We start from the raw sequence: 144,179 nt of genomic DNA, 5'->3' as shown, positions 1-144,179 counted from the left end.
TTCATGCATGGGGTGTGGGCATCGCTGGCAATGCCAGCATTTATACCCATCCTTAACCACCCTGTGGTTGGTTGGAAACGTGCATGAAGGTGTCTGAGATTGTCTTGATTAGCACAGCAATCTCAAAGATGGGTGTGCTCAGGTAGAAGTACCCTCCAATCCCACAGCCAAGTCTGCATTCACTTCAATTATAGATGCCATCTCAACCTCCCAGGAGAAGGACTGCATGGGATGACAATCAGAACAAAGCTTCCTCTCCTCTTCAATTGCAAGTGAAGCTACCTCAACACTGTCCCCAACAAACACTGCCAAGACAGAAACAACATTGCGTTAGATACAGAGTAAAACTTCCTCTACACTTCCCCATTCATACAGTACCAGGACAATGACAGCAGAGGGTTAAATAAACAGTAGAGCTTCTTCCATTCTGACTGACACTTAGTACGTCCTATACCAATCCTCAAGGAAAATTCAGAACTGAAGTATTATCTGGTACTGAATTCACACATCCTAATGGGAATGACAGCAACAGAAAATCATACAGTGAAACACGGATAAAACACACACAATGTACAACAAAACTAGACTTTTCTTGGGATCAAAGACATTTAAATGACAGGAGACATAGTCCCTGCAATGATCCGAATGTGAGCTGAACAACATTCTCACGTGAACAATATTCTCTGGGAATGCAATGTCCACCTCACTGCTGTCTGGTCAGTTCCTCTGCTCTCGTTCAGGGCTGAGTTGCGGCTGAGCACATTGTGGCGTGGGGGTCAAGAGGTTAGACAGTTAAGGCCAACTTGGATTGAGGGCATCCTTTGTCATGCTAGTGAGGTCGAGGGTCGCTCATTTACTCAACTTATAATCGGGGACAAGGGGATGTCAGTCTGGGCTTGTATCAATTTGAGTTTAGAAGAAACAGATGATCCGATGGAGCTGTATAACATTTGGAGAGGATTTAATGTAAATGTAATGTCCACTCAATTCTAGCCAGAGACTAGTCTCTCATTTAAGATAGGAGAGTTTTGTTTTTCTCTCAAGTGTTCTCGAGTCTTTGAACTTCACTTTTTAAGATAGCAGCATGTGGTGGTGGCAGGGTGGTTAGCACTGCTGCCTCACGGCATCAGTGACCTGGGTTTGATCCCACCTTCGGGTCGAATGTCTGTGTAGAGGTTGCACCTTCTCCCCTTGTGTCTGCGTGGGTTTCCTCTGGTGCTCTGGCCTCCTCCCACAGTCCAAAGGATGTGCAGGTGAGGGTGGATTGACCATGGGAGATGCAAGGTTACAGGGATCGTGTAACGATCTGGGTCTGGGTGGGACGGTCAGTCAATGTTGACTCGATGGCCTGAACGACCTACTTGCATGCAATTGGCCTATATCAATCAATAGTATGCACTTGCTTTATTGTTACAGACATCAAATTACATGAGTGGTTTTGGTCATTTCATCTCTTATTATCGTATTCAACCAACTACAGCATCTAGAAACTTGCTTAATTACTATATCCAATATCTGCAGAGTACTTTTTCTTTTTGTCACGACCATTATCTTGAACTCTGACGTGTGACCTTTTCATTGCTGTCAAAGTTCCTTATTTTTCCCGACATTGTCATGGTTTTACTTTGTCGAATGTCTTCCTGGCTTTTGCAGTTAAGACCCTATATTCTGCCCTCGTCAAAATTTCCCCTTACAATTCTCTACTAAGGATTTCATGAAAAACCTCAGAGTGTGGTGAGACTGTGGAACTCACTACCATAGTTGGGTTGGAAGACACTACAACTAAGGGTAAGCAACCCAATACAAATGAATGTCACTGTCACCAGATTCACAACACAGTGAAATTAAAACGTGCAATGTCCCTCAATTTCTGAAATGTTCCGAACCAGACTTGATGAAGAACAGATCTTGCACATCAACATTATAATTTAAACAACAACCAACAATTATAAATATCGCAAATTTTCTAGGGCAAAGTTAAAGAAGATAATCTAATTAATAGCAAATATTTAAAACCTTTGATCAAGTCCCCCACCACCTCAGAGAGAGAAACTTAAGCGGCAAATTGAGAAAGAATTTTTTTTTAAACTTACCAATTCAAGCAAACAGTTTCCAACAATGGGTTGCCAAGCCTTTGTGCAATCCTTAGACTATGACTGTTTCACAGACACGCAACTGTAAATCTAATTTAAAAGTCACTGCTGAATGTGAATAGACACCCCAAAGTATTCAGCCATTTTTTACAGGCGGGGACTCATTCCCAGAATGAGCCAACAATTCTTTAACTGGACAGTAGAATCTAGAGAGAACAGCTCGTGGGCTCAACAAGCAGCAACGCCCAATGGAAGCAAAGTTGGCGGCGGGGCTGGGCGGGGCATGAGCATAAAACAAAACAGCCCACTGACTCTCCCACTGCACACAAACTGTCAGAATACACAGGGTCTCAATCCTGGGAGTGACCCACAGCAGTTTCGTGAAGTGAACCACACTTGATGAACAGGTCTTGCACACCAGAATTATAACTTAAACAAAAACAAACAATTATGAATACCGCAAATTTACTCGTGCAAAGTTAAACAAGATGATCCAGTTAATAGCAATAATTTAGTCCCTTTGATCAAGTCCTCCACCATCTCAGAGACAGAAACTTAAGGGGTAAATTAAGGAAGAGAATTTTTAAAATTATCAATTCAAGCAAACCGTTTCCAACAATGGATTGCCAAGCCGTTGGGCAATCCTTCGATGATGAGTTGTTCACAGGCACATAACCGTAAATTTAATTTCTAAGTCACTGCTGAATGCGAATGGACACCCTGAAGTATTCAGCTATTTCTTACAGACTGGAGGTCGTTCCCAGACAGAGTCAAGACGAGCAGCAGCACCCACTGGAAGCAAAGTTGCAGGGGTGGGGGAGCACGACGGCATAAAACAAAAAAATTCGACCGACTCTCCCATAATAAGCACTGTCAGAATGTGCAGGGGTTCAGTCCTTGCAGAGGCCCACAACAGCTTCACCAGCAGAATCAGATTGTTGGGAGCACTGTTGCGCCCGCTGGCGCTTCTGCAAGGTGCAGAATGATGAGAACCTCCGCTTCCATTCGGGGCAGGTGAACGGCCTTTCCCCAGTATGGCCCCGCCTGTGCCTCAGCAGGTGGGAGGAATTGCTGAAGGCCTTCCCGCACTCTGGCTGGAGAAGGGCCTCTCCCCCGTATGGACCCGAAGGTGGGATGCCTGGGTAAAGCCCTTCCCGCACTTGAGGCAGGAGAACGGGCTCTCCCCGGTGTGGACCCGCTGGTGCCTCAGCAGGGCAGAGGTATCATTGAAGGCCTTCCCGTACTTGGAGCAGCTGAAGGGCTTCTCTAATATGTGGACCCAGCGGTGGGTCAGTAGGTCGGAGGAATAGCTGAAGGCCTTCCCGCATTCGGGGCAGGAGAATGACCTCTCGCCTGTGTGGACCCCCTGGTGCCTCTGCAGTACAGAGGAATTGCTGAAGGTCTTCCCGCACTCAGAGCAGGAGAACAGTCTCACCCCGGTGTGACGGCGCCCATGAGTCTCCAGGTCAGATGGGAAACGGAAGCCTTTCCCACAGTTGCCACATTTTCATGGTTTCTCGACGGGACGGGATTCCTTGGGTTTCTCCATGACCGAAGCATCAGCTGCACAAAAACGCGTGTCCAGCACCTCCCTGCCGTGAATTCCTCTTCCCAGTCTGTATAACTTTTACTGGCTCCACAATCAGAGTGCTGCAACAGTAGGGTCTCTCTTCCAGTCTCACTGATGCTGAAAACGTAATGAAAGAGGAACCAAAAAGCTTGGTTCCTTCCCACAGAATAATAGTCGAAAATTGTTATACTCCCGATGGATTCAGTTGCTGTCAGACATTGACGTGAAATTGAGGACTGCAAATGCTCGAGAGTCAGAGTCAAAGGACAGCAGATCAGGCAACATCTGAGAAGCAGCAGAGTCAATGTTTCAGACAAAACTCTTCATCTATTGATATTGAAACGTACGTCTTCAGATCATCAAATAATCTGTACAAAGAGAATACAAAGTCATTACTGTCAGTCCAGGTTAGAAATTCCAAACAAGCAATTCTACTTTCTGCAGAACATTCTTTTCTTTTTCTACAAAATTGAAAGCACCATCGCCCGCCCCCCGCCCTCCCCACCCATCTATTCTCATTCCGCTCAAACTAATCCTCCCGACGGTACTGATACAGGATCTTACAGAGACTGAAAAGTGAAAACATCAAGAGAGACACCTCTGAATTTTGGATACCTCCACCTGAAAGTTAGTATCTTTCACGATATGTAGGAGTGAGTAAGTCTGATTTTGGGAAGCAAATAAAAAGTGTCAATTCAGGATGAATCTTCAATGCAGCTTCTTGAGAAACAACCAAACACAAAATGGTTAACATCTGGGGAGGTGGAAGTGGGGAGATGGAGGAAATGAGATATCAAGGCATTGTCACCGACACCAGACAGAAACTAAACATACAGACATGGCAAACATTACGGGCAAGCCACAGTCACAGAGATGCACAGCACAGAAACAGGTCCTTCAGTCCAACTCATCCGTGCCGACCAGATAGCCTAAATTAATCTCGTCTCATTTTCCAGCACTTGGCCCATATCCCTCTGAACTCTTCCTATTCATATACCTATCCAGATGCCTTTTAAATGTTATAGTTGGACCTACATCCATCACTTCCTCCGGCAGATCATTCCTTACACTTGCCTCCTCACCTCAAACATATTAACCTCCTGTTCTGGACTTCTCCCATCCCAGGGAAATGACCTTATCTATTTATTCTATCCATGCCTCGCATGACTCTGGAAACGTCTGTAAGATTACCCCTCAGCCTCTGGTATACCGGGGAAAACAGCTCAAGCAATGCACTGCGTTTACTTTTCGCTTCACACTCGCCGAACCCTACACCCGTGTAAATCATTGTTTCCCTCCCCCACACTGTCCATGGGAAAAACAAAGAGTGCTGAGACTCTGGAGTTGGGGGAATACCACGTAGAATTCCTGCAATATGGAAACACGCCATTCAGCCCAACAAGTCCACACCGACCATCCAAAGCGTAACCCATGTGGACACATTCCCCTATCCCATTCCACCAAACTTACTGCACACACGATGGGCCCATTTCGTATGGCCACTTCTCCCGAAACTGAGCACCTTTAGATTTTGGAAGGAAACCAGAGCACTAGGAGGAAACCCAGCAGACACGGCAGGGAGAATGTGCAAACTCCACACAGACAGTCGCCCCAAGGCTGGAATCGAAAGTGGATCCCTGGCGCTGGAAGGCAGCAGTGCGAACCACTGATTCCATCGTGCTGCCCATGTGTGCAGAAAGAGGTGGGGGCTGGGAACTTTGTTAATTGTACCACACAGTGGTACAATTGAGTAAGGTTAAATCTCACGGGATCCAGGGACAGCTAACCAACTGGGCACAAAATTTAGAAGCGCGTTGTTGTGGATGCTGGAATCCTTCCTGAAAACAACAAATGCTGGAGATCACAGTGGGTCAGGCAGCGCTGTGCTACTCTACGCCTGGACAGAGTGGACGTGGAGATGATGATTCCAATCGTAGAAGGGTTGAGGATTCCAAGTCATTGAGGGCATTTAAGACAGAGATAGGTTCTTGCTTAATAAAGGGTCAGGGGTTATGAGGAGAGGGCAGCAGAATGGGATAGAGAAACATATCAGCCATGATCGACTGGTGGAGCAGACTCGATGGGCCAAATGGCTTCATCCTGCTCCTGTGTATTATGGTCTTAAAGCTGGGCAGCTGACTTAAGGGGTTCTCACAAACTATTTCAGAATCCTGAAGAGGACTTGTTGGACTCGAAACTTTAACTCTGCTTTCTCTCCACAGATGCTTCCAGTCCTGCTGAGATTTTCCAGTGTTCTCAGTTTTTGTTTCAGATTTCCAGCATCCACAGTTCTTTGTCTTATTTATCAAATTCATTTCTTGCCCTTCCCAAGTGTCTGGAACTTCATCTCCCTGATCTATAAACTGTTCACTTACCCTAGAAATGACCACTACCTTCTTATCAAAGTAGACCCCTTTGTTGCAAAATGATTGTTCAGTTCTGTGACCAAAATTATTGCATTCGTAATTACTTACACCAGGGACTCATAATATCTCAGGCCAGAACACAGCTAGATTGTTTCAGACAGTACATTTATGTGATTTAAAACAATTCCCTATTCCCGACTTTACCAGCGTGTTGCTGGGAATAGAGGGTTTGAATTAAGAAGAAGCTGGGACATTTTTCCAACGCAGCATAGCAAGTTGACAAATAACCTTATACAGATTTTTAAAATCAGGAGGGGTATATATAAGGTGTCTTTTCCAGCAGGCTCAGAATATTTTATTGCTCCAGAAGGTGTAAAAGGGGGTCAAAGCTTCAGCAGAAATCAAGCAGAGCTGAGAACAGACAACATTTAACTCTGTGGGAACAGGGAGATCAGAGGACAGGAAAATCAGGACCTGAAATCCGAGCTGACACCAGACTACCATGTTATCAGTGCTTTGATTAGCAGTGCCCACCCTCTACCTTTACTGAGCCTCTCACTCGACTTGAATGCCACGTATCCCCTCGATATTCCGGATCCAATCCTTGTCATTCTGAAGCCATATCTCTGTAAGGAGTCTCAGATTATAATTATTCTCTACAATGTGTGTCGTCAATTAATTCGCTTTTGTTACAATGCAGCACACATTCGCATACTGAGCTTTTAGTTTTATTTTTTTGTGATGGTAAGAATCCAGTTTTGATTGCTCGTACATTTATTCTCCTTGTCCCTTTCTATCATTCTCTGGTGTTTGGTTTCCACATCACTAATGTTGCTCACTGGCCTTGATTTGGATTGGCTATGCAAAATTGCCCAGTGTCCAGGGATGTGCAGGTTCGGTGGGTTGACCATGGGAAACGCAGGGTTATCGTTTCAAAGTAATCGAAAGAGTAGGCCATTTGGCCCATCGACCCTGCTCCGCCATTCATTAAAATAATGGCGGATCGATCAATCGTCTCAGCTCCTCCTAATTGCATTATCCCAACTTCCCTTAATTCCCTTACCACGCAAAAAACCCATCCAACAGTGTCTTAATGAAGCTGCCTCCACTGCTTCCTTGAGCACAGAATTCCATTAATTTACCTTTAACCACATTGGCCCTGCCCTGAGTTGCCTCATCAAAATGCAACAGCTCATATTTGTCTAAATTAAACTCCATCCAATACTCCTTGGCCCATCGGCTCATCTGATCAATTATAATTTATATTAAACTTTCTTTCCTACCTTATTCCCTAAAAGCTGAAAATCTCCATCCCACACTCTCACCCTCCATTCTCACTTTGTTGAATCTAATCACGGATGTCCTCATCCTGAAGGGTTTGGTTCATGCTGATTAACAGGCCCACATTCAAGGGGGATCTAACTGAAACGTACAGAACATTGAACGGCCTGGACAGAGTGGACATTGGGAAGATGTTTTCCTTGGGAGGAGAGACTAATACCCATGGGCATAGCCTAGGCATAAAGGGAGAATGGAGATTAGGAGAAATTTCTTTCGCCAGAGAGTGGTGAATCTATGGAACTCATTGTCACAGAAAACTGTGGAGGTCAGGTCACTGAGTATGTTTAACACAGAGATAGAGATGTACAGCAAGAAACAGACTGTTTGGTACAACTTGTCCATGCCGACCAACTATCCCAACCCAATCGAGTCCCACCTGACATCACACGGCCCCATATCCCTCCAAACCCTTCCTATTCCTAAACCTACCCAAATGCCTTTTAAATGTTGCAATTATACTAGCCTTCACCACTTCCTCTGGAAGATCATTCAATAAACGTACCATCCTCTGCGTGAAAAAGTTGCCCCTAAGATCTCTTTTGTATCTTTCCTCTCCAACGCGAAACCCATGCCCTCTCGTTCTGGACACCCCCACCACAGTAAAACACTTTGTCTATTAATCCTATCTATGCCCCTCATGATTTTATACATGTACAGTTACGACGTTTAAAAGACATTTGGATAAGTGCATGAATACGAAAGGTTGGAAGGGTTATGGGCCAAATACTGGTAGGTGCGACGAGTTTAGTTTGAGAACATGCTCAGCATGGACTAGTTGGATGAAGGGTCTGTTCAGTGCTGTCAGACTCTGTGACTGACCTGTACTGGTCTTAAAACCATTTTCTTACCTCCCCCCATAAGCATCCACTTCTTTGTTGTTCAAAACTCAGATTAACCTAGCCTTGGATATGTTCAATGACCACACTTCTGAATTCAATTCCACTTGCCTTGCTCATTGCCTGCTGCATCTGCCCGACAACTGGCATTGACGTGTAGAGGGACACTGAGACCCCTTAGTACATCCATACATCATTCCTGATGAAGGGCTTGTGCCCGAAACTTTCCCTGTCCTTCTCCTCAGATGCTACCTGACCAGTGCCACATTTCAGTGCTTTTCCTGTGCCACATCATTCGACTTTCACCTCTAGTCCTCACTTTCTCCCATTCCAATGTATCACCATTTAAACAATGCACTGTTTTTTTTTAGAAACAGCAAAGGCTATAACTTCACATTGCTGCACTGCACTTGCCATGTGTTTGTCAATTGAGACACAGACCTGGACCATCTTCGGAAAGATGCAAAAGACTGAGTTGTGAACAGAAACCGTAGCACACTCAAAACGTCAGCTCTGTTTACCTTTCCACAGATGCTGCTCGACCTTTCTGCATTATTCGCTGTGTTTGTTCGACACAAATGCTGCTTTCCATTAAAGAACTTCAATCCCTGTCCTCTGGTAACTGACCCGAGTCAGTGTCAAATGGTTCTTCTGATCATTAACCTGCCCATTCACACCAGGTCTTCTCCCATCATTGCCAACAGCCCCTGGAAATCTCCAGTTCACCCTCTTTGCTCCAAAGAGAACATTCCCAAACTTGGGAATGTCTCCACAAAATGGAAATTGCTCATCCCTGGACATGATGCATGTGTTACAATGGGGAAGAGGTTTTGGCAAAATATTGTCAATACCAGGCGGAAAAATGTTCAGGAAGTAAAACACAAATCCCAGACTCCAGCTTTGTGAATCTTTAGAAACTCTTTGGGAAGTGCAATTAAAGGAGAAAGAAGGATGAACTGACGGACTGAGCAGAGACAGTCCAGACACCGTCCCCTTGTTTAAGAGGCTGATTGACTCTGATATTCTCGGGACATGAACTGACCCGAGACATTGAAAGAATTCTCTGCACATCAGGAATTCAAACCCCTTCTCGGCTCGGGGCCAATGAGAAAATTCGGGAAGAGGCAAAACACTGAAAGGCTCGGAGGGCGATGGCCCCGGTGTAGGAGAGCTCGTTCCTCGTGACATGGATGTGCCTGCAGATGGTGGGATCAGGCTGTCCCCATGTCACCATAATGAATGTCCAAGGCTTTATTATGGAAAAGTAAAACTGATAGAAGACAATGGTAATTTTGGGCGGGGCGGGTTGAATTATGAATTGAATAGTACGTTCCTCAAAGACACTGTGCGGGTATCGCTGTGACCTGTCTCTGTGGCGCAATTGGTCAGCGTGTTCGGCTATTATCCGAAAAGTTAGTGGTTCGTGATCACCCAGGGACGGAGTGATTCTTGTTCTCGCTCCTACCGCTTTCTTGGCTGCGAAAGTGCACGTTTTTACTGGTTTCAGGAAAATGTTTCCCAAACGGAAATCTTTTCCACTGAGGCAGTACAAAGGGGTTTCTGAATTGATTGAATTTCTAACGTAAAGGATACAGAGAATCCGAGACAGAAAGAGAAACTGCTGGAGAAACTCAGGAGGTTTTGATGTACCTGAATGAGGACAAAAACGAGTTCTGAAATGTTGTCTCTGATTCTCTTTCCACAGATGCTGCCTGACCTGCTGAGTTGTTCCTGCAATTTCTGTTTTTGTTTTTAACTGAACGTCCATTTCATCTTTCGGGATGAAACACCCAGACTCGCCATTTGCAGATATTTAACCCTTTCAAAACCTGTGAAGTGATTGGATTCAAACAAACTCAGCAATGATTTACACTTTCGCAGCTGCACAGGCAGACAGACCTCGGGAAATGAAGCTGTCAGTGTGGTTCTGTATTGATGGGCCAAGTGGTGAATGCGATGGACTTGAAATCCATTGCGGTTCCCCCACGCAGGTGTGATCCCTGCCGACTACAGTTGAGAAACGACATCAAAAGAAAAGGGAGATTGCTCCACGGTTTTTAAAAAAATGCAAATCAGTGGACTGGTTGAAATATTTCAATCATATTGGGACTGGTCGGGAATCTGCAACCCACTGCCTGTCAGGGTGGAACAAGCAGACACCCACAGAGCTGCTATTGAGGCGATGAGCCAAGAGTTTGTAAATGAGACTAGAACAGTCAGGGGCTTGAAGTCGTGATCGAAGTTAAGCAGGCAAAGAGGACAAAAGTGTTTTATTTGCCAGTGAAAGATACTTCTTCACAAAGTTGGGCCTGTGGAAGGGAAGCAGTGACGGTGATTATCTTTGGCTGTTCCTCTTGTGAATGTTCCCATTGCTGCCCATGCCCGTGTTAACGTCAGAACTCTGCAGCATTGCGGCGCCAGATCCGCACAGGGCCGGGGCGCAATGGATGATGCACCTGACTCCACCCACCTGTTTGAAATGCAGCTCACAGCTTCTTCACAAACCCCAAATAATCTTTCTCATTGTCCTGAAGCCGGCATGCGGTTTGAATTCTTGATCTGCAGGAACGAGACTCTTTTCACTGTCTCGCGTCAGGAAATGTCCCTGAGAACATCAGAGTCAAGTCACAGCGCTGTCAGAGGAGAGGAAGCTGAAATTGCCCCACACGCTGCTCACGGGCACATTTCACTTTCCCCAACTCACCGCCCCAACAACTGCGGCTCTTCGGAGTGGAAAGGGAACAAACACCAAAACCCAGTCTCAGCTTTGTAAGTCTTCAGGAAATAAGAAAACTGTCCATCCCTTCGGATCTTCCATCCTGGGCTGACAGCCTTGATTTTAAATGGCTGTCCAGTCAGTGCCGATTCGTTTTGGCTGAAAAAAATCTTCCTTATCTCATCCCAGCATTTCTTGCCACAGAGACCTGTGTGGCAGAGTTCATGTATATATTTCCTTGTATGGTATTTTGTAAATAACATTCGTTTGCTGGTTGTTTGTATCGGGAATTTCAGGTTCATTAGGGGCTGTTTAAGTGTGTTGGTAGGTTTGTGGGCTACCATGATGCTGAGAGGTTTGTTTTGTCTGGACATCATTTCCCAGATGTCTTTAATGTAAAGTAATGTGCTCGGGTTTCTGTAGACGTTGTGACTACTTGTGTCAGTTTGTTGATGTGAAATCGGCACACTGGGTTTATTGGGGAGGCAAAAGTGAGGACTGTAGATGCTGGAAACCAGAGTTTAGATCAGAGTGGGCTTGAAAAGCACAGCAGGTCAGACAGCTTCCGAGGAGCAGGAAAATCGACGTTTCGGGCAAAAGCCCTTCATCAGGAAGAGAGGCAGGACGCTTCCAGGGGTGGCGAGATAAATTGGGGGGGTGCTGGGACAAAGGTAGCAAAGAGTACAATAGGTGAATGTGGTTGGGGACGTAGGTGACAGGTCAGAGAGGAGGGTGGAGCGGATAGGTGGGAAGGGAGATTGACGGGTAGGACAGGTCCTGAGGACAGCGCTCAGCTGGAAGGTTGGAACTGAGGTAAGGTGGGGGGAGGGGAAATGAGGAAACTGGTGCAGACCACATTGATGTCCTGGGGATGAATGTATCCGAGGCAGAAGTTGTGGCGTTCTTCCCCCAGACATCGGGTGGGGAGTGAGCGGCGATGGAGGAGGCCCAGGACATGCATGTCCCTGGCAGAGTGGGAAGGGGAGGTTGAAATGTTGGGTCACAGGGCGATGGGGTTGATTATTGCGGGTGTCCTGGAGATGCTCCCTCAAAGTCACGCTGTGACTTGACTCTGCGACAGGGCTCCAGTCTCCCCAATGTAGAGGAGACCGCATCGGGAGCAATGGATACAAGAAACAACTTAGGTGGAAGCCTTCTTAATACCGTGACCTGGTTTCGATTTCCGGGCAGGGAAGCAATTTTCAGTAGAGCTGTCAAACTTTGCTGCTGTCTCCCTGGTGGTCTAGTGGTTAGGATTCGGCGCTTTCACCGCTGCGGCCCGTGTTCGATTCCCTATCAGGGAAGCAATTTGCGATGTGTTTATTTGGCTGCCCATGCTCCTTTAATGCGCTGTAGTGTGACTTATTGGTCTTCGTAGTCACTGGGTGCTGCAGTGTGTTGTGGTTCGTTGAAATCGTGCCGTCGTTCAGATTTGTTTGTATGTGTCGGGATGATTACTTCTGTAGCTAAGTACTTGGTTCGCGTGTGGTGTTTTGCTGCAGAGGCTCTTTTGAATTTATCATTGACTGTTCGGTCTACTGTGACATCCAGAAATGGCACATTGTTGTTGTTTTTCTCCTCTTTTGTGAATTTTATGCCAGGAAGGAGATTGTTGATGGTGTTGTACGTTTCCTCTAATTTGTTTCATTTTTTGATGACAGAAGTGTTTCATGGGTGTTTCGTTGATTTGTTTGTAGGGCTTGTTACTGAATATGAAGTGGGTGGTAAGGCACAGTTCCACGAGGTTGACAGTGTTATCTTTGCAGGCTGAAGTTGGTTCTGTGTTTTTGTCTTTAGTTCTTCGAGTACTGTCTTCAGTTTTCTTTGGCCACGTTGATGTTAATGGATGTGAACAGGGCTGTTATGTCAAAGAACATTATTCCATCCTCTTCTATCTTCGTGTCTTTGGTGTTCAGGAATTCTTGGATGGAGTAAATGGAGTGGCATGAATCTTCGACTTGGTGTTTTAGTCCTCAGTGGAGGCCTTTGACTAGTCTGTATATTGGTGTTCCAAGTAGTGAGACTATGGCCTGAGGGGGGCTCCTAGTTTGAAAAAGAAGAGAACAACAATAAACTGCCATTCTTCGATGTCACAGTAGAGCGAACAGTCAATGGGGAACTTCAAACTAGCATCTACAGAAAAACAACACACACAAACCAAATACTTAACCACAGAAGCAATCACCCCAACACCCACAAACGAAGCTGCATCAGGACATTATTTCAACGATCCACTACACACTGCAGCACAGAGAAACTACGAAGACCACAAGAGAAATATGTATATAGTATATTTAACGAGAACGCGTCCCCAATAAACCCATTCCGCTGATTTCTCAGTGATGCTTCCAAGCTCACTCTCAAAAATTCGGTTTGTCCCTCCATTCTTTCCTGTTTGTTTTTTGTGGGTTTTGAAAGCGTTCCCAATCCTCTGACTGAGTATTGGAGTTGGGAATTTAAAAACAATGACTGCAGATGCTGGAAACCAGTATCAGGATTAGTGGTGCTGGAAGAGAACAGCAGTTCAGGCAGCATCCAAGTAGCTTCGAAATCGACGTTTCGGGCAAAAGCCCTTCATCAGGAATAAAGGCAGTGAGCCTGAAGCATGGAGAGATGAGCTTATCTCTCCATGCTTCAGGCTCACTGCCTTTATTCCTGATGAAGGGCTTTAGCCCGAAACGTCGATTTCGAAGCTTCTTGGATGCTGCCTGAATTGGAGTTGGGAAGTTATGTTGTGGCTGTACAGGACATTGGTGACACCACTTTTAGAATATTGTGTGCAATTCTGGTGTCCCTCCAATCAGAAGGATATTGTGAAATTTGAAAGGGTTCTGAAGCACCAATGGGTCCAGAGAGGGGAAGAGGCCCTTCTGCTTCCCTGAGTGTGGGAAGGCCTTCAGTGATTCATCTGCCCTGCTGACGGACCAGTTGGTCCACACCGGGGAAGGCTGTTCTCCGGCCCCAAGTGCGAAATGGCCTTCAGCAGTTCTTCCCACCTGCTGAGACACCAGTGGGTCCACACTGAGAGGCCGTTCTTCTGCCCCAACTGCAGGAGGGGCATTGCTCTTTCCTCCGACCTACTGGCCCATTGGTGTGTCCAAATGGTACAGAGGCCGTTCAGTTGCCCTATGTGCAGGAAGGCCTTCAGCAATTCCTCGGCCCTGCAGTGTGGAAACAGGCCATTCGTCCCAACAAGTCCACACCGACCCTCCGAAGAGTAACCCATCCAGACCCATTTCCCTCTGACTAATGTACCTACCTCTATGGGCAATTAAGCATGGCCCATCCACATGACCTGCACATCTTTGGTTTATGGAAGAAAGCAGGACCACCCAGAGAAAACTCACTCAGACATTGGGGGAAAGTGCAAATTCCTCACAGACAGCCACCCAAGGTTGGAATCAAACCTGGGCCCCTGGCGCTGTGAGGCTGCAGTGGTAATCACTGAGACACTACATATTGCAACCCGAAGTTGGCAAGCCGGGGGTTGGGAGAATACAGCAAGCCAGGCAGCACCAGGCTGTGGAGTAGTCAGCGTTTTGGGTATTAACCCTTCTTCATGACTGAAAGAGTGACTTCTCTATGAGAAAAGATTTACATGAATGTTGCTGGGGGTTGGAGGGTTTGAGCTCCAGGGACAGGCTGAAAAGGCTGGGACTGTTTTCACAGGAGCATCGGAGGCAGAGAAGTGACCTAATAGCGGTTATACAATCATGAGGGGCATGGACAGTGTAATAGACAATGTCCTTTCCTTGGGGTGGGGGAGTCCAGAACTAGAGGGCATATGTTTAGGGTGAGAGGCGAAATATATTAAAGGAACAACGTCTTCATTCAGAGTGTGGTACATATATGAAATGAGCTGCCAGAGTATATGGGTCAGGTGCTGTCAAATGGGAGTAGATTAATATAGGATATTAGCTCAGCATGGACAAGTTGGACCGAAGGGTCTGTTTCCATGCTGTACGTGTCTCTGACTACTGGTCCTGATGTAAGTTTAAAATAGAGTCCAAGTAACTTTGAATAGTTCAATCTTGTTGAGCTCAACTCCTGAAAAGTTTCAGATGAATCCCTCTGAGAGATACTGTTTAAACATGCTGAGTTGGACAAAGTGTCCCATCAAGTTCAACACAAACACAGAGTTGAAAAAGTCAGAAGTCAGAACACCAAGGGGACCAAAACTGATCACAATATTCCAGGTGCAGCCTCATCAACGTCCTGTATAACTACAACATAACTTGCCAACATCTGTAATCAATTCCCGAACTGATGAAAGCCAGTGTGCTGAAACAGTTCTTCACTGCCTTGTGTACCAATGTAATCAGAGATACAGGACCTACTTTAAATTGATCCACAATCCAGCTTCTGGGAGCACAGAAGTAGAGTCGTGCTGCGTGAGTGTGCTGGGTCGATAACTCAGAGGTCGATGGGTAAAAACCATGTGATGCTATTGCTCAATGTCTGTGTAAGCTGCTTTCATATACAAAGGTTCTCTGTTCTATATCTTGCCTTTGCATCTGCTTCCCAAAGCTTCTTCAGTGGAGGCGTGGCCGCTGGAGCCCAGGAGTTCAACAACCCCCCGGAGTTGGAGGAAGGTCCAAGCTCCAAGAAGCAGGGGGTAAGGCTGGAAGCTGGATTTGCTCAAGGCTTGTATTTTTAACTCATTTAAATGGTACCTACTGTATGGGGCTATGGTTTACATTAAAACCGGAGGATCATATCAGAGTGTTTATATTTAGCAGTGGTAGCTGGTAAAATGCACTCTCTGGATGAGCACTTTCTATGATGCTGCATTTCTTGCCTTCTGCCCTTCCCGCATTTCTTTCAACTTCACGGTTTATATATGAGAGGAGGTAAATGGGCAGGGCTTGCACCTCGGGTCCACTCTTCCTTCACTCTCAACACCCTACACCCACCTCCCATTGTCCCAAGGCGCTTTCCCCGGCAACCGCCGAATGTGTAACACCTGCCCATTTACCTGCTCTATCCTGAATATCCAAGGGCTCGAACATATCTTCCAGGTGACGCAGCACTTTACCTGCACATTTGCCACAACCTAGTCTACTCCATTCGTTGCTCACAGTGTGGTTTCCCCAACATAGCATGAAGCAGAAACTGGGTGACTGCTTCGCAGAATATCTCGGTTCTGCCCGCAAAAAAGGCCCTGAGCTTCTGGTTGCCCGCCAATTTAACACACCATCCTGTTCCCTGGCCAACATCTCTGTGTCAGGTATGCAGCAGTGTTCCAGGAAAGCTCAGCTCCAGATGGAAGAACAAAGCCTCATTTTCCACTTGAAGACCCTACAGCGCCCCTGGTCTTCAATATCGAGTTCCATGTCTTTAGGGCCTGAAATCCGCCATGTCCAATTCTCTCCTGTTCACGTAATGTCGTCTTTTGCAGCCTTCCCGTCTAAGGGTGCACTGTTCTGCACCTCGCCTTCTCATTTGCTACCCAAAAAACTCAACATAAATATTTCACATTGATATACTGGCCAATGTGCACAGTTAAGATGACACACTCGTGGAGGTCTGCGTGGTCTTCTCCTGTTCTCTGTTGAGGAGGGCAATGCTTGTCACTGGTCACCCAGATGTCAGAGAAAAGTTTCGAAACAAAAAGGTTAAATTTTCTGCCATTGGAGAGGGCCCGGTTCCTGGACACGGGACAAACGACAGCAGCGAAACAGAATGAGAAGCACCTATTCTGGAAAATGTTTGCCTGACCCCATGAAAAGCAGACAACTTCGCAGTTGGAGGGAGAGCAGCAAATAGACCACCCCTGTGCGGGGTTGAATCACCAACCTCCCGGTAAACTGCTGAACGCACAGCACAACGGTGCGATCGAGAAATGTGACTGCGCCGGCTGCACCATCGCTTAGGGGAGGCTATAAGTGAATTCATAATTCAGCCTCACCGCCGAGAATTACATTGGTCGTCTATAAGTCTTACTTTTCCATAATAAAGCCTGGGACATTCATTGTGGAGAGATGAGATCGAATTGAACTACACACATTGATGAGAGATAGAGCGGCTGGGAAGGATCCATTCCCATGCGTAGAGAGATTAATAATCAGGGCCGAAAATAAGGAGCCACTTCAAGAAATTTGGGGTTCATTCAGCAAAGCTAATGTAGAACTGTTCACAGAAAATTGTGATGAAAGTCCCTCGAGTTATTTTGATGAGAAGTGTAGGTGATGCTAATACAATCGATAGGATGAACGTAGATTGGTAAATGTATTTGGTGACAGTTCTGTTCTAGCCCTGTGAGCGAAACCTGGATCTGAAGGAGTATAAGGGACATTGACAAGATCGATCTGAAATTGGACACGTGACAAGAAACAGAGCCATCATTAACAGTTGGCTTTTGAACTGGAGAAGGTTTCTTGCGAAATTAGCTTGAGGCTTGAGGCATGCAAGGTCAAGATAATTTAGGTAAAACACGAAAACGCTATCCTCATTAGCAGACAGTGAAAGGAAAACAAGATACAAATTGAACATTTTCGAGAAGTGATACAGGGGACTGGGAAGATAAGTATTATAAACTGTGAACAGCAAAGTTCTGGAGCACAACACTTACATTCAAAGACCGAAAACATCCAGGTCCTGATTAATCAGATTGCATTGTGGTGCTTTTTTGCAAAACATCCACTTGCAATGTCCTACAAAAGAGTGACAAAACCCATCCCTGTCAGCCCAGGATAGAAAATCCGAAGAGATGAACGTTTGCTGATTTTCTGAAGATTCACAGAGCTTAGACTGGGTTTTGGTGATTGTTTCTTTTCCACTCCCAGGAGCCGCACTGGTTGAGGCGTTGAGTTGGGGAGAATAAAATGTGCCCGTGAGCAGCATGTGGGGCGATTTCAGCTTCCCCTCATCTGACTGCGCTGTCAGTTGACTCAGATGTTCTCAGGGACATTTACTGACGCGAGACAGTGAAAGGATTCTCATTCCCGCAGATCGGGAATTCAAACCGTATGCCGGCTTCAGGACAATGAGAAAGATTAATTGGGGTGTGTGAAGAAGCTGTGAGCTGCATTTCAAACAGGTAGGTGGAGTCAGATGCATCATCCATTGCGCCCCAGGCCTGTGCGTATCTAATGCCACCATGCTGCAGAGTTCTGACGTTAACACGGACATGCTCAGCAATGGGAACATTCACAATGTGAACAACCAAAGATAATCACCGTCACTGATTCCCTTCCACAGGCCCAACTTTGTGAAGCAGTATCTTTCACTGGCAAAGGAAACACCCTTGTCCTCAGGTGCCTGCTTCATTTCGATCACGATTTGAAGCACCTCACTGTTCTAGTCTCATTTCCAAACACTTTGCTCATAGCCTCAAAAGAAGCTCTGCGGGTATCTGCGTGTTCCACCCGAACAGGCAGTGGGTTACAGATTCCCACCAGTCCCAATTTGAGTGAAATATTTTTTTCCCTCCACTGATTTGAATCTGAAAGAAGAAGCCGGGGAGCAAGCTCCCTTTCTTTTCGACGACATTTCTCATTTTGTACTCGGCAGGATTCACACCTGCTTGGGGAAACCGCAATGGATTTCAAGTCCATCGCATTAACCACTCGGCCCACGAACACAGAACCACACTGACATGGATGAACGTAGACTGGTAAATGTATTTGGTGACAGTCCTCGTTATAGCATCGCCCTCTTGTTTCATTGATTCCACCCTCCTCATCTCTATGTACAGGAATTGCTCCCCAACCTATGTCGCAACTCTGTAACAAAATGCATCAAAATCACTTAGTAAAGCTAGAGTACCAGATCAGGTCACAATCTAGTGGTTCCATGAGCTTTGAAAGTAACATAAAAGGTACCATACGCAACGATTGCTCTGAGATAATCTGGGTGACGAAGTTTCTTAATTTCTTTCCTCGAAATGAATCACATCTTACTCATTTCAGTGTTCTTTAATATGGACTGGTATTAATTCCCATAGCACTTGACCGTTCTAATTCTGTGATTGAGCCATTTATTGGCCTCGATGCATGAGTAGAATCTGTCAATTTTCAAGTGCCACCGTTAAGCCACACCTACAAACTTGTCTCCCGTTCACTCTCAGCTTTCCCTCATAACCGAGCAACGGGGACAGGAAGAAAAGGAACGGGAGTAAATCTCAGTTTGAATATGATTAGATTGCCAGTTGAAGAAAGAGCGAATGCTCCGCACAAAAAGCAAAGTTTCGCGGGAACATTGCACAATATGGATATCAAACTCATGACCTCAGAATAAAAATCTTTTGTTCTACTCCTGAGGTATTCGAACATATAGTCAGGGTGTGACCAGTTCTTTTATCAAGGCAAAATAACTTCTTAAAATTTACGAAAATAAATACATTTATCAGCAGAAGTCCACAGCTCCAATGCTTTCTGCTCAAAACTCAGGAAAATCATTAAGATTCCACTTCCTTTTTGCTTCTTTCTCAACGCTAACATCCAGTTTCTTCAGTTTCTCTTATTGAATGTAAAGTTGTTTGTCTTTTTTTTTGCCTTTTTTTGAAAGCAAATTCGCTTCAATATCAACAAAACTGACAGGCAAACCTGACACACAAACAGCCACTCGCTGCCACATATCCCCAATTCTCACTTTCAGATTTGCAAAGGTGTATAAAATAAAGTAAGCAGTTGAGCACGTTTAGAAAGTAGATGACTGACTTTTATGGGTGACTCGCTTGGGCCTTTGCCAACGCTGCTCGCAGGTTTCGTGATCAGGACATAATCTCCCTCAGTTTTGCTGAGCCTGTGCTCGGTTCATTGGGAGATTAGGACCGGGTTGCAGTCCACCCCGATTTACGTTACATTGTTGTTTTTCACTGGCAGCAGAAGATTAGAGATTATAGGACCAGAACATTGCTGCTTTTCTATTTTTTCCTGTGTCGTTCCATCTGGGACTGAGGAAAGCGAATCATTATCGGGAAACCAAGAACATTACGTTTCTAAAGATTCAAGTGCAGGAATTCAATCAGTTATCTGTTCTGTGACTGTGTTTGTCCGAATATTGGTATAAGATGCCTGGGTGTGTCTGTATTCGATATTTCAAGAACAAATAACTGGAGAATATTTTCTTGCAGATTGTGTCCGGAAATGTGCAACAAGGAAACGGTTAAGATTATAGGAATATGAGTAGGCCATTTAGCCCCTCAAGTGTGTTCCAACGTTCAAAGAAATCATGGCTGATTAGAGGCCTAACTCCATTTATCTGTCTTTGGCCCATGTCCCTTAATACCTTTCCTGAACAAAAAAAAATCTGTTTCGGATTTAAAGCTGACAAATTATCCTGTACCCACTGCCGTTTATGTAGGATATTTCCAAACATCTGACAAACTCATTGTGCAGAAGTGCTGCTGAACATGTACTCTGAAAAGTCTGGCCCTAATTCTATAATTTTGCTCCATTTCGACTTACAACTATTTTGGTGAACAGCTGGACTTGCTGACTAAATGCACCAAAGAGTCTGAGATGTAAAAAAACTGTAAGATCACGAAACCGGAGTGTTAGCGTATTCCAGCTTCAGACTACAATTACTGAAATAGCAATTGTCCTTTATCAGTGTGACTTTACCAAAATAAAGGCTGGGACATTCATTGTAAAAAGTCTGACCACAGACACTGCAGACACACTCATGTCACAAAAACCACCCCTGTGTGGGATACAAACAGAGTGGTATGGCAGCCTGTCTGCAATTTCGTTCGTTTCACTTGCATTGTCACTTTTGTCTCGCTTTAGAAACACGAACTAACTGAGCGGAATATAGTCTTTCTCGGCCGTAATCATACGGTGCTTTTATAGCACTATCACTGCTTTAAGGATTGGTCGAGTAATTCGGGAACGTGGTAAGAAGCCGATGGCTCTCACCGTGTTCAAACTTTACCAAATGTCTGCAGAAATCATTAGCCAACATCGGGAAAAAGTGCTTCCAGACATACCTGTGGAATTTCGGGGTTTGATAGGCCTTGAACTTCAGTGGAAGGAAGGGAAGCCCCGATGCAGGGCTGCCTGACCCTCTTTAAAAAACTGTCACCAGAAATTCCAGCCGCAAGACGACGTCATAGGACATGCCCAGTGATGGCCTGCAGCTATTGTGACGCAATAATGATACTGGCCCTGCGAACATGAATATGTATTCGGCATGGGTCACGTGGTACTGAATCCAAAAAAATAGAAGGTCAGCAAACCAAACATGAGCAAAACCAACGTAATGTACAAAATCCCATGCAAGGACTGCACAAAACACCACATAGGACAAACAGGAAGACAGCTAACGATCCGCATCCATGAACAACAACTCGTCACGAAATGACACGACCAGCTATCCTTAGTAGCCACACACACAGACGACAAGCAACATTGTTCGACTGGGACAACACTACTATTATAGGACAAGCCAAACAGAGAACAGCCAGGGAATGCCTGGATGCATGGCAGTCATCCACAGATTCAATCAACAAACATACCGGCCACTGCAGCGGACAGCTGGAACTGACAACCGGAAGCGGCAGGTACAAACCACTATAAATGCCGGAGGAAACGTCACAGAAGCGCTTCACAGGAGGCTCCCAAGCACTGAGGATGTCACCGAGACAGGGGACGAAACGTCTGCAACACAAGTTCCCAGTTCGGCGAACAGAACCACAACAAAGTTTTTGTTTGCAGGAACTGAGTGACATAAACAGGATGCTCTCAAATTTCGACAGGAATTACACTTCCGTTCAAGATTTGCGGAAAGCTTTGTAGTTCGGTTGCCGATTGTCGTAGCTCGCCGAGCTGGGACGTTGATTTGCAGGCGTTACATCCTCTGTCTCGATGACATCTTCAGTGCGTTGGAGCCACCTGTGAAGCGCTGCTGTACTGTGTCTTCTGGAATTTATTTGGTTCTGTTTCTGCTGCTTTTGTTTGACGGTTCTAGTTGTTCTTTGCAGTGATTGGCATATGTCAATGTGTTTATTGGTGGAGTCCGTGGGTGAGTGCCGTGTTTGTTGATTTCTCTGGCTGTCCTCTGTTTAGTTGTGCTATGACCGTTGTGCTGTCCTCGTCGATTTTATCGTCCTTGTCATCTGTGTTTGTGTGGGTACCAGAGACAGTGTTTAATGGGTAGATGGTGTTTATGGTTACTGATTGCTAGTTGTCTGCCTGTTTGTCCTGTACTGTATAGTTTTCGTGCAGCCTTTGCATGGAATCTTGTAAACTATATTTGTTTTCCTCATGATGTGGTTGGGTCTTTTATTCTGGTGAGTTGTTGTCTCTGCGTCGCTGTCAGTTTATTGGCTGTCATGAATCCGCGTGGTCGGAGATGTCTGGCTATAAGTTCTGTGAGGTTTATTATATAAGGTAAAGTGGTGAGTGTGTTGGGTCGTGGCAGATCCTCGTCCCGTTGTTTGTCTGCTTGGCAATTGTGGATGAACTTGCGGTGATATCCGTTCTTGGTGAAGCCTCTGTAGACGTGTTCTTCTTCCCTTCACAGGTCGGCAGTGCTGCAGTGTGTTGTCGCCCTTTTGAACAGCGTCCTAATGCAGCTTCTCTTGTCTGTGTTTTGCTGTTGTAGTTCAGGGTCTGGTCTTGGGATGTGGCTTTTCTATACACTTTTGTAGCACATCCCCCGTTCTGTGTCCTTTCTCCCATAAACCGTCAGCTTCCAGTTTCCTGTCACTTCAACCTCCCACTGTGCTCCCATGACACCATTTCAGTCTCTGATCTGCTGCAGTGCTCCCACAAGGCACAGCGCAACCTGGAAGAGCGAAACCTCATTTTCTCCGGAGAGACCGTGCTGCCTTCAGGACCCAACACCGAGTTCAATCATTTTAGAACCTATCCACCTTCTTCCACGGTCTTTACCCAACCACACATCCCATCAGTTCCGAAGACGGATCGTTGGGCTCAAAACATTATCTCTCCTTCGTCTCCACAGATGGACTAGACCTGCTGGTTTTGTTCATTTGAAAATGAACAAAATGAGCAGGGAGACAGAATGAGAAGCACTGTTCTGGAAACTCTTTTGCTGCTTGCAATTCTGAGAACAATGGCGAATGTATTTCACACTGTGCAAGCCTCAGCTGGTTCAGGAGGTGCTGGAGCCAGCGGCCTGTGGCTCGTTGGTCTAGGGGTATGATTCTTGCATTGGGTCTTCTACCGCGCAGTCTTGCGAGAGATCCCGGCTTTCTTAACTTGACTTGTGCAAAAATGCCCGATTAAACTTCTCAAAAAGCACCTTCGTTAAACGAGGCTGCGCTCCCTGGAGTACGAATGGGACAGGAAGCGGGGAAATGAAATGATCGGAGATAACGTTGAACAGGTTGACGTGAGTGGTCCCATGTTTGAGGAAGGTCAGCAATGAAGGTAGTTTGGAAAATTGGGACAGCTCTCCTCGGAGAACAGAAGTTTGAAATCCGGCGTGGCAAGTTTTCCGAGTCATGAGGGGTCTAGAGATTGGAAATAATGTCGTGAAATTGTTCCCACGTCTGAAAGGATCAGGAACGATTCGGCAGCGTTTTAAAGTCACGAGGAAAAGAAGTAAAAGTGACATTCGGAAGAACGTTTTCATACAGGGAATGGTTAGGGTCAGTAAATCCCTGTCTGACTGTGACAAAGGGGCAGATTCAATGGACACACAATTGAATTCGGTGGTCTTGTTCGACCAACAGAATGTTCATATCAACACAGCCTCCACACCTCTGGACAGCAGTATATCACATAACAGCCGTGACGATCTTTGATACGAGTCTGGAACGTGCATGCCAGACGCCTGTCGAAAAGCTGAAGGGTTCTGAAGAAAGCACTGGGCAAACGCAGAGTGGCGCAGCGAAAGTGTATGGGCCGCACAACCCAGAGGCCCATAGATCGACGCCACCCTCTGTTGCTATGGCTCAAACTCTCCTTGAGTAGCTTTCCTTTGTCGTGAGGCCCTGTTCGATATCTTGCCTTTGCATCTGCTCCCCAAAAGTTCGAGTGTCTGAGTGACATGTATCATACTGATACACTCGCCAAATTCACGCAAGTGAAGTGACTCGCTTCTGGACGTCTGAATGGTCTTCTCCTGTTCTCCGTCGAGTTCCTCTGAATTGAACCGTAAAACCACTTTTCTGAGATGTCAATCAGCTGATAAAGTTGAAACCCATGCCTTACGTTTTTGCCCATTCCCTGCAGTAATTCACCACGCCTCTTCGGACGTGAGTGATAAGACGGTCGGCATGTCAGAAACCGCATTACGACTCAGACACATTCCCCCACGATTAGGACAGATCACCGATTATGAATAACTTCAGAGAGAGGCAAGTGACAGAGAATCGCCGTGGACTCGATGGGCTGAATGGCTTCTGTCTGCGCGAGAATGATGCTACGTGTTTATGCCGTCCCACTGCCTGTCTCTTGGACACACAGGCTGAGGGAGCAAAAATGGTTCATTTTTAACCGTCCCTTCCGTGTTGGACCGCCTGCAGTCCCTCAGCTCAGGGCGGTGGGGATGACTCTCAGTGAGTGAAGGTTTCACACGGATTCTCTTCATCTGGGACACTTGGGGCTCAGATGTTAACTGCTGCGCGGTCGCAGCAAAGAAAGCGATGCCCACTTTGCAATAGACTTTCCGTAAGATTGCTGCGTGAAGACGATTTCTGAACACCAAGCAGGCTGCACAACAATGTGAATTTACCTGGGCGAAGAGTCCTCGGTGTTAATTTCTCTCTGTCCTGCCAGCACAGCACCTTTCTGTCTCTCCGATAACAGACCTTTGGAGAAAGTTCACAATCAAAGTTGTTCATGTTCCCCGCATTAATGTAACTGACACCTCTCACCCCAAGAGTTTCAGAGAGAGAGAGAGAGAGAAAGAGGGAGAGAGAGCAGAAGAGCGAATGGACTCTTACCCTCCCTCAACCCTACATTCCCCCACCCCCCTCCCCCCAGAACAACGTGCAAGTAGAAATAAAATGGTTTAATTATCCGCCAGTGGAGATAGTCCAGTTCCTGGGGATGAGACAAACATCAGCCCCCCCGGGGACAGAATGACCAGCAGATGTTCTGGAAAGGCTTTGCTGCTTGCAATTCTTGCAGCAATGTGGAATGTACTTCACACTGAGCAAGTTTCAGCTGGCTCAGAGTCTCCAATGTTCATTGCTGTGTTTGCCGCCAGCTCAGAGAAAGAACAATATGAAGGAGGTAGGAGTGAATAACGATCCTCGTGAGAGGGCGAATAACTGTTAATGGAGACTGTTAGTGGCTAACAATACGTCGTGTGTCATAGCAGACGAGGTGATAAACAGGAGTCTTTTGTGTGGTAGGGGTCAAGGACATGGGGGAGTTCAGGCCCTATAGTTATAGAACTCGATATTGAAGACCGGAGGGCTGGAAGGGCTCCAAGTGGAAAATGAGATGTTGTTCTTTCATTTGGAGCTAGAACACTGCTGCAAGCCTGAGACAGGGATGTTGGCCAGGGAACAGGGTGATGTGTTAAAGTGGCAGGCGACCGCAAGGTCAGGGCCTTTAGTTTCTGCGGGCAGAAGCGGGATGTTCTGCGAAGCAGTCACCCAGTTTATGCTTCATGCTACGTTGGGGAAACGACACTGTGAGCAGAGAATGCGGTGGAATGAAATAGCAGCAGGGAGACTGGATGAGAAGCAGCTGTTCGGGAGAGTCTTTGCCGCTTGCAATTCTGAGAGCAATCTCAACTGTATTTCATACTGAGCATGTCTCAGGTCGCTCAAGAGGTCTGGGGCATTACCTGCGTGCGTGCTTTCTGGCTCGTTGGTCTAGGCGTATAATTCTCGCTTTGGGTCTGTTACTGCGCTGATTTGCGAGAGGTCCCGGGTTCAAATCCCGGACGAGCCCGCGTTTTTTAACTTGACTTGTGCAAAACTGCCTGATTAACTTTCTCAAAAAGCACCTTCGTGAAACCAGCGTGGGCTGCCTGGAGTACGAATGAGGCAGAAAACAGAGAAATGAAATGGTTGGAGATCGTGTTCAACAAGCTACTTGGATGCTGCCTGAACTGCTGTGCTCTTCCAGCACCACTAATCCACAATCTGGTTTCCAGCATCTGCAGTCATTGTTTTTACCATAGTGCTCAACAGGTTGACGTGAGTGGTGCGGTGTTTGAGGAATGTCAGCAATCAAGGTAGATTGGAAAATTGAGACAGCTCTCCTCGGAGAACCGAACTTTTCCAAGTTATGAGGGACCTAGAAACAGGAAATAATGTTGTGAAAATGCTCCCACGCCTGGAAGGATCCATAACGATTCGGCAGAATTTTAAGTCACGAGGAAAAGAAGTAAAAGTGACATTAGGAAGAACGTTTTCGTACAGGGAGTGGTGAGGGTCAGTAAGTCCCTGTCTGACATTGACAAAGAGGAAGATTCAATGGACCCAAAAGGGAATTCGGTGGTCACGTTCAGATGTACAGATTTACGCTGAGAAGGCCAGAGAATGAAACGAATAGAAACACACGTTTACTTAAGTGCAGAACCAGCAGAGGGAAGGTGGGCCGCATGGCCGCCGTCTGCGCTGTGACACATGTTGCGATTCAGTGTGAAATCACAGTTCGACCGACAGAATGTGGGAATTTAGAAAAAAGTTTATATTGACACAGCCTCCATACGTCTGCGAAACAGCATATCACACGACACCAGTGGAGGTCTTTGACATCAGGCTCGAAGGTGCCTGCCGCGTGCCAGACAAAAACCTGAAGTGTTCTGTGCAACCGGCTCCCCAAACGGCAGCAGAGTGGCGCAGCGGGAGCGTGCTGGGCCCATAACCCAGAGGTCGATGGATCGAAACCATCCTCTGCTATCGTTCACTGTCACCTTGATCTGCTTTTCTTCAGCAAGCTGCCTTTGCATCTACTTGCCGATGTTCATATCGATCCACTCCATTCAAACGGCATGGGTTTTTAGAGGTCTCAGTGGTATTATGTTCTTGGTCGGTTTCCTCTAAACTGAATCGCAAAACCGATTCTCTACGATGCTAATGAGCTGGTAAAGTTGAAACTCAGACATCGTCCCCCACTATTAGGACGGATACCACCGATTGTGAATAACCTCAGAGAGAGAGAGAGAGAGACAAGTGACAGACAGTCGCCGTGGAATCCATGGGCTGAATGGCTTCTGTCTGCGCGAGAATGATGCTACGTGTTGCTGAGGGAGCAAAAATGGTTCATTTTTAACCGTCCCTTCCGTGTTGGACTGCCTGCAGTCCCTCAGCTCAGGGCCGTGGGGATGACTCTCAGTGAGTGAAGGTTTCACGCGGATTCTCTTCATCTGGGACACTTGGGGCTCAGATGTTAACTGCTGCGCGGTCGCAGCAAAGAAAGCGATGCCCACTTTGCAATAGACTTTCCATAAGATTGCTGCGTGAAGACGATTTCTGAACACCATGCAGGCTGCACAACAATGTGAATTTACCTGGGCGAAGAGTCCTCGGTGTTCATTGCTCTCTGTCCTGCCAGCACAGCATCTTTCTGTCTCTCCGATAACAGACCTTTGGAGAAAGTTCACAATCAAAGTTGTTCATGTTCCCCGCATTAATGTAACTGACACCTCTCACCCCAAGAGTTTCAGAGAGAGAGAGAGAGAGAAAGAGGGAGAGAGAGCAGAAGAGCGAATGGACTCTTACCCTCCCCCAACCCTACATTCCCCCACCCCCCTCCCCCCAGAACAACGTGCAAGTAGAAATAAAATGGTTTAATTATCCGCCAGTGGAGATAGTCCAGTTCCTGGGGATGAGACAAACATCAGCCCCCCCGGGGACAGAATGACCAGCAGATGTTCTGGAAAGGCTTTGCTGCTTGCAATTCTTGCAGCAATGTGGAATGTACTTCACACTGAGCAAGTTTCAGCTGGCTCAGAGTCTCCAATGTTCATTGCTGTGTTTACCGCCAGCTCAGAGAAAGAACAATATGAAGGAAGTAGGAGTGAATAACGATCCTCGTGAGAGGGCGAATAACTGTTAATGGAGACTGTTAGTGGCTAACAATACGTCGTGTGTCATAGCAGACGAGGTGATAAACAGGAGTCTTTTGTGTGGTAGGGGTGAAGGACATGGGGGAGGTCAGGCCCTATAGTTATATAACTCGATATTGAAGACCGGAGGGCTGGAAGGGCTCCAAGTGGAAAATGAGATGTTGTTCTTTCATCTGGAGCTAGAACACTGCTGCAAGCCTGAGACAGGGATGTTGGCCAGGGAACAGGGTGATGTATTAAAGTGGCAGGCAACCGCAAGGTCAGGGCCTTTAGTTTCTGCGGGCAGAAGCGGGATGTTCTGCGAAGCAGTCACCCAGTTTATGCTTCATGCTACGTTGGGGAAACGACACTGTGAGCAGAGAATGCGGTGGAATGAAATAGCAGCAGGGAGACTGGATGAGAAGCAGCTGTTCGGGAGAGTCTTTGCCGCTTGCAATTCTGAGAGCAATCTCAAATGTATTTCATACTGAGCTTGTCTCAGGTCGCTCAAGAGGTGTGGGACATTACCTGTGCAGGAAGTCCTTCATCAATTCCTCAGCCCTGCTGAGGCACCAGTCCGTCCACACCGGGGAGATGCCATTCTCCTGCCCGAGTGTGGGAAGGGCTTTACCCGCTCCTCCACACTGCTGAAGCACCTGCTGGTCCACATGGGGGGATGGTGGGCGGAAGGGGCAGGCCTTTCTGCTGCCCTGAATGCGGGAGGTCCTTCAGCAATTCCTCCGCCCTGCTGAAGCACCAGTGTGTCCACACCGGGGAGAGGACCTTCAGCTGGCCCGAGTGTGGGAAGAGGTTCATGTTTTCCTGCAACTTGCGGAAGCACCAGCGGGGGCACCAGCGCTCCCAGCAATCAGATCCCACCAGTGACGCTGCCTTTAGTCACCCCCAAGGACTGAACCTCCTGCCAGTTCTGACAGTGGGTGCACTGGGAGAGTAGGTGGGCTGTTTTTGTTTTCTGCTGGACTGCAATTGCCTCCCCCACCCCCCACAACCACAACCTCATGGTGGCTCACGGTTAGCACTGCTGCCTCATGGCACCAGGAATCCAGGAATACTTCCACCCTTGGGGGTCTGCGTGCAATTTAAGGAGGGTAGGAAAATGGATCTGAGTGGGTTACTCTTTGGAGAATCAGTGCAGATGTGTTGTGCTAAAGGACCTGTTTCCACACTGTAGGAGTTCAACCATCGTATGAGCTTTGCTTTCATTGGATACTGCTGCTCATTGAGCCAGGGACTGCACATTGCCAAATGAAATGATCCAAAGAAACGTTAGACCGCAAAACCATCTGAGCAGAAGTTAGGCTAATCGGCCCATGAAGTATACTCAGCCATTCGTTAGTGACAAAAGTGGTGCAGATGAGATTAGCTACAGTGTGGAAACAGGCCATTTGCCCCAAAAAGTCCACATTGACCCTCCGAAGAGTAACCCATCCAGACCCATTTCCCTCTGACTAATGTACCTAACTCTATGGACAATTAAGCATGGCCAATCGACATGACCTGAACATCTTTGGACTATGGAAGAAAGCAGGACCACCCAGAGAAAACGCACTCAGACACTGGGAGAATATAAAAACTTCTCACAGACAGCCACCCAAGGCTGGAATCAAACCTGGGTCCCTGGCATGGTGAGCCTGCAGTGGTAAACACTGAGCCACTAAATGTTGCAACCCGAAGTAGGCAAGCAGGAGGTGGCGAGAATACAGCAAGCCAGGCAGCACCAGGATGTGGAGTAGTCAGCGTTTTGGGTATTAACCCTTCTTCATGACTGAAACGTTGACTTCTCTGTGAGAAACGATTTACGGGAATGTTGCTGTGGTTTGGAGGGTTTGAGCTACAGGGAGAGGCTGAATAGGCTGGGACTGTTTTCACTGGAGCATCAGAGGCAGAGGAGTGACCTAATAGAGGTTAAAAATCATGAGGGGCATGGACAGATTAATAGACAAGGTCTTTTCCCTGGGATGGGGAGTCCAGAATGAGAGGTCAAAGGTTTTGGGTGAGAGGCGAAATATATTAAAGGGACAAATTCTTCACGCAGTGGGTGGTACTTATATGAAATGAGGTGCCACAGGATTTGGGTCAGGTGTTATCAAATGGGACTAGATTAGTTTATGATATCAGGTCATCATGGACAAGTTGGACCAAAGGGTCTGTTTCCATGCTTTATGTGTCTCTGACTACTAGTCCTGATGTAAGTTTCAAATCGAGTCCAAGTAACTTTGAATAGTTCAATCTTGTTGTGCACACCTCCTGAAAAGTTTCAAATGAATCCCTGTTTAAACATGCTGAGTTGGACAAAGTATCCCATCAAGTTCAACACAAACCCAGAGTTGAGGAAGTCAGAAGTCAGAACACCAAGAGGGCCAATACTGATCACAATATTCCAGGTGCAGCCTCATCAACGTCCTGTATACCTACAACATAACTTGCCAACATCAATACTCAATTCCCTAATTGATGAAGGCCAGTGTGCTGAAACCTTTCTTCACTGCCTTGTGTACCGTTGTAATCAGAAATATACGACCTACTTTAAACTGATCTACAATCCTGCTTCTGGGAACACAGTGACTAATAGGGAAGGCAAAAGGGAGATTGGCCTTTAAATGGAGTATAAAAGTAGGGAGGTTATAGAGGAGGTTTTGATTGAAAGGGCAGTGAAGATTCAACCAGCTGACAGTGGATCTGAATCACATGGAGATCAGGTCAGGTTCGGACAGCAGGAAATCAGATAAATTTTTACAACAAACCACAACGATTTCATCATTAGACTCTTAATTCCAGATTTATATTGAATTCAGATTCCACCATCTGCCGTGGCAGGTTGTGCATCCAAGTCCCCGGAACATTACCTGGGTAAATAGTCTGGTGACAATAAAGTCGGCCATCGCCTCCCCTGAACACATTGGCTGATTGTGTTTGGAGGTAATAAAGGAGCAAGAGGTTTCAGCAGCTGCTAAGTTGTTGATATTACACAAGGGAACATCAGCACTCTCAGTAATGGCACACACTGAAGTCAGTGTCCTGTATCAGAGGTAAGGGCTCGGAAACGATAAGAAATAGGAACAGGAATATGCCATTCAGCCCCTTGAGCCTTCTTCTCCATTCAGTAGGATTCTGGGTAATCTGGCATTCCCCACATTCACTTTCCTGCACTTTTCCTGTAACTTTTCATCCCCCGACTCTTCACGAATCTATCGATCCTAGTTTTAAATGTGACATGAAGGCTGTCAACAGAGTTACTGGGGAGGGGGTGGGGGGTGGGGAGGGGGCGGGGGCTCAGGTCGAACTTGGGGACGAAAACAATGGCTTCACACTTCACAATATTTAACGAAGGGAATGTTTATGGTTATCCAATGCTGGAAATTGGGCATACATTCAGGTGAAATTATTGATAAATTATGAATGATAGAGGAGTCGGGAGAGAAGTGGTGTTCAGGCACAGTTGGATATCATCAGTATAGATGCCAACACCAGCAGCTACGGTTAAACAAATCAGAATGGAAGACGCGAAAAGCAGACCCTCCCAGAGGATAGAGTGATGCTGGAGAGGGACAGTACTGTCATTAACTCTGATCAAGGCTGTCCGCAGGTCGACGAGGGAATGTTTATCCCTGTCATCGTTACAAAGGATGTCAAACATGACCTTGATAAGAACAGTTTCAGGGGTGGAAACCAGACTCGAGGGCTTTAAACACAAAATTGTGGAAGAGATGGGAATGGTTAATTCAACAATGTTACATCCAAACTAACACTTCCATTGGTGCGATAATAATAGAAGTGTTTTGGTTTTTATTTCGAAGATTCTCAGCAACACTGAGTAAGAATCAACAAAATTAACACAAGAAATACTGCAATTGCTACAATGTACCTGCTCCCAATAGGGGGCCATCGGTGTGAAATTAACTGTCTACAAGGGGCAATATTGGAAAGGAATTACCCAGTTCATAGCTGTAAGAGGGGAGACACAGACTGCTTGATACAAACATATAATGGGCGGGAGTAGGCCAATCGGCACTTTGAGCTTGCTGCAACATTCAATAAGATCATCCCTGATCTGAATTTAACCTCAACCCTACATTCCAACACATCCCCGACAATCTTTCATCCACTTGGTTATCAAGAACCTATCTACCTCTGCCTTAAAGATTTTGAATCCACTGCCTTTTGAAGAAGACACACAACCCTCAGAAAGAAAAGAAATCATCCTCAATTTTGTCTTCTACATTTGAAATATGACCCTGTACTTTCAGATATTAAGATAGGGACACAAACTGCATTCAAATAGTACCTGTGGTACAGTTAACTGTGTCAAAGTGCTTCACATGAACATAATGAGAATTCCTTTAAAAATCACAACTGCGGAGCACAGATTAGGACAGGTGACCAAAGACTTGGTCAAAGGAACAAGTTTAGGGCAATCTTTTAAACAGGTTCAATTTCCCAAATATCAGAGGACAAAGACGTGAACAGCAAACACAAAATAGCAAAGAATGGGAAACAACAGTGGAGTCATAAAGTCACAGGATGGGTAATCCAGGGAACATGAGTTCAAATCCCACCACAGCAAGAGGTGAGATGTGAATAATTCAAATCATAAATGGGGAACACAAAGTTAGTCTCTGTATGGTATCGATGGCACTCGTCAATTGTCATAAGAACCCATGCTCACCAATGTCCTTTCAGGAGGGAAACTTCCATCCATGTATGGTCTGACTTACATGTGACTCCAGACCCACAGCAATGTGGTTGACTCTTAAACTGCCCTCTGAATTGGCACAAGCAAGACACCTTGCACTTAGGGATGGATAAAAAACATCAACCTTGCGAAAGTGTCATAACATAAACTGCTGGAGAAATTCAGCCAGTCTGGCAACACCGGTGGAGAGAGAGAGAGAAAGAAACAGAGACAATATTCTGGCTTGAGTCCAGAACAGTTGTGAAGAAGGGTCACAGCTTTGGAAATGCTAACTCTGCTTCGCTCTCCACATGTGCTGCCAGTCCTATTGCCTTTCTCCAGCATTTGATGAATTTTGGGGTTTCAGATCTCCAGCATCTGCAGTTCTTCATTACACTGATTTAGGGACGCTCAAATCCCATAAAAGGGTAGCGCAGAAAGGCTGGAATTACTCAGCAAGTTTGGCACCAGCTATGGAGATAAAAACAGTTCGTACTTCGGGTCATTGAATGATCTTACATCTGGGACAAACTTTTGGGGAAGCTGCAAGAATAAAAGGCACTGGTGTAACTTCAACATCTGGGAGAACTCTCTCAGCCATGGGGGTCAGGCTGACTCAGCATTCTGGTCCTGCTCATTACCTGTTAAATTCTCCATTTGTTGTTCTTGTTACAGTTCGACATAGTTGACACATTCCTATGTTTTAAAATGAAATTCCAAACAGACAGGAATTTTCCATGTAAGTAATCATATATTAGAGGGTTTGGAACGTGAATGTAACTTTTAAACAGAAAGTATTTATTCATGCATGGGGTGTGGGCATCGCTGGCAATGCCAGCATTTATACCCATCCTTAACCACCCTGAGGTTGGTTGGAAAAGTGCATGAAGGTGTCTGAGATTGTCTTGATCAGCACAACAATCTCAAAAATGGGTGTGCTCAGGTAGAAGTACCCTCCACTCCCACAGCCAAGTCTGCATTCACTTCAATTATAGATGCCATCTAAACCTCCCAGGACAAAGACAGCATGGAATGACAATCAGAATAAAGCTTCCTCTACTCTTAAATTTCAAGTGAAGCTACTTCAACACTGTCCCCAACAAACACTGCCAAGACAGAAACCGCATTGGGTTAGATACAGAGTAAAACCTCCTCTACAGTTCCCCATTCATACAGTCCCAGGACAATGACAGCAGAGGGTTAAATCATCAGTAGAGCTTCTTCCATTCTGACTGACACTTAGTACGTCTTACACCAATCATCAAGGAAAATTCAGAACTGAGTCCATTATCTGGGACTGAATTCACACATCCTAATGGGAATGGCAGAAACAGAAAATCATGTCGTGAAACACAGATAAAACACACACAATGTACAACAAATCTAGACTGTTATTGGGATCAAAGACATTGAAATGACAGGAGACATAGTCCCTGCAGTGATCCGAATGTGAGCTGAACAACATTCTCATGTGAATAATATTCTCTGGGAATGCAATGTCCACCTCACTGATGTCTGGTCAGTTCCTCTGCTCTCGTTCAGGGCTGAGTTGCGGCTGACCACATTGTGGCGTGGGGGTCAAGAGGTTAGACAGTTAAGGTCAACTTGGATTGAGGGCATCCTTTGTCATGCCAGTGAGGTCGAGGGTCGCTCATTTACTCAACTTATAATCGGGGAGAAGGGGATGTCAGGCTGGGCTTGTATCAGTTTGAGTTTAGAAGAAACAGATGATCCGATGGAGCTGTATAACATCTGGAGAGGACTTAATGCAAATGTAATGTCAACTCAATTTTAGCCAGAGATTAGTCTCTCATTTAAGATAGGAGAGTTTTGTTTTTCTCACAAGTGTTCTCGAGTCTTTGAAATTCACTTCTTTAGAGAGCAGCATGTGGTGGTGTCACGGTGGTTAGCACTGCTGCCTCACGGCATCAGTGACCTGGGTTTGATCCCACCTTCGGGCCGACCGTCTGTGTGGAGTTTGCACATTCTCCCCTTGTGTCTGCGTGGGTTTCCTCTGGTGCTCTGGCCTCCTCCCACAGTCCAAAGGATGTGCAGGTGAGGGTGGATTGACCATGGGAGATGCAGGGTTACAGGGATAGTGTAACGAACTGTGTCTGGGTGGGACGGTCAGTCAATGTTGACTCGATGGGCTGAATGACCAACTTGCACGCAGTTGGTCTATATCAATCAATAGTATGCACTTGCTTTATGGTTACCGACATCAAATTACATGAATGGTTTTGGTTATTTCATCTCTTATTATCGTATTCAACCAACTACAGCATCTAGCAAATTGCTTAATTACTATATCCAATATCTGCTGAGTACTTTTTCTTTTTGTCACGACCATTATCTTGAACTCTGACGTGTGACCTTTTCATTGCTGTCAAAGTTCCTTATTTATCCCGACATTGTCATGGTTTTACTTTGTCGAATGTCTTCCTGGCTTTTGCAGTTAAGACCCTATATTCTGCCCTTGTCAACATTTCCCCTTACAATTCTCTACTCAGGATTTCATGAAAAACCTCAGAGTGTGGTGAGACTGCGGAACTCACTACCATAGTGAATAGTTGGGGTGGAAGACACGACAACTAAGGGTAAGCAACCCAATACAAATGAATGTCACTCTCACCAGATTCACAACAGAGTGAAATTAAAATATGCAATGTCCCTCAATTTCTCAACGGTTCCGAACCAGACTTTTTGAAGAACAGATCTTGCACATCAACATTATAATTTAAATAACAAACAACAATGATAAATATGGCAAATTTTCTGGGGCAAAGTTAAAGAAGATAATCTAATTAATAGCAATTATTTAGACCCTTTTATCAAGTCCCCCACCTTCTCAGAGACTGAAACTTTCGCGGCAAATTAAGAAAGAATTTTTTTTTAAACTTACCAATTCAAGCAAACACTTTACAACAATGGATTGCCAAGACTTTGTGCAATCCTTGGACAATGACTGTTTCACAGACACGTAACTGTAAATCTGATTTAAAAGTCAATGCTGAATGTGAATAGACACCCCAAAGTATTCAGCCATTTTTTACACCCTGGGACTCATTCCCAGAAAGAGTCAAAAATTCTTGAACTGGACAGTAGAATCTAGAGAGAACAGCTCCTGGGCTCAACAAGCAGCAACGCCCAATCGAAGCAGTTGGCGGCGGGGCAGGGCGGGGCAAGGGCAAAATCAAAAAAGCCCACTGACTCTCCCACTTCACACACGCTGTCAGAATACACAGGGGCTCAGTCCTGGGAGTGACCCACAGCAGTTTCGTGAAGTGAACCACACTTGATGAACAGATCTTGCACACCAGAATTATAATTTAAACAAAAACAAACAATTATGAATACTGCAAATTTACTAGGGCAAAGTTAAACAAGATAATCCAGTTAATAGCAATGATTTAATCCCTTTGATCAACTCCTCCACCATCTCCGAGACAGAAACTTAAGGGGTAAATTAAGGAAGAGAATTTTTAAAATTATCAATTCAAGCAAACAGTTTCCAACAATGGATTGCCAAGCCGTTGGGCAATCCTTCGATGATGAGTTGTTCACAGGCACATAACCGTAAATTTAATTTCTAAGTCACTGCTGAATGCGAATAGACACCCTGAAGTATTCAGCTATTTCTTACAGACTCGAACTCGTTCCCAGACAGAGTCAATAATTGTTTAACTGGACAAAAAAAATCTAAAGAGAACAGCTCCTGGTCTCAACGAGCAGCAGCGCCCACTGGAAGCAAAATTGCAGGGGTGGGGGAGCACGACTGCATAAAACAAAAAAATCCAACCGACTCTCCCACTATAAGCACTGTCAGAATGGGCAGGGGTTCAGTCCTCTCAGTGACCCACAGCAGCTTCACCAGCAGAATCAGATTGTTGGGAGCACTGGTGCGCCCGCTGGCGCTTCTGCAAGGTGCAAATGATAAGAACCTCCAGTTCCACTCGGGGCAGGTGAACGGCCTCTCCCCGGTATGGCCCCACCTGTGCCTCAGCAGGTGGGAGGAATTGCTGAAGGCCTTCCCGCACTCTGGGCAGGAGAAGGGCCTCTCCCCCGTATGGACCCGAAGGTGGGATGCCTGGCTAAAGCCCTTCCTGCACTTGAGGCAGGAGAACGGGGTCTCCCCGGTGTGGACCCGCTGTTGCCTCAGCAGGGCAGAGGTATCATTGAAGGCCTTCCCGTGCTTGGAGCAGCTGAAGGACTTCTCCAATATGTGGACCCGGTGGTGGGTCAGTAGGATGGAGGAAATAGCTGAAGGCCTTCCCGCATTCGGGGCAGGAGAATGGCCTCTCGGCTGTGTGGACCCGCTGGTGCCTCTGCAGTACAGAGGAATTGCTGTAGGTCTTCCCGCACTCAGGGCAGGAGAACAGTCTCACCCAGGTGTTACTGCGCCCATGAGTCTCCAGGTCAGATGGGAAACGGAAGCCTTTCCCACAGTCGCCACATTTTCATGGTTTCTCCACGGGACGGGATTCCTTAGGTTTCTCCATGACCGAAGCTTCAGCTGCACACAAACGCGTGTACAGCACCTCTCTGCCGTGAATTCCTCTTCCCAGTCTGTATAACCTTTACTGCCTCCATAATCAGAGTGTTGCAACAGTCGGGTCTCTCTTCCAGTCTCACTGATGCTGAAAACGTACTGAAAGAGGAACCAAAAAGCTTGGTTCCTTCTCACAGAATCATAGCCGAAAAATGTTATACTCCCGATGGATTCAGTGACTGCCAGTCATTGACGTGAAATTGAGGACTGCAAATGCTGGAGAGTCAGAGTCAAAGCACAGCAGATCAGGCAGCATCTGAGGAGCAGCAGAGTCAATGTTTCAGGCAAAGCTCTTCATCTATTGATATTGAAATGTCCGTCTTCAGATCTTCAAATAATCTGTAAAAAGAGATTACAAAAGTCATCACTGTAAGCCCAGGTTATAAATTCCAAACAAGCAATTCTACTTTCTGCAGAACATTCTTTTCTTTTTCTACAAAATTGAAAGAACCATCCCACCCCCTCTCACCCCTCTATTCTCACTCCGCTCAAACTAATCCTCCCGATGGTACTGATTCAGGATTTTGCAGAGACCGAAAAGTGAAATCATCAAGACAGACACCTCTGAACTTTGGATACCTCCACCTGAGAGTTATTAACTTTCACGACATCTAGGAGTGAGTAAGTCTGATTTTGGGAAGCAAACAAAAGTGTCAATTCAGGATGAACCTTCAATGCAGCTTCTTGAGAAACAACCAGATACGAAATGGTTAACATCTGGGGAGTGGAAGTGGGGAGATGGAGGAAATGAGATATCAAGGCATTGTCACCGACAACGGATAGATACTGAATATACAGACATGGCAAACATTACGGGCAAACCAGAGTCATGGAGATAACACCTCACAGAAACAGGTCCTTCAGTCCAACTCATCCGTGCCGACCAGATAGCTTAAATTAATCTCGTCTCTTTTACCAGCACTTGGCCATATCCCTCTGAACTCTTCCTATTCATATACCCATCCAGATGCCTTTTTAAAATGTTATAATTGGAGCTACATCCACCACTTCCTCCGACAGATAATTCACACTTGCTTCCCTCATCCCAAACATAATATCGTCCTGTTCTGTAATTCTCCCATCCCAGGGAAATGACTTTGTCTATTTGCCCTATCCATACCTGTCATGATTCTATAAACGTCTGTAAGATTACCCCTCAGCCTCTGGTATACGGGGGAAAACAGTTCAAGCAATTCACTGCGTTTACTTCTAGCTTCACACGCACGGATCCTTACTCCCGTGTAAAACATTGTTTTCCTCCCGCACACTGTCCATGGGAAAAGCCAAGAGTGCTGAGACTCTGGAGTTGGGGGAATACCACGTAGAATTCCTGCAATGTGGAAACACGCCATTCAGCCCAACAAGTCCGCACCGACCATCCAAAGCGTAACCCATGCAGACACTTTCCCCTATCCCATGCCACGGCACTTACTGCACACTATGGGCCCATTTAGTATGGCCTATTCTCCCGAAACTGCACATCATTAGATTTTGGGAGGAAATCAGAGCACCCGGAGGAAACACGGTAGGGAGAATGTGCAAACTCCACACAAACAGTCGCCCCAAGGCTGGAATCGAAAGCGAATCCCTGGCGCTGTAAGGCAGCAGTGCTAACCACTGATCCATCGCGCAGCGTATGTGTGCAGAAAGAGGTGGGGGCTGGGAACTTTGTTAATTGTACCGCACAGTGGATTGTTGAGTAAGGTTAAATCTCACGGGATCAAGGGAGAGCTAAACAACTGGGTACAAAATTTAGAAGCACGTTGTTGTAGATGCTGGAATCCTTGCTGAAATTAACAAATGCTGGAGATCACAGTGGGTCAAGCAGCGCTGTGCTACTCTATGACTGGATAGTGTGGACGTGGAGATGATGTTTCCACTAGGAGAAGGGTTGAGGATGCCAAGTCATTGAGGGCATTTCAGACAGAGACAGGTTCTTGATTAGTAAGGGGTCAAGGGTGATGAGGAGAAGGCAGCAGAATGGGATGGAGAAACGTATCAGCCATGATAGACTGGTGGAGCAGACTCGATGGGCCAAATGGCCTCATCCTGCTCCTGTGTATTATGGTCTTAAAGCTGGGCAGATGACTTAAGGGGTTCTCACAAACTATTTCAGAATCATGAAGAGGAGTTGTGGACTCGAAATTTTAACTCTTCTTTCTCTCCACAGATGCTTCCAGTCCTGCTGAGTTTTTCTAGTGTTCTCAGTTTTTGTTTCAGATTTCCAGCATCCACAGTTCTTTGTCGTATTTATCAAATTCGTTTCTTGCCCTTCCCAAGTGTCTGGAACTTCATCTCCCTGATCTACAAACTGTTCACTTACCCTAGAAATGACCAAACCTCCTTATCAAAGTAGACCCCTTTGATGCAAAATGATTGTCCAATTCTGTGACCAAAATAATTGCATTCGTAATTACTTACACCAGGGACTCTCAATATCTCAGGCCAGAACACAGCTAGATTGTTTCAGACAGTACATTTATGTGATTTGATGTAATTCCCTATTCCCTACTTTACCAGCGTGTTGCTGGGAATGGAGCGTTTGAATTAAGAAGCTGGTACATTTCTTCCAACGGAGCCGAGCAAGTTGACAGATAACTTTGTAGAGATTTTTAAAATCAGGAGGGGTATAGATAAGGTGTCATTTCCAGGAGGCTCAGAATATTTTATTGCTCCAGAAGGTGTAAAAGGGGGTCAAAGCTTCAACAGAAATCGAGCAGAGCTGAGAACAGACAACATTTAATCAGAGGAGAGAGAAATCAGGACCAGAAATCCGAGCTGACACCAGACTACCATGTTATCAGTGCTTTGATTAGCAGTGCCCACCCTCTACCTTTACTGAGCCTCTCACTCGACTTGAATGCCACGTATCCCCTCAAAGTTCTGGATCCAATCCTTGTCATTCTGAAGCCATATCTCTGTAAGGAGTCTCAGATCATAATTATTCTCTTCAATATGTGCAGTCAATTAATTCGCTTTTTTTACAATGCAGCTTTTAGTTTTATTTTTTGTTACAATGCAGCATACATTCACATACTGAGCTTTTAGTTTTATTTATTGTGATGATTAGAATCCAGTTTTGATTGCTAGTACATTTATTCTCCTTGTCCCTTTCTCTCATTCTCTGGTGTTTGGTTTCCACATCACTACATTGCTCAAAGGCCTTGATTTGGATTGGCCATGCTAAATTGCCCAGTGTCCAGGGACGTGCAGGTTAGGTGGGGAGGCCATGTGAAACGCAGGGTTATCGTTTCAAAGTAATAGAAGGAGTAGCCCATTTGGCCCATCGACCTTGCTCCGCCATTCATTAAAATCATGGTGGATCGATCAATCGTCTCAGCTCCTTCTAATTGCATTATCCCAACTTCCCTTAATTCCCTTACCACGCAAAAAAACCCATCCAACAGTGTCAAAATGAAGCTGCCTCTACTGCTTCCTTGAGCACAATATTCCATTAATTTACCATTAACCACATAGGCCCTGCCCTGAGTTGCCTCATCAAAATGCAACAGCTCATATTTGTCGAAATTAATCTCCATCCACTACTCCTTGGCCCATCGGCTCATCTGATCAATTATAATGTATATTAAACTTTCTTTCCAACCTTATTCCCTAAAAGCTGAAAATCTCCATCCCACACACTCACCCTCCATTCTCACTTTGTTGAATCTAATCACGGATGTCCTCATCCTGAAGTGTTTGGTTCATGCTGATTAACAGGCCCACATTCAAGGGGGATCTAACTGAAACGTACAGAACATTGAACGGCCTGGACAGAATGGACATTGGGAAGATGTTTTCATTGGGAGGAGAGACTAATACGCATGGGCATAGCCTCAGCATAAAGGGAGAATGGAGATTAGGAGAAATTTCTTTCGCCAAAGAGTGGTGAATCTATGGAATTCATTGTCACAGAAAACTGTGGAGGCCAGGTCACTGAGTATGTTTAACAATGAGATAGAGATGTACAGCACAGAAACAGACTGTTTGGTCCAACTTGTCCATGCCGACCAACTATCCCAACCCAATCTAGTCCCACCTGACAGCACACGGCCCCATATCCCTCCAAACCCTTCCTATTCATACACCTACCCAAATGCCTTTTAAATGTTGCAATCGTACTAGCCTTCACCACTTCCTCTGGCAGATCATTCAATAAATGTACCATCCTCTGCGTGAAAAAGTGGCCCCGTGGATCTCTTTTGCATCTTTTCCCTCTAACGCGAAACCCATGTCCTCTCGTTCTGCACTCACCCACCCCAGGAAAAGACTTTCTTTATTAATCCTATCCATGCCCCTCATGATTTTATACACGTACAGTTACGACGTTCAAAAGACATTTGGATAAGTACATGAATACGAAAGGTTCGAAGGTTATGGGCCAAACACTGGTAGGTGGGACGAGTTTAGTTTCAGAACATACTCAGCATGGACCAGTTGGATGAAGGGTCTGTTCAGTGCTGTCAGACTCTGTGACTGACATGTACTGGTCTTAAAACCATTTTCTTACCTCCCCCCATAAGCATCCACTTCTTTGTTGTTCAAAACTCAGATGGACTTAGCCTTCAATATGTTCAATGACCCCACTTCTGAACTTAATTCCTTTTCGTAATATACCACTTGCCTTGCTCATTGCCTGCTGCATCTGCCCGACAACTGGCATTGACTGGTGTGGAGGGACTCTGAGACCCCTTAGTACATCCATACATCATTCCTGATGAAGGGCTTGTGCCCGAAACGTTCCCTGTCCTGCTCCTCAGAAGCTGCCTGACCTGTTGTGCTTTTCCAGTGCCACATTTTTCGACTTTCACCTCTCGTCCTCACTTTCTCCACATTCCAATATATCACCATTTAAACAATGCACTGCTTTTTTTTTAAACAGCAAAGGCTATAACTTCACATTGCGGCACTGCACTTGCCATGTGTTTGCCAATTGAGACACAGACCTGGACCAACTTCGGGAAGAGGCAAAAGACTGAGTTCTGAACAAAAACCGTAGCACACTCAAAACGCCGGCTGTTTACCTTTCCACAGATGCTGCTCGACCCGTTGGCTTTCTGCAGTATTCGCTGTGTTTGTTCTACACAAGTGCTGCTTTCCATTAAAGAACTTCAATCCCTGTCCTCTGGTAACTGACCCTAGTCAGTGGCAAGAGGTTCTTCTGATCATTAATCTGCCCATTCACACCACGTCTTCTCCCATCATTGCCAACAGCCCCTGGCAATCTCCAGTGAACCTTCTTTGCTCCAAAGAGAACATTCCCAAACTTGGGAATGTCTCCACAAAATGGAAATTGCTCATCCCTGGACATGATGGAAATGTTACAATGGGGAAGAGGTTTTGGCAAAATATCATCAGTTAGCAGGTGGAAAAATGTTCTGGAAGTAAAACAGAAATCCCAGTCTCCAGCTTTGTGAATCTTTCGAAACTCTTTGGGAAGTGGAATTAGAGGAGAATGAAGGATGAACTGACGGACTGAGCAGAGACAGTCCAGACACCGTCCCCTTGTTTAAGAGACCGGGGGATTGACTCTGATATTCTCGGGACATGAACTGACCCGAGACATTGAAAGAATTCTCTGCACATCAGGAATTCAAATCCATTCTCGGCTCGGGGCCAATGAGAAAATGCGGGAAGAAGCAAAACACTGAAAGGCTCGGAGGGCGATGGCCCCGGTGTAGGACAGCTCGTTCCTCGTGACATGGATGTGCCTGCAGATGGTGGGATCAGTATGTCCCCATGTCTCCACAATGAATGTCCAAGGCTTTATTATGGAAAAGTAAAACTGATAGAAGACAATGGTAATTTTTGGGCGGGGCGGGTTGAATTATGTATTGATTAGTAGGTTCCTCAAAGACACTGTGCAGCTGGTGTTTGGCCCGGTCTCTGTGGCGCAATTGGTCAGCGCGTTCGGTTGTTAACCGAAAGGTTGGTGGTTCGAGACCACCCAGGGACGCAGTGTTTCCTGTTCCTGCTCCTATCGCTTTTTAATGGTTTCAGGAAAATGTTTCCCAAACGGAAATCTTCTCCACTGAGGCAGCACAAAGGGGTTTCTGAATTGATTGAAATTCTAATGTCAAGGGCTGCGGATGCTGAGAATCCGAGAGAGAAAGCGAAACTGCTGGAGAAACTCAGCAGGTTTAGCTGTACTTGGATGAGAAGAAAAACGAGTTCTGAAATGTTGTCTCTGATTCTCTTTCCACTGATGCTGCCTGACCTGCTGAGTTGCTCCTGCAATTTCTGTTTTTGTTTTTAACTGAACGTCCATTTCATCTTTCGGGATGAAACACCCAGACTCGCCATTTGCAGATATTTACCCCTTTCAAAACCTGAGAAGTGATTGGATTCAAACAAACTCTGCAATGATTCACTCTTTCGCAGCTCCACAGGCAGAGAGACCTGGGAAATGAAGCTGTCAGTGTGGTTCTGTATTGATGGGCCGAGTGGTGAATGCGATGGAGATGAAATCCATTTCGGTTTCCCCACGCAGGTGTGAACCCTGCCGACTACAGTTGAGAAACGTCGTCAAAAAGAAAGGGAGATTGCTCCACGGTATTTGTTAAAGATGCAAATCAGTGGAGGAGTTGAAATATTTCAATCACATTGGGACGAGTCGGGAATTTGTAGCCCACTGCCTGTCAGGGTGGAACAAGCAGATACCCACAGAGCTGCTATTGAGGCGATGAGCCAAGAGTTTGGAAATGAGATAGAACAGTGTGGGGTGTGAAGTCGTGATCGAAGTTAAGCAGGCACCTGAGGACAAAGGTGTTTTATTTGCCAGTGAAAGATACTGCTTCACAAAGTTGGGACTATGGAAGGGAAGCAGTGACGGTGATTATCTTTGGCTGTTCCTCTTGTGAATGTTCCCATTGCTGCGCATGTCCGTGTTAAAGTCAGAACTCTGCAGCATGGCGGTGTCAGGTCCGCACATTGCCAGGGGCGCAATGGATGACGCATCTGACTCCACCTACCTGTTTGAAATGCAGCTCACAGCTTCTTCACACACCCCAATTAATCTTTCTCATTGTCCTGAAGCTGGCATACGGTTTGAATTCCTGATCTGCAGGAATGAGACTCTTTTCACTGTGTCGCGTCAGTAAGTGTCCCTGAGAACATCAGAGTCCCGTCATAGCGCTGCCGGAGGAGGGGAAGCTGAAATAGTCCCACACGCTGCTCACGGGCACATTTCACTTTTCCAAACTCACCGCCCCAACACTACGGCTCTTGGGAGTGGAAAGGGAACAAACGACAAAACCCAGTCTCAGCTTTGTAAATCTTCAGGAAATAAGAAAACTGTTCATCCCTTCGGGTCTTCCATCCTGGACAGACAGCGTTGATTTTAAATGGCTGTCCAGTCAGTGCCGATTCGTTTTGGCTAAAAAAAACTTCCTTATCTCATCCCAGCATTTCTTGCCACAGAGAACTGTGCGGCAGAGTTCATGTATATATTTCTTGTATGGTATTTTGTAAATTACATTCGTTTGCTGGTTGTTTGTATCGGGTATTTCAGGTTCATTAGGGGCTGTTTAAGTGTGTTGGGCGGTTTGTGGGCTACCATGATGCTGAGAGGGTTGAGTTGTCCCGACATCATTTCCCAGATGTCTTTAATGTAAAGTAATGTGGCTAAGGTTTCTGCAGACGTTGTGTCTGCTTGTGTCAGTTTGTTGATGTGAAATCGGCACACTGGGTTTATTGGGTAGGTAAAAGTGAGGACTGGAGATGCTGGAAACCAGAGTTTAGATCAGAGTGGTGCTGGAAAAGCACAGAAGGTCAGACAGCTTCCGAGGAGCAGGAAAATCGATGTTTCGGGCAAAAGCCCTTCATCAGGAATAGAGGCAGGACCCCTCCAGGGTGGAGAGATAAATTGGGGGTGGGGTGTGCTGGGCCAAAGGTAGCAAAAAGTACAATAGGTGAATGGGGGTGGGGATGGAGGTGACAGATCAGAGAGGAGGGTGGAGCGGATAGGTGGGGAGGGAGATTGGCAGGTAGGACAGGTCATGAGGACAGCGCTGAGCTGGAAGGTTGGAACTGAGGTAAGGTGGGGGGAGGGGAAATGAGGAAACTGGTGCAGACCACATTGATGCTCTGGGGATGAATGTATCCGAGGCAGAAGTTGGGACGTTCTTCCTCCAGGCATCGGGTGGGGAGGGAGCGGCGATGGAGGAGGCCCAGGACATGCATGTCCCTGGCAGAGTGGGAAGGGGAGGTTGAAATGTTGGGCCACAGGGCGCTGGGGTTGATTGTTGCGGGTGTCCTGGAGATGTTCCCTCAAACGCTGTGACTTGACTCTGCAGCGGGGCTCCAGTCTCCCCAATGAAGAAGAGACCGCATCGGGAGCAATGGATACACGAAATGACATTGGTGTTAGCCTTCTAACTTCGTGACCCGGGTTCGACTTCCGGGCAGGGAAGCAATTTTCAGGAGAGCTGTCAAACTTGGCCTGTGTCTCTCTGGTGGTCTAGTGGTTAGGATTCGGCGCTTTCACCACTGCGGCCCGGGTTCAATTTCCGATCAGGGAATCATTTTTCAGTGTGTTGCTTGGCTATCCATTCTCCTTAAAAGCGCTGTGCAGTTACTATTTGGTCTTCGTAGTCACTGGGTGCTGCACTGTGTCGTGTTTCGTTGAAATAGTGCCCTCGTTCAGATTTGTTTGTATGTGTCGGGATGATTACTTCTGTCGCTAAGTACTTGGTTCGCGTGTGCTGTTTTCCTGTAGAGGCTGTTTTGAATTTATCATTGATTGTTCGGTCGACTGTGACATCTAGAAATGGCACTTTGTTGTTGTTCTCCTCTTTTGTGAATTTTATGCCAGGAAGGAGATTGTTGATGGTGTTGTACGTTTCCTCTAATTTGTTTCATTTTTTGATGACAGAAGTGTTTCATGGGCGTTTCGTTGATTTGTTTGTAGGGCTTGTTACTGAATATGAAGTGGGTGGTAAGGCACAGTTCCACGAGGTTGACAGTGTTATCTTTGCTGCTGAAGTTGGTTCTGTGTTTTCGTCTTTAGTTCTTCGAGTAGTGTCTTCAGTTTTCTTTGGCCACGTTGATGTTAATGGATGTGAACAGGGCTGTTATGTCAAAGGACAACATTATTCCATCCTCTTCTATCTTCGTGTCTTTGGTGTTCAGGAATTCTTGGATGGAGTAAATGGAGTGGAATGAATCTTCGACTTGGTGTTTTAGTCCTCAGTGGAGGCCTTTGACTAGTCTGTATATTGGTGTTCCAAGTCGTGAGACTATGGCCTGAGGGGGGCTCCTAGTTTGAAAAAGAGGAGAACAACAATAAACTGCATTCTTAGATGTCACAGTAGAGCGAACAGTCAATGGGGAACTTCAAACTAGCATCTACATAAAAACAACACACACAAACCAAATACTTAACCACAGAAGCAATCATCCCAACACCCACAAACGAAGCTGCATCAGGACATTATTTCAACGAGCCACTACACACTGCAGCACAGAGAAACTACGAAGACCACAAGAGAAATACGTATATAGTGTATTTAAGGAGAACGCGTCCCCAATAAACCCATTCCGCCGATTTCTCAGTGATGCTTCCAAGCTCACTCTCAAAAATTCGGTTTGTCCCTCCTTTCTTTCCTGTTTGTTCTTTGTGGGTTTTGAAAGCGTTCCCAATCCTCTGACTGGGTATTGGAGTTGGGAAGGTTAAAACAATGACTGCAGATGCTGGAAACCAGATTCTGGATTAGTGGTGCTGGAAGAGCACAGCAGTTCAGGCAGCATCCAAGTAGCTTCGAAATCGACGTTTCAGGCAAAAGCCCTTCGTCAGGAATAAAGGCAGTGAGCCTGAAGCATGGAGAGATAAGCTTATGTCTCCATGCTTCAGGCTCACTGCCTTTATTCCTGACGAAGGGCTTTTGCCCGAAACGTCGATTTCGAAGCTGCTTGGATGCTGCCTGAATTGGAGTTGGGAAGTTATGTTGTGGCTGTACAGGACATTGGTGAGACCACTTTTAGAATATTGTGTGCAATTCTGGTGTACCTCCAATCATAAGGATATTGTGAAATTTGAGAAGGTTCTGAAGCACCAATGGGCCCACAGAGGGGAAGAGGCCCTTCTGCTGCCCTGAGTGTGGGAAGGCCTTCAGTGATTCCTCTGCCCTGCTGACGCACCAGTTGGTCCACACCGGGGAAGGCTGTTCTCCGGCCCCAAGTGCGAGATGGCCTTCAGCAGTTCTTCCCACCTGTTGAGACACCAGTGGGTCCACACTGAGAGGCCGTTCTTCTGCCCCAACTGCAGGAGGGGCATTGCTCTTTCCTCCGACGTACTGGCCCATTGGTGTGTCCAAATGGTAGAGAGGTCGTTCAGTTGCCCTATGTGCAGGAAGGCCTTCAGCAATTCCTCGGCCCTGCTGAGGCACCAGTCTATCCACACCGGGGAGAAGCCGTTCTCCTGCCCCGAATGTGGGAAGGTCTTTACCCGCTCCTCCACACTGCTGAATCACCAGCTGGACCACACGGGGGTTTGGGGGGGGGGAGAGTGGCGGAGGAGGGGAGGCCATTCTGCTGCCCTAAGTGTGGGAAAGCCTTCAGCAATTCCTTTGCCCTACTGAAGCACCAATGTGCCCACACCTGGGAGATGCCCTCCAGCTGAACCGAGTGTGGGAAGAGGTTCATGTTTTCCTACAACTTGCGGAAGCACCAGCGGGGGCACCAGCGCTCCCAGCAATCGGATCCTACTAGTGATGATGCCTTCAGTCACCTCCCAGGTCTGAACCTCCTGCCAGTTCTGACAGTGGGTGGAGTGGGAGAGTAGGTGGGCTGATTTAGTCTTCTGCTGGACTGCAATTGCCTTCCTGACACCCCACAATCACAACTCCATGATGGCTCAGGATTAGCACTGCTGCCTCATGGCACCAGGAACCCAGGAATAATTCCACCCTTGGGAGTCTGTGTGCAAGTTATGGAGGGTAGGAAAATGAATCTGAGTGGGTTAGTTTTCGGAAGATCAGTGCAGATGTGTTCGAGTGAAGGACCTGTTTCCACATTGTGGGGGTTCTATGATTCTATGAGCTTTGCCTTCAGTGGACACTGTTGCTCATTGAGCCCGGGACTGCACATTGCCAATGAAATGAACCAGAGAAACCGAAGACCGCAAGACCATCGGAGAAGAAGTTTGGCCTACTCTGCCATTCGTTAGTAACAAAAGTATTGGATGAGATTAGCTACAGTGTGGAAACAGGCCATTCATTCCAACAAGTCCACATCGACCCTCCGAAGTGTAAACCATCCAGACACATTTCCCTCTGACTAATGTACCTAACTCTATGGGCAATTCAGCATGGCCCATCCACATGACCTGCACATCTTTGGTTTATCGAAGAAAACAGGACCACCCAGAGAAAACTCACTCAGACATTGGGGGAAAGTGCAAATTCCTCACAGACAGCCACCCAAGGCTGGAATCAAATCTGGGTCCCCGGCACTGTGAGGCTGCAGTGGTAATCACTGAGCCACTACATATTGCAACCCGAAGTTGGCAAGCCGGGGGTTGGGAGAATACAGCAAGCCAGGCAGCACCAGGATGTGGAGTAGTCAGCGTTTTGGGTATTAACCCTTCTTCATGACTGAAAGAGTGACTTATCTATGAGAAAAGATTTACATGAATGTTGCTGGGGGTTGGAGGGTTTAGGCTGCAGGGAGCGGCTGAATAGCATGGGGTTGTTTTCACTGGAGCATCGGAGGCAGAGAAGTGACCTAATAGCGGTTATAAAATCATGAGGGGCATGGACAGTGTAATAGACAATGTCCTTTCCTTGGGTAGGGGAGTCCAGAACTAGAGGGCGTAAGTTTAGGGTAAGAGGCGAAACAAATTAAAAGGACAACTTCTTCATGCAGAGGGTGGTATATATATGAAATGAGCTGCCAGAGTATATGGGTTAGGTGCTGTCAAATGGGACTAGATTAATATAGGATATCAGGTCAGCATGGACAAGTTGGACCGAAGGGTCTGTTTCCATGCTGTACGTGTCTCTGACTACTGGGCCTGATGTAACTTTAAAATAGAGTCCAAGTAACTTTGAATAGTTCAATCTTGTTGAACTCACCTCCTGAAAAGTTTCAGATGAATCCATCTGAGAGATACTCTTTAAACATGCTCAGTTGGACAAAGTATCCCATCAAGTTAAACACAAACCCAGAGTTGAAGAAGTCAGAAGTCAGAACACCAAGGGGACCAAAACTGATCACAATATTCCAGGTGCGGCCTCATCAACGTCCTGTATAACTACAACATAACTTGCCAACATCTATACTCAATTCCCTAACTGATGAAGGCCAGTGTGCTGAAACCTTTCTTCACTGCCTTGTGTACCGATGTAATCAGAGATATAGGACCTACTTTAAACTGATCCACGATCCAGCTGCTGGGAGCACAGAAGTAGAGTAGTGCTGCGTGAGTGTGCTGGGTAAATAACCCAGAGGTCGATGGGTAAAAACCATGTGATTCTATTGCTCAATTTCTCTGTAAGCTGCTTTCATATACAAAGGTTCTCTGTTCTGCATCTTGCCTTTGCATCTGTTTCCCAAAGTTTCTTCAGTGGAGGCGTGGCCGCTGGAGCCCAGGAGTTCAACAACCCCCCGGCGCTGGAGGATGGTCCAAGCTCCAAGAAGCGAGAGGGGGCGGGGGGGGTGGGGAGGCGGGGGTAAGGCTGGAAGCTGGATTTGCTCAATGCTTGTATTTTTAACTCATTTAAATGGTACCTACTGTATGGGGCTATGGTTTACATTAAAACCGAAGGATCATATCAGAGTGTTTATATTTAGCAGTGGTAGTTGGTAAAATGCACACTCTGGGGGAGCACTTTCTATGATGCTGCATTACTCGCCTTCTGCCCTTCCCCCATTTCTTATCTCCCATCTTGATTTTATATTTTTTTGGTCAAATTTAATTTCAGATTAATCAGACTTGCAATTCACTGTGTGCTATTAATTTGTTTGTTCGAATATTTCAAGTCAAAATTAATGCTGTAATTTAATTTCTGATGTCAGAGTTTGACAATGAATGTGCAGGTGTGAATACCAGTAAGTTGTGAAAATAAATCAAGAACTTGTGGTTTTTAACAAAAAGAGCAGTTCACTGATATTCATGGCATCGTCTCATTTGGGAGTGATGATTCAAATCTGACCAACAAACCGTTTCATGCAGTCATCCAATTGAATAAAAATTTTCTTTAATTTAATAAAAGAAAATAATGCTGGCAGGCTAAGACTTATGCAATCTATTTATAAGATCATGTCCATTGCTCGCAATATGGTCTCAACCACGCTGGGGAAACTGGATGCCAACTAACCGAATATTTCAGGGAACAACTCTTGGACTCCAATTCTAACCGACACACCGCCCTGTGGCTGAACACTTTATCCCACCCTCCTCTTGCTTATCTCTCCACGCTTCAGGCTCACTGCCTTATTCCTGATGAAGGGCTTTTGCCCGAAACGTCGATTTCGCTGCTCGTTGGATGCTGTCTGAACTGCTGTGCTCTTCCAGCACCACTATTCCAGTATTTGGTTTTCAGCATCTGCAGTCATTGTTTTTACCACTTTAACTCCCCCTCCCATTCCACCAAGGACATGCAAGTCCTGGGCCTCCTCCACTGCCAACCTCTTGCTACCCGACACTTGTAGGAAAAACACCTCAACTTCTGCTTTAGGACCCTCCAACCACATGGTATCAATGCAGTTTTCATCAGTTTCCTTATTTCCTCTCCCCCACCTTGTCCCAGATCCAACCTTCCAATTAGACACCAACCTCTTGACCTGTCATACCTGTCCACCTTGCTTCTCACCTATTTACTCCACCCTCATCTCTGACCTATCACCATCAATCACTACCTCCATCTACCTATTGCACTCCCAGCTGCCTTCCCTCCAGCCCCACTTCCTTCCTATTTATCTCTCAGCCCCCTTGGGCCACCCTTTATTCCTGATGAAGAGCTTATGCTCTAAACCAAGACTGTGATGAAGCAACATCCTCAACAAATAGGAAATAGCTCCCAAGTCAGATTTCATCCCCTCTTCTGTTTCCCAGTTCTTTCAGAAATAAGGAATGTCTTTTTCTTCCACTAGAAAGTGGTCTTCCACTTTGCCTGAAGTGTTATGCTACACCACTACTTCAGACACCTTTTAAGAATCCTTTCAACCTGTTTTTCTAACAATTGTGGAGGTGACTAAAGCAAACATTTCACCTCTCCTCAATGTCCCATTTCTCCTCCTGTGAGCCATTTTGTCATGTTGTCTATGTTACAAGCAGCCGAGTGCACTTGGTTTCTGAATTGAAATTTGGCCATTGAAGTGAACAGAATTAATATTTATCGATGGCTAGCTGTGTTTGCACTAACTGTAATTATCTACCAATACGATGTCTTTTGTTCCACCAAAACTGGAAACACTGATCTGTGTTTATATTGCAGTCGGATGTAGAACATCATCCCAGCGATCTTCACGTTATTATTGTTTACTGAGGTCATAACATCATTGTGTGGCAGTTTGATATGACTAAAACCTAGATGGCAATCTCTAGATTATGTTGTAAAAATATCAGTATGATGTTATTCACACCCCACGGTCACCAACTTTGTTTAAATCCCGTGATGAACAGTTTGTGTTTTACTTCTCACATTGCGGGGAGCTGAGCATTTACCCAAACAGTGGGCACACCACCTCTCTGACTCAGTGTTCACAAATCAAACTGACAGCAAAGATTCACGGGTGATCGAAAATTTCCGCAAAGAAGATTTGGCTTAACAGATATACGGAGTGAACGTGCTCCTTTCTTGATGTGAAATGTAAGAAGTTGATTGCAGTGAGCTTGACGCGATTTGAACACGCAACCTTCTAATCTGGAATCAGACGCGCTACCGTTGCGCCACAAGCTCACGAGCAACTAATAGCCTCTATTCATGCTTAAGGGAAGTGATCGCATTACAATGATTTTACGTTTATGTCTGTTCTGTCTCTCCCCCCTCTCTTTCTGTCTCTCTAAACAATTTCCAACTCTCTCTCAATAAAAATCTGGAAGAATTGCGGATGCTGTATATCAGGAACAAAAAACAGGAGTTGCCGGTGACCCTTCCACAGAACTGATGGTGATTGGGAACATGTCGGTTGAAATGCAGGAGATATTGTGGGAGGAAGGCGGAGATCAGGACAGAGCCCAAAGCGAAGGAAGATCTGTTGGACAGAAAAAGGTGTTGATAACGATCTGTGTGGGAGGGTGAATAACTGTTAATGGAGACTGTTCGTGGCTAAGTAGTGTGGAACGACAGACTATGTGATAACAAGGCTTGGTGTGTGTGGAAGGGATGGGGATACTATGGAGTTCAGGCCCTAGAAGTACTGAGTTCAGTATTGGTACCGGAGGGATGTATGGTCCCCAAGTGTAATATTCGGTGCTCTTCGTTCTGCTAGTGCTGAGCTTCGCTGGGACAATACAGCAAACCTGAGACAGAGATGTTGGCCAGGGAATAGGGTGGGGTGTGGAATTGGCAGGCAACTGGAAACTCAGGGTCTTTTTTGCCGGCAGAACGTAGATGTTCTGTGCAGCAGTCACCCAGTTTATGCTTCGTTTTCCCCAATGTAGATGAGGCCACATTGTGAGCAGCAAATGCAGTCGACCGGGTTGTGGGTAGTTCAGGTAAAGTGCCGCTTCACCTGGAAGGTAAGTTTGGCCCCTTGGATAGCGAGGAGGGAGCAGGTAAATGGGCTGGTGTCACACATTCAGCAGTTGCAGGGGAAAGTTTACTTTGAGAAAATCCTAGACTTGAACTCTCAAATCTCTTTGCATTTCGGATTTCTGAATTTTCTTCCCAAATCCTTCTGTTCCATCAGTGACTGTCTGGTGTCAGGGCAGCACCAGTGATTTCCTGACATATGGATTGTACTTGGGGATACCAAGTAATGTCAGGAATTGCGAGTATCTCAGGAGCAATCGTTATTCCTGGGGGAGGCAGAGAGGAATGTGGTGTTGTCCTGTAAACTCCAGAACTTTGATAACTTCATGAGGCAGCAATAAATCTTTCTGAACCAAGAAACGAAAGGGCCAATGAGAAACTGCTACAAAGGAGTTAACAAATAACATACATTAACTATCGCTGGGAAGGAAGAGGCAAAACAATGAGCTGTTTCTTTGGACAGATGAGATAATGGTGTTTAATAACTGTGTGGCAAAAGGACAATTAATTCTGCCTGTAGAAGGAAGGCCTTGTCGTAAACGGGTTAATCGCAGGACAGGCTGTTTCAAACAGGTGGAAACCCCTCAAGGATAAGAAGGTAAGCTACAGACCTGAGGTCTCCAGAATTGTGGGGAGGTGGTGTCAGAATCTAAAGAAACGTGACACCACAAATTTGAAAGTGAGGGAACTCCACCAGAAACCAACTCCAGAATGGTTTAGCAGCAGTACTTGGAAGAACAACACTGCATCAAACCCCTGTAAAGTTCCAGAGATGGGCACTGTTGGTGGAAACAATGTTAAATTCCACCATCACTTGGGTGATAGCCAAGATGGCGGGGTGGGGTTGGCGGGGGGTGGGGAGGGGGGTGGGGGAGGTTCGTGGGGAGAGAGAGGCTGAACTTGCTCACTTGAGGGATTTTATTTTTCGGTTGCTACCTACAATAAAGTGTAAATCATTGTTTCAACAGTTGGTTGTCTGTGCAGTTTGAGTCAGTATTCAAATTAAAGCGATTCACCCACAACCAGAGTGAGAGGCTCGGATTAATAATGACTCCTTTGCATTCAGCAGGACGGCACATCAATACTGTTATAAAGCGAATGCTGAATCCCCTTCCCTCTCTGAGATCTCAAACCGAAACACCAAAAGAGGAGTGCATTGCCCTATAATCTATAAAATTAGTGTGGAAAGTGGTGTCATCTGCTCTAGTCTTAAAAACAAAAATAAATCCCTGTCACTTTAAAATCAAGGAAAAGTAATTTACGTATCCAATTTGAATGGAGAACAACTGAACTAAACTATTAACAAACCAAATAAATCCCTTCGAACTACTGACAATTCTGGCATAAAACAGGATTCTTGCTGTTCCAATAAATACAAGACCCACTAATATAACAAGAAATGGAATTTAGTTTCTCAGATTACAGCCAGGTTACATGTCTTCCAGGATATTCTATTCATCCTTCTATTGAATCTTTTGTCAGGAATGTCTCCTCCAATTCCTGCCCTTCTGGTTTTTTTGTAAATGATGCTGACTCATTCACAGATGACTGTCAGGGCGGATTTCGCTGTCGAGTGCTGAGGACTAGACACGGTGGGCAGCACGGTGGCACGCTGCCTCACAGCGCCAGAGATCTGGGTTCAATTCCCGTCTCAGGCGACTCTCTGTGTGGAGTTTGCACGTTCTCCCCGTGTCTGCGTGGGTTTCCTCCGGGTGCTCCGGTTTCCTCCCACACTCCAAAGATGTGCAGGTCAGGTGAATTGGCCATGCTAAATTGCCCGTAGTGTTAGGTAAGGGGTAAGTGTAGGGATATGGGTGGGTTGCGCTTCGGTGGGTGCGGTGTGGACTTGTTGGGCCGAAGGGCCTGTTTCCACACTGTAAGTAATCTAATCTAAAGACTCTTAGCTCTAGCAATGGGGAGTTAGCTCTGGGGCTCTGTCCTTGATGCGATATTGAGTTTTTACAATAGGATTGGTCCTCTGTTGTCAGGTTTAGATTTAATAGGTTCTGGTAGTCAAAGGACCTGATTTAAATTAATTGTCGAAATTGAAATGTCATTATCTTGGCCCGCTAACTGTACGAACTTTTGATAGAAATGTTTCAGCTTGTGTGCTTTCTGTTGTGATGATGTTACTCCTTTCAGAAGATTATGTCGTTCTTGATTTTCTTTCCCAACAGGGGTTGTAAAAGGCAGAGGGTCTGATTCGTTTGGGCTAAGGGACTTCACTAATGGCCAACAGGTATTGGCAAAGGCAACAAAGGTTTGAGATCTTTTTTTTCTCGATTGCTTCGACCGGAAAACCGTCTGTAACGTCACCCCTCAGCCTCTGACCCTCCAGGGAAAATAGCCCCAGTCTATTTCAGCCTTTTGCAGTAGCTCAAACCCACCAACCCTGGTAGTATATTTGTAAGTCTTTTCAGAACGCTTTCATGTTTCACAACTTGTTACAAACATGTCGACTAATTCAGAGAAGCTTCTCAATTACAGCTGTAAATGGAGAAAGTGTGTTTAATAATGAGTCATGAATAAAGGCTGCATTAATCTTTTCCAGTGAAGTTTTACTCCTACATCTCAAAACAGAGCATACACACCTGGTCAGAAGCAGCCTATGGGATTTAAGACACAATTGGCTGTTTTCCAATGAGGACTGACTTTGCACAGAATCCATAGCTATTTTAAAGGAATGGGGTACCATTCGTTTTAAGGTCAGGTAAACTTAAGAGGCACTGCATTGGCTTAGAAATGAGAGATCCTTGACACACACACTGCGGAAATCATCACTGCGCCATTATTAACAAATTAGAATTAAGGCTGGGATGTTTTCCCCCTGGAGCAGAGGAGGATGAGAGGCGAAGTTTATAAAACCGAGAGGGTTATAGATAGGGTTAAGGATTGTTGTCTCTTCCCAAGTATGGGGGAATTTCACGACTGGGGACACATTTGTATGATGAGTGGGGGCACATTTGTACGGGGAGAGGGGAGAGATTGTAAAATGTTTGGCCCACATATTTTTTCAGAGTGTGGTTTGTGTGTGGAATGAGCTGCCAGTGGAAGTGGTTGAGGTAGGTACATTAAGAACATTTAAAATACATTTGGTCAAATACACGGAGAGGAAAGACTTAGAAGGATAGTGGCCAAGTGCAAGGAAATGGGGTTACTGTGGATGGACATTTTGGTCGGCATGGAGCAGTTTGGGCCAATGGGCCTGTTTCCATACTGTAGCACTGACTCGTGTTTGTCTGTCGCTCCAACAGTTTTGAGTTTTCAGATGAGCATCTCACTTAATCACACTGAATAAAATCTGATCTCATGAGTCAACTCTGATGTGGAAGTGCTGGTGTTGGATTGGGCTGGACAAGGGCAGAAGTCAATTGGCACCAGGTTAGAGTCCAACAGGTTTATCTGAACTCACGAGATTTCAGAGCACTGCTCCTTTGTCGGTGAAGTGATGAAGCAGCAGCATTGAAGAAGGAGCAATGCTCCTAAAGCTTGTGATTTCAAATAAACCTGTTGGTCTGTAACCTGGTGTTGTGTGACTTCTAATGTCTTCAGCTGTGGGTTTGTGTCGAACTTAATGGGATATTTTGTCCAACACGGCATTTTTAAACAGTATCACTTGGAGGGATTCATTTGAAACCTTTCAAGAGGTGAGTTCAACAAGACTGAGCTATTCAAAGTTACTTGGGCTCCATTTTAAAACTTACATAAGGACAGGAAGACATTGAGATATACAGCACGGAAACAGACCCTTTGGTCCAACTCATCGATGCTGACAAGACCTCCTAAATTAATTTGGTCCCATTTGTCAGTATTTGGCCCATATCCTTCTAAACCCTTCCTATTCATGTCCGAAACCAGATGCCTTCTCAGTGGTATAATTGTACCAGCCTCCACTTTCTCTAGAAACTCATTCCATACACGCACTACCCTCTGAGGGAAAACATTGCCCCTTACATCCCTTTTAAATCTCTCACCCAGCCAAATAGCCTCTCCCTGCAGCTCAAACCCTCCAACCCCCGGCAACATCCTGGTAAATTGCTTCTGATACAGAAGTCAGTGTTTTGGGAAGAACCCTTCTTCAGTCCTGAAGGAGGGTTAATACCTGAAATGCTAACTTCACCTCTCAATGCTACCTGGCTTGCTGCGTTCTCCCAGCCTCCTGCTTGCCTACTTTGGATTCCAGCAACCGCAATTTTTGTTTTGTTTCTAACAAATGGCGGAGCAGACTCAATGGGCTGAATGGCCTAATGGCTGCTCCAGTGGTCTTAGCTTTCTGCGGATTGTTTCAATGGGAACGTGCAGTCCCGGACTCAGAGTAGTGTCGCCCACTGGAAGCAAAGTTTATGGAATCACAGAATCCCTACAGACTGTAAACAGGCCCTTTGGCCCAACAAGGCAACACCAACCCTCCGTCGAGTTACCCACCCAGACCCATTCTCTTAACCCAATTACTTTACATTTACTTGGAGAAAGTGAGGACTGCAGATGCTGGAGATCACAGTCGAGAGTGTGGTGCTGGAAAAGCCCAGCAGATCACGCAGCAGCAAGAGCAGGAGAATCAATGTTTCAGGCATCATTCCTGAGGAAGGACTTATGCCCAAAACGTCGATTGCCCTGCGCCTCAGATACTGCCTGACCTGCTGTGCTTTTCCAGCACCACACTCTTGACTAGTCTACATTTACCCCTGACTAATGCACCACACTTACACATCCCTGAACACTATGGACAATTTAGCGAGGCTAACTCACCCTAACTTGTATATCTTTGTATTGTTGGAACAAACCGGAGCACCTTGAGGAAACCCATGCAGACACGGCAGGAGAACGTACAAACTCCACACAGACAGTCACACCAAGAGTAGAATCAAACCCGGGTCCATGGCTCTATGAGGCAGCTATTCCAACCACTGAGCCACCATGCCGCCCTGAGCCACTGTGGGGTTGCAGTTGGGGGTGCGAGGCGGTGTGCAGTCCAGAAATTTAAAAAGCCCACCAACTTTCCCACTGCACCCATTGTCAGAACTGGGCAGAAGTTTTAGTCCACAGTAGCGTCACTGGCGGTATCCGATTATTGGGAGCACTGGTGCCCCCGCTGGTGCCTTCGCAATTTGCTGGAAAATGTGAACCTCTTGCCACACTCAGGGCAGCTGATGGGCCGCTCCACTGTGTGGACCCGGCGGTGGGTCAGCAGAGCAGAAGAATTGCTGAAGCCCTTCCTGCACTAAGGGCAATAGAACGGCTACACTCCCGTGTGGACCCGCCAGTGGGTCAGTAGGAGCGATTAAAGTGTTTCTCGCTCTCTGGGCAGGAGAACGCCTCCTCCCCGGTGTGGACCCGCTGGTGTATCAGCAGGGGGGAGGAACTGCTGTAGCCCTTTCTGCATACGGGGCAGTGGAAGGGCTTCTTGCCTGTGTGGACCCACTGGTGCCTCAGTAGGTCAGAGGATTTGCTGAAGGCCTTCCCACAATCATAGCGTGGAAGGGCCTCTCCCCGGTGTGGACATACTGGTGCGCACGTTAGTGGGAGGAGTGGGTGAAGCTGTTTCCGCAATCTGGGCAGGAGAATGGTCTCTCCCTGGTGTGACTGCGCTGATGAATTTCCAGGGCAGATGGGACACTGAAGCCTTTCCCGCAGTCACCACACTTCCACGGTTTCTCCATGGGGCGAGATCCCTCTGGTTTCTCCATGGCCAAAGCTTCAGCTGCACACAAACGCATGCACAACCCCTCCCTGCCGTGAATCCCTCTTTCCAGGCTGTATAATTGTTACAGGCTGCATACTCAATGCGCTGCCACAGGAGCGTCTCTCATCCAGCTCCACTGATGCTGAAAATGTACTGAAACAGAAACCAAAGAGTTTTGCTCCTTCGCACAGAAAATCATTACAGTCCCAATGGATTGATTGACTGTCTGTCATTGATGTGAAAATGAGGACTGCCGACACTGGAGAGTCAGTCAAAATATGTGGTGCTGGAAATACACAGCAGGTCAGGCAGCATCCAAGGAGCAGGAGAGTTGCTGTTTCGGGCATAAGCCCTTCGTCTGTTGAATTTGAAACTTCAGTCTTCAGATCTTCAAATGCACTTGAAAAAAAGATTATGAAAGCCATCACTGTCAATCAGGGTAGAAATTCAGAACAAGCAATTCTACTTTATGCGGAACATTCTTTTCTTTTGTAATTCCATGAAGTTGAAAGCACCATTACCCTGCTCCGATTGCTCTACATTGACACCTGATTAATGCATCTAACCTACACATCCTGGACACTATGGACACTTTAACATGGCTAATTCACCCAAACCTGCACATCTTTGAATAGTGAGAAGAAACAGGTGAACTGGAAGAAATCCGCCACAAATACCAGTTGGAGAATGTGCAATAACCACACAGACAACGGCCCCGAGGCTGGAATTGTACCTGGGGCCCTGGTGCCGTGTGGCAGCAGCACTAACCACTGAGATACCATACCTTCCTTTTCCAGTCCCGCCACCAAGTCACTCAGCTTGAGCTCAAGCAAAGCACTACGTTTAATTTTCGCTTCACGCTCACTGAGCTTTCAGCCGGTCCCCACTTCCCCTCTGGGAAATGCAAAGAGCTGGGGTATTGCCACTTAGACTCCCTACAGTGCGGAAAGAGGCCATTTGGCTCAACAAATACATACCAACACTCCGAAGAGTAACCCACCCACACCGATTTCCCTACTCCTATCACTCTCCATTTAGTTCCGACTAATATACCTAACCCACACATCCCTGAACACTATGGGGCAATTTAGCATGGCCATTTTCACTCTAACCTGAAAATCTTTGGACTGTGGGAGGAAACCGGAGCACCTGGATGAAACCCACACAGCTACAGGGGGGGACAATGTGTAAACTCCACACAGACAGTCACCTGAAGCTGGAATCAAATCCTTGTCCTTGGTGCTGTGAGGCAGCAGTGCTAACTACTGAGCCACCGTGCCGCCCATGTGTGCTGAAAGAGATGCAATGTGGAACTGTATTGACTGTACCGCAGAGTGGATTGTTGAGTAAGGTCGAGTCTCGAAGGATCTGGGAAGAGGTAGCCAACATTTAGGAGCGCATTGCAACAGATGCTGGAATCCGTCCTGAAAATGACAAATGCTGGAGATCACAGCTGGTCAGGCAGCGTCCACATAGAGAGAGCAAGCTAACATTTCAGGTTCGGATGACTCTTCATAAAGATTTATAAAATCCTGATGGATACAGAGAAGATGAATGTCAGGAGTCGTTTCCCTGGAATGAGGGATTTCAAGACTAGCGGACATATTTTTCAGGTGAGAACAGAAAGATTTAAAAACAAAATAAGGGCAACATTTTTACACAGAGTGCTTCACGTGTGGAATGAATTTTCAGAGGAAGTGGTAGATGCGCTTAGTCACAGCATTTAAATGACGTTTGGATAAGTACATGAATAAGAAATGTTTCGCGGGATATTGGGACAAGCACAGGTAGGTGGGAATAGTTTAGTTTAGGATTTTGGTCGACATAGACTGTTTGGACTGAAGGATCTGTTTCCGTGCTGTGTGACTCTGACTGGATACAGTGGATGTGGGGGAAGATGTTTCCACCAGTAGGTGAAACGAGGACCAGAGGACACAGGCTCAGGGTGAAGGAATGTTCTTCAGAACTGAGAGGAGGAATTTCTTCATCCAGAGGATGGTGAATCTGTGGATCTCATTGCTGCAGAGCGCTGTGGAGGTCAAGTCATTGAGGGCATTTAAGACAGGGATAGATAGGTCTTTGATTAGTAAGGGGATCAAGGATTACGAGGGAAGGCAACAGAATGGGGTTGAGAAACATATCGGCCATGATTGACTGGTGGAGCAGGCTCAATGGGCCAAATGGCCTCATTCTGCTCCTGAGTATTGTAGTGTTAAAACTGGGAAAATCGTGGAGGTGGTTTTCACGAACCATTTCAGAGTCCTGAAGTAAAATCGTAGAGATGTGCAGCACAGAAACAGACGCTTTTGTCCAACCCATCCATGCCGACCAGTTATCCTAACCTAATCTCCTCCCATTTACCAGGACTTGGCCAATATCCCACGAAAACCTTCCTAATCATATACTCATCCAGATGCCTTTTAAATGCTGTAATTGTACCATCCTTCATCACTTACTCTGACATTCATTCCTTTCTGCACCACCCTCTGCATGAAACATTTGCCCCGGAGATCCCTTTTAAAGTCTTTCCCCTCTCACTCTAAACCTATGCCCTCTAGTTCTGGACACTACAAACCAGGGAGAAGACCTTGTATGTTTATAAAATCATGAGGATTATGGATAGAATAAACATCTGGAAGATCACCCCCCCCTCCCACACACACACCCCCCAAGCCTCTAATGCTTCTGGAAAACAGCCCCAGTCTATTCTGACTCTCCAGATAGCTGAAATCCTCCAAACCCGGCAAAACCCTTTTTAATCTTTTCTTAACCCTTTCAAGTTTCACAGCATCCTCCTGTTAGGAAGCAGACCAGAATTGCACACAATATTCCAAAAATGGCCTAACCAGTGTTCTGTACAGCTGCAACATGACCTCTCAATTTCTGTACTCTATGCTCTGACCGATAAAGGAAGGCATACCAAATGCCTTCCTCTCTGTTCTATCTACCTGCGACTCTACTGTTAAGGAGCTATGAACATGCACTCCAAGGTTTCTTTGTTCAGCAATATTCCCTCGGACCTGACCTGAGTGGCTTTTCCAAAAATGCAGCACCTCATATTCATCTAAATTAAACTCCATCTGCCACTCCTTAGCCCATTGGCCCATCGGATCAAGATCCCGTTGTGATCTGAGGTAACCTTATTTGCTCTTCACACCTCCAATTTTGCTGTCATCTGCAATCTTACTAACTCTTCCTCTGATGCTCACAGCCAAATCATTCATATAAAAGATGAAAAGTAGTGGAACCAGCACCAATCTTTGTGGTACAACACTGGTCACAGGCCTCCAGTCTGAAAATCAACCCTCCACCACCACCCTCTGTCTTCTACCTTCAAGCCAGATTGTATCCAAATGGCTAGGTCTCCCTGTATTTCTCGAGATCTAACCTTGCTAACCAGTCTCTCATGAGGAACCTTGTTGAACGCTTTTCTGAAGTCCATGGAGATCATGTCTACTGCTCTGCCCTCGTCAATCCCTTGTTACTTCTTCAAAAACCTCAATAAAGTTCGAGAGACATGATTTCTCACGCACAAAGCCATGCTGACTATTCCTAATCAGTCCTTACATGTAAATCCTGTCCGTCAGGATTACCTCCAACAGTTTGCCCACCGGCAATGTCAGGCTCATTGGTTGATAGTTCCCTGGCTTTTCCTTACCACCTTTCTTAAATACTGGTACCACAAGTCTTTCGCCACCTCACGTGTGACTATCGATGATACAAATACCTCAGCAAGGGACCCAACAATCACTTCTCTAGCTTCTCACAGAGTTCTTGGGTACACCTGATCAGATCCTGGGGATTTATCCACTTGCATGCGTTTCAAGACATCCAGCACCACCTCCTTTGTAGTATGGACATTTTTACATTTTTCAAGATATCATAATCTTTTTCCCCAAATTCCAAATCTTCCATGTCCCTCTCCACAGTAAACACTGATGCAAAATACTTGTTTATTATCTCCCCCATTCTTCTGTGGCTCAACACATCGGCTGTCTTGCTAATCTTTGAGGGGCCCTATTCTCTTCCTAGTTATCCTTTTCTCCTATTTATAAAAACCCTTTCGATTCTCCTTAACTCTACTTGTCGAAGCTATCTCATGTTCCCTTTTTGCCCTCTTGAGTTTACTCTTAGGTATACTCCAACTGCCTATATACTGTCAGTATTCACTCGATCTTTCCTGTCTATACTTGTCATATGCTTCCTTCTTTTTCTGAGCTAAAAGTTCAATTTCTCTCGTCATTCAGCATTCACTACACCTACCAGCCTCCCCTTTCACTCTAACAGGAATATACTGTCTTTGGTCTCTCAGTTTCTTATTTTAGAAGGCTTCCCATTTTCTAGCCATCCCTTTACCTGCGAACATCTGCCCCCAGTTAGCTTTTGAAGGATCTTGCCTAATACCATCAAAGTTAGCCATCCTCCCATTTAGATCTGGTCTACAATTTATTATCACTCTTTTATAGCCCATAGAATTATGGTCACTGGCCCCAAAGTGCTCCTCCACTGACAGCTCAGTCACCAACCTGCCTTAATTCCCAGGAGGTCACGTTTTGTTCCTTCACTAGTCAGAACATCCACTTACTGAATCAGAAAATTTTCTTGTCGACATTTAAATTCTTCTCCATCAAAATCTTAACACTATGGCAGTACCAGTCTATGTTTGGAAAGTTAAAATCCTTGACCATAACCACCCTATTATTATTACAGATAACTGAAATCTCCTTACAAATTTGTTTCTCAATTTCCCTCTGACTATTGGGGGGTCTATAATAAAATTCCAATAAGGTGATCATCCCTTTCTTATTTCTCACTTCCACACAAATAAGCTTCCTGCATGTATTCCCAGGAATATCCTCACTAAGCACAGTAATATATCCCTTCTCAAAAAAGCCACTCTCCCTTCTGTCCTGCCCCCCTTTCTATCCTTCCAATACCATGTGTGTTTTGGAACATTAAGCTGCCAGTCCTGCCCATCCTTGAGCCATGTTTCTGCAGCTGCCATGATATCTTAGCCCCAAGTTCCTAACCATCATCTACCTTTCCTGTTTAGCATCTTGCAATTGAAATAAATGCAGTTTAATTTACCAGTCCTACCTTGTTCTCTGCTTTGTTCCTTCCTGCTCTGATTGTTTGACTCAGTCCCTTTCCCAACTGGACCAGAAACAGATTGATCTCTTTCCTCACTGTTTCTCTGGGTCCCAGCAACCCCAGCCCACCCACCCACCGCCACCTTACTAGATGTTGCCGGGTTTGGAGGATTTTAGCTATCTGTAATGTGACCTTACAGAGGATTATAAAATTACGCACGATAGCGAAGTCCTTTCCTTCAGATGTGAGTTTCAAGATTAGGGAGCAAAATTTTCAAGGAGAGAGGAGAAAGATTTTTAAAAGACATCAGAAGCACCCTTTTTTAAGAGAGTAGTTTGTGTGTGGAATGAATGTCCAGAGAAATCCCAGAGTCAGATCAGTTTTCCTTCGTGTGAATCCAAGGAAAGCGGTGGAACCAGACGTCGGACCAGGCCGTGCATCAGAGCATGTGCAGATCAACTGGCAGAGGTCTTCTCGCACATCTTCAACCTCTCCCTGCAGCAGGCCATTGTCCCTGCCTGTTTCAAGAAGGCCAACATCATCCCTGTGCCTCAGAAGACTCATGCAGCACGTTTCAATGACTACCGCCCAGTTGCCCTAACTTTAGTGATCATGAATTGCTTTGAAAGGCTGGTCATGACATTAATCAACTCCAGCCCCCCAGTGCTCTTGCCCCACTCCAACTTGCCTATTGGCAAATTGGGATCCACGTCAGATGCCATTTCATTTGCCCTTCCTTCCTCCCTAGAACATCTTGACACCAAGAGCAGATACGTAAGAATCCTACTTATTGACTACAGTTCAGCCTTTAATACTATTAACCCCTCGAGACTCATTACTAAACTTAGTGATCTCGGACTAAGCCCCACTCTCTGCAACTGGATCCTCAGTTTCCTGGCCCACAGGCCACAATCAGTGAAGACTGGGGACAACATTTGATCCTCCCTAACACTTAACACTGGAGCCCTCCAGGGGTGCGTACTCAGCCCCCTACTGTACTCACTATATACCATGACTGTGTCACTAAAAACCAGACTAATGCCATTTCCAAGTTCATTGGCACCACCATAGTCGGTCGAATCTCAGATGGCATCAAAACAGACTGCAGACGGGAGATGGAAGACCTGGGAAAATGATGCACTGAAAAAAAACTAGATCTCAATGCTAGCAAAACCAAGAAACTCGTTATTGACTTTTGACGGGATGTTACTCATGCACCCACACACATTAACAGTACAGAGGTGGAATAAGAGGAGAGTGTCAAGCTCCTGGGAGTGGTCATCCACAACAAGTGTCTTGGATGTATCACTACCTGGTATGGCAACTGTACCATTCAAGATTGGAGACGGTTACAGAGAGTGGTGAACTCAGCCCAGACAATCACAAAGGCCAACCTGCCATCTATAGAATCCATCTACCAGGCCTGCTGTCAACGGAAGGCCGCCAGCATTCTTAAAGATCCATCCCACTCTGGCAATGTTTGTCGACAACCTCTACCATCGGGGAGAAGGTACGGAAGCCTGAACACACGCACCAGTCAGTTTTGTAACAGTTTGTACCCTACTATTGTTAGAACACTGAATGGACTCTCAAACTCTCAGCATTTGCCTGAACCTTTGTTTTTGTTTTTGCCACTGTTTATGTATTATTTATTATCTATGCTACACAACTTTGTGATCTGCCTTTTTGATCACAAGACAATGCTTTTCACTGTGGTTCAGTACATGTGAAAATAAATACATTCCATTCAGTTCAAGTGGTTGATGTATGTCCAGTTAAAAAGGGTTAAAAAGCATTTGGATCAGCACATGAATAGGAATGGTTCAGAGGGATATGGGCTAAACACTGGCAGGTGCAACTAGTTTAGTTTGAGAACATAGTCAGCATGGACAAATTGGACAGAACAGTCTGTCTGACTGTCTAACTGTTCTATACTGGTATTAAACCCAATTTCTTGCCTCCCCTATAACCATCCACTTCCTTGTTCTGTGCAACGAGCTCCCCAAGTGGCAGCAGGGTGGCGCAGCGGGAGCGTGCTGGGCCCATAACCCAGAGGTCGATGGATCGAAACCATCCTCTGCTATCGTTCACTGACACCTTGATCTGCTTCCTTCAGCAAACTGCCTTTGCATCTACTTGCCGAGATGTTCATATCGATCCACTCCATTCAAATGGCATGGGTTTTAGAGGTCTCAGTGGCATTCTGTTCTTGGTCGGTTTCCTCTGAACTGAATCGCAAAACCGGTTCTCGACGATGCTAATGTGCTGGTCAAGTACAAACCCATGCCTTGCGGTTTCGGCCATTCTCTGCAGTAATTCGCCACCCTGGTTCAGACGTGAATGACAAGCATGTCAGAAACCGCATCACGACTCAGACATCGTCCCCCACTATGAGGACAAATGCCACCGATTGTGAATAACCTCAGAGAGAGACAAGTGACAGACAGTCGCCGTGGAATCCATGGGCTGAATGGCTTCTGTCTGCGCGAGAATGATGCGATGTGTTGCTGAGGGAGCAAAAATGGTTCATTTTTAACCGTCCCTTCCGTGTTGGACTGCCTGCAGTCCCTCAGCTCAGGGCCGTGGGGATGACTCTCAGTGAGTGAAGGTTTCACGCGGATTCTCTTCATCTGGGACACTTGGGGCTCAGATGTTAACTGCTGCGCGGTCGCAGCAAAGAAAGCGTTGCCCGCTTTGCAATAGACTTTCCGTAAGATTGCTGCGTGAAGACGATTTCTGAACACCATGCAGGCTGCACAACAATGTGAAATTACCTGGGCGAAGAGTCCTCGGTGTTCATTTCTCTCTGTCCTGCCAGCACAGCATCTTTCTGTCTCTCCGATAACAGACCTTTGGAGAAAGTTCACAATCAAAGTTGTTCATGTTCCCCGCATTAATGTAACTGACACCTCTCACCCCAAGAGTTTCAGAGAGAGAGAGAGAGAGAGAAAGAGGGAGAGAGAGCAGAAGAGCGAATGGACTCTTACCCTCCCCCAACCCTACATTCCCCCACCCCCCTCCCCCCAGAACAACGTGCAAGTAGAAATAAAATGGGTTAATTATCCGCCAGTGGAGATAGTCCAGTTCCTGGGGATGAGACAAACATCAGCCCCCCCCCCCCCCCCCCCCCCCGGGGACAGAATGACAAGCAGATGTTCTGGAAAGGCTTTGCTGCTTGCAATTCTTGCAGCAATGTGGAATGTACTTCACACTGAGCAAGTTTCAGCTGGCTCAGAGTCTCCAATGTTCATTGCTGTGTTTGCCGCCAGCTCAGAGAAAGAACAATATGAAGGACGTAGGAGTGAATAACGATCCTCGTGAGAGGGCGAATAACTGTTAATGGAGACTGTTAGTGGCTAACAATACGTCGTGTGTCATAGCAGACGAGGTGATAAACAGGAGTCTTTCGTGTGGTAGGGGTCATGGACGTGGGGGAGTTCAGGCCCTATAGTTATAGAACTCGATATTGAAGACCGGAGGGCTGGACCGGCTCCAAGTGGAAAATGAGATGTTGTTCTTTCATCTGGAGCTAGAACACTGCTGCAAGCCTGAGACAGGGATGTTGGCCAGGGAGCAGGGTGATGTGTTAAAGTGGCAGGCAACCGCAAGGTCAGGGCCTTTAGTTTCTGCGGGCAGAAGCGGGATGTTCTGCGAAGCAGTCACCCAGTTTATGCTTCATGCTACGTTGGGGAAACGACACTGTGAGCAGAGAATGCGGTGGAATGAAATAGCAGCAGGGAGACTGGATGAGAAGCAGCTGTTCGGGAGAGTCTTTGCCGCTTGCAATTCTGAGAGCAATCTCAAATGTATTTCATACTGAGCATGTCTCAGGTCGCTCAAGAGGTCTGGGGCATTACCGGCGTGCGTGCTTTCTGGCTCGTTGGTCTAGGCGTATGTTTCTCGCTTTGGGTCTGTTACTGCGCTGATTTGCGAGAGGTCTCGGGTTCAAATCCCGGACGAGCCCGTGTTTTTTTTTAAACTTGACTTGTGCAAAACTACCTGATTAACTTTCTCAAAAAGCACCTTCGTGAAACCAGCGTGGGCTGCCTGGAGTCCGAATGAGGCAGAAAACAGAGAAATGAAATGGTTGGAGATCGTGTTCAACAAGCTACTTGGATGCTGCCTGAACTGCTGTGCTCTTCCAGCACCACTAATCCAGAATCTGGTTTCCAGCATCTGCACTCATTGTTTTTACCATAGTGCTCAACAGGTTGACGTGAGTGGTGCGGTGTTTGAGGAATGTCAGCAATCAAGGTAGATTGGAAAATTGGGACAGCTCTCCTCGGAGAACCGAACTTTTCCAAGTCATGAGGGACCTAGAAACAGGAAATAATGTTGTGAAAATGCTCCCACGCCTGAAAGGATCCATAACGATTCGGCAGAATTTTAAGTCACGAGGAAAAGAAGTAAAAGTGACATTAGGAAGAACGTTTTCGTCCAGGGAGTGGTGAGGGTCAGTAAGTCCCTGTCTGACATTGACAAAGAGGAAGATTCAATGGACCCAAAAGGGAATTCGGTGGTCACGTTCAGATGTGCAGATTTCCGCTGAGAAGGCGAGAGAATGAAACGACTAGAGTCACACGTTTACTTAAGTGTAGAACCAGCAGAGCGAAGGTGGGCCGCATAGCCTCCGTCTGCGCTGTGACACATGTTGCGATTCAGTGTGAAATCACAGTTCGACCGACAGAATGTGGGAATTTAGAAAAAAGTTTATATTGACACAGCCTCCATCCGTCTGCGAAACAGCATATCACACGACAGCAGTGGAGGTCTTTGACATCAGGCTCGAAGGTGCCTGCCGCGTGCCAGACAAAAACCTGAAGTGTTCTGTGCAACCAACTCCCCAAGCGGGAGCAGAGTGGCGCAGCGGGAGCGTGCTGGGCCCATAACCCCGAGGTCGATGGATCGAAACCATCTTCTGCTATCGTTCACTGTCGCCTTGACCTGCTTTCTTCAGCAAGCTGCCTTTGCATCTACTTGCCGATGTTCATATCGATCCACTCCATTCAAACGGCGTGGGTTTTTAGTGGTCTCAGTGGTATTCTGTTCTTGGTCGGTTTCCTCTGAACTGAATCGCAAAACCGGTTCTCTACGATGCTTATGAGCTGGTAAAGTTGAAACTCAGACATCGTCCCCCACTATTAGGACGGATACCACCGATTGTGAATAACCTCAGAGAGACAGAGAGACAAGTGACAGACAGTCGCCGTGGAATCCATGGGCTGAATGGCTTCTGTCTGCGCGAGAATGATGCTACGTGTTGCTGAGGGAGCAAAAATGGTTCATTTTTAACCGTCCCTTCCGTGTTGGACTGCCTGCAGTCCCTCAGCTCAGGGCCGTGGGGATGACTCTCAGTGAGTGAAGGTTTCACGCGGATTCTCTTCATCTGGGACACTTGGGGCTCAGATGTTAACTGCTGCGCGGTCGCAGCAAAGAAAGCGTTGCCCGCTTTGCAATAGACTTTCCGTAAGATTGCTGCGTGAAGACGATTTCTGAACACCATGCAGGCTGCACAACAATGTGAAATTACCTGGGCGAAGAGTCCTCGGTGTTCATTTCTCTCTGTCCTGCCAGCACAGCATCTTTCTGTCTCTCCGATAACAGACCTTTGGAGAAAGTTCACAATCAAAGTTGTTCATGTTCCCCGCATTAATGTAACTGACACCTCTCACCCCAAGAGTTTCAGAGAGAGAGAGAGAGAGAAAGAGGGAGAGAGAGCAGAAGAGCGAATGGACTCTTACCCTCCCCCAACCCTACATTCCCCCACCCCCCTCCCCCCAGAACAACGTGCAAGTAGAAATAAAATGGGTTAATTATCCGCCAGTGGAGATAGTCCAGTTCCTGGGGATGAGACAAACATCAGCCCCCCCCCCCCCCCCCCCCCCCCGGGGACAGAATGACAAGCAGATGTTCTGGAAAGGCTTTGCTGCTTGCAATTCTTGCAGCAATGTGGAATGTACTTCACACTGAGCAAGTTTCAGCTGGCTCAGAGTCTCCAATGTTCATTGCTGTGTTTGCCGCCAGCTCAGAGAGAGAACAATAGGCTATCGTTCACTGTCACCTTGACCTGCTTTCTTCAGCAAGCTGCCTTTGCATCTACTTGCCGATGTTCATATCTATCCACTTCATTCAAACGGCGTGGGTTTTAGAGGTCTCAGTGATATTCTGTTCTTGGTCAGTTTCCTCTGAACTGAATCGCAAAACCAGTTCTCTACGATGCTAATGAGCTGGTAAAGTTGAAACCCATGCCTTGCGGTTTCGGCCATTCCCTGCCGTAATTCGCCACCCTGATTCAGACGTGAATAACAAGCATGTCAGAAACCGCATCACGACTCAGACATCGTCCCCCACTATTAGGACGGATACCACCGATTGTGAACAACCACAGAGAGAGAGAGAGACAAGAGACAAACAGTCGCCGTGGACTCGATGGTCTGAATGGCTTCTCTCTGCGCATGAATGATGCTACGTGTTTTTGCCGTCCCACTGCATGTCTCTGGGATTGGCGGGCTGTCAGGTCTCCACGTGGAAAATGAGGTGTTGTTCTTTCATCTGGAGCTGGAACACTGCTGGAAGCTTGAGACGGAGATGTTGGCCAGGGAACAGGGTGATGTGTTAAAGTGGCAGGCAACCACAAGGTCAGGGCCTTTTTTAGTGAAACTGACACCTCTCACCCAAAGGATTCAGAAAGAGTGAGACAGGTGAACCGCAAAAGTGCTAGATCACTGTTCCACAAAAGCATCTTTGTTAAACGAGATCGGATTGCCAGAAGTTGGGGATGGGGCTGAGCTACCATTGCAGCGAACACTGCGAAGGGAAACATTTGCTCAAAGTTAGAACATGTTTTGCAGATTGTTCACCCACACTGTCCGAGTCTGAATGAATTCTCCAGCTGCGTTATTGCTAAAAATCTGAGAGTGAAATTTCAGGAAGCGGGGAATTGAAGTGATTGGAGACAGCGCTGAACAGGTTGTCGTGAATTGTGCCGTGTATGAGGAATGTCAATAATGAAGGCAGATCGGAAAGTTGGGACAGTTCTCCTTGGTGAACAGAAGTTTGAAATCTGGCCCAGTTGACGTTTTCCAAGACATGAGGGATCTAGACAGAGAAAATATTACCATGAAAATGGTACCACGCCTGAAAGGATCGCTAACAATTAGGCAGAGTCTTGAGGAAAGGAAGTAAAAATGACATTATGAAGAACGTTTTCGTGCAGAGAGTGGTTAGGGTCAGATTTACACAGTTGCGCTGGCACCCTTGTAGAGCTCTGAGTTGTCTTGTCCTCTTCTGTCGCTGGGTCCTGATCTCAAGTGTGAAACCTCTTCCCTCAGATGATAATGAACTGGTGAAGTAGAAACACATGACTTGCTGTTTTTGTCCATTTCCTGCAGTAAAGAAACAGACGCCCTTGTAACAAAATACTTTCTGCAGGATTGCTCTGTCAAGGCAAATTCTGAACACCAAACAGGCTGCACAAAAGGCACTCATATCAATTTACCTGAGGGAAGAGTCTCCGGTGTCCATTTCTGCCTGTCCCGATACCACATCACCTTGTCATTTCTCCGAGAACAGACCTTTGGAACAAGTTTAAAGTTGCCATTTGATGGATTCGTGTCAATGACGTCTCCTCCCCCAAGTGATAGGGAGAGAGAGCAGAAGAGCGAATGGGCTCTGCCTTCCACCAGCACAGCTTGGAAGGAGAAACAAAATGGTTCAATTATCCGCTAGTGGAGAGAGCCCGGTCCCTGGGGACGGGACAAACAGCAGTGTCCTGGGAGCAGGGAGACAGACTGAGAAGCAGATGTTCTTGAAGCTCGTTGCTGCTTGAAATTCTGGGAGCAATGTACAATGTATTTCGTACTGAGCAAGTCTCAGCTGCTTCTGGAGCTGGCTGCGCCCATGGCATGTGGCTCGTTGGTCTCAGGGTATGAACAGGTTGACGGGAATGGTGCCGCGCCTGAGGAGTGTCAGTTCTGAAGGTAGATTGGAAAGTTGGGACAGATCTCCTTGGACCTATGGTTACTGTGGAGGAGGATGATAAGACACAGAATATCGAATAAAATATTATAGTGTTAGCAACATAAATGATATATTGAAGAAACCTAGGTTGCTGTTGAGTCTTTCATCTTTTAAAACGGGTTGTAGATTTCGGTTCATTAATCTGTAAATCGCAGAACTTTTTAAAAGTCACATTCTCCAGGTAACTTAAGGTTCTATAAACGGAGGTGACACCTCAGGTCAGACAATGCATGAAAGCTGTGAGGGTAGGGTCTATCTGTATCCTAATCTTGAGTGAGACTGGTTCTATTTCCAAATATATAATCCTGCAAACGCAGATTCACCCCAAAGACTTCAATATGTGAGTGGATGCATGAGAGAGAGCGTGTGTGTGCGTGTGCATGCTGGGTACAGTGTCTGTGTGTGTGATGGAGTAGAAGCATGTGAGATGGTCTATGCGTAGGTTTGAGTGTGGGGATGTATTACTGTGTGTCCGAGAGAGAGCATGTCTATCAGAGAGGGTCTGCACGAGCGTGTGAGTATGTAAAAGAGTGTGCTTGTGTGTGTGAGAGAGTGTATTGTGTTGCTGGGTCTCCTGTCGTGTGACGTGAACCCAGGGTCGAGGCTGAGGCCATCCTCATGTGTTCTAAACTTGGCTATCAGCCTCTGCTCGGCCACTAGATCAAAGAGGGCTGAGGCACGAGAAAGGACGGGCGGGGGCACTGGTGGTGGTGGAGAAGGGAGAGAAATGGAGAGGGGATAGAGGTTGGGGAGTAAAGAATTACTGGGGTTCAGAGGGTTGGGGACGGAATCGGGGTGCAGTGTGAAGAGGGGAGAAAGGGCGGGGGCAGTGAGTGGGGAGAAAACGGACAAGGGGCAGAATGGGAAGCGAGAGACAGCACAAATCCCACCTTTCCCAGGACTGGTGTCAGTGTCCCACGAACTGGAACGCACTCTTTCCACAGCAGATTTGGGGCAACCATTTCTCAATATAAGCATGGTTAAGGCATATCATCCCTGCAGGCCATTCACACCGACCTTCCCAACAGCATCCCACTTAGACTCACTCGATTACGCTACAGCCCTGCAGTTCCCCATGGCTATTTTCTGATGAAGGGTTTTGCCCGAAACGTCGATTCTCCTGCTCCTCAGATGCTGCCTGACCTGCTGTGCTTTTCCAGCATCACACCCTCGACCCTGATCTCCAGCATCTGCAGTCCTCACTGTCTCCCTGTAAGGGTTGGATGTTATATTCCGAATCTTTTACATATTTTAAAATCCTTTCCCCTCACCCTAAACCATTACCCTGTAGTTTTGGAATACCTCTACCCTGGGGAAAAGACAGAAACGTTGAGCAGCCAGACAGAATGCAAAAGGAATAACATGTCAAGGCACAGGGGAAAAAACATTTCGACAAAAAATTACTTTGGTATTTTTCTCTCGTATTCGCATTTGGACACTTAAAATTTGTCATGATCTGGAGGTGCCCGTGTTGGACTGGGGTGTACGAAGTTAAAAATCACACAACACCAGGTTACAGTCCAATAGGCTTGATTGGAAGCACTAGCTTTCGGAGCGATGCTCCTTCATCAGGCGGTTGTGGTGGATAAGATCATAAATTCTGTGTCTTACGACCTTATACTCCACAACCGCCTGATGAAGGAGCAGCGCTCTGAAAGCTAGTGCTTCCAAATAAGTCTGTTAGACTATAACCATGTGTTTTGTGATTTTTAACTTGAAAATTTGAAACAAATTCCTGCACACTGAGCATGCTCCGCGGTGTCAGCAATCAATGTGCATGACCGCCAGTGTCAGCAAAGCATTGCGCATATTCCTTGGTGCCCGCAGAAACTGCGCGTCAGCTCCTTTCCATGGACCAATGAAGAACCTTGGAGGACCGGAAGGAGACTGGTCCTCCTGCCAATCAGAGCTGGCCATTGTCGAAATTTGGAGGTTGGACCGTGAGCTCTGAAGCTGCTGCTGCTCCTTCCTCTGTCTAACTTTTGTGAGTACAACAGTCTGTTTCTCACCACTTTTTCCATTTTTCGTTTCATTCTGGGGTTCAATTGTTAACTTGCAGCAACTGAAAGGAAAGAGTGAATCGAGGGAGGGGACAGACTCTGGAAAAGTTGAGGTAAAAACAATGACTGCAGATGCTGAAAATCAAATACTGGATTAGTGGTGCTGGAAGAGCACAGCAGTTCAGGCAGCATCCAACCAGCAGCGAAATCAATCTTTCGGGCAAAAGCCCTTCATCAGGAATCCAGGTCTGTGTCTCAATTTGCAAATACATGGCAAATGCAGTGCCTTTGGTGTTTAAAAAAAACGCAGAGAGGAGGCGCATTGTTTAGATGGTGATATGTTGAGATGTGGTGAAAGTGAGATGATGGAGATCAGAGTTGAAAAGTGTGGCGCTGGCAAACCACAGCAGGTTAGGCAGCAACTGAGGAGGAGGAGAGTCAATGTTTTGGGCACGAGCCCTTCATCAGGAATGATGTGTGGATGGACAAAGGGGCCTCAGTGTCCTTCTACACCAGTCATTGCCAGTTGTCAGACAGGAGCAGCAAGCAATCAGCAAGGCAAGTGATATATTAGCAAGAGAAGTTGAGTTCAGAAGGGGGGATGTCTTCCTGCAGTTAGGTCAGTCATTGAATGTATTCAAGGCTGAGTTCATTTGACTTTGAAGAACAAAGAAGTGGATGGGTATTGGGGGAAGGTAAGAAAATGGTTTTAAGTCCAGTATAGAACAGTTACAGTCATACAGCACAGAAACAGACCATTAAGTCCAACTAGTCCATGCTGACTGTGTTCTGAAACTAAACTAGTCCCACCTGCCAGTATTTGGCCCAGACTCTCTGAACCTTTCCTATTACAATTGCAACATTTAAGAGGCATTTGGATGGGTATATGAATAGGAAGGGTTTGGAGGGATATGGGCCGGGTGCTGGCAGGTGGGACTAGATTGGGTTGCGATATCTGGTCAGCATGGACGGGTTGGACCGAAGGGTCTGTTTCCATGCTGTACATCTCTAGGACTCTATGTACGTATTCAAATGCCTCTTAAACACTGTAACTGTACCTGCATCCACCACCTCCTCTGGACATTGATACCACTGGAGAACCATTCTCTGTCTCAAAATAAAAAGGTGCCCCTCATGTCTTTTTAAAATATTTCTCCTCTCATCTCCAAAGTTTGCTCCCTAACCTTGAAAAACCCATTCCAAGGAAAGAACACCTGCTGTTCACCTCATCGATATCCCTGAAGATTTTATAATCCTCTCTAAGGTCATCTCTCAACGTCCGATGCTACAGTGAAAAGAATCCCACCCTGTCCACCTAGATGCCGGTATATTTATATCTAGTTATGAACTGTTCAATGCTGGTGCTGACTGGAAAGACCAAATGACCTATTCCTGCTCCCAATTCTCACACTCTGTGTTCAGGACAGCAAGAGACCATATGACATAGGTGCAGAAATTAGGCCATTCAGCCCATCAGATCTACTCCACCATTCAATCACAACTGATACGTTTCTCAACCCCATTTTGAAACGTTGATTTTGGAAAGGCAGATCAGGGCAGGATCTGCAAAGTTAATGGGGAGTGTTGTTGACCAAAGATACCTTGGAGTGCTGCTTCATAGTTTCTTGAAAGTGGAGTCGCAGGTAGACAGGATTGTGAAGGAGGTATTTGATGTGCTTGCCTTTATAGGTCAGTGCATTTCAATACAGATGTTGGGAGGTCATGTTGCCCCTGTACTGGACATTGATTAGGCCACTTTTGGAATACTGTGTTCAGTTCTGGTTACCCTGCTACAGGAAAAGTGTTGTGAACCTTTGAAAGGGTTTGGCAAAGATTTACAAGGCTATTGCTAGAGTTGCAGGGTTTGAGCTATAGGGAGAGGCTGAATAGGCCGGGGCTGTTTTCCCTGGAGCATTGGAGGCTGAGAGGTGACTTTATAGAAGTTCATAAGGAGCATGGATAGGGTGAATAGCCAAAAACATTTCCACATAGTAGGGAAGTCCAAAACTAGAGGGCATAGATTTGAGGTGAGAGGGGAAAGATTTAGAAGGAAGCTTTTGGACAACTTTCTCACACAGAGAGTGATGCAAGCATGGAATGAGCTGCCAGAGGAAGTGGTGGAGTCTGGTATAATTACAGCATTTTAAATGGCATCTGGTAACAGGGTGAATTGAGAGGGATATAGGCTAAGTGCTGACAAATGGGACTATGTTAATTTGGGATATCTGGTCAGCACAGACAGTTTGGACTGAAGGAAAGCAGAAGTATTGTTGTGAAGACTGGAATTTCAGAGCAGCTTTCAAAGATATTTTGTCCTTACTGGGAGCAGAAGCTACAATGAAATCTTTCATTTGAGAGACAGCACCTGAGTAAGTGAGGACATCCAGGATTTTGATGGAATGTGGGAATTTGTTGCCATGTGGGGTTGAAGTGTTTCAAGTAAAGTGTCCTGAGCGGGAAGCCTAGTGAAGGGTTAGGTGGGCTTTTGTTTTAAACTGATCATTTCTTTCAGCCCCCAACAATGTATTTCCAATGCTGTGCATCAGAAGGAGCGGTGAATCAGTAACTGGTATCATCAGAAATCTTACGATTTTCTGTACTGCAGGTATTACATTGTTGTATCAGCATTGTAAAGGTCACTGGCAGCAGCGGGAGGTGTGGGCTGTATTCACTGGAAGCGATGAAGCAGTTAGGTAACTCACATATGAGAGGGCAGAGTGGGGCTTGTCTTTCAATTTGCAGAAGTTGGGAGGTTGTGGGAGGTAGGTTTAAGGCAGAGGAGGAGGGACTACGTTTCCTGGAGAGTGGTGAATCTATGGAATTCTTTGCCCAAGGAAGCAATAGAAGCAGGCATATTCAAGACACAGTTCGATGGGATTTTGGATGGTAGGTGAATTTAGGCTAGTCAGGATAATGCAGGTAAGAGGAGCTGAGATGATGGATAGATCAGCCATGACCTTAAAGAATGGTGGAGTAGGCTCGATGGGCCAAATGGCCTCTTTCTGCACTGCAGGGATTTTATGATTGCTTCATATGGTGTATATCTGATATTCGCTGTTGTACACGCTGCATGGCTATGATTTTTCACCTTTTAATATAGTAATGGAATTACATCCTGTATTTCTTGTATTCATCTTTACTGAACAGGTCAGCAGGAAGTCTTTCGGCAACTTTACTGGCTTTTTTTCCTGAAGCAGCCTTGATATTTCATTTTCATATCCATATTGATTCAGCTCCATTTCCAGCACCTTTGTAGGAAGGTTGTTCCAGGTCATTGTCACCCAAATGAAGTTTTCCTCTTTATATACCTCATGCTACCTTGCTGAATGAGGGTTTTCAGGTTTCTGTGTCATGGATAATATATGATCAGCAGGTATCTGGCAATCTAAGGAATTGTCACCGATGTTATGTTCATTTGACTGTACTGACCGTGACTTATTTTGTGATTTCTTTTGCAGGAAGACATGGGGAAAGAAATCTGAAACCAAAAGATACATCAGCTTCTGAGAGAGCCACTTGATTCATTGGGACTTGAATATCAGCAGCCATTCCCGTCGAGAAGAAATGTTTGCTTTTGTCTGCTTGGACCCTGGTGTGGCAGGAAGAATACTGATACACCCGAATGAGGGAGATTCAGTGCGGTGACTGTGAAAAGTACAGTACTTCACACCAGTTACTCAGCTTGGAGGATCAAAGAGACCGTTCACTTGCTCTCCGTGCGGGAAGGGCTTCACCCACTCCTCCCACCTGCAGAGACATCAGTGAGTTCACCGACCATCGCAGGGGGATTGAAGGAACTTCGGCCGAGTGCCGTTATCGACTGCATTAATAACCCAGTTCTGGGGACTCCCGGGTTTGAATCTCACCAAAGCAGATGGCGGATTTGGAGTTCAGTCAGAAATCTGGAGTCCAGAATCTCATTATGATACCATTTTCGGGGAACAAACACCCCAATCTGATTCACTCATGCTTTAGGGGAGGAAACTGCCGTTGTGGGAAAGGATTCACTCAGTCGTCCCAGCTGCATCCTTTCCTTGGTCTGGCCTATATGTGTCTCCAGACCCACAGCAGTGTGGTTGACTCTTGACAGCCCAACTGCAAATGCGTGGGGAGAATCTTACTTGCATACAGACTATGGGTTGCAATTGCTGAGTGAAGCAATACTTCCTCCAGGCTAAGGCTGCACCAAGGATCGAATTACAAAGGGACAACTCAGCTGACCAATAGTGAAGAAAGTGGGATGCAGGGAAGGGGTGTGTATGTGTGTGTGTGTGCGCGTGTGTGTGTGTTTAAAAAAAAAGCTACTTTTTGTGCACCTTTTTGCTGGGTCGATCTGAAGCTGCAACAAAGTTGGGTCCCAACAAAAGTTACGTGAACTTATCGTCAGACTCAGACATTGAAGGCTATGAGATCCAACAGGTTTTTCTTTTAAAACTGCTCATTTCTTTAAATCTCCGGCGCGAGGTTTCCAATGTCTTATATCAGAAGGAGCAGTCAACGTGTAGCTCGTAGTATTAGAATTGTACATTTTTCAGGAGTGATGGTTCATTGTTTCCTCAGCATTGTAAACTTTACTGGCAGCAGTGGGAGGGGTGGGCTGTCTTCACTGCAAACAAAGGTAAAAATCCAGTTCTAGTCCAACAGGTTTATTTGGAAGCACTAGCTTTCGGAATGTTGCTCCTTTGTCAGGTAGCTGTACAGCAGGATCATAAGACACAGAATTTGTAGCAAAATGAAATATTGAACAAATCTCGACTGCTGTTAAGTGTTTCATCTTTAGAATGGGTTGCAGGTTTCAGTTCACTAGTATGTAAATCCCAAAACTTCTTTTCAGTTACAGTATCGAGATAACTTAAGGTTTTACAAAGAGGTGCCATCTCAGCCCAGACAATGCATGAAAGATGTGAGATTCGAGTCTGTCTTGAGTCAGACTGATTCTGTTCCCAAAGTAGGAGTTTATAAAATATTACATGGATTGACTGTCTGCAGATTGTGCACTTTTCGAGAAAATAGAATGTATCTACAAACATAATTCTGCAAATGCAAATGCACCCCATGGTCTTATCTATGTGTGCATGCATGAGAGTGAGTGAGTGTGTGCATACACAAGAGTCTGTCTGAGAGAGTGTGTGTTTGTGTGTGTGCATGCTTGGTAAAGTGAGAGTGTGCAGGAGTATAAGTCTGTGAGAGGATGTGTGTGTAGGTGAGAGTGTGAGTGGGTACATGTGTGTGCATCTGAGAGAGCGTGTATATCTGAGAGAGTGCCTGCGTGAGTATGTGAGAATGTATGGCTGTATGTGAGAGACAGAGAGACAGAATGTGTCCAGTGTAGTGGGGTCACCTGTAATGTAACATGAACCCAAGGTCCTGGTGGAGGCCATCCTCATGAGTTCCAAACTTGGCTATCAGTCTCTGCTCGGCCACTAGAAATGATTAAGCAGTTACACAATAGACACGGGAGGGGGCAGGGTGAGACTTGTCTTTTGATTTGCGAAAGGTGGAAGGCTCTGGATGATGTGATCGAGGGCAAACACAACTTGGAGGACCTTCGGCTCAGAGAGGTGGAGCTGGAAGCCAGGTTGCTGACACGCTGGGAGGGCAAGGCGGAAAGTTAATCAGATGCTTTGTATTCCGGGAGATGGTCTTTCCCTCCGGACAGAGCCTTCTGATGGGATCAGTGGACAGGGTCAGGAGGGTGTGAGCCTGGGTCAGGCAGGTAAAGGGGATCTGAGAGAAGGCTGAAGGGGAGAAGAGCTAACTGTGGGGTGGTGGGAGTAAGAACAACGTTAGGGAGGGGGAGATAAGGGACAGAATAGTGACGGCGATTGCCTCCGTTCTCTGCAGTTGGCAGCAGAAGCACAGATGGCATCAGAATCTGATGCCAGGTTTCAAGACCGCTGTACTCTGGGCTGGAGAAGTGGGAAAGGGCGGTGCAATGGGTGTGTTCCAACAATGTCAGCAGGACACAGCCTCTGCTGAGGCTACATGAGAAGTTAAAAGCTGCAAAGACAAAGCAGAACCTCAAAGCACTGGGTGGGATGGTGGCTCAGTGGTTAGCAGTGCTGTTTAATAACGCCGGGAGCCTGGGTTTGATTCCACCCTTGGGTGAGTGTCTGTGTGAAGTTTGGCATGTTCTCCCCCTTGTGTCTGTGTTGGTTACCTCTGGGTGTTCTGGCTTCCTCCCACAGTCCAAAGATCTGCACTTTAGGGTGGATCAGCTGCGCTAAAGTGTGCAGGTGAGCTTGCATCTTGGATGACCATGTTAGTTTCGGTTCCTTCATTTGTAAATCCGAGAACGTTTTTAAACTTACATTCTCAAGATAGCTTTTAACAATAGTTGTCATCTCAGCTCAGATAACGTATTGAAGGTGAGACATTAAAGTCTGTCTGTGTCCCAATGTTGGGTCAGACTGATTCTAATTCTAAAGTGGGAGCTACAGAATCTTGCATGGATTTATGCAGTTTTTGATTAATTCGGAATAAATGGACTTCTGCAAGGAAGTGTACAAACAACTGACCAGGAACACGATAGGCAACTACCAGCTGATCTGACCAAAGAGCACAAACGTGAACTGACAGCATTCATCAAGACTTCTGATCCAATCCTTCCAGAAGCTCAGCATCCATGGACTAGTTGAATCCGTGGATGTGTCAGTACTCTACACCAGCATTCCTCATGATGATGGCATCACGGTAACAGCTTCAGTACTCAATACCAACAACTGCCAATCTCTGAGCACTGTCCTCCAACTCATCTGCTTCATTTTCAACCACATTTTCACCTTTGGCAACCAGTTCTTCATCCAGACACATAGAACAGCCACGGGGACCAAATCTTCACCCCAGTATGCCAACATTTTCACGCAGAGGTTCGAACAAGGCTTCTTTTCTGCACAGGACCTCCAACCAACACTATACACCAGATATATTGATGACATTTCTTCCTCTGGACCCATGGTGAGGAGTCACTGAAACAACGATACTGTGATATTAACAAGTTTCATCCCACCATCACACTCGCCACACTCTTTAGTATCTGTCTCATTTTTGAACACATGCAGCTCTATCAAGGATGGATATCTCAGCACTTCTCTGTACCGCAAACCTACGGATAACCTGACAGTGCTACACTTCTCTAGTGAAACATATTAAAACAGCCACCCCCTCTGGACAAGCCCTTCGCATACATAGGATCTGTTCAGGTGAGGAGGAACATGGCAGACACTTGGAAGTACACAAGCATGCTCTCATAAGAACGGGGTACAATGTTCAACTCATCAACTGCCACTTCCAATGTGTCACAGCAAGAAACTGGAATGACTTCCTTTCGGAGACAGACACGAGCTGCAACCAAAATGGTACCATTTGTTGCCCAGTCCTTTCAGGAGCCGAAACACAACGCCATGTTCTTCACAGCCTGCAACACATTATTGATGAGGATGAGCACCTCGCCAAGACCTTCCCCACGCCTCCACTTCTCGCCTTCAAACAACCGCCAAACTTTAAACAGATTGTTCTCAGAAAACTGCCTGGCCTTCAGGACAAGACGAAACAACTCTGTCACGGCAGATGATGAAAGACGTATCAGAGTGTTGACACGATTACCACCATTACACGTGGGGACAGCACCCACCATGAGTGTAGCAGGTACTCATGTGACTCAACCAACATTGTTTTATCTCATACACTGCAGGCAATGATGCCCTGACTCTTGGTATATTGGCAAGACCGAGCAGAGGCTACAGCAACAGATGAATGGACACTGCACAACAATCACCAGCGAGGAGTGTTCCCTCACAGTCGGGGAACACTACAGCGGTCCGGGACATTCAGCCTTGGACCTTCGAATGACCATCCTTCAAGGTAGACTTCAGGATAGGCAACAACGGAAAGTGGCTGGGCAGAGGCTGATAGCCAAGTTCAATACCCATGGAGATGGCCTTAACCAGGACCTTGTGTTTATGTCACACTACAGGTGACCCCACTATAATATACATTCTCTCTCTCTCTCTGTCTGTCTGTCTCTCTCTGTCTCTCACACACACACAAGCATGCATTTAGACAAATACGTGCTCCTCCAAACCAACACACTCACACAGACTCTCTCTCATACACATGCGCTCTCTCAAATGCTCTCTCTCACACACACACCCTCTCACAGACTTGTACCCCATTACACTCTCTCACACACACACGATCACTTGGTTTCTCCTGCACACACTCACACACATAAAAGTTTGTGGGTTGAATTTGTACTTGCAGAATCGCATTGTATTTTGCTCAAAAGCTCAGACACGTAAGATTCTGTAATACCACGATAGAAATAGAATCCGTCTGACCTAACATTGGGACACAGACAGACTTTAACTTAACACCTTCAATGCATTATCTGATTGAGATGACACCTATTGTTAAAAGCTATTTTGAGAACGTAACTTTTGAAAAGTTCTAGAATTTACATGTGAAGGAATCAAAACTAACATGGTCATTCTAAAAGATGGTAGAGGTCAGCTAAAGTTTGATATTCCATTCCATGACACTGCAATCCTGTTGGATAAAGTCTGTGTGTTATGATTCTGCTCCACAACCAACCGATGAAGAAGCAGCGCTTCGAAAACTAGTGATTCCAAATAAACCTGTTGGGCAACAACGTGGCATTGTGTGATTTTTAACTTTGAAAATCTGTCAGTAATGCCAACATTTCCATACTGCGCATGCTACTGGGTGTCAGTAACGCACTGCGCATGTGTTATGGTGTCAGCAAGGCACTACGCATGCTCACGCAACAAGGGGAAACACTCCGTGACCTTGTTTTGATGGACCAATGAGAAGCTCTGGAGGACCGGATGGAGACTGGTCCTCCTGCCAATCACAGCAAACCCATCGTCTGGATGCGGAAGTAGGACCATGAACTTCTGAAATTGCTGCTGCTGCTCCTCTCTCTCTGAATGAAGATTGAGCTTCACGCCAGACTGCAACTTCCTTCCTCTGTCCAACATCTGTGAGTACAACACACTCTTTTCTCAACCCCGTTTCCATTCTGGGGTTGAGCTGTTGACTTGCAGGAACTGAAGGGAAACGGAGTGAATCCAGGGAGAGGACAGACTCTTGGAAAGTTAGTTCAGGTATTTTTTCAATGGCAAATACAGGAGAATTGACATTTCAGGCTTGAGCCTTTCATCAGTAATGATGTGTGGATGAACAAAGGGGCCTCTGCGTCCTTCTAATCCAGTCAGTGCAAGTTGTCAGACAGGTGCAGCAAGTAGTGAGCAAGGCAAGTGGTATATTAGCAAGAGGAATTGAGTTCAGAAGTGGGGACGCCTTCCTGCAGTTTGGGCGTAATTGAATATATCCAAGGTTGAGTTCATCTGATTTTTGAACAACAAAGATGTGATGGTTATGGGGGAAGGCAAGACCAATCCAGATCAGTTATAGAAACAGACCCTTCACTCCAACTAGTCCATGCTGACTATGTTCTCAAACTAAATTGGACCCACCTGCCTGTGTTTAACCTATATCCCTTTGAACCTTATATATTGGAGTCCTAGAGATGTACAGCACTGAAACAGACCCTTCGGTCCAATTTGTCCATGCCTACCAGTTATCCTAATCTAGTCTATTTGCCACCCCTGGGCCCATATCCCTCGAACCCCTTCTATTATAGACCAATCCAAATGCCTTTTAAATTCTGTAATTATACCAGTCTCCACCACTTCCTCTGGCTGGTCATTTCATACATGCACTACTGTGTGAAAAGGCTTCCCTTAGATCTCTTTTATGTCTCTCCCAGTTCGCCCAAAACCTTTAGTTCTGCACTCCCCCACCCCAGGAGAAGACTTTGTCTATTTACTCTATCCATGCCTCTCATGATTTTATAAACCTCAGCCTCAGCCTCCGACGCTCCAGGGAAAACAGCCCCAGCCTATTCAGCCTTTCCCGAGAGCTAATTTTTTCAAATCTGGCAACATGCTGGTAAATCTTTTCTGAACCCTTTCAAGTTTCACACCGTCCTTCTGATGGGCAGGAGACCAGAGTTGCACGCAATATTCCAAATGTGGCCTCACCAATGTCCTGTAGAGCTGCAACATCATCTACCTCCCAACTCCTTTACTCAGTGCTGTAACCGATAAAGGAAAGCATACCAAATGCTGCCTTCACTATCCTATCTACCTGGGACTCCACCTTCAAGGAACTATGAACCTGCACTCCAAGGTCTCTTTGTTCAGCAACACTCTCCAGAACCTTACCATAAAGTGTAAGGGGGGGGGGGGGGGGGGGCTGGGAATGGCGACGGCGACCGTCATGTCCTTTTAAAATCTTTCTCCTCTCTCTCTTTCAAAATTTGCTCCATAGTCTTGAACCCTCAGCCTAGAGAAAGGATTTTGGCCGTTCACCTCATCTATACCCCTCACGATTTTATAATCCTCCTCTGCTCCAGTGGAAAAAATTCCAGCTTATTAACCTGAATGTAGGTATATTCATGGCAGGTCAGGCAGCATCCGAGGAGCTGCCTGACCTGCTGTGCTTTTCCAGCACCACTCTAATCTAGACTCTGGTTCCAGCATCTGAAGTCCTTGTTTTTACCTTTTATGTCAGTATACTCATATCTACTTATGATCTGTTCTATGCTGGCGCAAGCTCGACAGGCTCAATGGCCTATTCCTGCCCCCAGTTTGAACACTCCTAGTCCAGGACAGCAAGAGACCATAAACCACAGGAGCAGAAATTAGGCCTCTCAGCCCATCAGGGTTGCTCCACTATTACGTTCTGGCTGATAAGTTTCTCAATCCCATTCTCCCACTTTCTCCCTGTAACCCTCAATCCCCTTGATACTCAAGAACCTATCTATCTCCATGTTAAATCTACTCAGTGACCTGGCCTCCACAGCCTTCTGTAGCAATAAATTCCACATATTCACCACTCACCGGCTGAAAATGTTTCGTCTTATCTTTGTTCTAAAAGATATTCCTTTTTCTCTGATGCTGTGCCCTCAGGTCCTAGACTCTCCGACCAATAGGAACATCTTCCCCATGTGCACTCTGTCCAGGCCATTCAGAATTCTGTCTGTTTGAATTAGATCTCACCCCTCCCCGAGTGTGGGCCTGTTAATCAGCATGAACCACACCCTTCAGGATGAGTTACAGCAGGAATTAGGTTCAGCAAAGTCAGAATGGAGGAAGTGTGTGTGGGATGGAGATTATCAGCTTTTGGGGGATGAGAGAGGAAACGAAGTTCAATATAAATTAGAATTGATCAGATGGGCTGATGGGCCCAGGAATGGCAAAATGAGTTAATTTAGCTAAATGTGAGGTGTTACGTTTTGTAAGGCAAATCAGGGCACGACTTACATAGTTAATGGGGAGTGTTGCGAAACAAAGTGTCCTTGCAGGTTCATAATTCCTTGAAAGTGGAATTGCAGGGAGACAGGATTGTGAAAAACGCATTTGGTACACTTTCCTTTATTGATCAGAGCATTGAGTACAGGGGTTGGGAGGTCATGTTAGGCCACTTTTGGAAAACTGTGTGCAATTCCAGTTGCCCTCCTCTGGAAGAATGTTGTGAAACTTAAAAGGGTTCAGAAAAGATTTACAAAGATATAGGCAGAGTTGGAGGTTTTGAGCGAAAGGAAAATGCTGAATACGCCAGGGATAATTTCCCTGGAGCATTGGAGGCTGATGGGTGACCTTACAAAAGTTTATAAGGGGTATAGATAGGTTGGATAGCCAAAATCTTTTCCCCATGGTAGGCGACTCCAAACCTAGAGGGCATAGGTTTCACCGTGAAAGGGGAAAGATTTAAAATGGACCTGAGGGGCAACTTTTTCACACAGAGGGTTGTGCATGTTTGGAATGAGCTGCCAGAGGATGTGGTGGAGGCTGCTACAATTACAACATTTAAAAGGCATCTGGATGGGTAAATGAATAAGAAGGATTTAGAAGGATACAGGCCAAATGCTGGCAAATGGGATTAGATGAGTTTAGGATATCTGGTCGGCATGGATGAGTTGGACCGAAGGCTGTGTTTCTGTACTGTATGACTTTAATCATCTTGCATGAAAGCAGAAGTGTTGTGAAGACTGGACTTTCAGAGCAGCTTTCAAAGATGTTTTGCCTTTACTGGAAGCAGAAGAAGTGACAATGAAGTATTTCATTGGTGAGACAGCAACTGAGTATGTGAGTACATCTAGGATTTTGGTGGAAAGTGGGAATTCATTGCACTGTGGGGGTGAAGTGCTTTAAGGCTTCCCAGCAGGAAGGACAGTGTGCTGATTGGGGTGCCCAGTGAAGGGTGAGGTGGATTTTTGAGTTAAACTGCTCATTTCGGCCAGCCTCCAACATTGTATTTCCAATGCTGTCCATCAGAAGGAGCTGTGTGTACCTGGTATTGTTAGAAGCCTTACGGTTTTCAGTACTGCAGGAATGGCATTGTTTCATCAGCATTGTAAAGGTGACTGGCAGCAGAGGGAGGTGTGGGCTGTGTTCACTAGAAACGATTAAGTATTTAGATAACATACAAATGAGGGGGCAGGGTGGGATTTGTCTTTCGATTTGCAGAAGGTGGGAGATTCCGGGAGCTGTGATCTGAGCTGTGAACTGCAGTAAATCATAGAAGCCCTACAGTGTGGAAGCAGGCTATTCAGCCCATCAAGTCCATTCTGACCCCTCCGAAGAGCATCCTGCTCATACACCCCTCCCACCCTCACCCCTTAGGGAATCAGGGGTTCGGGATAATGCAAGTAAGAAGAGCTGAGATGATGGATAGATCAAATGGCCTACTCCTGCTTCTATTACTACAAAACTATAACCCTGCATTTCCCATTGGCTAACCCACCTAACCTGTACATCCCTGGCCACTATGGGCAATTTAGTATGGCCAATCCAAATCAAGGCAGGTGAGCAATGTCGTGATGTGGAAAATGGACGTCAGAGAACAATAGAAAGGAACAACGAGAATAAACGTACCAGCAATTAAAACTGGATTCAAAAGATTACAAACAATAAAACTAAAAGGTCAGTATCTGAATGTGTGCTTGTTATGAAGGGGTAGAGGTACTGTACCTTTAAGAGAGTTAAAAAAGCGAGCAGAACAAAGTGTTCTAAACAAGATGAGATTGTATTATTTGGTCAACACAAATAGAGCAACTGGGTTGCCATGAGGCACAAACTAATTCAAATTTGGCCAATCAGTTTAAATTTTGCACCAAAATACCAAAGTCCAATCAAGTTTGAATTAAGTATTTTGATAATATTAACACCAATAAAATGATCCGATGTTTTGGAGTATAAAACCAGGCATTTTTGTGAGTTTTAACACTCTGTGTTGGACATAAAGAGTAACGTTGTTAATTTTTACTTTAAATATTTATATTACTGCATGGGGTGAATAATTTCTGTGTTGATGGTCTAATTTAGCAGAGGGGGTTACCCCGTGTCGTAACAGTGCTGCAACGTAACAAAAGTGAATGAATTGACTGCACACATTGAAGAGAATGATTTTGATCTGGGACTCCTTACAGAGACATGACTTCAGGAATGACAAGGATTGGATCCTAAATATTGAGGGGATTTGTGGCATTCAAGTCGAATGGGAAGCTAGGTAAAGGTAGAGGGTTGACACTGCTAATCAAAGCACTGATCACAGGGTCGTCTGGTGTCAGCTCGGATTTCAGGTCCTGGTTTCTTTGTCCTCTATTGATCTCCCTGTTCCCACACAGTTGTTGTCCATTCTCAGCTCTGCTTCATTTCTGCTGAAGCTTTAACCTCCTTTGACACCTTCCGGAACAATAAATCATTCAGTCAAAGTCCAACCCACAATCTCCCAGCCTGTCAACCATCCAGACACAGAGTATCATACCAGAAAATATAACAAAAAAGATGAAAAGTTAGAATTAAATAGGTGCTTGTGTCTGTTCATTGGCAAGTAAACTAGAAATAGGGGTCTGCCAAAAATCTTATAGTGCCCTAATTGAAGAATTGTCTCTCCCTTACATCTAAGTATTAGTACCCAGCTATGATTTATAACAATATTTACATCAACAGAAATAAAGCATCTGTTATGCAATAGACATAGAGATATACAGTATGGAACTAGACTTTTTCTCTCTCGTGTGTGTGTGTGTGTGTTCACACACACCAAGGTCTATGGGGTGAATTTGTATTTGCAGATACATTCCATTTTGCTCAAAAAATGCACAATCTGCAGGCAGACAATACATAGAATATTTTATAAATTCCACTTTGGATATAGAACCAGTCTGACTCAAAAACTGGGATACAGACAGACTCTGGCCTCACACCTTTCATGCATTGTCTGAGCTGAGTTGTCATCTTTTCTTATAAAGCCTTAAGTTATCTCGAGTAGGTGTCTTATAAGAAGTTCTGGGATTTACATATTAATGACACCAGCAATTCATTCTAAAAGATGAAAGACTTTACAATCCAGGTTTCTTCAATGTATCATTTCAGTGGCATGACTCTGTAATGTTTTGCTGTAAACTCAGTGTCTTATGATCTTATACTCCACAACCACCTGATGAAGGAGCAGTGCTCCGAAAGCTAGTGCTTCCAAATAAACCTGTTGGATTGGCGTCATGTGATTTTTACCTTTGCCCAGGTTAGGGTGGATTGGCCCTGCTAAATTACCCATAGTGCTCAGGGTTTTGCAGGTGTGGGAGAATTGTTCGAAGCGATTTGATTCCACCTTCTCGTGACTGTCTATGTGAGCTTTGGTATGTTCTCCCCCTTCTGTCAGCGTGGGTTACCTCTGGATGCTTTGGTTTCCTCTCTCAGTCCAAGGATCTGCGGTTTCGGATGGATCGGCTGTGCTAAAGTGTCCAGGGATGTGCAGGTTAGAGTGGGTTAGCCATGGGGAACTGCAGGGCTGTAGGGTAAGTTGATGAGTCTGGGTGGGATGCTGTGTGGAAGGTCGGTGTGAATTTGATAGGTGAAATGGCCTGCAGGGATTATATAATTCTCCTGCTTTAGCCATATGTGGATTGAGAAATGACTGCTGTGGGAGGAGTAGGTTCCAGTTCATGGGACACTGCCCCAGTCCTGGGGAAGGTGGGAATTCTGCTGTCTCTCTCCCCACCCACTGTCCCCATCCATTCTCTCTCGCCCCGCAACTCTCTGCCCCCCATTTTCTCTCTCTCCCCCTCATTCTCCTCCTCCACCCTTTGACCCCCGAGTCTTTCTTTTCTGCCCCCACCACCCTCTGGTCCCCCCAGTCTCTCAATGGCCCCCACACTCTGTCACCCTGTCCATTCTGTATCTCTTCCAACTCCCACTAAACTTTCTCATGCCTCGAGCTCTCTTTGATCGCTGTATCAAGCTCATCTCAGAAGAGAGAGAGAGAATGGTTGGTGATGACACTGCCTGGGAGATGGGGGTGCACGAGAAATGGCTGATCTTTCAAATTGATTATAGCTAAAATAATATATTCAGAAACAGCATTAAAGTTTGAACGCATGTTCAATTGTATATTAAGACAAAGCTGCAGCCATCTTTCTCAAACTTGCTTTGAACTATGTGCAGTTGAGGACAGGCTGTTCGGGGTAAATGAGCTTTTGCCCGAAATGTCAATTTGCCCGAAATGTCAATTTTCCTGCTCCTTGGATGTTGCCTGACCTGCTGTGCTTTTCCAGCACCACATTCTTGACTCTAATCTTCAGCATGTGCAGTACTCACTTTCGCCTGTTAGGGGTGAATGGCCGATTCCTAGTCTTGAATAATTGGTTCTGTTAGAAGGTGTATTGGTGTATTCTACGTGCAAGAGAGTTGAAAAGTGAGCAGAACCACCTGACATAGCACCAAGCGTTCTGAACAAGGTAATAATTTAACATTTGGTGGAACAGCTAGGTAGCTGGGTTGCCTGGAGACAAAAACATACTCAATTTTGGCCAATCGATTTAGATCTTGCCCTAAAATACTGAATTCCAATCAAGTTTGAATTTAGTATTTTGAGAATATTGGTTAGCACTGTTGCCTCACACCACCAGGGTCGATTCCAGCCTTGGGTGACTGTCTGTGTGGAGTTTGCACATTCTCCCCGTGTCTGCATGGATTTCCTCTGCGTGCTCCAATTTCCTCCCACAGTTCAAAGATGTGCAGGTCAGGTGAAGTGGCTATGCTATATTGCACGTAGTGTGCGGTGCATTCGTCAGAGGGAAATGGGTCTGGGTGGGTTACTCTTCGGAGGGTCGGTGTGGACTGGTTGGGCCGAAGGGCCTGGTGCCACACTGTAGGGAATTTAATCTAATCTAATATTAACACCAATGAAATGATTTGATGCTTTGGAGTACAAAATCAAAAAATACAGTTGAACAGTTACAGGAGAACTGCCAAAAGACCAACAAATGTAGGCTGCTAGTGAGAACTCTGAGAGGTACCTGTCCAGACAAGGAGTCTGCACAGAGAAAAAACATCGACACCGACCTGGAGAGCAAATCTACAGAGGAAGATACAAAGAGAAGATTTAACAGCTGGCTGGTTTTGAAGTTTGAATCTTTCGGTAAATCTTAATCAGGGGTTTTTATTGGACTGGTATCATACAGGGGAAGTTAGAAGATAGGTTAGAGAAAGGAGTTGTAAATAGTTGTTAATTAATTATTCTCCGTTAGACTTTAATAAATAAAGTTGTTAATTTTTACTTTAAATACTGACCTTTGGGAATAGTTTCTTGGTTCTTGAATTTTCACAGATTACTGCATGGATTAAACCTTCTCTATGTTACTGGTTTAAATTAGGTGGGGGAGGTTGCACCCAGTGTTGTAAAATTTGGGGGCTTTCGTCAGAGATTTGAACTGGTTTAGACAGATTTGAATAGATTTGGGGGTATTAAAAATCCCAGCAGATTTAAACACTTGCAAGTTAGTGTGCTAGATCATTAAATAAAACTTTAAATAGTGACTTTTAGAAACAGTTCCTTACCTCTTGAATTTTCACAATACCACATGGGGTAAATCTTTTATGGGTTTAAATTAGTGGGGGGTGCAGTCCATGTCATAACATTTCTGACTATGTAGAAATAGAGTCATAGAGTAGTGGAGCATGGAAACAAACTGTTTGTTCCATGCCAATCGGATATCCTAAATTAATCTAGGCCCATTTGCCAGCTCTTGGCCAATATCCCTCCAAACCTTCCTGTCCAAACCTTCCTGCCGTGGATGGCACAGTGGCATAGTCGTTAGCACTGTTGTCTCACAGTGCCAGAGACCCGGATTCAATTCCTGCCTAAGGCAACTGACTGTGTGGAGTTTGCACATTCTCCCTGTGTCTGCGTGGGTTTCCTCCGGGTGCTCCGGTTTCCTCCCACAGTCCAAAAATATGAAGGTCAGGTGAATTGGCCATGCTAAATTGCCCGTAGTGTTAGGTGTAGGGGAATGGGTCGGTGTGGACTTGTTGGGCCGAAGGGCCTGTTTCCACGCTGTAAGTAATCTAATATACCCATCCAGATGCCTTTTGAATATTGTAATTGTACCAGCCTCCACCACTTCTGCTGGGAGCTCATTCAATCCACGCACCACCCGCTGCGTGAAATAGTTGCCCTTTAGGTCCCTTTTAATCCTTTCCCCTCTCACCCTAATATAAATCAATTGCTGCTTTTTCTGAACAGACTCAGTGGCTGGCACTGCTGCCTTATAGCGCTAGGGACCTGGGTTTGATCTCAGTCTCTGGCAACTGCGTGAATGGAGTTTGCACCTTCTCTGTGTGGGATTCCTTTGGGTGCTCCGGTTTCTTCCCACAATCCAAAGATGTGCAGGTTTGGAGAGGGCACTTCTTGAGGGGAATTAACTTTCACACTTTTTTTCTACTCCTTAGGTCCCTTTTAAATCTTTCCCCTCTCACCTTCAACCTATGCCCTCCAGTTTGGGAGTCCCCTATCCTGAGGAAAAGATGAGTAGTCAAATAAAATGCAAAAGAAATAAAATGTCGAGCCGCAGGATAAATATAAAATGTGACTCCAGCCTTTCTTATCTCCGATTGTCATTTGGGCACAAATCCTGTCAGTAACACCAGCAACTTCACACAGCATCTTGCGCATGCTCCTCGGTGACAACACACACTGCGCATGTTCGCCGGTGTCAGCAAAACCTGCGCGTTGGGCCAATAGAAAGCCCTGGAGGACCGGAAGGAGCGTGGTCCTCCTGCTAATCAGAGACACCCCTATTGTGTGTGTGTGTGTCTCTCTCTCTCTCTCACTCTATCTCAATTTATGGAGGGGACAGATTCTGGAAAAGTTGGGCCAAGTCTGTGTCTCAGTTGGCAAACTCATGGAAAATGCAGTACCACGATGTGAAGTGATAGCATTCCCTGTTGGCGGGGTGGGGAAGCAGAAAGGAGATGCATTGTTTAAATGGTGATATATTGGGATGTGGAGAAAATGAGGACTGCAAATGTTGGAGATCAGAGTCAAAAAGTGTGGTGCTCGAAACGCACAGCAGATGAGGTAGCATCCGAGGAGCCGGAGAGTCCGCGTTACAGGCACGAGCCCTTCATCATAAATGTGTATAAAGGGGCCTCAGTGTCCTTCCATATCAGTCAATGCCAGTTGTCAGATAGGAGGAGCAGCAAGCAATGAGCAAAGCAGGTGTTATGTTAGCAAGAGGAATTGAGTCCAGAAGTGGGGATGTCTTCCTGCAGTTATGGGATCATTGAATATATTCAAGGCTGAGTTCATCTGATTTTGGATCAACAAAGAAGTGGTTGTTTATGGGGGAAGGCAAGAAAATGGTTTTCAGACCATTGCAGAACAGTTACCGAGTCAAACAGCACAGAAACAGTCCCTTCAGTCCAACTACTCCATGCTGTGTTCTCAAACTAATCTAATCCCACCTGCCAGTGTTTGGCCTATATCCCTCTGTCACAAAGCTGGTCCTTTTACTAAAAGCTGGTCCTTCTCAAGGATGCTGTGTCCTTAGTTTTTATTATCAGAGGGGTGATTAAAACGATCCGGGCTCCGAAGCGACTGGTTTAGTACAGAGATGAAAAACGGTATTGGGAGGCATTTTTGGTTATATGTGAACAGATGAGACTTGAGGCCCAAGTTTTTGTTTTAGAAGTGACCTGTACAATGAAAGGGGAGTGGTCAGTCCTGAAAGCTGAAGTCTCGTTTGGGTGAGTTAAGCAGTGGTCTATGTGGAGAAAGGCTGCTAACACTGTCTCCTTCTGGCCTTCTAACTTCAACTGTAAGCCTCTGTTTCAGTTTTACTTTGTTTAAGGGGTTTGTTTTTTGGTACTGTTGTGTACCATTGCGAAGAGTGTTAAGAGTTTCTCCACAGCTTGTACTATACTTAATAAAGTTTGGTTGTTCACAGAAGTTGGCGTATTGCAGTGTAAGAAGCTCAAGCAAAAGAACTTAACAAAGGAACCTAAGGGATAAGTCTTTCATGCAGAAAGTGGCGTGTTTAAGGAAAGAGCTGTCAGAGGAAGTGGTGGGTGCTGGTACAATTATGACATTAAAAGGCATCTGGATGGGTATACGATTAGGAAGGGTTTAGGCGATGTGGGCCAAATGCTGGCAAATCGGCCGAGATGAGGTTAGGTTATCTAGTTGGCATGGATGAATTAGACCGAAGGGTCTGTTTCTGTGCCTAATATCTCTATCACTCTGGCTTGCCACTAACATTTGCCACATCTAGATGTACAGTTTCTCTCTGGTGTCAGTGTCAATGCCTTGATATCTCATTCTTAACCGGACTGGCAGTGATGACTTTTGTAATCTTTTCTTACAGACTATCTGAAGACAGAAGTTTCAAAGTCAACAGATAAAGGGCTCATGGCCAAAATGTTGATTCTCCTGCTTCTCTGATGCTGCTTGCCGTGCTGCACTTTTCCAGCGACGCAGTTTTTGACTCTGACTCTCCAGCGTCTCCAGTCCTCACTTTCACGTCAGTGTCTGACAGTTACTCAATCCATCAGGACCGCAACAATTTTCAACTATGATTCTGTGAGAAGGAGCAAAGCTTTCTTTTTGGTTCCTGTTTGAGTACGGGGGCACTGGTTGAAAGACCCTACTGTTGCAGCGCACTGGGTGTGGAGCCTGAAACAACTCTGCTGCCTGGAAAGAAGAATTCATGGCGGGGTTGTACACGTGTGTGTGCAGGTGAAGCTTCGGCCATGGAGAAACCCGAGGAAACACAACCTGTTGAGAAACCATGGAAGTGTGGCGACTGTGGGAAGGGCTTCCGTGTCCCATCTGTCCTGGCGGCTCATCAGTGCAATCACACTGGGAAGAGGCCGTTCTCCAGCCCCGAGCGGGCAAAGGGCTTTACCTGCTCTTGTGTCCTGCTGGCCCACCAGCATATACACACTGGTGAGAGGACGTCTTACTGCTCCGTATGCGGGAAAGGGTTCACTTGGGTGGACAACCTCCAGACCCACCAGCAATTCCACACAGGGGAGAGGCTCTTCAGTTGCCACGAGTGCGGGAAAGCCTTCAGCAATTCCTCCGACCTGCTGAAGCACCGGCGAGTCCACACGGGGGAGAGGCCATTCAGCTGCCCCGAATGCGGGAAGGCCTTCAGCGACTCCTCCAACCTGCTGAGGCACCGGCGGGTCCACACGGGGGAGAGGCCCTTCAGCTGCCCAGAGTGTGGGAAGGCCTTCAGCAATTCCTCCAACCTGCTGGCCCATCAGCAGGTCCACACGGGGGAGAGGCCCTTCAGCTGCCCAGAGTGTGGGAAGGCCTTCAGTAAATCCTCCAACCTGCTGGCCCATCAGCGGGTCCACACGGGGGAGAGGCCCTTCAGCTGCCCAGAGTGCGGGAAGGCCTTCAGCAATTCCTCCGACCTGCTGAGACACCGGCGAATCCACACAGGGGAGAGGCCATTCGCCTGCCCTGAGTGTGGTAAGGCATTCAGCAATTCCTCTGACCTGTTGTCCCACCGGCGGGTCCACACCAGGGAAAGGCCATTCAGCTGCCCCGAGTGTGGGAAGGGGTTCACCCGCTCCTCCAAACTGCTGGCCCACCAATGGGTCCACACCGGGGAGAAGCCGTTTGCCTGCCCCGACTGTGGGCGGAGGTTCACATTGTCCTGCAACTTGCAGAGGCACCAGCGGGGGCACCAGTGCATCCAACAATCAGATTCCACCAGTGACGCTGCAGTGGGTCACCCACAGGGCTGAACCTCCTGCCCATTCTGACAGTGGGTGTAGTGGGTTTTTTTGTTTTGTGCTGGACTCACCATCCCCCCCTCCTTCCCCCCCCCCCACCCCCCGCAAGCCCACCTATGTGGCTCAGGGGTGGCATGGTGACTCAGTGGTTAGTACCATTGCCTCACGATGCTGACCTGGGTTCAAATCCACCCTCGGGATGACAGTCTGTGTGTAGCTTTCACGATGCCCCCCCCACATCTGTATGGGTTACCTCTGAGTGCTCCGGTTTCCTTCCCCGATCTAAAGGTGTGCAGGTTAGTTTGGATTGGCCCATCTAAATTGTCCCATAGTGTTCAGGGATGTGTAGGTATGGTGCATTAGTTGGGGTAATTGTAGAGGAATAGGGATAAGGGAATGGGTCTGGCTGGGTTACTCTGCGAGGGCCAGTGTGAACTTGTTGGGCCAAAGGAACTGTTTCCATACTGTAGGGAATCTAATCTTAAAAAAAAGATTTCCTTCAAGCGATACTGATAAAATATGCCGAGTTGGACAAAGTATCCCATCAAGTTTGAGACAAACCCAGGGTTGAAGAAGTTGGAAGTCACATGGCACCATGTCACAGTGCAACAAGTTTATTTGAAATCACAAGCTTTAGGAGCATTGCTCTTTCATGAGTGCTGCTCCTTCATCACTTCATCTGGTGCCATGTGACTTCTGACCTTGTCCTCCCCAATTCAACACCAGCACCTCTGCATCAGAGTTGACGAATGAGATTGGATTTTATTCGGCCTGATTTAGTGAGATGTTCATTTGGAAACTCAAAACTGTCGGACTGACAAAGAGACACGAATCATAGAGTCCCACAGCAGGAGACAGGCCCTTCGGTCCAACATTGTCCATACTGACCAAACTGTCCATCAACACTAAGCCCATTTCCCTGCACTTGGCCCATTTCCTTCCATACCTTTCCTATCCATGTATTTGTCCAATGCCTTTTAAATGTTGTTAATGTACCCACCTCAACCACTTCCGCTGGCATCTTATTCCATATGTCTACCACCGTCTGCATAAATAAAGTTGCCCCTCACGTTCCCTTTTATTCTTTTTCCTCTAACCTTAAACTGATGCCCTCTAGCCCTCACATCCCCAACCCTGGGGTAAAAGTCTGAGTGCATTCACCCTCTCACGATCTCTTCATTTCTCTAAGGGCCTTTCTCAGTCTCTAATGCTCTAAATAAAAATATCTTAGCTTGTCCAACCTCTCCCTTTTACACAGACCCTTGAGTCCTGGCAACATCCTTGTATATGTCTTCAGCACTCTTCCAAGTTGAATAACATATTTGTTATAGACACTGCCCTGACTACATATTTTGTTGGAGAAAGAGGACCAAATATTATCCAAACTGGATAATCTGGCTGATGGGACAGGAAACCACTTCCTTTCTTGAGACAAGTCTCCTGGAGAGAACTGGCTGGCTGACTGATCTACTGACCCTCACAGTACCCCACTGCCCTCAGTTATCTGGAGGGAGTCCACACATTTGCCTAAGGTGGTGCTTGAAACCTTTATCATCTTTGGGATGGATCCCCATTCATTCCGTGCTATGGAGTCATGCAGCCTGGAAACAGACCCTTCAGACCAACCAGTCCATGATCCCCAACTAAACTAGTGCCACCCATCTGCTCCTGGCCTGTATCCAGTTTGTTAATAGTTTTGTTCATTTGTTCACCGTGATAGTTGGATAAATAAATAGCTGATTGTTGATTTTAAAGTGTTGGGGATTTATTCTTATCACTAGAGCAGGTCACACCACTTTTCATGCTAATTTTACAGATTATTGGGCGACACGCTCCTCTGGGTGTTTCTGTTGAGAAAGGTGGTGCTGTCAGCCTTCGCTTTATAAGAGTATTGACGTGATGTACTGCTGAATGCAATGGAGTCAACATGAATCGCAGCCTCTCACTGTGGTTGTGGGTGAATCGCCTTAATTTGGCTCTTAACTCAGAAACTGCACACAATTAACTGCTGAAACAATGATTTACACTTTTTTGTATGTAACAACAAAAATAAAACTCCTCAAGTAACCAAGTTCAACCTCACTCACAACTTGGCTATCTCCCAATTGATGGCTGAATTTAACTGAGTTTCCACCAACAGTTTATGTCTCTGGAAGTGTCCAGGGATTTAATGCAGCATTCTTCTTCCAAGTACTGCTGCTACATCATTCTGAGGTTGAATTCTGGTGGAGATTCCTCACTTTCAAATCTGTGATGTGATGTTTCTTTCGATTCTAACACCACCTCCCCACACCTCTGGAGATCTCTGGTCTGTAGCTTACCTTCTTATCCTCGAGGTTTAGTGTTTTGTTTGATACAGCCTTTCCTGCAAAAAACCTTTTTACGTCAGGGCCTTCCTTCCACAGACAAACTTAATTGTCCTTTTGTCATGAGGTTATTAAACACTTCGCTCATCTGTCCCAGGAAACAGTTTGTTGTTTTGCGTCCTTCTTCCCAGGGATGGTTAACGAGCAGAAATTAGGCTATTCAGTCTGCTCCACTATTCAATCATTGCGGATACGTTCCTCAACCCAATTCTCCCCGTAACCGTTGATACTTAAGAATGCTTAAGTCAGCTCCACCATTCAATGGGCTGAATGGCCTAATTTCTGCCTCTGAGGTCTTCTGATGTAGCAGTTTCTCAGTGGCCCTTTTGTTTCTTGGTCCAGAAAGAGTTCCTGCTGACTCAGGGAGTTTGGAAAGTTCTGCAGTTTAAAGGACCACACCACATTCCCCTCTGCCTCCTCTTGCGATAGTGGCAATTCCCAAGATCCCTTGGTATCCCTGAAAACAATCGAGGTGTCTGGAAATCTCTGCTGCTACTCTGGAACAGAAGGATTATGGGGAGAAAATTCAGAAATCTGATGTGCAAAGAGACTATGGAGTTCTATTCCAGGATTCTCTCAAGGTAAACTTGCAGGTTGAGTCAGTGGTTAGGAAGGCAAATGCAATGAAGGCATTTATTTTGATCAGACTTGAATATAAAAGCAGGGATGTACTTCTGAGGCTCTGTAAGTCTCCGGTCAGGCCACAATTGGAGTACTGTATGTAGATTTGGGCCCCATATCTCAGGAAGGATGTACTGGCCCTGGAACGTGTTCAGAGGTGGTTCAAAAGAATGGTCCAGGAATGAAAAATTTAACATAAGAACATTAGAGGACTCTAGGTTTATACTTCATGGAGTTCAGAAGGATGGGGGCTGGGGTGGGATCTAATTGAAACCTACAGAATAATGAACGGTGTGAATGTTGGGAAGATGTGGCACAGTGGTTAGCACTGCTGCCTCACAGCGCCTGAGACCCGGGTTCAATTCTCGCTTCAGGCGAGTGACTGTGTGGAGTTTGCACGTTCTCCCCGGGTCTGCGTGGGTTTCCTCCGGGTGCTCCGGTTTCCTCCCACAGTCCAAAGATTGGCCATGCTAAATTGCCCATAGTGTTAGGTAAGGGGTAAATGTAGATGTAGATGTAGATGTAGGGGTAAGGGTGGGTTACGCTTCGGCGGGGCGGTGTGGACTTGTTAGCCCGAAGGGCCTGTTTCCACACTGTAAGTAATCTAATCTATGTTTCCATTGGTAGGACAAACTAGAACCTGAGGGCTCAGCTTTCCTGTCAAGGGAAGACCCTTGAGAACAGAGGGGAGAGAAACTTCTTCAGCCAGAGTATGGTGAATCTATGAAATTCACTGCCACAGAAAGCTGCGGAGGCCAAGTTACTGAGTATATTTAAGACTGAGATAGCTCGGTTCTTGAGTATCAAGGGGATCAAGGAGTTCGGGGAGAATGGGGTTGAGAAACGTATGAGCCGTGATTGAATGGCGAAGTAGACTCAATGGGCTGAATGGCCTAATTTCTGCTCCGATGGTCTTATGGTATGCTGATGTGAGGAGGGGGGAAAAGAGATGAAGAGAGAAAGACAGTTAAGGTGAAGCTCGATAGAGATGAAGGAAATATAAGAATTGTATGATAAATGGCAGAACACATAGGAGCACTGGCATAGAGGGGTCTGGGCATATAGATCAGTGGAAGTGGTAATGCAGGTGGGCACGGTGGTCAAGAATGTACACAGCACGTTTCCTTGAGTGTAAGAGTTACATTACAGCTGTTTATTCTGGCTACATTCGGAATATTGTGTGCAGTTCTGGTCACTGTGCTACTGGAAGGGTGTGGGTGCTCTGGCTGAGGATACAGACAAGGTTCACCAGGACATTGCCTAGTCTGGAGGGCTCTCGTTACGAGCAGAGGAGGCATAAACCTGGATTGTTTTCTTTGGAAAAACAGAGGCTGAAAAGAGACCTCGACAAAATGATGAGAGACACAGATTGGCTGGACAGGGGTGGCAGGGTAGCTCAGTGGTTCGCACTGGCACCTCATAGTGCCAGGGACCTGCGTTCCATTTTAGTGTCAGGCAACTAGCTGTGTGGAGTTGGCACATTATCCCTGCACCCCACCTCCCGTGTCTGCGTAGGCTTCCTCTGGCTGCTCCGGCTTCCTCCTACAATCCAAACATGTATCAGTTAGGGTGGATTAGCGATGCAAAATTACCCATAGTGTCCAGGGAGAGGCAGGTTAAGTTGGATTGTCTATGTGTAAATTGCCCCAGTGTTCAGGGATGTGTAAGTTCGGTGCATTAGTCAGGAGTAAATGTAGATAATAGGGGTAAGGGAACGGGTCTCCATGCGTTAATCTTTAGAGGGCCGGTGTTGACTTGTTGGGATGAATGGTCTGTTTCCACGCTGGAGGGATTCTGTGATAGTCAGAGGCGTTTTTTTTCCTCTCCAAAGTGGAAAGGTCAACTAAAAGAGGGCACAGGTTCAAAGTGAGCAGGGGACTGTTTGGGGGAAGAGGTGGTGGGGGTGGGGAATCACACAGAAGGGTGGTGGGGGTTCCTGGAACGCACTGCCAGTGCAGGTAGTGGAAGCAGGCACCTTAACAATGTTTAAGATGTATCTTGATAGACACATGAACGGGAGGTGAACAGAGGAACAGAAATCACACATGGGCAATAAACAGCAGGTCTAAGTAAGGATTAAGAATTATCACAGGCTTGAGGGTGTGTGTGTGCCTAAACCAAGTGAGACGGGCCTGAGACTGTGCTGTATTGTATTGATACAGCTTTCCCCCACTATTTGAAAGTAGAGTGTTCCTTTCATAAGCCGAAATGGCCTAAATCGAAGAAGCAATTACCATGAGTTAATTTGTATTATGCCTTTCTTTGTAAAAACGACAATCCTCTTCAGATTTCTTTCGCTTTGTGGGAGCAGGTATTAATGTAGGTCTTTTGTAAAAGTGAAGTAGTGGAAAGCGAACTTTGGAAAAGTGAGGGATACCTTTATGCTGATGGAGGGGAGATGGGGGGCAATGAAGAGGGGTGGATGGAGGCTCAGGTGGAGAATAAACACAGAGACCAATTGAGCAGCTTGGCCTGGTTCTGTGCTGGAGACTCAATGGGACAGAGACAAATGTATCTATTTCAGGTATACCTGCAGTATGCTCCATCCAGGATAAAAAATGTCCTTCATCTGCTTCAGCATACAGGGCAGATGAGCAGTTTCTCCCCGGTGTGGACCAAGAGGTGATGCGACTGAGTGGAGCCTTTCCCGTGCTGAATGCAGGTGAATGGCCGCTGCCCGGTGTATAAATGCTGATGAATATCGGGCAGGCGAGGAAGTGAAACCGTTCCTACATTTTCATGATTTCTCCATGGTGCAGGTGTCCTCATATTTCTCCAGGTTCAACAACTCAGTTGAAACTCGCTCACTCTTACAGCATGTGTGTGGTGTTACTGGTGAACCCGCTGAAAATTGGAGGACTCTCATTCAGTCTGTAAAGCATGTTCCAGTCACTACTCTGGTGTGTGGGTATGTGAGACTCTGAGTCTCCAGTCACACTGACGTTTAAAACCTAACAAAGCAGGCAGACCTTCTCCCCTTTGTTTTCAAGGCCATCAATATCCAAGTCCTGGTGAATCAATCGACTGTCAGACTTCGATGTGATGTTTGGTCTGAGATTTCTGCCTCCAAATTCTTCTCTTGTAATATTCCTGTGGAAAGAGATTGCAAAGGTCATCGCTGTCAGTCCACAATAGAAAATCAAAACACACAATTCTAGTTTCTGTGGAACATTCTTTCCTCTCTTAATACCCAAGATCTTTGTGCTGATGTATATGTAAATGTATACAGCAGGGTAATGTGGTGGATTGCATACTCCATGAAGAGGTCACTCAAGTTGCTGAATTGACATCTATCATGCGGTATTGACGTTCTTACTGAAGATATACAATATTCTGCAGTACAATATTATGAGCTCAGAAACAACTGCAAATCAGGCTTTTAGAGCCATAAACATTCCCTCAAATTTGCAGTGTGCGCTCCCTGCTTGGATTCATACTCTCTGCCTCCCGTTGCTGCAAGTGAACAGTGCTTCCCCCATTCTCTCTCCCTCCCAGGAGAAGGAATGGAAAGGGGGAGACATTGCTTCACTCCCAGATTTTGCCCAGAAGAGCCCCCCATTGTCTGAATGCACAAGTTGGACAATGAACTTCTGAAGCTACTGCTGCTCCTGTCTCTCTCTGAATGAAGATTGAGCTTCACCCCAGACTGCGACTCCCTTTCTCTGTCCAAACATATTTGAGCACAGCACATTTTTGTTGAAGTAAGGCATCTTTCCTGAATGTTACAATTAAAGGGGTGTATTTCCCCTCATATTCAAAGGGATGGTAAGTCAGAGAAGGACCATGCCTTCTCGGGTGCTCGTTGTTGTGGTTCTGTTCGCCGAGCTGGGAATTTGTGTTGGAGACGTTTCATCCCATGTCTAGGTGATATCCTCAGTGCTTGGGAGCCTCCTGTGAAGTGCTTCTGTGATCTTTCCTCCGGCATTTGTAGTGGTTTGTCTCTGCCGCTTCCGGTTGTCAGTTCCAACTGTCCACTGCAGTGGCCGGTATATTGTGTCCAGGTCAATGTGTTTGTTGATAGAATCTGTGGATGAGTGCCATGCCAGAGAACAGCCAGGGAATTCCTAGAGGTATGGCCTCTCGGCATTTTTCCAGATTTTTCAACTCTGAATCTGGGACAAGGTGTGTGGTGTGGGGGTGGATGGGAGGGGAAATAAAAATACTGGTGAAATCTACATTGATCCTATGTAGTTAGTGCGTCCCAAGGCAGAAGACGAGGTGTTCTTCCTACAAGCGTCAGGTAGCCAGAGCTTGGAGGGGGAGGCAGCAGAGTACTTGCATGTACTTGACGGATTGTGAGGGGGAGTTAAAGCGTTCAGCCACAAGGCGGTGGGGTTGTTTAGTTTTTGCGTCCCAGAGCTGTTTTTGAAATGTTCTGCAAGTTGGCGCCCTGTCTCCCCAATGTGGCAGAGACCACATCGAGAGCAATGGACATATAAATAAATCTTATAAACAAATTGTACAAATCTTAGCCTGCCAGAGTTATTTTCTTTAATTAAGTTAAAGAAAATTTTAATTAAATTGGGTGACTACATGAAACGGTTTGTTCGTCAGACTCAAGTCATCATCCTCAAATGAGACAATGCCATTAATATCAGTGAACTGCTTTTTTGTTAGAACCACAAGTTCTTGATTTAGTTTCACAATTTACTGATATTCACATCTGCACATTCAATGTCAAACTGACATCAGAAATGACATGACACCATTATTTTTTTCTTACAATAATCCAACAAACAAATTAATAACACAGTCAATACCAAGTCTCATTAATATGAAATTAAATTTGACCATAAAATAATGCAAAATTCAAGATGTGAGATAACAAATGGGGGAAGGGCAGAAGGCAAGAAATGCAGCATCATAGAAGGTGCTCCTCCAGGGAGTGTATTTTACCAACTACAACTGCTCAATATAAACAAACACTCTGACATGATCCTCCGGTTTTAATGTAAACCATAGCCCCATACAGTAGGTACCATTTAAATAAGTTAATAGATACAAGCCTTGAGCAAATCCAGCCTCCAGCCGGACCCCCCGCTTCTTGGAGCTCGGACCTTCCTCCAGCTCCGGGGGGTTGTTGAGCTCCTGGGCTCCGGCCGCCGCCGAAGAAGCCGCGGGCGCCGGCTCTCTCTCCTCCACCGCCGACATTTTTAATTTGTTTTCTCGTTCACCCGGTAACCGTCACCTCCCCCTTCCCGGGCCCCGGAAATTGTTTGAAAAGTTCCGTCTTTATTTTGAAATGTATTTTAAAGGTATTTTCTGAGGTAAACGATGCCGTCTGCCCCCCTCCCTCCGTCAGAAACCGCCCGCTGAGTCGATGAGAAAACCGCAGCCTCGCGCCGCCATCTTTGTTTTTCTTCTTCATTCCGTCTCCTCCTTCTGTGACGCGCGTCATCCACGCCCCCTCCAATCAGAACGCACCGTACTCTACCTGACCAATGGCGGCCGGCGTTGCAGTCAAAAAGGAAGCCACAACCCGGAATGTCGCTCTCCGATTCGTCCGCATCGACCGCATCCTTTGGGATTGGTGGAGAGGTTCGCAGGCCCTTCACTGTCCCCGCCCCTTTACTACAATGGGCTCGAGGTGTTCAGGAGGAAGGTGTTCTCACTCATTCATTCAACAGGCGATGGGCTCAATTTACTATAATGGGCTGTGGGGGGACAGTGGTCATGTCTCATGTTGAGGAGGAAGGTGTTTCCTCTCATTCAACAGAAGAGGACCTATTTACTACAGAGGTTTTTTTTGTGATGCAGCTGTAGTCTCCCAGAGAGCCCTGAGGCTCAGGTTTAAATCCCACTGCTCCAGTCTGTGTAATAACATACTCCATGTTTTTCAGTCATAAGTCACACGACTATAGTCCAACACGTCTATTTGAAATCGCACGCACTTGGAGCGTAGCCTCTTCATCAGGTGAAGACATGGAAAACAAAACGTGCAGGAAAGAGAATTCAGATAAACGATCAGCCATGGATGGTGATGAAAGACAGAGCATCTCAACAGTCAATTACCTATTCCTATTCATATTTCTGATCTTCTTAGTACATGACAAGTTGTATATTTTCCAAATATAAATTTTATTTCCATGGTTTGAAAATGAGTATTTAAGAATGGTCAGTTTATTCTTTCTCACTTGGGCACATTGTGACCCACAACTATTTCGATACCACTGTTAATATCATAGCCCCTCTCATGAGATATCAGAGGAACAATTCATAAACAAAATTTGACACTGAGTCACTCGAGTAGACACTTGAACAGAGAAAGCGCCCGACAGATATTGGGAACCTAAAGGTTATTGAAGTGAAATGTTCAGAGCAGGTGATCACCCCCAATAAGGGAACTCACCTGACTGACCTAATTATAATCACCACAGTATCCAGTGCTACTCTTCACCGAACACGGATTACTTTCCTTTTCAGTTTCTTTTGAATGCCATAATTGAATCTGACTCCAACACTCTCTCTCGCAGACCATTCCAAAGGTCGAAGATTTTCAATCATTAATGAAACATGTTCTGGATCTCTCCCAAAACACAATTCATATGGATCTTGCTTCAAATCATTTGCAGTAAGTTCTTCACATGGACAGATTTGCAGCTTAGAGCATTTGTTTAAATTTTATATCATATTGAGGTGGCACAGTGCTTGGCATTGCTACCTCACAGCACGAGGGACCCAGGTTCAATTCCAGCCTCAGGTGAGTGTCTGTGTGGAGTTTGCATGTTCTCCCTCTCTGCATGGGTTTCCTTCCACAGTCCAAAGATGTGCAGGTTAGGTGGATTGACCATGCAAAATTGCTCTGTGATGTGTCGGTTATGTGGATTAGTCATACTAAATGCAGGAGAATGGGGTGATCCTGGGTGGGATGGTCTTTGGTGTGTCAGTGCAGGCTCAATGGGACAAATGGCCTCTTTCTGCACTGTCGAGATTTTATATATATCTGTCTGATTTCTTGCACATGCTACTTTCTCAAAGGGACATTTTACTGTCATGTTCAGTACTGCAGTCTCTATATTTTCATACATACCTCTAAATTAGGTTTGAATGAAATCCCCCCATTTCACTGTATTTTAGCTACCATTCCCCCCCACCCCTTCCATTCCTTATTCATTTTTCCATTACCTGTGTTATGATCCCCTCCTCTTTATATATATTATTGTAGACAGGCTAAATCTAGTTACCATGTCCCTAAAATATGAGATGAAAAATGATTGCATACTTTGAGTCCATTACTACAGCTTGTTAAGGTCTCTTGCCAAAGAGAACTCTTAATCCTGCATCCTTCGGTAGGATTATATGAGGATATCTGGTCAGCATGGACGAGTTGGATTAAATGGTTTGTTTCTGTCCTGTGCATCTCTATGACTATGACTATCGAATAAGGGCCAGGAGCAGGCAGGTGGGACTAGTTTAGTTGGGGATCATTTACTGAAAGGTCTGTTTCCAGGCTGTATGATTACACAGCCTCAAATGAATGGGGATCAATCCCAAAGAGATATTAAAGGTCTCGAGCACCACCTTAGGCACATGTGTGGACCCCTTCCAGATAACTGAGAGCAGTGGGGCACTGTGAAGTTCAGTACATCAGTTGGCCAGCAAGTTCTCTCCGGGAGACTTGTCTCGAGAAAGGAAGCGGTTTCCTGTCCCATCAACTGGACTGTGGATTAGTTTGGAGCAGGTCCGATATCTCTGACAACATCAGTGGACAGAGTCGAGAGTGTGGTGCTGGAAAAACACAGCAGGTCAGGCAGCATCCAAGGAGGAGGGGAATTGACGTTTAGGGCATAAACCCTTCATCATCAATGAGGCTTGTGGGCCGGGAGGGCTGAGAGATAAATGGAAGGGGGGTGGTGTTGGGGAGAAGGTAGCTGAGAATGCGATAAGCAGATGAAGATGATTGGTTGGAAAGGAGGGTGGGGCGGATAGATAGGAAAGGTGATGGACAGGTCAGGAGGGCGAGTGGAGGCTTGGGGCTGTGATAAGGTGAGGGGGGAAGAGGAGGAGGAGGAGGATACATGAGGAAACTTTTGAATCCACATTGATCCCATGTGGTTGCAGGGTCCCAAGGTGGAATAAGAGGTGTTCTTCCTCCAGGCGTCAGGTGGTAAGGGTTTGGTGATGGAGACAGCCCAGGACCTCAATGATCTTGATGGAATGTGAGGGGGAGTTGAAGTGTTCAGCCACAGGGCGGTGGGGTTTGTGGGTGTCCCAGAGTGGTTCTCTGAAACAATCCACAAGTTGGCGTCCTGTCTCTCCGACGGAGAGAAGACCACATTGGATGCAATGGATACAGTGGATGACACTGGTGGAGGTCGAGGTAAATTTCTGTCAGATGTGGAAGGATCCTTTGGGCCCTTGGATGGAGGTGAGAGGAGTGGTATGGACACATGTTTTACACTTCCTGTGGTGGCGGTGAAGGGGCCGGGAGTGGGGTGTGGACTGGTTGTGGGCGCATGGACCTGACGAGGGAGTCGCAAAGGAAATGGCCTCTCTGGAATGCTGGTAGGGGTGGTGGGGTCCATTCCTGTCGCATTTGTATCCTGGAACATTAAGCTGCCAGTCCTGCCCATCCCTGAGCCACGTTTCTGTAATTGCTATGATATCATATCCCATCTTCCTAATCATGCCCTGAGTTCAACTGCCTTCCCTGTTAGTCCTCTTGCAATGAAGTAAATGCAGTTTAATTTGTTAGTCCTTCCTTGCTCTCTGCTTTGTATCTTCCTGATCTGACTGTTTGACTCACTCCCTTTCCCAACTGTACCAGTCTCAGATTGATCTCTTTCCTCACTATTTCCCTGGGTACCTCCCCACGCACCCACCTTGCTAGTTTAATTCCTCCCGAGCAGCTCTTGCAAATTTCCCAGCTAGTATTTTAGCACTCTTCCAATACTCAGGTGCAATCTATCCTTCTTGTACAGGTCATATCTACCCCAGAAGAAATTCCAATGATCCAAAAATGTGAACCCTTCTCCCATGCACCAACTCCTTAGCCATGCATTCATCTGCTCTATCCTCTCTATTCCAACTCTCACTAGCTCGTAGTACTGGCAGTAATCCAGATTTTCCTAGATTCGAGGACCTCTTTTTTTAAAAATTCGTGCCTGACTTTCCACACTTTCCCTTCAGAACCGCATCCTTTTCCCTTCCTATGTCAGTGGTTCCAATGTGTACAATGACCTCCAACCGGTCCCTCTCCCTTTTGAGAACATTCTGCACCCTCTCGGAGACATCCTTGATCCTGGCACCAGGGAGGCGACACACTATTCTGATTTTTCGCTGCTAACCACAGAAGCGTCAGTTTGTACCTCTGACTAGAGAGCCCCTTATCACAATTGATCACTTGGAACCCAACGTACCCCTCATTGCATGAGAGCATGTCTCGAGACCAGAAACTTGGCTGTTCGTGCTACATTCCCCGAGAGACCATCACCCCCTACATTTTCCAAAACAGCAGACTTGTTTGAAATGGGGACAGCCACAGAAGACTCCTGCACTACCTGCCTACCTTTCCTGGAGTTAACCCATCTCTCTGATTATAGCTGCGGCTTTTCTCCCTGCCTATCATTGCCAAACCATCATACCCCCAGGTCTTGTAAATTCCTCATTACCTCGAACTGTCGCTGCAACTTATCCACGCGATCCAATAGGATTTGCAAGCAAACACATTTACTGCGGACATAATCACCAGTAACATGGATACTCTCCCTAATCTCCCACATCTGACAGGAAGAGCATATCCCTCTCATAAAGGCCACCTTTGCTCCTTCACAATCTACAGACCCAGAAAATAGCACCGTCTTTTTGCTCTAAAAAAGTGCTCTGGGCTAACACAGTACTTGTGGTTTATATTTTTAATATTTAATCAAGAGACAGATGTCAGTAAAACATGTAATCAAGAAAGAATCCACTCCATTCACGACTGCAGACACAGCTAAGTTACACGTTAAAGACTATACACTTCTCTGTTCCTGTTCTGTGAGCTCCCCCACACAGGTTCCTCCATGGTCAGCTGTGAATTTTGCTGTTCATTAACCTTTCCCAGATGCACTGCAATGTCCAGTAACTGTGCAGATTCACTGCAATGTAAATTTCTTTTTCTCTCTCCCTCATTTTGGACTCCTATCCATGCCCCTTATAAACCTCTATAAGGTCATCTCTCAGCCTCCTACGCTCCAGGGAAAACAGCCGCAGTCTTTTCAGCCTCGCCCTATAACTCAAACCCTCCAACTCTGGAAACAGCCTTGTAAATCATTTCCAAACTCTTTTAAAGTTTCACAACATCTTTCTAACATAGGAGACCAGAACTGAATGCAGTATTCCAAAAGTGGCCTAACTAATGTCATGTACAGCCATAACATGACTCCTAACTCCTGTACTCAATGCTCTGATCAATAAAGGCAAGCGCCACCAAACGCTTTCTTCACTACCGTGTCTACCTGTGACTGCACTTTCACAGAACTACAAATCTGCACTCCATGGTCTCTTGATGCAGGAATACTCTCCATGGCCTTACCATTAAGTGTGTAAATCCTGCCTCGATGTGCCTTTCCAAGATGCAACACCTCACATTTATCTAAATGAAACTTTATCTGCCACTCCTCGACCCATCAGCCCATCCATTCAATTCTAATTTAGATTGAACTTTCTTTCCTCTCTTATTTCCTAAATGCTGAACATCTCCATCCCCACATTCTCCCTCCATTCTCACTTTGCTGAATCTAATCCATGCTGTACCTCATCCTGAAGGGTCTGGTTTACGCTGATTTACAGCCCACGCTTGGGGGATCTAATTGAAACATACAGAATACTGATTGGCCTGGATAGGGTGGATGTTGGGGAGATGTCTCCATTGGTAGGAGAGACTAGGTTCCAAGGGCACAGCCTTAGAGTAAAGGGAAGACCTTTTAGAACACAGATAAAGGGGAAACCTTTGTAGCCAGAGAGAGCGAAACCTATGGAATTCATTGCCACCGAGACTGTGTTGGACAAGTCACTGAGTATATTCAAGACAGAGATAAATAGGTTCTTGTGTATCAAGGATATTGAGGGTTGCGGGGAGAAAGCAAGAGAATTTGGTTGAGAAACTTGTCAGCCATGATTGAATGGTGGGAGCAGACCTGATTGGCTGAATGGCCTAATTTCTGCTCCTAGGTCTTATGGTCTCTTGCTGTCCTGGACATAGTGAGAGAGAACTGGGAGCAGGAGTAGGCCATTTGGTCTTTCAAGCCTGCACCAACATTGAACTGGATATGAATATACCTACATCTTGGTGGATAGGCTGGGACCTTTTTCACTGGAGCATAGGAGGTTGAGAGGTGATCTTATCAAGCTTTATAAAGTCATGAGGGGTATAGATGAGGTGAATGATGGGTTTCCTTTCCTTAGAGTGGGGGTTTCAAGGTTAGGGAGCAAATTTTGAAGGTGAGTGGAGAAAGATTTTAAAAAGACAGGAGGGACACCTTTGTTTTCCCATGGAGAATGGTTCGTATGTGGAATGAATGTCCAGAGGAAGCGGGGATGCAGGTACAGTTACAACGTTTAAAAGACATTTGGATAAGGACATGAATGGGAAAGGTTTGGAGGAGTTATGGACTAGGCCAGACCACTCAAAAACATTCTTAAGCAGGCACCGCAGACCATAACTTTGCTATTTGTTTCAGTAAGTGCACAGTGAAAATTACCCAAAGTTAGCTAGGTTGACTACCAGGATTTAAAACAGATAAATGTATTCACAAGAATACAGAATGAAACACAAAGAACAGAATATAAATACTCACAGAACTCAGTCTATCTAAACTAGACTTAATTATGCTGTTCCTTTCTCCACACAGTCCACTACTGAACTCACTCAAACAAGGCCTCAGCTTTCACAACAGATCACTTGTCTTTCATTATGCAGGTCACTTTGAAAACATAAAAGCTTGGGCCAAAAGTCTCATCGGTTGACATGTAAACAAAAAAGCCAATGAATACTCTTTCCATTTCTGTAAAAAACCATCCATTTTGGAGTCCGGGGCCATTTTACCACCACTCTGAAAAAAATGCCAGGACACAGTATCCTGGAGAAGAAGGACCAGCTTTTTAGAAAAAGGACCAGCTTTGTGACAGAGGGATATGGGCCAAACACTGGCAGATAGGATTAGTTTAGTTTGCAAACATAGCATGGACTAGTTGGACTGAAGGGTCTATTTCTGTGCTGTATGATTCTGTAATGGTCTCAAAACCATTTTCTTTACTTCCCCTATAACCATCCACTTCTTTGTTGTTCAAAAGTCAGATGACCTCAGCCTTGAATATATTCAATGACCAACCCCCCTCCACCCCAACTGCAGGAAGTCAACCCCATTTTTGAACTCAATTCCTATTGCCTTGCTGACTGCTTGCTGCATCTGCCTGACAACTGGTGCAGAAGGACGCTGAGGACCCTTTGTACATCGACACATCATTCCTGATGAAGGGCTCGTGCCCAAAGCATCGACTCTCCTGCTCCTTGGATGCTGCCTGAACTGCTGTGTTTTTCAAGCACCACACTTGACTCTGATCTCCAGCATCTGCAGTCCTCACTTTCTCCACATACCAATATATTATCATTTAAACCATGCACATCCTTTCTGCCTTTTTTTAAAGCAAGAGGCTTTAACTTTACATTGCGGTACTGCATTTGTTGTGCGTTTGCCAACTGAGACACAGACGTGGACCAACTTTTCCAAAGTCTGTCCCCCTCCTGGATTCACTCCCTTTCCCTTCAGTTCGTGCAAGTCAGTAACTGAATCCCAGAACGAAAAAGAAATGAAAAACTGGGTGAGAAAAAAAAAAGAGTGCCGTACCCACAGATGTTGGACAGAGTTGCAGTCTGGCGTGAAGCTCAATCTTCATTCAAAGAGAGAGAGGAACAACCACATCTTGAGAAACTCACAGCCCAACTTCTGCATTCAGACAAAGAGGCGGCTCTGAATGGCAGGAGGACCAGGCTCCTTCCGGTCCTCCGGGTCTCACCATTGGTCCTTCAGAAGGAAGTCAAGCGCTGTTTCCGTGGACAGTTGCTTGCATGCTCAGTGCTTTTGCTGACACCGCAGTACATGCGCAGTTGTTGCTGACACCGCAGTACATGCGCAGTTGTTGCTGACACCGCAGTACATGCGCAGTTGTCGCTGACACCGAGAAGCATGCACAGTACGCTCTGTGGGGGTGGTGGCGTGACTGACAGATTTTAAGCGTCCAAATGTCAATAGCAGAAAAAAAGCTGCAGCCACAATTTTATTTTTCCCTGTGGCTCGACATTTTAATCCTTTTGAATTTCGTCCGGCTTTGTATGTCTTTTCCCCAGGGTAGAGGAAGTCCAAAACTAGCGGCATAGGTTAAGGGTGAGAGGGGAAAGATTTAAAACGGTCTTAAGGGGTAACTTTCATGTAGAGTGTGGTGAGTGTATGGAATGAGCTGCCCAGAGGAAGTGGTGGAGGCTGGTACAATTACAACATTTGAAAGGCATCAGGGCCAGGATGGGTATCTGAATTGGAAGGTGTGAGAGAGATATGGGCGAAATGCTGTCAAATGGGTCACTAGATCAATTTAGGAGATCTGGAGGGGATGGGCGAGTTGGACTGAAGGATCTGTTTCTGTGCTGTATGACTCTATGCGTCTATTTCAATGCAAGTTTCAGAAACATTACTGCAGCTTTTTAAAAAATAAATTAATATGCTTTTAGATGTTAACAACGTTTCTGAATGTATCATTTTAGCTGTTCTTAATTTTAAAGATCAGCCATTTCTTGCGCACCCCTGTCTTCCAGGTAGAGTCATCACTATCGATTCTCTCTCTTTCCTGAGAAAGAGGTACAGCAATCAAAGAGGGCACGAGAAAGCATGGAATGGTAGAAGGGAGGGAGAATGGACAGGGGAGTGGGGGTAGAGAGAGAGAGAGAAGATGACAGGGGACAGAGGGTGGGGTGCAGAAAATGAGGGGAAGAGAGAGAAGAAGGCTGAGCACAGAGAATTGGTAGGTGCAGGGTGTGAGGAGAGAGAGTGGACGGTGACCAAAAGTTTGGGGGACTGACAGCACAAATCTCACCTTCCTCAGGACTGGTGTCAGTGTCTCATGAATTGGAACCCACTCCACCCACAGCAGACCTGAGGCAATTGTTTCTCAATAGATGCTTGGCTAATGCAGTAGAATCGTATAATCCTGACAGGCCATTTGGCCCATAAAATTCAGACTGACCTTCCAAACAGTATCCCATCCAGACCCACACGTTTTTCCTGCAGTTCCCCATGGTTACCGACCCTCAGTTGCACATATGTGGACACTTTAGCAAGGCCGATCCACCCTGAACTGCACCGAGTTAACTCACGCAGACAGAAGGGTGAGAACGTGTTAAAGTCCAGACAGACAGCTGCTCAAGTGTCCCAGGTCCCTGACATTGTGAGTCAGTGGTATGAACCACTGAGCCACCGTGCTGCCCAGAGCTTTCATGTTCTGCTTTGTCCTAGTAGATTCTAACTTCTCATGTGCCCTCAGCAGAGGCTCTCTCCTCCTGACATTCTTGGACCACACCCACTGCAACCTTCTCCAGCCCTGAGCACATCGGTTCCTGAATCCTGGCACCAAACAGACACCAATGCCATCTGTGCTCCTGCTGATAACTGCAGAGAACAGAGACCATCCCTGTCACTGTTCTGTCCCTTACCACCACCTCCCCCTCCCCAATGTTGTTTTTACTCTCACTGCCCAACCAGTTTGCTCCTACCACCTGCAGCCCTCTCTCAGATCCCCTTTACCTGCCAGACCTGCACTTACACCCTCCTGACACTGTCCACTGATGCAAACAAAAGGCTCTCTCCAGAAGGGAATGACCGTCTCCCAGAATAAAGTGCCTGGCTAACTTTCCCACTTTATCCTCAACATGTCTGCAGCCTGGCTTCCAGCTCCATCTCTGTGAACGAATGTCCTCCAGGATGTGTTTGCCCTGGATCACAGCATCCAGAGCCTCCCACCTTCTGCAAATTGAAAGACAAGCCCCAGCCTGCCCTCTCCAATGTGTGTTGTATAACTGATAGCCAAGTACGGAACCCATGAGGATGGCCTCAACATGGACCTTGGTTTCATGTCACACTATAAGTGACCCCACTTACACAGGCTTGTACCCCATTACTTACACACGTTACCAAGCATGGTCGAATGCAAACACATGCTTTTATGCACAAACACACACGCTCTCATGCATGCACACACATCACTTTATGGGGTGAAATTGTAATTGCAGAATTTTATTTGCAGGTACATTATATTTTGCTCAAAAAGCACACAATCTTCAGGCAGTCAATCCATGTGACATGTTATAAATCCTTACTTTGGAAACAGAACCAATCTGACTCAAGATTGGGTTGCAGACAGACTCGAACATGAGTGAATCAGAGGGTTTTCTTTCCCCAGAAAATGATTTCATCATTAGATTCTGAACTCCAGATTTCTGACTGAATTCCAATTCCGCCATCTGCTGTGGTGGAATTCAAACCCAGGAGTCCTGAGAAGTCCCCAGAACTGGGTTGATAGTCCAGTCAATAATGGCACTCGGCCCTTGTTCCTTCAATCACCCTGTGATGGCACATGAACTCACTGGTGCCTCCGCAGGTGGGAGGAGGGGGTGATGCCCTTTCCGCACTGAGAGCAGGTGAGCATGCTGTGCCTGGTGTGGACCCGCTCGTGTGTCTGCAGGCTGGAAGAATTGATGAATCCCTTCCTGTGCTTGGAGCAGGTGATTAGCCATTCTCTGTTGTGGACTCGCTGGTGAACTTCTAAAATCTCAAAACATATAATCAAGAAAGAACCCACTCTATTCACTACTGCAGACTTACGGCAAGGTTACACGTTAAAAACTCTGCAGTAATCTGTTCCTGTGCTGTGAGCTCTCCTACACATGTTCCTCCAAGATCAGCTGTGAATTTTGCTGTTTGTTAAATTTTCCAAGATGTTCAGAGATACATGATTTCAAACAGCAAAGGCAGTAACTATGCAGATTCACTGCTGTATCCGTTAGTAGTATATGTTTCTTTCTCTCTCTCTCTCTCTCTCTCTCTCCCTTACAGACCACGTGCTTGCTGCCTTTGGCTGTCTTTCTCCATTTTGAAATTGCTGTTGTCTTGATTTTTTTTACTCTAAAGTTCCAAAACAATGCATCAGCATATAAAACATTAATTGCTGCTCCTGGAATTCAAGGAAATCGCCTCCAACACTGAAAATACCTCAAAAAAGGAGCAGCTCTTACAGCCACAAATTTTCCAGTCCTCCATCCTGGAGTAGTTCTTGGTGAACCTTCCCATCTCCTAGGTTACAGTTATTCAAATAATTTGCTTTTCTATTTTTGCTAGAAAAGTGGATAACCTCACGTTTATCCACACTAACTGCATCTGACATACATTTGCCCACTCACTCAGACTGTCCAAATAACATTGTATCCTCCTCACAGATCACCCTTCCACCCAGCTTCGTGTCATCTGCAATTTGTGACATATTCCAATTAGTTCCCTCATCTAAATCATTGACACATACTGTGAATACCTGGGGTCCTAGTCCCAATCCCTGCAGTTATAAAACATCGATCTGACTGACCATACAAAATAGCAGATGTTAGCTTGACGTTCACAACTGACGAAGACCTGATAACCAATTATGAACCACTGAATTACTAAATCACAGAATCAGGCCATTCAGCCCATCGTGTCCATGCAGCTCTCGAAATGAGCTTTCTGACGTTGTGCAATTTTCCTGACGTTTCCTTGGAAACTGGTACATTGCTTGTCATCAAATAATTTTCCAATGCTCTTACCTGAATCTGCTTCAACCACTGTTCCATGCGATGTCTTCCAGATCTATTTACTCACTGTGTGAAATTTCTTTATCACATCACATTTTCTTCCTTGTAATCGATTTGAAATCTGCATTCTTATTCTCAATGCTTTTACCATGGTGAACAGTTTTTCACTGTCTTTTCTGGGTATGATTTTTCTCATAATTTTCAAAACTTATTTTGAATCTGACTTCAGAGATCAGTCCATGAGGCCAAGCCTCGTCAACAACACAGAAACAACCGAGCATCTAAAGGGACGGCCCCTCAGTCATCGCTGTGAGCCCCATAGCAACCATTGTTACCTGGGCGGCCATGCATTCCAAACCTGGTCTCTCAACATCACTAGTATTGTCCCACAGTTTGAGAAACTGTGATTCTCGTTATGACTATAAAAATGAAACTTTTTAAAAGCGGTTGTTGCTGAGAAGTTTAATCCTTTCTGTCCACCTATTCTCCACCCCTATCTCCATCATCTTGCAACTGTCCAGCATCCTCGGTAGTGTAGTGGTTAGTATCCCCATCTGTGACTCAGGACACTGGGGGTGCAATTCCCCGATGGGGAGGATTTGATATTTTTCTGGATGTCATGTCACACAGAGGGAGTGACCCTAACCCTGGATCGGGTTCAAGTCCTGCCTGCTCCAGAGTTCAAAAGTTCACAAATATAGGAGCAGAATTAGGCCATTCAGCCTATCAAGTCTGCTGCATCATTCGATCAAGACTGCTCATCACCCCATCTTCCTGCCTGCTCCCTTGAAAGGGTTCAGAAAAGATTTACACTGATGTTTCCAGAGTTGGAGCATTTGGGAGAGGCTTAATAGGCAGGGGCTGTTTTCCCTAGAGGTTCGGAGGGTGAGGGGTGACCTTATGGACGTTTATGAAACAATGAGAGGCATGGATAGGATAAACAGACAAGGTCTTTTCGATGGGGTGGGGGAGTCCAGAACTAGTCGGCATACATTTAGGGTGAGAGGGGAAAGATGTAAAAGGGACCTAAGGGTCATGTAGAGGGTGTGCTTGTATGGAATGAGCTGCCAGAGGAAGTGGTGGAGGCTGGTAAATTACAGCATTTAACGGGCATCTGGATGAGTAGATGAATAGGAAGGGTTTAGAGGGATATGAGTCAAGTGCTGGCAAATGGGACTAGATTAGGTTAGGATATATTTTGACATGGTCAAGTTGGACTGAAGAGTGTTTCCGTGCTGCACATCTCTGTGACTCTATAACAATTGTTCAATGAACTGGTCTGCAATTTCCCACATATGGCCTCCCTCCCATTCTGAATACAGGTGTTACATTAGCATTTTTCCAATCCAATGGAACCGTAAGGTCATACGACACAGGAGCAGAAATTAGGCCATTCAGTCCATCGAGTCTGCTCCACCATTCAATCATGGCTGAGATGTTTCTCAACTCCATTCTCCAGCCTTTCTTCCCATAACCTTTGATCCCCTTGACAATCAGGAACATATATATATATCAGTCTTAAATAAACACAATGAATCTTTCCCATGTTAAGAATTTTTGGAATATTGTAACTAATGAGTTCACGATCTCCGCTGCCACTTCCTTCAGGAGCCAGGGTGTAGGCCATCAGCATCAGTGGACTTGTCTGTCCTCAAACCAAATAGTTTCCTGTGTACCTTTACCCTCTCAACGTTGATTGTTTAAGTTCTACCCTTTCTATAGCCTCTGACTTGCCAATTCTAATAGGAATAGTTCTGTTGTCTGCCAACATAAAAACTGAGATCATCCCTGCCACTTCAATGTTCCCCCATTAACTCAGTTTTCATCTTCCAAGGTACCACACTTAGCTCAGCGACTCTGTTCCCATTCGCATATCAACAGAAGCTTTTGCTGTCCTTTTTGATATTTAGTGGAGGTCTCTTTTGTAAGTTAACATACCTATTTTTATTTATATTTTTTAATATCCCTTTATTTATGTTTGAAACTTTCCTAATGTTTGACCCTTCCAGAGGTCCTGAAGAACATTTCACAACGGGCTGAAAAGTTAAAAAAACACTACGTTTAAACTTTTTTAAATCGCACCTTTCTGGAGGCTGGGGGCCGGCCAAACGATCGCCCCGCCCCCATCGTCACCGATTGTTTGGTGGCCTCCCCAACCACGCCCCCTCAACCCAGGAGACGTCACATACCTGGGCCACACCCCTTGTGAGCTGGCGCATGTGCAGTGCAGGTCCTGCAGCGGGACTGAGGCGGTGTTACTGAGTGTGGGAGGAGAATGGTGCCGGTGGCTGAAGTAATAAGAACTGCTGGAAAAGCTGAGCAGGTCCGGCAGCTCGTGCCGAGAGAAATCATTTCGGGTCCCGGTGATCCTCCTTCAGAACAGGACCAGGTTTCAGAAACATCCCGGGGAGGTCGCCAGGCCCGAGCGCCAAGACCTGGCTCCTGCCCCCGGGGAGAGGAGACAGTGAGACAGGGTAGGATTGGGAACCGCGGGAGGAGGGAGACTGGGGAGTTTATAAACTCCTAGGGGAGGCCTGAGGCCTCCAATAAAATCACCACAGGCCCAGTGTTTACTTCACCGGCGAAGGCGCTCTCGGGTTGCCCGGGCAACCGGCCGCCATCTTTGTAAGGGTCAGGCGCATGTTGTCTTGGGGCGGGGAGCGCGGGCGGCCATCTTGGTGAGGGCACCATCAACTGTCATTTCTGGGAGAGAATTCCAACCTCGTGGTAACGTCGGCCTTGGCCGAGCTTAATTCCCCAGACTGTCCAGCGATGTGCAGGTTAGGGGGGGTTCAGCCATGCTCAATTACTGATAATGCCCAAGGATGTTCGAGTTAGTGTATGTTGACCATGCTAATTTACCCCCAGTGTCCAGAGATGTTCAGGTTAGCGTGGATTGGCCGAGGTAAGTTTATCCATAGTGTTCGGGGTTCTGCAGGTTAGGGTGAAGGTCTGGACCCCCTCAATCGGCTCTCTCGATCCGAGATCGGTCAAAAGAATCAGTAGGAGTACGGTCTATTTAAAGCAAGGTTATCAGCTTAATGAGATAAGGCAGCCTAGCACAGATTTGTCCAGCAACACAGGTTAAAAGCTTCTATGTTCCGTGGCAAAATTACATAATTACACTTGAAAATTACGCATTATTTATTTTTGTGACAGCACAGCCTGAATTACAAGAAAAGACCAATAAAATGTAATAAGGTGACATGATTGACAGCAGATTAGTCCAATGATATTTCATGGGAAACCGATTGTTTTACGTGCAAAATCATCCCACGCTTGCTTGTTCAAGATTAGTTCGAATACCAAATTACTTATGATTCATATTATGCAAACTCCATTGTTCTCATTTATTTCTAAATCCAACCAACTCAGTAAAGCAGCAATTCAAGTTCAATGTCAAATCATAACCTGAAGCCATTTTGTTATATTTATTTTAAAATATTATTTACAATTGAAATGCCATTTTGTGGTTAATACAAACCTACATACACCTGTTGCTCCTAACAACAGCCTAAATTCAAATTTTAAATCCTGATCTCAATAAATCAGCAGTTATCTCATTACCCAAAAGGTTGAGACCACAAACGATATAAGTACGGTTTTGATGGCTCATAACTCCTGAAAATCTTCCTACAGAAAAAAGTCACCGAGAGCTGCATATCCCAAAGAGTGATATTACTGTTTTGTAGAGCTTTTGGATTCTTCCATTCGATGCAAAACTCAGGGGAGACTACATTCCTACAGTTACAGCACGAGAAGTACTTACTTTATTCAAAATAAATACCAGGTTTAGTATAGCTAAGGGAGGGACCTTGCCAGTAAGAGGCATGCCTGTCTTTGTGACTTCCTTGAGGCTGTTCAATAGATAGGTCTTTTGGTAAGAGATGCAGTTATTGTCCCAGAACAGTTCCACCCATCCCATAATTGGGAAGACATTGGTGCCAGTAGGGGTCAAAGATTCTTTTGCTGAAGTCAGCACATAACAGACCACTTCATCTCTGCCAAATATTCTATTGTGACTTTGAAGAAACAAATTGTAATCGAAAGATAATATTTCCCTGTCTTCTCTTTTGTGGTGTGACCTATTTGGATGGGGCAAGGCTTACCAGGGTAGCTCATAGCACAACTGGTATCAAACTGGCACACAACACCTTTCCAGGGTAAAGACCATTTAGACTTGTTCTGGAAATGAACTGTTCAATCTCTGACCACTGCAATAGTCATTCTTGGTAATGTTCAGTCCCTCAGCAGACGAGGACATCTTCCTGGCATAGTTGGTACACAGTCTCTGGTTGCTCAGGATCGCACAGGTAAACTGTTCCTTCTTGTGCACCAATGCTGGCAATGGCAAGTCCACACAGCAGGGCAAGTTCGATCTTTATCATCCACCCCACTTCCCTTGCTTGCAAGGGGCTCGTCTGATGAGCTTGCAATGATGGAGATGAGCCCAGGGGGAGGTGAGAATTTAAAATTTGATTTTAGGCTCTTGTTAGGAGCAACAGGTGTATGTAGGTTTTCATTAACCACAAAATGGCTTTTCAATTTAAAATAGCTTCAGGTTATGATTTGATCCTGTGAACTTGAATTGCTGCTTTGCTGAGTTGGTTAGCTTTGGGGAAAAGAAAACAATGGAGTTTAATAATATGATTCATATGAATTTGGTATTCAAACTAACCTTGAACTCGCAAGCACGGGATGATTTTGAGAGTAAAACCATCTGTTTCCTAGGAAATATTGGACTGGCCTGCTGTCAATCATGTCACCTTATTACATTTGATTGGTCTTTTAAGGCTGTGCTCTCTTAAAAAACATGTAAATGATGCGTAATTTTCGAACGTAATTCTGCAATGTCGCCACGGAGCTCAGAAGCTTTAACTTCTGTGTTGCTGTACAGAATTGCGTCAGACTGCCTTGCTTTATTAAACTGATAACTTTGCTTTGTACAGTCCGCATTCCGTTTGTTCTTTGACCGATCTCGAGACGGAGGGGTCCCGCCTGGGATCCAGATCTTCAAGGGTGGATTGGCCATGCTAAATTCCGTCCATAGTGTCCCGGGATGTGTAAGTTCGGTGTATTACTCTGGGATAAATGTAGGGCAATAAGGGGAGTGATATGGGTGAATTACCATTCAGAACGTTGGTTTGGACTTGTTGGGCCGAGTGGCCTGCTTCCACACTGTGAGGATTCTTTGAAGGGAAGGGATTTTTGCAAACTGCTCTCCTTCCATCTGCTGCAGAGTTCTGCTGTCGGCCTGTCCCCGCTCCCTGCCCCATTTTTGACATTACATCGTGAAAGTGGCCAGATTAGTTTCAACGTGAAATACCCTCCTCTGGGCAACTCCTCATCCTGGGAGGGAGAGAGGGAGGGGGTAATCTGTTCACTTGTAGCAACTGGAGTGAATCCAAGGAGGGAATCTACTCTGACAACTCAGGTATGTGTCTTAATTACCGAGGTGAGGAGGGACGGATGATAGCAATTGGGGAGAGGAAGATACTTTATTTTTATTTTTAAAATGCATCTGATTCCCACAAATAAATGCATCAGGTTCAAGTACAGCACGTGCAATGATCCACATTGCAGCTTCAAGCTGGCTGCAACAGTTTTACATCCTCTGTTCTTGCTCCGTGTTGGCTGCAGCACATTTGGTTTCCTTCCCTCATCTCTTCTTTCTGCTCCCCCCACCCCCGAAGTGTTGATGCTTCCAAATTGACCCTCAAAAGTTCAGGTTATACTTCCATTCTTTCCCAGTTTTCAAAACCCACAAAATACAACTTTCCCAATCCTCTGAGTATCGGAGTTGGGAGGTTATGTTGTGGCTGTGCAGGACATTGGTTAGGCCACTTTTGCTCTCACTCCTATCAAAAGGATGTTGTGAAACTTGAAAGGGTTCAGAAAAATTTACAAGGATGCTGCCAGTGTTGGAGGGTTTGAGCTGAATTGTTTTGGGCTGTTTTCCCGAGTGTGGCAAAGGTGTTTGTATACATTTATAAAATCATGAAAGGCATGGATTGGGTAAACAGACAAAATTTTGTCCCCTGGGTTTGGGGGTGTCCAGAACTAAAGTGTAATAGCTTTAGGGTGAAGTGGATGAGCAAACATTTAAAAGAAACCTAAGGGCAACTTTTTAACTCAGACGGTGGTGAGCGTAAAGAATGAGCTGCCAGAGGAAATGGTGGAGGCTGGTACAATTACAATATGTGAATGGCATCTGGATGGTTTCTGAATAGGAAGGGTTTAGAGGAGTATGGGCCATGTGCTGGCATACGGGACTAGATTAATTTAGAATATCTAGTCAACATCAATGAATTAAGACCATAAGACACAGAAGTGGAAGTAAGGCCATTCAGCCCATTGAGTCCATTCTGTCATTTAATCATGGCTGATGGACATTTCAGCTCCATTTACCCACACTCTCCCCGTAGCCCTTAATTCCTTAATTAAGAATTTATCAATCTCTGCCTTGAAGACATTTAATGTCCTGGCCTCCACTGCACTCCCTGGCAATGAATTCCACAGGCCCACACTCTCTGGCTGAAGAAATGTCTCCTCATTTCTGTTCTAAATTGACCCCCTCTAATTATCAGGCTGTGTCCCTGGATCCTAGTCTCCTCCGCCTAATGGAAACAACTTCCCAGTATCCACCCTTTCTAAGCCAAGCATAATCTTGTAAGTTTCTATTAGATCTCTCCTCAACCTACCGAACGCTAATAAATATAAACCCAGGATCATCAGCCATTCATCGTATGTTAGGCGTACCATTCCAGGGATCAATCGTGTGAATCTCTGCTGGACACACTCTAGTGCCAGTATATTCTGCTGTTACTGCCGCTGAGTCACACCTTGAACCCTGTTTAGTGGGTGAAGTGGGAGGGGCAAGAGGATCCTTTCTTTCGGACTTGCTGCTCTCGCACCCACTTTACTTCTAGTGCTGTCTGACAGCACCTGCCCTACTGAATTGATCTGCAGGAGCAGGTGGAGGACATTTTTACCCTGGATGGAGCATAATGTTTGTCCAACCCCTGCAGGTTGGTATGAAATAGATACATTTGTCTCTGTCCCATTGAGTCTCCAGCACAGGGCTAGGCTGGTCGGCTCAATTGGCCTCTATCAGTGTTTTTGCTCTGCCTGAGCCTCCACCCACCCCTCTTCATCGCCCCTTCCCATCCCACATCAGCAAACTGGTATCCCCCACTATCGCACGTTTGCTTTATGCTGCTTTGCTTTTACAAAAGACCCACATTAGTACCTGTTTTCGCTAATCAAAAGAAATCCAAAGAGGATTTTTGCTTTCATGAGAGGCAACGTCCTAGTGAACCTTCTCTGCACCCTCTCCCAGAGCATCCACGTCCTTCCGGTAGCATGCTGGCCAGAACTGCACGCAATGTTATGAACGTGGCCGGAATAAATAGCTGTAACATAACTTGCTAACTCTTACACTCTAGGCAAGTGTGCTGTATGCCTTCTTGACCATGTGCCTGCCTGCTTTGCCACTTTCAGGAATCTATATGCCCAGATCCCTCTGTATGCCAGATCTCCTATGCGTTCTCTAATTTAATGCACACTTCTTGTATTTCCTTCTCTTCCTTTCTCCCTCATCTGGATCCAGCTTCCCCTTAATTGTATTCCTCTCTTCATCTCTTTTCCCCCCCTGTTCCTCACCCCTCCACACATCAGTGTCTCATAAGACCATAGGAGCTGAAATTAGGCCATTCAGCCCATTGTGACTGCTCTGCGATTCAGTCATGGCTGATCAGTTTCTTAACCCCATTCTCCCAGTAACCTTTGATCCCTTTCATACTCAAGAAACTATCTTTCACAGCTTAAATGTACTCAATGACCTGGCCTCCACAGTCTTTGGTGGCAGTGAATTCCATTTATTCACCACTCTAGCTGAAGAAGTTTCTCTTTACCTCCACTCTAAAGGGTCTTCCCTTTGGTCTAAGGCTGTGCCCTCGGCTCCTAGCCTTTCCTACCAAAGTAAACATCTTCCCAACATCCAGTCTGTTCAGAATTCTGTCGGTTTCAATTAGATCCCCCGTCATCGTTCTAAATTCCATTAACTATAGACCCAGAGTCCTCAAACATTCATTATTTGTTCAAATGTTCATTCCTGGGACCATTCTCGCGAACCTCCTCTGAACACACGCCTAGGCCAGTACAGCCTTCCTGAGATTTGGGCCCAAAACTGCGCACAATACTCCAAATATGGCCTGACCAGAGTGTTACAAAGCCTCAACTACATCCCTACTTTTACATTCAAGTCCTGTCAAATTAAATGTCATCATTGCATTTGCCTTCCTAACTACTGTCTCAACCCGTAAGTTTACCTTGAGAGAATCCTGGACTAGAACACCCAAGTCGCTTTGCACCTTAGATTTCTGCACTTTCTTCAGTTCCAAGGGTGACTGTTGGTGTCGGGGCAGCACCAGAGATTTCCTGACATGCGGATTGTATTCGGGGGTACCAAGTAATCTGAGGAACTGGCAGTATTTCGGGAGAAATTGTTATTCCTGGAGAAGGTAGAGAGGAATGTGGTGTGATTCTGTAAACTCGAGGTCTCCAGAAGTGTGCAGAGGTGGTGTTACAATTTAACAACATAAATTTGAAAGCGAGGAAACTCCACCAGAATTCAATTATCAGACATGACAGGCCAATGGTGTCTATCTGTGATGTTCGAATTCTATGATGCTTGGAACTGAAACATAACTTTTAACCCCATGTATTTAATCTCCTTTGTAATAGAGGTCTCTATTTGTATTTTTCAATTGGTTTTTGTACCTGTCTGCTACTTTTGATGATTTGTGTACTTGGTCTCCAAAGTCTTTTTCTCCCCCTTTTATAGTGCTTAGTTGCTAATAATTTAGCAGTTCTCCAATCAGTCTTTCTTGGGTGAAAAGTAAATGGTTCTGATGTTGTCGTATTGGGTGACATTAAACATTTTTTCCACTCATTCGTTTAACCCATGAATGCTGTTTAGCTTCTTCCTGCTCCTTTCTGCACAAGTTGATGCCCCTCTGCCCCTGGATAGTTGATAGTTGACCAAGAACTGGATAGGTGTCCCCTTCATCCAACCTCTCGAGCAATAAGCTATCAGTAACCAAGGACAAAGGTCTTGGACTCCAATTGTTAGTAGTAAACCTCCACTAGGGACAGATTCTTTGGACATGATCTTTGATTTTGGCACAGAGGCAGGAAACATCTCACCTGTATCAGATAAATCAAATTACTGACTGTCAACTGCTTTGATACTGAGCAGCGTGAATTGAGTATTTACTGGCCCAACAAGAATGGATTTCCCAAACTGCCACAGTGTTTGTGACAATCATACACCCAAACCAGCTGCGAGTCGGGATCAACCTTCTCTCTGAATCAGGAGGTCACAGGTTTAAATCACAGGATGTTGCTGGTAAGAGGTTCAGTGATGGAACTGTCATTCAGCGGAAAATACTAATAGCTCCCAGAAATTATGGCGAATGTCGGGGCTAGTATAAATGAAGAACTGAAGGATATTAATAAGTATGAAACAAAAATGCATCAGAGAATTGAATAGGATTTAAAGTAGCTAAATTCCCTGGGCTTGGTGGTTAACGCTAGTTCACTGGAAAGTGGTAATTGGAAAGTGGCACATGTCATCCCACTGTTTTATAAAGAAGGAAGAGAGCACAGGGAATCTATAATGAAAGGTACAACAACAGGACAGTTAAATATTAATGATAGGACTGAGCAGAATCAACATGGGCTTATTGGAAATATATAGTGGTCAAACTCAGGTCATTATAGCTAGCAGAATATATGAATGTCCAAATTAGGAGCTGAAGTAAGCCATTCGGCTCATTAAGCTGCTCCACTCCAAGAAGATAATGGCTGATTACTTTGTGTTATACATTGCACATTCGCATCCATCCCCATAACCTTAGATTCTTCTTAAGCAAAGGAATTAATTTACTTCTGCCTTAGAAATATTCAATGGTCCTGCCTCCACTATCTTCTGTCGCAAAGTATTCCAAAGCTGCACAACCTTCCAAAAAATTTCCCTCCTTTGTCACAAATGATTGTGTTTTTTGAAGAAGTAACAGAGAGGATTGATGAGGGCAGAGCAGTAGATGTGATCTATATGGACTTCAGTAAGGCGTTCGACAAGGTTCCTCATGGGAGATTGATTAGCAAGGTTAGATCTCACGGAATACAGGAGAACTAGCCACTTGGATATAGAACTGGCTCAAAGGTAGAAGACAGAGGGTGGTGATGGAGGGTTGTGTTTCAGACTGGAGGCCTGTGACCAGTGGAGTGCCACAAGGATCGGTGCTGCACCCTCTACTTTTTGTCATCTACCAAAATGATTTTGATGCGAGCATAAGAGGTACAATTAGTAAGTTTGCAGATGACACCAAAATTGGAGGTGCAGTGGACAGTGAAGAGAGTTACCTCAGATTACAACAGGATCTTGACCAGATGGGCCAATGGGCTGAGAAGTGGCAGATGGAGTTTAATTTAGATAAATGCGAGGTGCTGCATTTTGTGAAAGCAAATCTTAGCAGGACTTATGCACTTATTGGTAAGGTCCTCGGGCTTGTTGCTGAACGAAGAGACCTTGGAGTGCAGGTTCATAGCTCCTTGAAAGTGGAGTCGCAGGTAGATAGGATAGTGAAGAAGGCATTTGGTATGCTTTCCTTTATTGGTCAGAGTATTGAGTACATGAGTTGAGAGGACATGTTGTGACTGTATTGGACATTGGTTAGCCAACTGTTGGAATATTACGTGCAATTCTGGTCTCCTTCCTGTTGGAAAGATGTTGTGAAACTTTAAAGGATTCCGAAACTATTTACAAGAATGTTGCCAGGGTTGGAGGATTTGAGCTGCTGGAGCATCGGAGGCTGAGGGGTGACCTTATAGAGGTTTACAAAATTATAAGGGCATGGATCGGATAAATAGGCAAAGACTTTTCCCTGGGGTCGGAGAGTCAAGAACTACAGGGCAGAGGTTTAGGGTGAGAGGGAAAAGATATAAAAGAGACTTAAAGGGCAACTTTTTCATGTATGGAATGAGCTGCCAGAGGAAGTGGTGGAGGCTGGTACAATTGCAACATTTAAGAGGCATTTGGATGGGTAGATGAATAGGAAGGGTTTGGAGGGATATGGGCCGGGTGCTGGCAGGTGGGACTAGATTGGGTTGGGATATCTGGTCAGCATGGACGGGTTGGACCGAAGGGTCTGTTTCTATGTTGTACATCTCTATGACTCTATAAATGGGTGATCTAATTGTTCGTTCACAACAGTAAGTAAACATCCCTCAACATCCATTTTTTGAAGACCATTCAGGCTCAAAGAAACTTCAATCAAATCACCCCTTGCTATTCCAAACTCTGGTTGAAAGTCAGACCTGCCTGTCTAATGATTTTCCATTAGACAGTCTGTTCATTCTGGGTGTCAATCTAGTTTACCTTCTGTGAATTGCCTTTAATGCATTTTCATTCTTCCTTCGGTAAGGATATCAAAACTGAGCACCGTGTTCAAGATGTCGTCCCACCATTTCTCTGTAACTGAGGCATAATCGCCTTACATTTATGTCATTGGCCTTTCTAATCACTTGCTGTGCTTGCATTCTAACTTATGACTTATTTGCAAGGCCCACGGATCCCTCTGCATCTCAGAATTATGCAGTTGTTCTCCAAGTATGTAACAAATTGCATTTTACCATTTTGCACACCACTTGCAAGAGTTTTGCTTATTTATTTAACCAATCTAACAATCTGCATCCTTGATATGTCATCCCCACAATGTACATCTCCATCTATCTTTGTGTTGCCTGCAAATGTTACCACATACCTTTGATCCCCTCCTGTAAGTCATTGTGGAAAGTTGAGGAGCCAGCAGAGGTGCCTGTTGGAACCCCACCATACATTGTCATTTACAACCAATTTGACAAAAGAACCATTTTTGCATATTCTGTTTTCTGCCAGTCGGTTGATGTTCTATAACTATACTTTACACCATGAGCTCCTCTGTGCAATATGCTTTTCGTGAAAACATGTCGAACAGCTTTAGGATATTCAAGTTCAGTATATCCACAGGCTTCAATTTACATACTCTTTCAAATAATTCCTTTCGGACAGCATGGTGGCACAGTGGCTCCCTCTCATGGCCAGAGACACCTACTTGATTTCAGCCTTGAGTCGACGATCTGGAGTTTGCATGTTCTGTCTATGTCTTTGTGAGTTTCCACTGGGGGCTCCACAGTCCAAAGATGTGTAGGTTGGGTGGAGTAGCCATGCTGGATTGCGTAATGTCCTTGGATGTACAAGCTAGGTGAGTTAGCCATGCTAAATGCAGGGTTACGGAAGTAGAGTGGCGGTCTGGATCTGGGTGGGATGCACTTGAGGGTTGGTGCAGGACATGATCGGCCAAATAGTCTCTTTCCACACTCTTGGAATTGTATGAATAAATTGGTGAAACAACATTTCGTTTTCATATTAGCATGCTGATTCTTTTCAATTACCACGAGCTTTTTGACATGGTGGTTATAATCTCCTTAATTGATTCAAAAACAAATGTTTAATTGCCATAGACTCAAGGGACCACATCTTTCCCTTCGAGAACAGAAATATTAAATATGTTACTCTCCAGTCTGAGGAAAACTTGCCTGAATCTAATAAATCTTGGAAAATTAACATTAATGCAAATATGAACTCATTAGCCACCTTTTAAAATTCTATGATGAAGTCCACCTGCACCCAGAGATTTGCCAGCCCATAGCACCATCAGTTCGCTCAATAGCATTTATCTAATGATTCTCATTTCACCAAACTCCTCTGTTTGTTCAACCTATGGGGTTAAAGGCAGGATTCTTGACCATGTGGTGGAACAGCGGGATCTTGGAGTCCAAGTCCATAGCTCGCTCAAAGTTGCCACCCAGGTTGATAAGGTTGTTACGAAGGTGTACGGTGTGTTGGCTTTCATGAGCAGCAAGTTTGAGCTTAAGAGCTGCAAGGTTATGCTGCAGCTGTATGGAGTATTGGTTAGATCACGCTTGGAATATTGTGTTCACTTTTAGTCACCTAATTTTAGGAGAGATGTGTAGGAAAAATGCCAGAGGAAACATCACAGAAGCGCTTCACAGGAGGCTGCCAAGCACTGAGTATGTCACCTAGACAGGGGACGAAATGTCTGCAACACAAATTCCCAGCTCGGCGAACAGACCCACAACAGGAAGCTGTGTAAGCTGAGAGAGGGTACAGAGGAGATTTACCTCAATGCTGCCTGGAATGGAGGGCATGTCTTAGGTTGGGGGAGCTAGGGCCTTTCTCATTGGAGCGAAGAACGATGAGAGGTGACTTTGTAGAGGTGTACTATATGTTGAGAGGCATAGATAGAACAAATAGCTAGAGACTTTTTCCCCAGGTCAGAAATGACAGGGCATAATTTTAAGGTAATTGGAAGAAGGTTTCGGGGAGATGTCAGAGGTAGGTTTTTTACTCCGATGGTGAGTGCATGGAATGCACTTCCAGGGTTGGAATGAGAGTCAGATACATTTAAGGACATTTAAGCGCCTGCTGAACAAGCACATGGACGGCAGTAAATTGAGGGGTGTGCAGGCTAGTCTCATCTTCAAGTTGGATAAAAGGCTGGTACAACATCGAGGGCTGAAGGGTCTGAACTGTGCTGTATTGTTCTATGTTCTCGCTCCAGAACGATGCAGCAGCAGTATTGGAAGAACAATATTGCGTCAAACCCCTTGACCCTTCCAGAGATGGGCACTGTCGATGGAAACTCGGTGAAATTCTGCCAGCGATCAGGTGATAGCCGGGTGGGGGGAGGGTGGCAGCCGTGAGACTGAACTTGCTTACTTGAGGGTTTTTAGTTTTAGTTGCTACGTGCAATGAAGTGTGAATCATTGTTTCAGCAGTTGGTTCTGTGTGTTGTTTCTGAGTCAGTCGCCAAATTAAGGCGATTCACCCACAACCAGAGCAAGAGGCTGGGATTAATATTGACTCCTCTGCATTCAGCATGACATCACGTCAATACTGTTAGAAAGGGAAAGCTGACACCAACTCCCACCCCACCAGAGATCTCAAACCGAAACACCCAAAGACAAGCGCATCACCCTATAATCTGTAAAATTAATGTGAAAAGTGGTGTAACCTGCTCTAATGTTTAAAAATAAATCCCTAACACTCAACAAAAATCCATTTATTTATCCAACAGTAACGGTGAACAGATGAACTAAACTATTAAAAAACTGAATAACTCCCTTCTAACGACTGACTGTTCCGGAATAAAACAAGATTCTCGTGATATGCAGATCCAATAAATATGATTCCCTCTCGTAACAAAAAATGAAATTTAGTCTCTCAGATTACAGCCAGGTTACGTGTCTGTTGGAATATTCTGTGCCGCCTTCTGTTGAATCTTCTGTCAGGAATGCCCTTCTCAGTTTTTTTTTAAATGATGCATTCTCTAATACAGAGATGACTGACATCCAATTTCCCCCTCTCAATAAAACTGAGGATTCTTGGTTCTCACGAGGGGGAGTTAGAGATCTGGGCGTTCAGTCGATTGTACCCTGAAGGTGCATATCTTTTATATCTTTCCCTTCTCACGCTAAACCATAAAGCCCTCTAGTTCTTGACTCCCCGACCCCAGGGAAAAAGACTTTGCCTATTTATAAAGAGACTGAAGGGGCAACTTTTTCATGTCGGGGTGGTGCCGATCCTTTAAGGCGTGGGAACATTTTGACGACATTACTTTCTCTGTCTAGACTTCGCATGACTTGAAAAGCTTCAATCGGGCCAGATTTCAAACTTCCGGACTCCGAAGAGAGCTGTCCCAAATTTCCAATCGACCCTCATCGCTGACATCCCTCAAACACTGCACCACTCACGTCAACTTATTCAACGCTATCTCCAATCATTTCACTTCGCTGCTTTCTGTCCCATTGGTCCTCCAGGGAGCCCAACCTCGTTTTACGAAGGTGCTTTTTGAGAAAATTAAACAAGCACTTTCGCGCGAGTCATGAAACTCGGGCTCGTCCGGGATTTGAACCCGGGATCTCTCGCACGTCTGCGTCGACGAAGACACAAAGCGAGAATCATACCCCTAGACCAACGAGCCCCACGGTTGGTGCGCCGGCGTCCCTGCCCCCGCCCTACCTCTTGAACCAGCTGAGTCTTGCTCAGAGTAAAGTTCCAGTTGACATTGGACAGGCTGGGGCTGTTTTCTCTGGAACGTCGGAGGTTGAAGGGTGACTTTATGGAGGCTTACAAAATTATGAGGGGCATGGATAGGATAAATAGGCAAAGTATTTTCCCTGGGGTCGGGGAGTCAAGAACTAGAGGGTTTTAGGGTTTAGGGTGAGAGGGGAAAGATATAAAAGAGACCTAAGGGGCAACTTTTTCAAGCAGCGGGTGGTGCGTGTATGGAATGAGCTGCCAGAGAAAGTGGCGGAGACTGGTACAATTGCAACATTTAAGAGGCGTTTGGATGGATATATGAATAGGAAGGGTTTGGAGGTATATGGGCCGGGTGCTGGCAGGTGGGACTAGATTGGGCTGGGATATCTGGTCGGCATGGACGGGTTGGACCGAAGGGTCTGTTTCCATGCTGTACATCTCTATGACTGTATGAACAGCTGCTTCTCATTCTGTCTCTCTGCTGCCGTTTGCCCGTCCCCAGGAACCGGGTCCTCTCTACTGGCAGAAGATTAACCCGTTTTCTTTCTAAACTTTTCTCTGACACCGGAGTGACCGGTGACAAGTATTGCCCTCCTCAACATAGGGTACAGAGAACAGGAGAAGACCCCGCAGACCTCCACGGGTGTGTCATCTCAACTCTGCACACTGGGCCTGTGTATCAATGTGAAATATTTACGTCGACGTTTTTTGGGAAGCAGATGAGAAGGCGAGGTGCACAACAGTGCGCCGTTATACGGGAAAGCTGCTAACCTCGACATTGAGTGAAGAGGGAAGATGGTTTCCCTTCTGGGTTATGCTCCCATCGCGCACCGGCAGACATATCGCCGACGAGCAAACATTAACTCTGTCTAAATTGCCACATTCTATTTTTACGAACCGTGATTTCACTCAGAAGCACAATTTACCTGCTCCCTCCTGGATATCCTTCCAGGCTCGAACATACCTTCCAGGTGAAGCAGCACTTTACCTGCACATTTGCCGCAACCTAGTCGACTGCATTCGCTGCTCACAGCGTCGTTTTCCCAACGGAGCATGAAGTATAAACTGGGTGTCTGCTTCGCAGAACATCTCGGTTCTACCCGCGAAAAAAGGCCCTGAGCTTCTGCTTTCCTACCACTTTAACACGCCACCATGTTCCCTGGCCAACATCTCTCTCTCAGGCTTGCAGCAGTGTTCCAGCAAAGCTCAGCTCCAGATGGAAGAACAACGCCTCATATTCCACTTCAAAACCCTACAGCCCTCTGATCTTCAAGATCGAGTTCCATGACTTTAGGGCCTGAAATCCCCCATGTCTTTGACCCCTACCACACACATACGAGCCCTTGTTATCACATAGTCTGCTGCGACACACGACTTGTTGTTAGCCACTAACGGTCTCCATTAACAGTTATTCACCCTCCCACAAGGATCGTTATTCACTCCTTTGTCCCTCCTATTGTTCTCTCTCTGAGCTGGCGGGAAAGAGAGCAATGTACACTGGAGACTCTGAGCCTGCTGAAACTTGCTCAGTGTGAAATACATTCCACTTTGATCCAAGAATTGCAAGCAGCAAAGAGTTTGCAGAACATCTGCTTGTCATTCTGTCCCCGGGATGCGGTTTCCGACATACGGATCGTCTTGTCATTCACGTCGGAACGGACTTGGCGAACTCCTGCAGGGAAGGCACGAAACCACAAGGTATGCGTTTCAATGTTATCAGTTCATTGGCATCTCAGAGAAGTGGTTTTGCGATTCAGTTCATAGGAAACCGACGAAGAACAGGAGAAGGCCACTCAGACCTCCAAAAGCAGCTTACTTGAACGGTTTGAAAGGCAAGGTGCTAAACAAACAGAGTACCATCGCAAAGGTAAGTCGCTCAAGGGGGCACTGAACAAGAGCAGAGGATGGTTTCGATCCATCGACCTCTGGGTTACGGGCCCAGCACGCTCCCGCTGCCCCACTCTGCTCCTATGCACAACAGGCCGCTCCACAGGTCCCTTCAGCCTTTCGTCTGGCGCGTGGCATGCACGTTCGAGACTGATGTCAAAGATCTTCACTTCTGTCGTCTTATATGGTGTTGCGCAGACGTATGGAGGCTGTGTAAATATCAACTTTTTCTAACTTCCCACATTCTCTTATGATTTCACTCTGAATAGACGCCATGCGGCCCACCTTCGCTCTGCTGGGTCGACACAGTAAGTAAACGTGGGTCTCTATTCGTATCATTCTCTTGCCTTCTCCATGTAATTCTGCACATTGTTACTTTAAACATGACCACCGAATTCCCGTTTGCGTCTAATGCATCTGCCTCTTTGTCAGTGTCAGTTAGGGATTTACTGACCCCTCAGGTTGTCACCTCAACTGTGCACATTGGGCCAGTATATCATTGTGAAATATTTATGTCGAAGCTTTTTTTGGGAAGCGGATGTGAAGGCAAGGTGCAGAACAGAGCGCCGTTATACGGGAAAGCTGCTAAAGACGACGTTGAATGAATAGGAGAGAATGGTCTCTCTTTTGCGTTATGGTCCCAACACGCACCCGTTGTGCCATTCTCCTGCATTGTTCGGCAGTTTTTCCAGAGAAGTATTCAGCTTTTCATCTGGCGTGTGGCAGGCACGTTTGAGAATGACGTCAGAAGATCTTCTCTGCTGTCGTGTCATATGTTGTTGTGCAGACATATCGTCGATGTGCAAAAATAAACTCTGTCTAAATTCCCACATTCTGTTTTTCGAACTGTGATTTCGCTCAGAATCACTAATTTTCAAAACTCGCAATATTCAAACTTGAACAAAGTGCTCATAGAAATGATTAGTGAGCACCTGGAAGAAATTCTTCCAAACTTACCTGGGGAATTTCGCTTTGAGCGGTCTTGAACTTTAAGTGGAAAGAAGGGAAGTTTGCCTCGAGGCTGTTTAATGTGGAGATGTGTTCTCCATGTAAACTGGTCGTAGTTGATCATCCCAGTGCTTCCCGATGCAGGGCTGCCTGACCCCCAGGGAGGTGTACTTGTAGTAACTGGAGGGAATCCAGAGAGGGAGCAGATTCTGCAAAGGTGCTCAAGTACTTTCTCTCTCTCTTTTAGGTCTTTTCCTTGTGTATTCCCTCAGTTTGGCACGTATGCAGCAGTTTGCACCCTGGAAAATGATTGCTTTTTTCCTCATGTTCACAATTAAAAGTGTAGTTTCTCATGGAACTGAGCCGCATTGAAAGGATTGGCATATTGATATATATATATGTACACGTATTTAGCTTAAGATTAGATTAGATTTGAATGACGTTTTCCTCTAAATACACCTAAGCCTATCTGGCTGCATGAGGGATTTCAGGTTTCTATGTGCTGGGTATTATGTGATCAGCAGGCATCTGGCAAACTACAGTAACTGCCATCTATGTTCTGTTCGTTTAAGTGTACTGCCAATGATCGCTTATTTTGTGATTTTTTTTTGCAGGAAGACATGCCGCAAGAAATCTGAAAACAAATGATACGTCAACTTCTGACAGAGCCACTTGATTCATTGGGACTTGAATATCAGCAGCCATTCCAATCAAGAAGACATGGTTGCTGTTGTTTGCTTGAGAGATTTTGGACACTGGTGCGGCAGGAAGAATACTGAGACACCGAGTGAGGGAGATTCAGTGCGCTGACTGTGAAAAGTGCTTCACACCATTTACTCAGCTTGGGGGAATCAAAGTCTCATCCCTGACGGTGGGGATAGACTATGTCGCCGTTCTGATTGTAATTTCAAACCCAGACCAACACAAGGAAAGCTCCCCCAATGGGGAAACTGTGGAAATATGGGGACTAAGGGAAAGGATTCCCTTCCCCATCCGTGTTGGAAACCCACAGACGTATTCACAGCGGGGAGAGGCCATTCACCTGCTCGGTGTGCAGGAAGGGCTTCAGTCGGATCAGCCATGTGGAGACGCACCAGTGGGTCCACAAGTGAGAGAAGCCATTCACGTGCCCCATGTACGGAAGGGGGTTCACTCAGTCAACTGCACTGCTGACCCACCAGTGGGTCCACACCGGAGAGAGGCCGTTCACCTGCTGTCAGTGCCGGAAGGGCTTCAACTGCTCCTCCCACCTGCGGAGGCACCAGCGCGTTCACGTTCCATTGCAGGGGGGATGGAAGGAGCGATAGCCGAGCGCCGCTAACAACCCAGCTTTGGGGACTCTCAGGTTCGAATCCCGTCGGGGCAGATGGCAAAATTGGGATTCGGTCAGTAATCTGGACTTCAGAATCTAAGGATGAAACCATTTTCAGAGGGCAAAAACCCATCTGATTCACTCATGTCCTTTTCAGTGATGGAAACTGCCGTTGCGGGAAAGGATTCACTCAGTCATCCCAGCTGCATGCTTTACCCGGCTGTACAAAGGATCCAGTTACAAAAGGACAACTCAACTAACCAATAATAAAGAAGTGTGGTGGGAGGAGTGGGGGTGAGGGTGTGCACTTTGAGCTTGAGGTGCTTTTTTTAAAAGAAAAGCTACTTTTTGTACTCCTTGTGATGTGGAGATCTGAAGCTGCAACAAAGTTGGGTCGCAGTAAAGGTTACCTGAACTTACCGTCAGGCTTAAACGCTCATTGAAAGCTGGGAGATCCTACAGCTTCTCATTTCTTTCAGCCACCAGCACCGAGTTTCCAATGTCGTGTCTCAGAAGGAACAGTGAATGAGTAGATGGTATTGTTCGAAATTGTAAATTTTTTAGGACTGCAGGTTTATTGTTTCATTGGCATTGCAAAGTTTACTGGCAACAGTGGGAGGTGCGGGCTGTATTCACGAGAAACAAAGTTTTAAAATGACACAAACACCAGGGTATAGTCCAACAGGTTTATTTGGAAGCACGAGGTTTTGGAGCGCTGTTCCTTCATCAGGTAGCTGTTGAGTAGAATGGTAAGACAAAGAATATATAGCAAAAGATTATAGTGTCATGCAACATAAATGATATATTGAAGAAACCTGTTCAGTCTTTCATCTTTTAAAATGGGTTGCAGATTTCGGTTCATTCATCTGTAAATCCCAGAACTTCTTTTTAGTAACATTCTCCAGGTAACTTAATGTTTTATAAAGGGAGGTGACACCAGAATTCAGATAACGCATGAGAGCTGTGAGGTTAGAGTCGTTCTGTATCCCAGTCTTGAGTTCGACGTTTTCTATTTCCAAACATATAATCCTACAAATGCAATTCACCCCAAAGACTTCTATGTGTGAGTGCATTCATGAGACAGAGCGTCTGTGTGTGTGTGTGTGCATGATGGGTAAAGTGTGCGTGTGATGGAGTATAACTGTGTGAGAAGGTGAGTGCATGGGTGAGAGTGTGAGGGGTATATCAATGTGTGTCTGAGAGAGAGCCCTGTCTATCAGAGAGGGTCTGCACGACCGTGTGAGTACTTGTGTGTGTGTGTGTGTGAGAGAGAGAGAGAGAGAGAGAGAGAGACAGAGAGAGAGAGAGAGAGAGAGAGAGATAGGGTTTGTATGTATCGTGTAGCTGGGTCTCCTGTAGTGAGACATGAATCCAAGGTTTCAGCTGAGGTCATTCTCGTGTGTTGCAAACTTGTTATCAGCCTCTGCTCGGCCACTAGAAATTATTAAGCAGTTAAGCAGTTTCACAACACACACTGGAGAGGGCAAGGTGAAGGGCTTATGTCTGAAATGTTGATTCTCCTGCTCCTTGGATGCTGCCTGACCTGCTGTGCTTTTTCAACACCACACTCTCGACTCTGATCTCCAGCACCTGCAGTTCTCACTTTCTCCTCATGGGCGAGGTGGGATTTTATTCACTCATTCACTCTTACAGCCTATCCTTGGTTGTGGCCCAACTGTGCATCCTGAAGAAGGGCTTATGCCCGAAACGTCGATTCTCCTGTTCCTTGGATGCTTCCTGACCTGCTGCGCTTTTCCAGCAACACATTTTCAGCTCTGATCTCCAGCATTTGCAGTCCTCACTTTCTTCTCAGAGAATAGGGCCCCTCAAAGATCAGAAAGGCGGCCTTTGTGTGGAGCCACAGAAAATGGGGGAGATACTAAATGAATATTTTGCATCAGTATTTACTGTGGAAAAGGATATCGAAGATATAGACTGAAGGGAAATAGATGGTGACACCTTGCAAAATGTTCAGATTACAGAGGAAGAAGTGCTGGATGTCTTGAAACGGTTAAAGATGGATAAATCCCCAGGACCTGATCAGGTGTAACCAAGAACTCTGTGGGAAGCTAGAGAAGTGATTGCTGGGCCTCTTGCTGAGTTATTTGTATCATCGATAGTCACAGGTGAGGTGCCGGAAGACTGGAGGTTGGCAAATGTGGTGCCACTGTTTAAGAAGGGCGGTAAAGACAAGCCAGGGAACTATAGACCGGTGAGCCTGACCACGATGGTGGCCAAGTTGTTGGAGGGAATCCTGAGGCGCTGGATGCACATGTATTTGGAAAGGCAAGGACTGATTCGGGATCGTCAACATGGCTTTGTGCATAGGAATTCATGTCTCAGAAACTTGAATGAGTTTTTTGAAGAAGCAACAAAGAAGATTGATAAGGGCAGAGCAGTAGATGTGATCTATATGGACTTCAGTAAGGCGTTCAACAAGGTACCCCATGTGAGATTGATTAGCAAGGTTAGATCTCAGGAGAACTAGCCATTTGGATACAGAACTGGCTCAAAGGTAGAAGGCAGAGGGTGGTGGTGGAGGGCTGTTTTTCCGGCTGGAGGCCTGTGACCAGTGGAGTACAACAAGGATCAGTGCTGGGCCCTCTACTTTTTGTCATTTACATAAATGTTTTGGATGCGAGCATAAAAGGTACTGTTAGTAAGTTTTCAGATGACACCAAAATTGGAGTTGTAGTGGACAGCAAAGAGGGTTACCTCAGATTACAACAGGATCTGGACCAGATGGGCCAAGGAGCTGAGAAGTGGCAGATGGAGTTTAATTCAGATAAATGTGAGGTGCTGCATTTTGGGAAAGCAAATCTTCGCAGGACTAATATAATTAATAGTAAGGTCCTAGGGAGTGTTGCTGAATAAAGAGACCTTGGAGTGCAGGTTCATAGCTCCTTAAAATTGTAGTCGCAGGTAGATAGGATAGTGAAGAAGGCGTTTGGTATGCTTTCCTTTATTGGTCAGTTTATTGAGTACAGCATTTGGGAGGTCATGTTGCGGCTGTACAGGACATTGGTTAGGCCACTGTTGGAATATTGCGTGCAATTCTGGTCTCCTTCCTATCGGAAAGATGTTGTGAAACTTGAAAGGGTTCAGAAAAGATTTACAAGGATGTTGCCAGGGTTGGAGGATCTGAGCTAGAGGGAGAGGCTAAACAGACTGAGGCTGTTTTCCCTGGCGCATCAGAGGCTGACGGGTGACCTTATAGACGTTTACAAAATTATGAGGGGCATTGGTAGAATAAATAGGCAAAGGCTTTCCTCTGGGATCGGGGAGTTCAGAACGAGAGGGCATAGGTTTAGGGTGAGAGGGGAAAGATAGAAATGAGACCGAAGGAGCAACTGAATCACGCAGAGGGTGGTACGTGTATGGAATGAGCTGCCAGAGGAAACGGTGGAGGCTGGTACAATTGCCACATTTAAAAGGCTTTTGGATGGGTATATGAAAAGGAATGGTTTGGAAGGATATGGGCTGGGTGCTGGCATGTGGGACTAGATTGGGTTGTCATAGTTGGTCGGCATGGATGGGTTGGACTAAAGGGTCTGTTTCATGCTGTACATCTCTATGACTCTATGATTTTGTCTGGCAGCTCAACTTTTGTCTATCTATTCCCCAGGGTGGAGGAAGTCCAAAACTAGAGGTGTTTAGGCTGAGAGGGAAAAGGTTTAAAAGGGACCGAACGGGGTAACTCTTTCGCACAGAGCGTGGTATGCATTTGGAATAAGCTGCCAGAGGCAGTGGTCGAGGCTGGTAGAATTACAACATTTAAAAGGCTTCTGGATGGAGGTATGAATAGGAAGGGCTGAGAGAGACATGGGCCAAATGCTGGCAAATAGATCACTAGGTTAATTTAGGAAATGTTGTCGGCGTGGACCGAAAGGTTTGTTTCTGTTCTCTGCAACTCTATGACTGTATTTCTACATATTCTGAACCAATTTCACAAGACTAGGGATAGGCCATTCCAAGCTTACCGGCTGTCCTCAATTGTGGCCTAACTCTGCAGATTTCAATGCAGGTTTCAGAAAGATGTCTGCAGCTTTTTTTAAACATTTGAATGTGCTTTCAGACATTACTGATGTTTCTGAATACATCATTTTAGCTATTCTCAATGTTAAAGGTCAGCCATTTCTCACGCTTCCCTTCCCCACCCACACCCCAGGTCGCCATCACCATCCATTCTCTCTCTATCATTAGAAGGGGTTGATACAGCGATCAAAGAGGGCTCGAGGAACGAGAAAGGACGGGGGAGGGTACTCAGAGTGAGATTTGACCGGGGGCGCAGAGTCTGGGGGAAGAGAAAGAGAGAATATGGGTAGGAGAGCAGACCATCGAGGGTAGAGAATGCATGGGGGTACACAGGGTGGGGGCAGACAGAGAGAATGTGGTGAAGAGGATTGGGGAGCAGACAGAGAGAATGTGGTGAAGAGGATTGGGGAGGAGAGAGAGAATGCGGAGTTGCAAAGTGTGATGTGAAAGAAATTGGTTCCAGAGTGTGGGGAGAGAGAATGGACGGGGCAGTGGGTGGGGAGAGAATGAACGGGGGCAATGGGTGGGGAGAGAATTCATGGGGCAGTGGATGGGGAGCGATTGGACGGGGAGCAGTGGATCAGGACAGAATGGACACGGGGCAGTCGGTGGGAAGAGAATGGACAGAGGTCAATGATTGGGGAGATAATGGACGGGGATAGTGGGTGGGGAGAGAATGGACGGGGCAGTGGGTGGGGAGAGAATGGACGGGGCAAAGGTTGAGCTGAGAATGGACGGGGTAGAGGGTGGAGAAAGAGAGCAACAAGGAATGGCAGGAGAAGGTGGGGGAGAGAAGGTGGGAGGTGAGAGAAAATGAGTGTAAGGGAAGGGACTGGATTGGGGAAGGCAGAGGGTGGAGCGATAAAGGGAATGGATGGGGACAGAGGGTGGATGAGGGACTGGACAGAGGGCAGAGGGTGCAGAGATAGAATGGACGGGGTGGGGAGAGTGGCATGTGTAGGAGAGAGAGAGAAGGGATTGGTAGGTTAGGGTAGAGAGAGAGAATGGACAGGGGATGCGATGGGTGGCGGTGAGGGAATGGACAGGGGACGCTATGGGGATGATTGGATGGGGAGGTGAGAATGCATCCCACCCACTCCCAGCATCCCCTTCTCTGCACATGTGCAGTGCAGACTTTTCTGAATGACACGAGAGACGAGTCTGGAACACTGTGTGAGTGCAGTCACCCTCACATCCTGGCATCAGCAAACCACTGCCTTTCTGATTTAAAAACTAAATAACGATGTGGGCTATACACTAAGGATGGCGAGATGAGGCTGAGAAACTGAACAGAGGGTCAGCACTTTCAGGAGAGGGGAGCTGGGCAAAGGCAGGAGGATGGAAGGATGAATTTGGGTTGGAATACATTGAAAGGTTTAGGAATTGAGAGACAGAGATTTCGGTTAGAAGAAAGAGAAGGCTGTTCTGTGCAAAACAAAATTTTCTCATCCTATTTTCTATCTTGCACTGACAGCAGTGATCTGTTTTCTCAAGTTATTAGCAGAGGAGGATTTGCTTTTCAGGCATGGACAAGAAATTTAGTCAGGGCCTGAATATCAGCAGTGTTTGAATCCAGGAGGGGAAATGTTTGTCTGCAGGAAATGATTTCAAATATCAACATGCATTGAGAATCCCCGTGAATACACGCAGCCTGCGTGGGAGTACTCAAAGATTCTAATTGCGGAGAGAACTTTAATTTTTCAGCGAAATGTGGACCATTGTTCTCGCTATAGACGAGCCCTTCATTGGATCGTTGAATCTGCCGCCTAACAACGACCCCTGCCCCGTGGAAACTCTATGGAAGCAAATTGAATTCCTCAAACTGATTGGAGTGTCACCAGGATTGGGGAGAAGCCAATTGATTGCCGAGAGCTGGAGAGGGGATTCCTCGCAGCGCCAGGGACCTGGGTTCAATCCCACGCTCACAGTGACTGTGTGGATTTTGCACTTTCCTACCCCTCCCCCACCCTCTGTCCGCGTCGGTTTCCTCTGGGTGCTCGGGATTTCTCCCATGTTCCAAAGTTGTGCAGGCTAGAGTGGATTGGGCGTTCTAAATTCAGGGATTAGCTGTGGGGTTATCGGGTGGGTCGGGGGGTGGGGGTATGTTCTTCGGAGGGTCAGTGTGGACTTGGTGGGCCAAACAGCCTGTTTCTATAGTGAATCCCCCAACGTGTCTGCAGCCTGGCTTCCAGCTCCATCTCTCTGTGCCGAAGGTCCTCCAGTATGTGTATTCCTTCGTTTCCAGCACCCAGAACGTCCCACCTTCTGCAAATCGAAAGACAAGTCCCACCCTGCCCTCTCCAATGTGTGTTGTGTAACTGCTTAATCATTTTTAGTGGCCCAGCAAAGGCTGATAGCCAAGTTCGGAAACCAGGAGGATGGCCTCAATCGCGACCATGGGTTCATGTCACATGACAGGTAACCCCACTTTACTGTTACGCTCTCTCTCTCTCTCACTCTCACACACACACACACTTACATACTCACACGTTCGTGCAGAGCCTTTCCGATAGACATGCTCTCTCTCAGACACACACTAATACGCCCCCCACTCACACCCACGCATACATCTTCGCACATGATTACACTCCATCACACACACACTTTACCCAGCCTGCACGCGCACATACACACTGTCTCTCTCATTCATGCACTCACACATTTGGGGTGAATTTGCATTTGCAGGATTATATATTTGGAAATAGAACCAGTCTGACTCAATATTGGGATACAGACAGTCTCTCACCTCACAGCTTTCATGATTTGTTTGATGTGAGGTGTTACCTCCTTTTAGAAAACATCAAGTTTCCTGGAGAACGTGACTTAAAAGAAGTTCTGGAATGTACATATTAGTGAACCGAAATCTGCAGCCCATTTTAAAAGATGAAAGATTTAACAGTAATCTCGGTTTCTTCAATCCGTCACTTATGTTACATGACACTCTAATGTTTTTGCAATATATTCTGTGTCTTGTGATTCTACACCACAGCTACCTGATGGAGCAGCACTTCGAAACCTCGTGCTTCCAAATAAACCTGTTAGAATATACCCTGGTGTTTGTGAGATTTTAAAACTTTGTTTCCAGTGAATACAGCCCACACCTCCCACTGTTGCCAGTAAACTTTGCAATTCCAATGAAACAATGAACCAGAAGTCCTGAAAAAATATACAATTTGTAACAATATTAGCTACTCATTCACTGGTCCTTCTGAGACATGACATTAGTGCTGGAGGCTGAAAGAAATGAGCAGCTTTAAAACAAAAACCTGTTGGACCTCACAGAGTCTAAGCCGGGGGGGAAGTTCAGGTAACCTTTACTACGACCCTATTTTGTTACAGCTTCAGATTTCCCCAGGAAAAAAGGCATACAAAAAGTAGTCTTTAAAGAAAACACCTCCAGGTCAAAGTGCACCCAGTCCCCCCACCCCACTTTCTTTGTTGGTCAGCTGAGTTGTCCGTTTGTAACTGGATCCCTGGTACAGCCGGGTAAAACATGCAGCTGCGATGACTGAGTGAACCCTTTCCCGCAACGGCAGTTTCCTTCACGAAAAAGGACATGAGTGAATCAGGTGGTGTTTTTTTCCCGCTAAAAGTGGCCTCATCCTTAGATTCTGAAGTCCAGATTACTGACCGAACTCCAATTCTGCAATCTACCGCAGTGGGATTCGAACCTGGGACGCCCCAGTGCTGGGTTGATCGGAGCACTTGGCCATCGCTTCTTCAATCCCCTTGTGCTGGCACGTGAACCCGATGACACCTCCGAACGTGGGAGAAGCAGGTGAAGCCCTTTTGGAACTTACACCAGGTGAATGGTCTCTCTCCAGTGTGGGCCCACTGGTGGGTCAGCAGTGCAGCTGACTGAGTGAACTCTCCCCTGCACATGGGGCACGTGAATGGCTTCTCTCTGACTGAACCCCTTCCTGCACACTGAGCAGGTGAACGTCCTCACCCCATTCTGAATCCGTCTGTGGGTTTCCAGCACTAATGGGGAAGGGAATCCTTTCCCACAGTCCCCACATTTCCACGGTTTCCCCATTGGGTGGAGCTTTCCTTGTGTTGCTCTGGGTTTGAAATTACAAACAGAGCGGGGACATCGTCTTTTCCACCGCGAGGGGTGTGATTTTAATTCCCCAATCTGAGTAAATGGTTTGAAGCACTTTTCACAGTCAGCGCACTGAATCTGCCTCACTCGGTATCTCAGTATTCTCCCTGCCACACCAGTGTCCAAAATCTCTCAAGCAGACAAAAGCAAACATTTCTTCAGGGCCATGGGGGCAATGGATGACGTATCTGACTCCACCTACTTGTTTCCACTGCAGCTCACAGCTTCTTCACACATCCCAATTAATCTTTCTCATTGTCATGAAACCGGCGTATGGGTGCAATTCCTAATCTGCAGGAATGAGAAACTTTTCACTGTCTCGCGTCAGTAAATGTCCCTGAGAACATCAGAGTCAAGTCACAGCGCTGTCAGAGGAGGGGAAGCTGAAAGAGACCCACATGCTGCTCATGGGCACATTTCACTTTCCCCAACTCACCGCCCCAACCACTGCGGCTCTTGGGAGTGGAAAGGGAATAAACACCAAAACCCGGTCTCAGCATTGTAAATCTTCAGGAAATAAGAAAACTGTACATCCCTTCGGATCTTCCATCGTGGGTTGACAGCGTTGATTTTAAATGGCTGTCCAGTCAGTGTCGATTCGTTTTGGCTGAAAAAATCTTCCTTATCTCATCCCAGCATTTCTTGCCACAGGGAACTGTGCAGCAGAGTTCATGTATATATTTCCTTGTATGGTATTTTGTAAATTACATTCGTTTTCTGGTTGTTTGTATCGGGTATTTCAGGTTCATTTGCCGCTGTTTAAGTGTGTTGGTAAATGTGTGGGCGACAATGATGCTGAGAGGGTTGAGTTGTCCGGACATCATTTCCCAGATGTCTTTGTTGTAAAGGAATGTGCTCGGGTTTCTGCAGACGTTGTGTCTACTTGTGTCAGTTTGTTGATGTGCAATTGGCACACTGAGTTTATTGGGTCGGCCAAAATGAGGACTGCAGATGCTGGAAACCAGAGCTTAGATCAGAGTGGTGCTAGAAAAGCACAGCAGGTCAGAAAGCTTCCGAGGAGCAGGAAAATCGACGTTTCGGGCAAAAGCCCTTCATCAGGAATAGAGGCAGGACCCCTCCAGGGTGGAGAGATAAATTGGGGGGTGGGGTGTTGCTGGGCCGAAGGTAGCAAAAAGTACAATAGGTGAATGGGGGTGGGGATGGAGGTGACAGATCAGAGAGGAGGGTGGAGCGGATAGGTGGGGAGGGAGATTGGCAGGTAGGACAGGTCCTGAGGACAGCGCTGAGCTGGAAGCTTTGGAATTGAGGTAAGGTGGGGGAGGGGAAAATGAGGAATCTGATGAAGTCCACATTGATGGCCTGGGGTTGAATTTACCCCAAGCGGGAGATGAGACGTTCATCCTCCAGGCATCGGGTGGGAAGGGAGCGGCGATGGAGGAGGCCCAGGACCTGCATGTCCTCGGCAGAGTGGGAGGGGGTTTGAAATGTTGGGCCATAGGGCGATGGGGTTGATTGGTGCGGGTGTCCTGGAGATGTTCCCTCAAGCGCTGTGACTTGACTCTGCGAGGTGTCTCCAGTCTCCCCAATGTGGAGGAGACTGCATCAGGTGCAATGGATACAAGAAATGACATTGTTGGATACACAGGTGAAAGCCTTCGAACGACCACGGCCCGGATTCGATTTCCGGGCAGGGAAGTAATTTTCCGTAGAGCTATCAGCCCGTCCTTGCATCTTCCTGGTGGTCTAGTGGTTTGGATTCGGCGCTCTCACCGACGCGGCCCGGGTTCGATTCCCGGTCAGGGAATCTGTTTTCAGGGGGTTTAAAGGCTCCCCGTTCTTCGTAAAGGTTCTGTTCAGTTATTTATTGATCTTCGAAGTTCCTGGGTGCTGCAGTGTGTCGTGGCTCGTTGAAATTGTGTCCTGATTCAGATATGTTTGGATGTGTAGGGGTGATTGCTTCTGTAGTTAAGTTCTTGGTTCGCGTGCATTGTTTTCCTGTAGACGCTGTTTTGAATTTACCATTGACTGTTCGCTCCACTGAAACATCGAGAAATGGCACTTTGTTGTTGTTCTCCTCTTTTGTGAATTTTATGCCAGTAAGGATATTGTTGATGGTGTTGTAGGTTTCCTCTAATTTGTTTCAGTTTTTGATGACAAAAGTGTCATCGCTGTAGCGGACCCAAAGTTTGGGTTGGATCGTTGGAAGGGCTGTTTGTTCGAGTCTCTGCATTATTGCTTCTGCTAGGAATCCTGATGCTGGAGGTTTCGTGCGTATTT

The 144,179-nt window shown here is 46.0% G+C and overlaps 1 protein-coding gene, 1 long non-coding RNA gene and 6 other non-coding genes across 12 annotated transcripts; 5 read left to right on the top strand and 3 right to left on the bottom strand.

The window, feature by feature from the left end:
• Window positions 1–26,625: 26,625 nt before the first annotated feature.
• trnam-cau (transfer RNA methionine (anticodon CAU)) lies at window positions 26,626–26,697 on the top strand. The gene has a single exon. It is a non-coding gene; the product is annotated as a tRNA-Met (tRNA).
• A 16,272-nt stretch (window positions 26,698–42,969) lies between these two features.
• On the top strand, window positions 42,970–43,043 carry trnan-guu (transfer RNA asparagine (anticodon GUU)). Its single transcript has one exon. It is a non-coding gene; the product is annotated as a tRNA-Asn (tRNA).
• Window positions 43,044–51,915: 8,872 nt separating this feature from the next.
• Window positions 51,916–51,987, bottom strand: trnaw-cca (transfer RNA tryptophan (anticodon CCA)). Its single transcript has one exon. It is a non-coding gene; the product is annotated as a tRNA-Trp (tRNA).
• A 13,580-nt stretch (window positions 51,988–65,567) lies between these two features.
• Window positions 65,568–65,639, top strand: trnam-cau (transfer RNA methionine (anticodon CAU)). Its single transcript has one exon. It is a non-coding gene; the product is annotated as a tRNA-Met (tRNA).
• A 16,738-nt stretch (window positions 65,640–82,377) lies between these two features.
• LOC140460568 (uncharacterized) lies at window positions 82,378–94,786 on the top strand. Of its 5 annotated transcripts, none has more exons than XM_072555165.1 (2): window positions 82,378–82,576; window positions 93,308–94,786. In XM_072555165.1, exon 2 carries the CDS (start codon window positions 93,693–93,695, stop codon window positions 94,698–94,700), a length of 1,008 nt encoding a protein of 335 aa, XP_072411266.1. In that variant the 5' UTR covers window positions 82,378–82,576; window positions 93,308–93,692; the 3' UTR covers window positions 94,701–94,786. The 5 variants fall into 5 exon arrangements, with proteins under 5 accessions (XP_072411266.1, XP_072411269.1, XP_072411267.1 ...); XM_072555168.1 differs by lacking the exon at window positions 82,378–82,576 and adding an exon at window positions 89,931–90,084; XM_072555166.1 differs by lacking the exon at window positions 82,378–82,576 and adding an exon at window positions 91,759–92,057.
• Window positions 94,787–96,428: 1,642 nt separating this feature from the next.
• LOC140460570 (uncharacterized) lies at window positions 96,429–103,100 on the bottom strand. The gene is made up of 2 exons (XR_011954198.1): window positions 102,682–103,100; window positions 96,429–100,765 (listed from the first exon to the last, which is right to left on the bottom strand). It is a non-coding gene; the product is annotated as an uncharacterized lncRNA (long non-coding RNA).
• Window positions 103,101–129,508: 26,408 nt separating this feature from the next.
• Window positions 129,509–129,598, bottom strand: trnat-ugu (transfer RNA threonine (anticodon UGU)). The gene is given in 2 exon segments: window positions 129,509–129,544; window positions 129,563–129,598. It is a non-coding gene; the product is annotated as a tRNA-Thr (tRNA).
• Window positions 129,599–143,634: 14,036 nt separating this feature from the next.
• Window positions 143,635–143,706, top strand: trnae-cuc (transfer RNA glutamic acid (anticodon CUC)). Its single transcript has one exon. It is a non-coding gene; the product is annotated as a tRNA-Glu (tRNA).
• Window positions 143,707–144,179: the final 473 nt, after the last annotated feature.

Source organism: Chiloscyllium punctatum, chromosome 36 (assembly GCF_047496795.1).
Source record: "Chiloscyllium punctatum isolate Juve2018m chromosome 36, sChiPun1.3, whole genome shotgun sequence".
In the NCBI taxonomy this organism is placed as follows: domain Eukaryota; kingdom Metazoa; phylum Chordata; class Chondrichthyes; order Orectolobiformes; family Hemiscylliidae; genus Chiloscyllium; species Chiloscyllium punctatum.
The sequence above is the reverse complement of the archived record's forward strand: the minus strand, read 5'-3'. Positions and strand labels throughout refer to the sequence as shown.

What these genes read in the sequence shown, in the direction of transcription:
- LOC140460568 (XM_072555165.1), top strand. Translation starts at nt 93,693, where the DNA reads ATGGAGAAACCCGAGGAAACACAACCTGTTGAGAAACCATGGAAGTGT.